Consider the following 137,359-nt stretch of genomic DNA (forward strand, 5'->3'; position numbering starts at 1 on the left):
CATATCAGATGGATGTGGCTGCACTTTATGTACATGCTCAGCAGTGAAGCTCAGCTACATATCAGATGGATGTTGCTGCACTTTATGTACATGCTCAGCAGTGAAGCTCAGCTACATATCAGATGGACGTGGCTGCACTTTATGTACATTCTCAGCAGTGAAGCTCAGCTACATATCAGATGGATGTGGCTGCACTTTATGTACATGCTCAGCAGTGAAGCTCAGCTACATATCAGATGGATGTGGCTGCACTTTATGTACATGCTCAGCAGTGAAGCTCAGCTACATATCAGATGGATGTGGCTGCACTTTATGTACATGCTCAGCAGTGAAGCTCAGCTACATATCTGATGGATGTGGCTGCACTTTATGTACATGCTCAGCAGTGAAGCTCAGCTACATATCAGATGGACGTGGCTGCACTTTATGTACATTCTCAGCAGTGAAGCTCAGCTACATATCTGATGGACGTGGCTGCACTTTATGTACATTCTCAGCAGTGAAGCTCAGCTACATATCAGATGGATGTGGCTGCACTTTATGTACATGCTCAGCAGTGAAGCTCAGCTACATATCAGATGGATGTGGCTGCACTTTATGTACATGCTCAGCAGTGAAGCTCAGCTACATATCTGATGGATGTGGCTGCACTTTATGTACATGCTCAGCAGTGAAGCTCAGCTACATATCAGATGGACGTGGCTGCACTTTATGTACATGCTCAGCAGTGAAGCTCAGCTACATATCAGATGGACGTGGCTGCACTTTATGTACATTCTCAGCAGTGAAGCTCAGCTACATATCTGATGGATGTGGCTGCACTTTATGTACATGCTCAGCAGTGAAGCTTTGCTATAGATCAGAGGAATAAGGCGCTGGGAAGGAAATCCCGCATTTCTCTCAGCTTTGATAGAGGGACCAGGAACACAGGGCTGTGGAGTTGAATTTGAGGAGCCGGGTCATAGGCCTCAGTGGTGACTGCTGGGGGTGTGTAACCACAGGATTAGTGCTGGGAGAGATTCTCTGTGAGGGACCTAGATTTATTTAACTATCTTGTTAATTTTTTTGGGGACAACCCCTTTAAATCCTATAACACAATCAGCCACCGCTGGAGGGCGCTCCCCGCACGTAGACGGATACTCTGTGTATACTCTGTGTATACTCCGCGCTCTCACCTCTCACTTTACTTTCGTTTTACCACACACAGCCCTAACGCGTCCTGTCACCAGAGTGTGACTTATCAGCCAATCACAGCGCGGCGTCTACGTCAGCCAATAGCAGAGAGGGAGGAAACCAGGCGCTGGTGTATCCTGGCCAATCAACAGGCGGCAAAGGGGGAGGTGCCGCGCTAGGACTCGGCCAATCACGTGTGGGCGCGCTGCGGGAGACGGAGGGAGTAGTGCACGGGCTGCTGTAAGTACACGCCCGGGGGTAAGTGGCGGCTCAGTACTGGGTGAGCGGCACGAACAGGAGAACTGCATGAAGGGCAATTCCTCAGCACATGGCGCGAGCAGAGAGGACTCTGGGTGCTCACCTCCCCCTTGTTGCAGTGTGTTATGGAGTTGTTGTTTATGCAGTTGTCTCTTATAACCAGTAATATCATAGATTCCTATGCAGATACAAGTGAGCTGCTGCCATTGCTGGGACTTGTGGTCCCCAATGACCCGGCCTGGGGTCTGCTGATGGGGGCAGTCACTATGGGGGTTATGTTATGGCGGGTGCAGAATTCTCCATGTGGTCCCCTGTCCCGTCATGACCTACAGTGACCTCGTCCACCTTAGGGTGACCTCAGAGCTGGCAGGGGACAATCTCTTAATGTCTGCAGCAATAGGGGTGATACCAAAGAGCATGTCCCTTTAAGAAGCCCCCAGAGCCATTCATCCCAAGTATCTAAATTATACAAAAAAAAAAAGTAAGACATTGCCTTTAAGAGGTCCTCTGACCCGTAAATCCTACACATCTGAATGCGGAGTTGGCGAATGATGGTGCTATATCAATAAAAGTTATTATTATGACCTCTGGGCAGTTAGACATTGCCTTTAAGAAGAGGTGCAGCCACTGCTCTGCTCATCCCAGAGATCTCAGTAATATTAGGGTAAGAAAGTCACATGATCTGACCCCAAACAGTAGGGCTCATACCTAAGCCTATGGCTGTGCGCTCCTTTAAGAATTAAAGGGACGGGCTGTTCTGTCCGTAGCAGCGCCTTCTGTTGACTTAAGCAGAATCTCTCTCAGTCCGGCTGTCGCGACCTTTGTTCATCCCTGTGTTCGAGTTGGCTCCTGCGCTGAGCCCCTCCGCGGGAATCCTCCTCGTTATGTCATTCAATCGTTGTATCATAGCGTTGTTGCTTTTTCTGTGCCAGGCGTCATGGCGGACCGGAGCGGCAGCGCTTCACGGAAGCACAAATGGCTGAGTCCACCCGAGATGTCTCCTAGCAAGTACCTGAGGAGCAGCGAGTCTCGGCGCGTCAGTCACAGCAGAGAGCGCGACGCTGAGAGCCCCAGCCCATCACAGGACAGGCGGGTGACCTACCACCCCCATCAGAGCACACCGAGGCGGAGGCTGGAGATCAGCACTGGGGTCCGCTCCACTGTGAGAGCCCGGAGCAGACAGGTCCATAGCACCGAGACCGAGGAGGAGGCACCACACCAAGAGGTACGGTACCCCTGAGTGACGTCAGCCTCGTGTATAGGCCTCTCCCTGCCCCTTATACACAGGGGTCACATGACCTATAGGGAGAGTCCTGTCCATTGGTTGCTGGATTCCGCCTGGGAATCCAACAAGGGTGTTTCAAGGGTTACATTTTTACATTCCAGGGCGAGAGAAGTAATGACCCCAATAGAAGATCAAGCAGAGAATTACAGAGACCTCGGACCCCCAAAGACGGCGCTTCGTCCCTTTTATTCCAGAAAGCGTTCAGCGCCATCCTGGGGACCCCCGGCAGATCCCGCAGATCGCTGGACAGTGCGGTCACACGTTCCCTGGAGGAAAAGAAAGCAGAGAAAATAATACATTCTGATCCTGAAGAGTCGCCCACGACCCACTCAACCCCGAAATCTACCCCCTCTGCGAAGGAAGCGGTGAGAGAGCGGAAGTGGAAGAGCGAGGAGATCAAGAGAGCCCCCAGCCCGAAACGCAGCATCGCCAGCGTGATCATTAAACGAGAATCCGTGTCCCAGCAGGGGGCGCCCCGACTCGTGTTCATAGATGAAGACTCCGATAAAGACGTGGATAATGCAGTAAGTCATCCCAAGGGTCGTCCCATATTATCACTTATTTTGTAAATAGGGGGTAATGTGATGAGCAATGGGGGTCTGACTGGCGGGACCCTCGCTGGTCACAAGACTGGGGGTTCATGAGAAGTCCCGCATGCACCTCTCCATGGCAGGAAACATGCGCAGCTTCGTCCTATACTATTTATACAGGGGCTTGTTATCCCCCTGTCCTGTGTGTGAGCACAAGCAGAGAGGAGATTCTTCTGATCTGGGGCTTGGGGTGACATTGTCTCAGAGACACTGGGGTGCGCCAGGTGATTTACGTTATAACTAGTCATGGTCACTCGAGGGGTTAAATGTCTACTATGGGAAGTTTCTTCAGTCTCACTTGTTGGAGCAGATGTGAGGGTCTGGACCACACTGGACCCCTCTACAGGGCAAAAACAAGCATCACCTGTGCACCCTCCATCGTATCCCCAAAATTAGAATGATGGGTGCCCCGTGGATTATCAGTGGGTGCTGCAGTTATTTTACATATTAATCCTTTACTGTTCTGTTTTCTCGTCTCTTCAGACAGATGTTACAGAGAAGGATCCTTCCATCGGCAGCGACTTCTCGGACATAGAAGACATAGAGCCTCTGGCCAGGTTTTCTCAGGACGATGTGGTTTCACCTTTTTGTTGCTCTATACCTGACGACCCCAAACCTTCCTCTTCCTACAAGAGTCCATTGAGTTGCTACACAGATCTGACCACCAGCAGCCCCATGTACAGGCCGCCAGCAGAGCACAACACGTGGCGGCAGAAGGAACAGGACAAGTCCTTTGTGTCAGAGACTTCCCTGCTGGACAGCGACTGTGAAAGCCCCATGGGTAAGGGCCAGGTACGGTCTGATTCTGTAGGCCCCCCATGGATATTTGGTAACACATCCAGATCCGTTCGGAGGACTCTCGAGATTCTTCCTTCTACAACCACAGACTCCAAGTACAAAGATGGCGGCTTCATAGACACACATTGCCACCTGGACATGCTCTTCTCTAGACTCTCGCACAGGAGTTCCTTTGCGGATCTTCGGGAGCAGTATTCCTCCACGTTCCCCCAAGAGTTTCATGGCTGCATCACAGATTACTGTGACCCTCGCACCCTGAAAAGGCTTCCGTGGCAGCAGGTGCTGAACGAGGACATGGTCTGGGGGGCTTTTGGCTGTCACCCCCACTTTGCTCAGTATTATGATAACCGCCAGCACGAGGATATGATGATGGCTCTGCGTCATCCAAAAGCCATTGCCTTTGGAGAAATGGGTCTGGATTATTCACATAAATGTTCCACCTCTGTTCCGGAGCAGATCTCGGTGAGAAAACCTAGTTCCTGGGGAGAGATTTTTTTTTATCTTGAGTGTTCTGTGAACCATACAAGGGGTTCTGTACTGTTTGTGCTGGGTATTGCAGCTCAGCCCTATTCATTTCACAGCTGAGTATCTGCAGTACCAGACCCAGTGCATGGCCAGTAGAGGAGTTCCCCGGGCCCATGCTAGTAGCGGTAATATGTCAGATTGGCTGTTTGGCCGCCAGTCCGGCATTCTATCCTGTTCGAGGTTCCGGACATCAATTCCGCTCAACTCTAATGGCGAAGAGCGGCGCTGTTCTTCAAATAAGACGGCTGAATTTTATTAATCCTGTACAGACCCAGACCATAGGTCATCACTTATCCTGGAAACCCCCTTTAATAAGGAAGAATAGAGAACATGTTGACAATATGTACAGGGAATGTGGTAGACTACGGTTGCTGTGGGTTACAGCGCATCTGCGGAGGATTTAGTTTGCAATTCTTGATGCGTCTTTTATCAGGTTTACTAGTGACATTACTCTAATTTCCACATGGGAAGGTTTTTGAGAAGCAGCTGAAGCTGGTGGTGCCTTTGGGGAAGCCTCTGGTCATTCATTGTCGGGGCGCAGACGAGGACTTGTTCAAGATAATGAAAAAATGGCTCCCCCGGGACTACAAGATACACCGGTGAGATGGGTGCCTACGTGTGGTCCTGGTGTGTACGTACATCACTGAGAGCCTTGTAATGTCTCCTCTTCTCCTGCAGACACTGCTTCACCGGCAAGTATGAGGACATAGAGCCGGCTCTGAAGGAGTTCCCAAACATGGCCGTGGGTTTTACCGCCGTCTTGACTTATCCTTCCGCTGCTGATGCGCGAGATGCAATGACCAGAATCCCCTTGGACCGACTGATTGTGGAGACAGATGCCCCATTTTTCGTTCCCAAACAGGTAACATGTAAAATCATCTGTGCATGGGAGCCGTGTACAGGGGGAGTCTCAAAAGCTTCAGAGGAAGCGCCATATGTGACAACCCGAAGGTTAGGAATCATCATAGTCCAATTAGGCAGAGTGTTTGCAGTCTGATACCATGAAATGCATAAGCTCTGTGTAGGTCAATGATCTATGTGCCATACTAACATTAGTCATGTTTTTTGTTTTCCTCAGGTGCCTAAGCGGCTTTGTAAATTTGCGCACCCCGGCCTGGCCATACACACCATTCATGAAATCGCCAGACTACGGAATGTACCTGTCAAAACCGTCATGTCAAAGCTACGGGAGAACACGTACCGGATCTATAGTGTATGAGGTGTCCCCCATCTACCCCCTTGTTTTAATTAAACCTTTTGACTTTTCTTTGGAAACCTGAGGATGAATCTCCCCGTCAGTGTCGCTGGTGTTCAGTCTCTTGTTTTATTGATATCTTGAGATATTTTTATGTTTTTAATTTAAATGTCTATATCATTTCTCCATTTACAGCACTTCCATTGAGAAGCTGGGGGCTTATAATGTAAGTTTAAGATGGAAACAAATGACGAGAAAAGGCTTTTATAATTTAGGCTTTTGGGACATATTAGTCAGAGCATTGACAAATTGATCTTTATGTCCCTATCCTTTGGTTGTGGAGTTTTGTTTAACAACAACTGCAGCTTCTTCGTTTTGGATTGGTGTGAAAGGGGAGGAGGAGGATGTAGCTTCTTGTTGTGTCCGACTCTGCATGCTTAGAGGAGGAGGAGGAGGAGGAGGATGCAACTGCAGTTTCATCTTGAGAAGTGTGATTGGGGGGATGCAGCCACAGCTTCTTTATGTTGATCCTGAGTGTTTTTGGGTTAGGAGGGGGATGCAGTTTCTTGTTGTGTCTGACTCTGCATGCTGAGAGAGGAGGAGGATGCAACTGCAGCGTTTCATCTTGAGAGAGGAGGAGAAGGATGCGGCTGCAGCTTCTTTATGTTGATCTTCAATGCTGTCAGGGGGGCGGAGGGGGATGCAGCTTCATCCTGTTTGATCTTGAGAGGGGGGAGGAGGAGGATACAACTGCAGCTTTTTTATGTTGATCTTTTATGAATGCTGAGATGGGGATGCAGCTGCAGCTTTTTTTTTGTGTTTGATCCTGCGTGTTGGGAGAATGCAGACGCAGTTTCTTTCTGAACATCCCCATGAATTTATCATGGCTTGTACAGCTGAATACCGGCATACAAGCCATTCATTCATTTATTTACTTCACCCTCTTCCTCTGTGCCAGGTTTGGTTGCAGGCTATAGTGCAGTTCTACGCGAGGTTGGACCTGCATATGATACATCCCCCATAGTGTTTAGGACATTACATTGTTGTATCTTGAATGTACTTAGCAGCAGACCTTTGATGAGGCTGTGGAGTACAATGTATATTTTATCAATCTAATCATCTATTTTATCTATTATTGGCATAAGAATAGATTACTATTCTATTGTTTTGGTAAGAACTTCTTTTCAGTTGTTGCCATCTCAGGACTGATAGCAAAAAATAACCACAAGACAGATTTGTTGCTGTAAACATCATCTAGTTTATTTCATCAAAGACGGGTCCATACAGTGACTGATAGGAGGGGAGTGCAGCTGTGTACGCTGGACGGGGAGGACTAGGCCTGCTGCTCTTCTGCTGTATCTGGAGGGAGAAGGAGGGAGGAGATGTTACATTGTCTTACAAGAATTATACTGCCTCTGCTATCAGCAAATATTGGAATAATCAGGGGCCCCGTAGCCTATAACATTCAGTTAAGGAGGAGGGGAGGAGTCCAAAACACACAGACCTACAATCAATTTGACCTATGCCCTGAGGGTCAGTGTAAGACATTGCTATATGAGCACAGGAGCGCCAAAGGGTCATTTGCATGTTTTATAAATAAAATTTTTGGACAAATCTCTAATTTCTGTGCCTAAACAAGACAACCTCCAGTATAAGCTTATCTACCGCTATGTAAAGGGATGTTTGGGTCAGAAGTAACATTTTCAAATGGTAGATTTCCTTTAAAAGCAAGTCCTCAGAAAATAATAAACCTCAGTGTGGGGTAGACTATAAGTAGTGTAGGGGTTATATTGTATATATGCGTAGTATCTTCTAACCTGTGTGACTTCCCCAATGTTGCACCCATCACCCCCTCCCTCCCACACAGAATTATCTCTACCTGGAGTGTAGCTGAAGAGTCCGAGCAGCAGGTCTTGTATGGCAGCTCTCTGCCTCTGGAACTGCTTCGCTGTCAGCCTCAGATTAATATCCAGAGGAATTGCCACCTGGAAATGAGAATATCTTAAGGGGATTCTCCAGGATTAGGAAAACATGGCTGCTTTCTCCTACAAACAGCACCACCCCAGTCCATGGTACTAAAGTGGTATAGAGCTGCAATACCACACACAGCCTGTACATGGGGTGGCGCTGTTGTTGAAGTCTTGATTTCCCAATCCTGGACAACCCCTCTCTATTTGCACCACTAGGTGATACGGATGTCATAAAGACTTGGCTGGGACCCAAGAGCATTATGTGATACCACAGGTCACTGCACAACACACAGACCTCCATCTCTTCTGGGTCTTCTGAACCTTCATCCCCAGGATCCTCCCAGGAGCTTCCGCTCTCCCTACGGTGCAGGTTGTTGTATTGTAGCTTCTTCGGTATCTTCTTGCCCTGGAAAAATTATAGAAGTTTCTATTTTAATAACTTCCCCTTACGTCAGAACTTGTGTGAGGTTCTGTGATGTCCTCAGAATGAAATGTGCAGACACTGAACCAGCAGGATGTGAGGAGCACTCACTAGATTCTAGGTCAGAAGGGTAATTCTGCATCTATATTTGGTGCTATGGTCCCCAAAATGCACAAGCTGCTGAGAACTACAACACCCAGCATGGCCTGAGACACCTAAGACCACCACGCATCCCCCTTACCGTGTTCTTCTGCATATCCGCTGGGCTCAAGAAGCTGGACCCTGCATCCACATCCTCCGGCCACAGAAGGCAGAACAGGACGACACCACAGAGAGCAAATCTACCCAACATCATCTCTGAGGACTGCAAAATGAAAAAGATGGTTAAAGGAGACCCCCGGCCACGACCCCACCTTCCCAGGAGATGAGACTCACATGGGATCTCACAGGAAAGTCCTGACACCGCCGGGTCCCCGGCACATTTATAGAAGCCAATGGAATCCGGAACATCTCCCGAGTAACCAAATGTGATGGAGACGCCTGCTGCTGCGTCCACACTACGAGGGAATGTGCAGAGAGGCCGCAGCCGATGGACTGACCCAGAGACCTCGTCCATTGTTCACCACCGTGTATTGTGCCGGTACTGGACGGTGCAGGAAGAATTTCATTCTATTTTGTTTGCTCGTGGTCCGATCTCTATATTGTACTGCTCTATTACTGTAGGGGTGATGTTTGTACAGGACACTAATGTAGAAAGCAAATATGTCACTTCCACAGTAACAACAGTCGCCATCAGGCCTGGAAATAACGACATAATCATAACGAGTGTTTACTGATCCCATATCTACAGCTATCAGCAACCTGGTAACTACAGCGTAACACATCCTGAGTTACATCCTGTATTATACCCCAGAGCTGCACTCACTATTCTGCTGCTGGGACAGTCACTGTGTACATACATGACATTACTTATCCTGTACTGATCCTGAGTTACATCCTGTATTATACCCCAGAGCTGCACTCACTATTCTGCTGCTGGTGTAGTCACTGTGTACATACATGACATTACTTATCCTGTACTGATCCTGAGTTACATCCTGTATTATACTCCAGAGCTGCACTCTTTATTCTGCTGCTGGTGCAGTCACTGTGTACATACATGACATTACTTATCCTGTACTGATCCTGAGTTACCTCCTGTATTATACTCCAGAGCTGCACTCACTATTCTGCTGCTGGTGCAGTCACTGTGTACATACATGAGATTACTTATCCTGTACTGATCCTGAGTTACATCCTGTATTATACTCCAGAGCTTCACTCACTATTCTGGTGCTGGTGCAGTCACTGTGTACATACATGAGATTACTTATCCTGTACTGATCCTGAGTTACATCCTGTATTATATTACAGGTGGAGTCACCATGTACATATAGAGCTTCATGTAATGCTGTGGTGGTCACACTGTCATGTGGTTGGTAGGTGATATAGAGCTAGAGTGTGTGTGTGTGTGTGTGTGTGTGTGTGTGTGTATCAGACACTGAGCAGACCTGGAAATTCTCATGCAGGAATTAGCACAACAACAATGTAATAATTGAATATTTTATTCCAAGAATTAAACAATTTACAAATAAAGAGCAAAATGGGTAAAATTGCAATTTTATAAAAGGAAACCTTTTGGAGGAACATGGGGAGGTCATGATTAGAGATGAGCGGACCCAATGTTCGGCTTTGGCAGCGCGCCCCATATATATTGCCGGATTGGTGTCCCCCTGACCAGCTATTGCCATGGCTAGTTGCATCAATTTGCTGGAGTAGCTGTTCGGCTGCCGATCCGGCAATATGTCCAGGTCGCGCGGTCAATCTCTAGTCATGATCAATGGGCTACACGGAGCTCACAACACACTGAGCCAATAGAAGGAATAAACTGCTCAGAAATGGTTGAAGAGCCCCTATATCTGATCTCTGGGGGTCTGCAGCTCCACGTGGCCATGAAGGAGTTCATAAGTGTGATGGGCAAAATGTCCTTGAGGAGCAGGATGTGGGAATTCATGGAGGGAATGTACGGGAGTGCGGTCACTGCTCGTTCTGGTGTCCGTCTGTCACTGAAGCCACGGCCCCCTGTCCCTTGTTTACATCGCTGATCAGTGCCCACTGGCCGTCCACAGACTCCTTCCACAGGGTCACCTAAAAACAAGAGGAGATGAGCGATGACCAGTAAACACCAGTGATGACTGCTCACATCCCAGTATAGCGAGTGCCCCTCCCACATACCTTGTTATCTCCTCCAGACACGGCCAGGATGTTGGCGGTAATGGACCAGCTCACGTGCCACACCACGTCATTAAACTTGTGCAGCAGTTTTGGGGTCCAACTGCTATTGGTCAAGTCGTCGCATGTCCAGATGTAAACTCTGCCGTCCTACAAGATGACATCAGAGGCTGAGGATACAACGCACACAACTCTGCTACATCAGCACAGTCCAGCACCTGACGTTACCTGAGAGCAGCTGGCGATGGTGCTGGTGGGGAGGCCGATAGAGGGAGCCCAGGCCACGTCCCGCACCCAGTCACTGTGCGCTTCCAGCTTCTGGTCTTCTTTCCATTGCCCGTCCTCTTCCCTGCAGATACAAGCAGAAGTTTTGTTACCTTGTACAAGTGGAAGGTTTTCCAGACACAATATTCTTCTCAGGCAGCGATCCCTATGCAGGACCTCACACGTCAAGGAAAGTCCGACTATGGAAATTAAGAAGTCACTTACCTCCAGATTTTGACAAGGTTGTCACATCCCCCAGAGACAAACCTCTTGATGTAGTTTGGCCTCTGTCCAGATGGCTGGTCCACTAGACTGCCCGGCACAACAGAGGGAGCCCAGCTGACAGCATTACACCCGATCTAAGACAACAAACGGGTCACAACATGTACTGCAGGAGTAATCCGCTATCCCCCTCCCCTAACGTCCCATCCTATATACTCACCGTATGTGCATTGCTGATCTTTTTGACATCCCAGGGACCATCCCCCGTGTAAGTGAGGAGAGAAATAGCACCATCAGAACTACCACAGGCCAACATCAGTCCAAAGTCATGAGGAGCCCAGCACACAGAGTTCACTGCAAGACACAAGAGAGTGTTACTAATACTACCCTCATACCTCACATATATTACTAGCACCCTCATACATCATCTCCACTATACTACTAGCACCCACACACCTGACATATACTACTACCACCCTCATATATACAGGCAATCACCTGAGGAGTCGTGGCCAGTGTATTCATAGGTCTTGTCCCAGGTGCCATTTTCTTCTTTCCATATAATGACCTTCCTGTCATAGGAGCAGGAGGCCAGGATGTTGCCATACATGGGGTGCGCCCAAGCCACCTGCCAGACCGGCCCCTCGTGTCTACAATACAAAGCCCGGCGTTATGGAGGGATGGGAGAAATTCTCAGATGTGCTTTTCTTTCAATGCAGACATTTTAGAAATCCCACTAGTCAGATAAACATTATTATTATTATTATTATTATTATTATTAAGGAAATATCTATTTCCATAGAACCATCGTATTCCGTAGCTTTACCAATCATAAGGGACATATACAAATAAAATATTACATTACAGAGTACAAACAGTCATATGGATCAATAGGAGCGAGGGCCCTAATTACAAGAGCTTCTCACTATTCATGGGGTTCAAACTAATAGCCTTATCATCAGCCCAAGCAATTCATAGCGGACGAGTCGGGAGCCCTAACAGTCAGTCCCCACTGGAAGCAGATAGATCCTGTCTCTATGTACTGGACAGGTCTCATAGCGGGATGAATGACACCCAGCAACTACTACACAGAGAACAGAACCAATAGCTGGTCAGTGCAGGGGAAGTGTTGGACACCCACCACTCAAAGGGGCTGTTCTATGCAGTATCTAAGGATTTATACTGTGAATGACCCCCACAGCGTACATAACAGACTTTGGGGCTGTGTGTATGATATAAAGCAGACTCACTCACCCCCGCAGATCAGCAATCAGAATCTGACCGCCGTTCTTCACATCGAAGATCTTCACAGATCTGTCAGAGGAGCAGGTGGCCAGACGTGTGCCGTAGTAATCCATCTGAGCATCATGCTGGGAAGACAAGTGCAGAACATCAGGAAGAAAATCAGATCACCTTAACCCTTGAATGGAGATGAGTGGACCAGGGTTTCGCCGCCAATAAGTATGGATTGTGCGGCCAAACCCGAACACAAATATCGGGTCCACTCATCTTTAGCCTTCATGTGCAATCCAACAATATGCTCCAGCTGCCCAACATACAGGTTGTGTGTGATATTATATCCTCATTCAGCTCAATCCAGTGGAGAGCAACCGCAGCAACAACCATCGGGTGTTACCACAATTAACAACCCCTTTCATGCCGCAGTCAGTGTTCACCACAGCATCTGAGGCTTAGAGAGGATAGTTAGGATAGCGGTGCTCCAACTCCACCGGGTGTCGAGTAGTTGCAATAGCAGTTCAGGGCCTAAGGTGGCGATTCCGATAACACAACATTGCTCGCTGTCAGGCAATCACTGCTCCCGTATTCTGTACGCAGCACTGTATGAAATCTCTACAGAAATGTAAACCATAAATAAGAAGCCAGATGGTCCACTCACAATCATGTCCTCGTGGGAGGTGTCCACTGTGTTGATTACAGAAACCTGGGAATGAGAGAAGGGTCAGAGGTCAGATCTCACATACAGGCTTCATGTACATAGATAACAAGCATCCACCATCAGGTGGCCGGACCCACATAGTATTTCCACTTCTCCTTCCCAAGGATCTGGATATGATCTATTGAAGTCTGAGACACTACCCATATTTTACACTACAGCTCCACTCAAAATAAAAAACATGTTCTTCCATGCTTTACCCTGCCAAAACGGCAAATTGACGCTCCTTGTTACGGATGGCCCTGGCCATGGATAGTAGCAAGGGCATTGATTGGCTGTTTTTCCGCCAATATATCCAGGTCACAGGGCTGAACCCGGAATTAAAGTATAGGAGCGCTCATCTCTAATGAGGAGTCTAAGGGGTCATCCTGTATAGGGGGAAATATGCTGGGTTCCAAGTACCGTGACCCCCCCACCCTGATAACGAGAAGGAACCCTGCACCCTAATAAACGGATCGTCAGGGTGAGCGTCAGCTCCGTGTTCTGGGGGTAGAACCATAAAGTGGAACAGCTGTGGATACGTTAGATGGATTCGGGCCACCGCTCACACCATTAGGGGGTCCCAGTGATCAGACATGAAAGCAATTCCTCTACAATGTGGATATGGGATATGAAGCAGCTCTGGACAATCCCTTTAAACTGACAATAGATAAGTCAGGACACACTCAACTCTGCTACGTCTGGCACAGTGCACTACACCCGTCTCCTTCATTATATGGCAGCTGTGGTCATTATAAGCCTAATCTGAGGTCCCCATAACACCCGAGGCCGCAGCGGTGACAGCGCCCGGTATCCGCGGCGGCGGGCGGGAAGTATGGCGGACACTCGGGGAAGGCTCCGGCTGATGACACGCACCATGGTGTCCACTCCCGGGGCCCGGTGTCCGCTCTGTATCCGCCGGTGTCTCCCTCAGACGTGGCAGCTCCCGGCTGCTCCTCTGGACTCCTTGCAGCAAGCACTTCCGGCGGTGCAGAGCCGCTTCCGGTCCGGGCGGGTAAAGTCTCCGGGTGACAAAGGTTCCGCCTCAGATCTGGCTGATAGCACTGACACCTGTAGAGCAGGAAGGGACTTGTCTCCTCATCCAGGATCATGTCTGATACAGAGGGACAGTCCCAAGCCCACAAGTCCCATGGTTTTGCTTTCATTGTAATGGGGATGATTTGGAGGGAAGCGCATGGCTGTCTGCAGATACTGTTACTACATTATTCAGTCCCCGGGAGACGGCGCCGCCTGCGAATCGGACCCACAGTCTGGGAATACTTTAGGCTGACCCGCCCCCCCCCCCCCCCCTTCCCCGGGCTACTGCGCACAGACGAGGCAAAAATCGCACAAAAAAAACGGACATTACCATCCGCGTCTCGGGGCATCAGTCGTTGATCTGTTTTTCAAGGATCCTCATATAATACGGTCTTTCCGTGATCCGTTAAAATTGGTTCTGACTAAAAAAAACGCTTAACATTATAATGGATTACGGTTTGCGAACACAAATCCATTATATAGTATTACACTTAGTGTTCAAAAGACATTTGGCACATAAACGATTTTCCCTGTCGCATGCGGCTGAACTGAGACTAGAGGGAAATGTGATTTATCCCAGTCTCCCAGGTCAGGGGTGGCGCAGACATTGCTGCAGAGTATGGAAAAGATGCTCAGTCCCATGAATGTGTAGGAAGTGTAACCAGTGGCGGAGAAAGTGTCCCATGGGCCCCGGGCTGTTCACACGACAAGGGCCCCCCCCAGTGTCCAAACCACCATGTGCCACGAGGCCTAATCACCTACGTCCGGCGACACCACCGCAGCCCGTACTGGCTCCCCTTTACATAAATGTCCACAGCAGAGCTTCCTATTGGACTCGGGAATGGGCGCCCACACTTACCGCCTATATGAAGATCCGCCATTGAGGGTAACTAAATCCTGTCAGATAAGATAGACACGAAATAGGGTTAGATACAGAGCTCAACAGTCAGTATCACACAGGATAGGATTAGATACACAGCTCAGCAGACAGTATCACACAGGATAGGATTAGATACACAGCTCAGCAGACTGTATCACACAGGATAGGATTAGATACACAGCTCAACAGTCAGTATCACATATGTGATTAGATACACTGCTCAACAGACAGTATCACACATTATATGATTAGATACACAGCTCAACAGACAGAAGCACACAGGAGAGGATTAGATACACAGCTGAGCAGACAGTATCACACAGGATGGGATTAGATACACAGCTCAGCAGTCAGTATCACACAGGATAGGATTAGATACACAGCTCAGCAGACAGTATCACACAGGATAGGATTAGATACACAGCTCAGCAGACAGTATCACACAGGATAGGATTAGATGCACAGCTCCACAGACAGTATCACACATGATAGAATTAGATACACAGCTCAGCAGACAGTATCACACAGGATAGGATTAGATACACAGCTCAGCAGTCAGTATCACACAGGATAGGATTAGATACTCAGCTCAGCAGTCAGTATCACACAGGATAGGATTAGATACACAGCTCAGCAGACAGTATCACACAGGATAGGATTAGATACACAGCTCAGTAGCCAGTATCACACAGGATAGGATTAGATACACAGTTCAGCAGACAGCATCACACAGGAGAGGATTAGATACACAGCTCAGCAGACTGTATCACACAGGATAGGATTAGATACACAGCTCAGCAGACAGTATCACACAGGAGAGGATTAGATACACAGCTCAGCAGACTGTATCACACAGGAGAGGATTAGATACACAGCTCAGCAGACTGTATCACACAGGAGAGGATTAGATACACAGCTCAGCAGACTGTATCACACAGGAGAGGATTAGATACACAGCTCAGCAGACTGTATCACACAGGATAGGATTAGATACACTGACCTATATGCACTTTTTTTTTTCCAGTGACCATTCCATGCTGGGGGTTGTAGTGCTCTGTATGATGCAGCAGTCGGTCCTGTATTTCCGCCTGGTGACCAGCAGGGGGTCCCCCATCACTCACCTTCTATTAATAACCAGCGCAGTGTCAGGTTTTCCAGTGACTTCCAAAGAGGGGACAGAAAACAAGATCCCCTCACCCCCCGCGCATGGCAGTCTCGCCGCCATATTCTCTAAGTCTAGGGGTCAAAAGTTACTCCTGTCCCCTTGTAACTCAGTGTAGACGGGCTGCAGTGCTGCTGTCACCATGAGCAATGTCACCTATCACATCTCCAGTCTGCTGGAGAAGATGACGTCCAGTGACAAGGACTTCAGGTGAGGAGGGGGCTCCTGGGGTGACAGGGTGACTGCACCCATACGTAGCCATAACTGTGGGATTATATGAATGCAAAGTGATCCGCAAATTATAGGGTTAAAAGTTTTCTATGACATAAACCGGCCAATAATCAAAATTATTTAAAGAAGACCTTATAATAATAACGGAATAGTAGCTACGGCTGATGTCACATATGTGGGATGTATGTACTGGTGGAGCAGGAAGCAAAGAACTTTCTGCACCGCCATCTTGGCTGCTCACAGAGAACAATAGCTTTGATTCTCTAGAGTATAAAAGCTGGAGGTCTCGGGATCTGACCCTCTCTCTTCTTCACGTTAAAGGTTCATGGCCACAAATGATTTGATGATGGAGCTGCAGAAGGACTCCATCAAGTTAGATGAGGACAGCGAGCGGAGAGTGGTGAAGATGCTCCTGAAGCTGCTGGAGGACAAGAACGGAGAGGTGCAGAACCTAGCAGTGAAGTGGTGAGAGAGGTGTGGGGGCCCACCTTACATTCTCAGTGGAGGTCATCCATCCTCAGTTTTCCACCATACAGTCTCAGTGGAGGTCATCTATCCTCAGTTCTCCACCATACAGTCTCAGTGGAGGTCATCTATCCTCAGTTTTCCACCATACAGTCTCAGTGGAGGTCATCTATCCTCAGTTTTCCACCATACATTCTCAGTGGAGGTCATCTATCATCAGTTTTCCACTATACATTCTCAGTTGAGGTCATCTATCCTCAGTTTTCCACCATACAGTCTCAGTGGAGGTCATCTATTCTCAGTTATCCACCATACATTCTCAGTGGAGGTCATCTATCCTCAGTTTTCCACCATACAGTCTCAGTGGAGGTCATCTATCCTCAGTTTTCCACCATACAGTCTCAGTGGAGTTCATCCATCCTCAGTTTTCCACCATACATTCTCAGTTGAGGTCATCTATCCTCAGTTTTCCACCATACATTCTCAGTGGAGGTCATCTATCCTCAGTTTTCCACCATACATTCTCAGGTGAGGTCATCTATCCTCAGTTTTCCACCATACAGTCTCAGTTGAGGTCATCTATCCTCAGTTTTCCACCATACAGTCTCAGTTGAGGTCATCTATCCTCAGTTTTCCACCATACAGTCTCAGTGGAGGTCATCTATCCTCAGTTTTCCACCATACATTCTCAGGTGAGGTCATCTATCCTCAGTTTTCCACCATACATTCTCAGGTGAGGTCATCTATCCTCAGTTTTCCACCATACAGTCTCAGTGGAGGTCATCCATCCTCAGTTTTCCACCATACATTCTCAGTGGAGGTCATCTATCCTCAGTTTTCCACCATACATTCTCAGTGGAGGTCATCTATCCTCAGTTTTCCACCATACATTCTCAGTTGAGGTAATCCATCCTCAGTTTTCCACCATACATTCTCAGTGGAGGTCATCTATCCTCAGTTTTCCACCATACATTCTCAGTTGAGGTCATCTATCCTCAGTTTTCCACCATACATTCTCAGTGGAGGTCATCTATCCTCAGTTTTCCACCATACAGTCTCAGTGGAGGTCATCCATCCTCAGTTTTCCACCATACATTCTCAGTGGAGGTCATCCATCCTCAGTTTTCCACCATACATTCTCAGTGGAGGTCATCTATCCTCAGTTTTGCACCATACAGTCTCAGTGGAGGTCATCTATCCTCAGTTTTCCACCATACAGTCTCAGTGGAGGTCATCTATCCTCAGTTTTGCACCATACAGTCTCAGTGGAGGTCATCTATCCTCAGTTTTCCACCATACAGTCTCAGTGGAGGTCATCTATCCTCAGTTTTCCACCATACATTCTCAGGTGAGGTCATCTATCCTCAGTTTTCCACCATACATTCTCAGGTGAGGTCATCTATCCTCAGTTTTCCACCATACAGTCTCAGTGGAGGTCATCTATCCTCAGTTTTCCACCATACAGTCTCAGTGGAGGCCACATATGTTCAGTTTTCCACCATACAGTCTCAGTGGAGGTCATCTATCCTCAGTTTTCCACTATACATTCTCAGGTGAGGTCATCTATCCTCAGTTTTCCACCATACAGTCTCAGTGGAGGTCATCTATCCTCAGTTTTCCACCATACAGTCTCAGTGGAGGTCATCTATCCTCAGTTTTCCACCATACAGTCTCAGTGGAGGTCATCTATCCTCAGTTTTCCACCATACAGTCTCAGTGGAGGCCACATATGTTCAGTTTTCCACCATACAGTCTCAGTGGAGGCCACATATGTTCAGTTTTCCATAATACATTCTCAAACTCCTTCCTCTGCTGTTAGATTGCTGAAAGTCCTCTGATAGCAGAAACAAAATCCCTCAGCCTGGACAGTGGTCCCCCATGCTGATGCAACATACAGGCTATAGGAGATGGCATAAATCCAACGCGTTTCGCCTAGGTAGAGTTACTGATGCTTATACTCAGTATGAACCACAGAATCACAGCCACGGTCCATCTATTTTCATTTCTCCTCCATAGATCCCAAGTAGAACCGACCTCTCCTCTGTTCTCCGACTCCACCGAACAATAACATCTAAAGCCCCTCTGTCCCCCATAGATTCACAGTTAGGGTACCTGAGCTCTCCGCTGTACAAGTATAGTTGAGAACCACATTAAGTGTCTACTCTATATCGTATCTATGTTCCATGACTTCAGGTTTCTTTGTCATGTTTTCTTTTTCAGTCTGGGTCCTCTGGTGGGAAAAGTGAAAGAACATCAGGTGGAGACAATTGTGGACACTCTGTGTAGTAACATGTTATCAGAGAAGGAACAACTCAGAGATATCTGCAGCATCGGACTCAAGACTGTTATATCAGAACTTCCATCTGCAAGTTCAGGTAGACCCTAGAAGATAGAGGACTGATCCCATATAATGTTAATGTGCACAGTGATTCCACTAGCAGAATAGTGAGTGCAGCTCTGGGGTATAATACAGGATGTAACTCAGGATCAGTACAGGATAAGTAATGTCATGTATGTACACAGTGACTGCACCAGCAGCAGAATAGTGAGTGCAGCTCTGGGGTATAATACAGTATGTAACTCAGGATCAGTACAGGATAAGTAATGTCATGTATGTACACAGTGACTGCACCAGCAGCAGAATAGTGAGTGCAGCTCTGGAGTATAATACAGGATGTAACTCAGGATCAGTACAGGATAAGTAATGTCATGTATGTACAGTGACTGCACCAGCAGCAGAATAGTGAGTGCAGCTCTGGAGTATAATACAGGATGTAACTCAGGATCAGTACAGGATAAGTAATGTCATGTATGTACACAGTGACTGCACCAGCAGAATAGTGAGTGCAGCTCTGGAGTATAATACAGGATGTAACTCAGGATCAGTACAGGATAAGTAATGTCATGTATATACACAGTGACTGCACCAGCAGCAGAATAGTGAGTGCAGCTCTGGAGTATAATACAGGATGTAACTCAGGATCAGTACAGGATAAGTAATGTCATGTGTGTACACAGTGACTGCACCAGCAGCAGAATAGTGAGTGCAGCTCTGGGGTATAATACAGGATGTAACTCAGGATCAGTACAGGATAAGTAATGTCATGTATGTACACAGTGACTGCACCAGCAGCAGAATAGTGAGTGCAGCTCTGGGGGTATAATACAGGATGTAACTCAGGATCAGTACAGGCTAAGTAATGTCATGTATGTACACAGTGACTGCACCAGCAGAATAGTGAGTGCAGCTCTAGGGTATAATACAGGATGTAACTCAGGATCAGTACAGGATAAGTAATGTCATGTATGTACACAGTGAGTGCAGCTCTGGAGTATAATACAGGATGTAACTCAGGATCAGTACAGGATAAGTAATGTCATGTATGTACACAGTGACTGCACCAGCAGCAGAATAGTGAGTGCAGCTCTGGAGTATAATACAGGATGTAACTCAGGATCAGTACAGGATAAGTAATGTCATGTATGTACACAGTGACTGCACCAGCAGCAGAATAGTGAGTGCAGCTCTGGAGTATAATACAGGATGTAACTCAGGATCAGTACAGGATAAGTAATGTCATGTATGTACACAGTGACTGCACCAGCAGCAGAATAGTGAGTGCAGCTCTGGAGTATAATACAGGATGTAACTCAGGATCAGTACAGGATAAGTAATGTCATGTATGTACACAGTGACTGCACCAGCAGCAGAATAGTGAGTGCAGCTCTGGGGTATAATACAGGATGTAACTCAGGATCAGTACAGGATAAGTAATGTCATGTATGTACACAGTGAGTGCAGCTCTGGAGTATAATACAGGATGTTGTGATGTAATTACTTTTCCTATAGGTTCTGCTTTGGCAGTGAATGTCTGCAGAAAGATCACTGGACAACTGACCGGAGCTATAGGAAAGCGGGATGACGCCGCGGTGCAGCTGGAAGCTCTTGATATACTGTCAGACATGTTGGGAAGGTGCGGTGATAGGGGGCAGTGGGTTGTTCTGGGTGTATGTGTAGTGTCTGACACCTCTGTGTTACCAGCAGATTAGGAGGGGCGCTCTTCTCTTTCCATCCCTCCATCCTGAGCTGCCTCCTGCCGCAGCTCACCAGCCCTCGCCTTGCGGTGAGGAAGAGAGCGGTGCTGGCTCTGGGGCACCTGGTCCAATCCTGCAATGGAAACCTCTTCACAGAACTTGTAGAACATCTGGTGACAGAAATGAAAAAGAACGAATCCACATCGACCACCAGAACGTACATTCAGTGTGTGGCGGCTGTGAGCCTGCAGGCCGGACACCGGCTCGGTGAGGGCGGCTCCAACTAAATCACACGTGGAAATACTCCAGAAGGTTGTCTCTTCTTTACCTCTCTACTCTTTCTCCAGGGCCACATCTGGAGAAAATTGTGCCCCTAGTGGTGGGGTTCTGTAAAGTGGAAGACGATGAACTACAGGAGCAGTGTTTCCAGGCACTGGACTCCTTCATCAGACGCTGCCCCAAAGAGATCGCACCTTATGTTCCCACAGTCATTGACTTGTGTCTGAAGTATATTGCATATGACCCCAACTACAACTATGATAGTGAGGAGGAGGAGGCGATGGAGACAGAAAGCGAGGAAGAACAAGGTAAATATTACCTATTACTACTTCCCCCTATGTACAAGAATATAACTACTATAATACTGCCCCCTATGTACAGGAATATAACTACTATAATACTGCCCCCTATGTACAGGAATATAACTACTATAATACTGCCCCCTATGTACAGGAATATAACTACTATAATACTGCCCCCTATGTACAGGAATATAACTGCTATAATACTGCCCCTATGTACAAGAATATAACTACTATAATACTGCCCCCTATGTACAGGAATATAACTACTATAATACTGTCCCCTATGTACAGGAATATAACTACTATAATACTGCCCCCTATGTACAGGAATATAACTACTATAATACTGCCTCCTATGTACAGGAATATAACTACTATAATACTGCCCCCTATGTACAGGAATATAACTACTATAATACTGCCCCCTATGTACAGGAATATAACTGCTATAATACTGCCCCTATGTACAAGAATATAACTACTATAATACTGCCCCCTATGTACAGGAATATAACTACTATAATACTGTCCCCTATGTACAGGAATATAACTACTATAATACTGCCCCCTATGTACAAGAATATAACTACTATAATACTGCCCCCTATGTACAAGAATATAACTACTATAATACTGCCCCCTATGTACAAGAATATAACTACTATAATACTGCCCCCTATGTACAGGAATATAACTACTATAATACTGCCCCCTATGTACAAGAATATAACTACTATAATACTGCCCCCTATGTACAGGAATATAACTACTATAATACTGCCCCCTATGTACAGGAATATAACTACTATAATACTGCCCCCTATGTACAGGAATATAACTGCTATAATACTGCCCCTATGTACAAGAATATAACTACTATAATACTGCCCCCTATGTACAGGAATATAACTACTATAATACTGTCCCCTATGTACAGGAATATAACTACTATAATACTGCCCCCTATGTACAAGAATATAACTACTATAATACTGCCCCCTATGTACAAGAATATAACTACTATAATACTGCCCCCTATGTACAAGAATATAACTACTATAATACTGCCCCCTATGTACAGGAATATAACTACTATAATACTGCCCCCTATGTACAAGAATATAACTACTATAATACTGCCCCCTATGTACAGGAATATAACTACTAGAATACTGCCCCCTATGTACAAGAATATAACTGCTATAATACTGCCCCCTATGTACAGGAATATAACTACTATAATACTGCCCCCTATGTACAGGAATATAACTACTATAATACTGCCCCCTATGTACAAGAATATAACTACTATAATACTGCCCCCTATATACAGGAATATAACTACTATAATACTGCCCCCTATGTACAAGAATATAACTACTATAATACTGCCCCCTATATACAGGAATATAACTACTATAATACTGCCTCCTATGTACAAGAATATAACTACTATAATACTGCCCCCTATGTACAGGAATATAATTACTATAATACTGCCCCCTATGTACAAGAATATAACTACTATAATACTGCCCCCTATGTACAAGAATATAACTACTATAATACTACCCCCTATGTACAAGAATATAACTACTATAATACTGCCCCCTATGTACAGGAATATAACTACTATAATACTGCCCCCTATGTACAGGAATATAACTACTATAATACTGCCCCCTATGTACAGGAATATAACTACTATAATACTGCCCCCTATGTACAGGAATATAACTACTATAATACTGCCCCCTATGTACAGGAATATAACTACTATAATACTGCCCTCTATGTACAGGAATATAACTACTATAATACTGCCCCCTATGTACAGGAATATAACTACTATAATACTGCCCCCTATGTACAAGAATATAACTACTATAATACTGCCTCCTATGTACAGGAATATAACTACTATAATACTGTCCCCTATGTACAAGAATATAACTACTATAATACTGCCCCCTATGTGCAGGAATATAACTACTATAATACTGCCTCCTATGTACAGGAATATAACTACTATAATACTGCCCCCTATGTACAGGAATATAACTACTATAATACTGCCTCCTATGTACAGGAATATAACTACTATAATACTGCCCCCTATGTACAGGAATATAACTACTATAATACTGCCCCCTATGTACAAGAATATAACTACTATAATACTGCCCCCTATGTACAAGAATATAACTACTATAATACTGCCCCCTATGTACCAGAATATAACTACTATAATACTGCCCCCTATGTACCAGAATATAACTACTATAATACCGCCCCTATGTACAAGAATATAACTACTATAATACTGCCCCCTATGTACAGGAATATAACTACTATAATACTGCCCCCTATGTACAGGAATATAACTACTATAATACTGCCCCCTATGTACAAGAATATAACTACTATAATACTGCCCCCTATGTACAGGAATATAACTACTATAATACTGCCCCCTATGTACAGGAATATAACTACTATAATACTGCCCCCTATGTACAAGAATATAACTACTATAATACTGCCCCCTATGTACAGGAATATAACTACTATAATACTGCCCCCTATGTACAAGAATATAACTACTATAATACTGCCCCCTATGTACAGGAATATAACTACTATAATACTGCCCCCTATGTGCAAGAATATAACTCCTATAATACTGACCCCTATGTGCAAGACTATAACTCCTATAATACTGTCCCCTATGTACAGGAATATAACTACTATAAAACTGTCCCCTATGTACAAGAATATAACTACTATAATACTGCCCCCTATGTACAAGAATATAACTACTATAATACTGCCTCTATGTACAAGAATATAACTACTATAATACTGCCCCCTATGTACAGGAATATAACTACTATAATACTGCCCCCTATGTACAGGAATATAACTACTATAATACTGCCCCCTATGTACAGGAATATAACTACTATAATACTGCCCCCTATATACAAGAATATAACTACTATAATACTGCCCCCTATGTACAAGAATATAACTACTATAATACTGCCTCTATGTACAAGAATATAACTACTATAATACTGCCTCTATGTACAAGAATATAACTACTATAATACTGCCCCCTATGTACAGGAATATAACTACTATAATACTGCCCCCTATGTACAAGAATATAACTACTATAATACTGCCTCTATGTACAAGAATATAACTACTATAATACTGCCCCCTATGTACAGGAATATAACTACTATAATACTGCCCCCTATGTACAGGAATATAACTACTATAATACTGCCCCCTATGTACAGGAATATAACTACTATAATACTGCCCCCTATGTACAAGAATATAACTACTATAATACTGTCCCCTATGTACAGGAATATAACTACTATAATACTGCCCCCTATGTACATGAATATAACTACTATAATACTGCCCCCTATGTACAGGAATATAACTACTATAATACTGCCCCCTATGTACAGGAATATAACTACTATAATACTGTCCCCTATGTACAGGAATATAACTACTATAATACTGCCCCCTATGTACAAGAATATAACTACTATAATACTGCCCCCTATGTACAGGAATATAACTACTATAATACTGCCCCCTATGTACAGGAATATAATTACTATAATACTGCCCCCTATGTACAAGAATATAACTACTATAATACTGCCCCCTATGTACAGGAATATAACTACTATAATACTGCCCCCTATGTACAGGAATATAACTACTATAATACTGCCCCCTATGTACAGGAATATAACTACTATAATACTGCCCTCTATGTACAGGAATATAACTACTATAATACTGCCCCCTATGTACAGGAATATAACTACTATAATACTGCCCCCTATGTACAAGAATATAACTACTATAATACTGCCCCCTATGTACAGGAATATAACTACTATAATACTGTCCCCTATGTACAAGAATATAACTACTATAATACTGCCCCCTATGTGCAGGAATATAACTACTATAATACTGCCCCCTATGTACAAGAATATAACTACTATAATACTGCCCCCTATGTACAGGAATATAACTACTATAATACTGCCTCCTATGTACAGGAATATAACTACTATAATACTGCCCCCTATGTACAGGAATATAACTACTATAATACTGCCCCCTATGTACAAGAATATAACTACTATAATACTGCCCCTATGTACAAGAATATAACTACTATAATACTGCCCCCTATGTACAGGAATATAACTACTATAATACTGCCCCCTATGTACAGGAATATAACTACTATAATACTGCCCCCTATGTACAAGAATATAACTACTATAATACTGCCCCCTATGTACAGGAATATAACTACTATAATACTGCCCCCTATGTACAGGAATATAACTACTATAATACTGCCCCCTATGTCCAAGAATATAACTACTATAATACTGCCCCCTATGTACAGGAATATAACTACTATAATACTGCCCCCTATATACAAGAATATAACTACTATAATACTGCCCCCTATGTACAAGAATATAACTACTATAATACTGCCTCTATGTACAAGAATATAACTACTATAATACTGCCTCTATGTACAAGAATATAACTACTATAATACTGCCCCCTATGTACAGGAATATAACTACTATAATACTGCCCCCTATGTACAAGAATATAACTACTATAATACTGCCTCTATGTACAAGAATATAACTACTATAATACTGCCCCCTATGTACAGGAATATAACTACTATAATACTGCCCCCTATGTACAGGAATATAACTACTATAATACTGCCCCCTATGTACAGGAATATAACTACTATAATACTGCCCCCTATATACAAGAATATAACTACTATAATACTGCCCCCTATGTACAGGAATATAACTACTATAATACTGCCCCCTATGTACATGAATATAACTACTATAATACTGCCCCCTATGTACATGAATATAACTACTATAATACTGCCCCCTATGTACAGGAATATAACTACTATAATACTGTCCCCTATGTACAGGAATATAACTACTATAATACTGCCCCCTATGTACAAGAATATAACTACTATAATACTGCCCCCTATGTACAGGAATATAACTACTATAATACTGCCCCCTATGTACAGGAATATAACTACTATAATACTGCCCCCTATGTACAAGAATATAACTACTATAATACTGCCCCCTATGTACAGGAATATAACTACTATAATACTGCCCCCTATGTACAGGAATATAACTACTATAATACTGCCCCCTATGTACAGGAATATAACTACTATAATACTGCCCCTATGTACAAGAATATAACTGCTATAATACTTCCCCCTATGTACAGGAATATAACTACTATAATACTGCCCCCTATGTACAGGAATATAACTACTATAATACTGCCCCCTATGTACCGGGATATAACTACTATAATACTGCCCCCTATGTACAAGAATATAACTACTATAATACTGCCCCCTATGTACAAGAATATAACTACTATAATACTGCCCCCTATGTACAAGAATATAACTACTATAATACTGCCCCCTATGTACAAGAATATAACTACTATAATACTGCCCCCTATGTACAGGAATATAACTACTATAATACTGTCCCCTATGTACAAGAATATAACTACTATAATACTGCCCCCTATGTGCAGGAATATAACTACTATAATACTGCCCCCTATGTACAAGAATATAACTACTATAATACTGCCCCCTATGTACAGGAATATAACTACTATAATACTGCCTCCTATGTACAGGAATATAACTACTATAATACTGCCCCCTATGTACAGGAATATAACTACTATAATACTGCCCCCTATGTACAAGAATATAACTACTATAATACTGCCCCTATGTACAAGAATATAACTACTATAATACTGCCCCCTATGTACAGGAATATAACTACTATAATACTGCCCCCTATGTACAGGAATATAACTACTATAATACTGCTCCCTATGTACAGGAATATAACTACTATAATACTGCCCCCTATGTACAGGAATATAACTACTATAATACTGCCCCCTATGTACAGGAATATAACTACTATAATACTGCCCCCTATGTACAGGGATATAACTACTATAATACTGCCCCTATGTACAGGAATATAACTACTATAATACTGCCCCCTATGTACAGGGATATAACTACTATAATACTGCCCCTATGTACAGGAATATAACTACTATAATACTGCTCCCTATGTACAGGGATATAACTACTATAATACTGCCCCCTATGTACAAGAATATAACTACTATAATACTGCCCCCTATGTACAGGAATATAACTACTATAATACTGCCCCCTATGTACAGGAATATAACTACTATAATACTGCCCCCTATGTACAAGAATATAACTACTATAATACTGCCCCCTATGTACAGGAATATAACTACTATAATACTGCCCCCTATGTGCAAGAATATAACTCCTATAATACTGCCCCCTATGTGCAAGACTATAACTCCTATAATACTGTCCCCTATGTACAGGAATATAACTACTATAAAACTGTCCCCTATGTACAAGAATATAACTACTATAATACTGCCCCCTATGTACAAGAATATAACTAATATAATACTGCCTCTATGTACAAGAATATAACTACTATAATACTGCCCCCTATGTACAGGAATATAACTACTATAATACTGCCCCCTATGTACAGGAATATAACTACTATAATACTGCCCCCTATGTACAGGAATATAACTACTATAATACTGCCCCCTATATACAAGAATATAACTACTATAATACTGCCCCCTATGTACAAGAATATAACTACTATAATACTGCCTCTATGTACAAGAATATAACTACTATAATACTGCCTCTATGTACAAGAATATAACTACTATAATACTGCCCCCTATGTACAGGAATATAACTACTATAATACTGCCCCCTATGTACAAGAATATAACTACTATAATACTGCCTCTATGTACAAGAATATAACTACTATAATACTGCCCCCTATGTACAGGAATATAACTACTATAATACTGCCCCCTATGTACAGGAATATAACTACTATAATACTGCCCCCTATGTACAGGAATATAACTACTATAATACTGCCCCCTATATACAAGAATATAACTACTATAATACTGCCCCCTATGTACAGGAATATAACTACTATAATACTGCCCCCTATGTACATGAATATAACTACTATAATACTGCCCCCTATGTACAGGAATATAACTACTATAATACTGACCCCTATGTACAAGAATATAACTACTATAATACTGCCCCCTATGTACAGGGATATAACTACTATAATAGTGCCCCCTATGTACAGGAATATAACTACTATAATACTGCTCCTATGTACAGGAATATAACTACTATAATACTGCCCCCTATGTACAGGAATATAACTACTATAATACTGCCCACTATGTACCGGGATATAACTACTATAATACTGCCCCCTATGTACAAGAATATAACTACTATAATACTGCCCCCTATGTACAAGAATATAACTACTATAATACTGCCCCCTATGTACAAGAATATAACTACTATAATACTGCCCCCTATGTACAGGAATATAACTACTATAATACTGCCCCCTATGTACAGGAATATAACTACTATAATACTGCCCCCTATGTACAGGAATATAACTACTATAATACTGCCCCTATGTACAAGAATATAACTACTATAATACTGCCCCCTATGTACAGGAATATAACTACTATAACACTGCCCCCTATGTACAGGAATATAACTACTATAACACTGCCCCCTATGTACAGGAATATAACTACTATAATACTGCCCCCTATGTACAGGAATATAACTACTATAATACTGCCCCCTATGTACAGGAATATAACTACTATAATACTGCCCCCTATGTACAGGAATATAACTACTATAATACTGCCCCCTATGTACAGGAATATAACTACTATAATACTGCCCCCTATGTACCGGGATATAACTACTATAATACTGCCCCCTATGTACAAGAATATAACTACTATAATACTGCCCCCTATGTACAAGAATATAACTACTATAATACTGCCTCCTATGTACAAGAATATAACTACTATAATACTGCCCCCTATGTACAAGAATATAACTACTATAATACTGCCCCCTATGTACAAGAGTATAACTACTATAATACTGCCCCCTATGTACAGGAATATAACTACTATAATACTGCCCCCTATGTACAGGAATATAACTACTATAATACTGCCCCCTATGTACAAGAATATAACTACTATAATACTGCCCCCTTTGTACAAGAATATAACGACTATAATACTGCCCCCTATGTACAAGAATATAACTACTATAATACTTCCCCTATGTACAGGAATATAACTACTATAATACTGCCCCCTATGTACAAGAATATAACTACTATAATACCGCCCCCTATGTACAAGAATATAACTACTATAATACTGCCCCCTATGTACAAGAATATAACTACTATAATACTGCCCCCTATGTACAGGAATATAACTACTATAATACTGCCCCCTATGTGGTTGTTTGTTCTCCTCAGACAGTGAAGAGGAGTACAGCGATGATGATGATATGAGCTGGAAGGTGAGACGCTCGGCAGCTAAGTGCCTGGAGACCCTGATCACCGCTAGGCCCGATCTTCTATTGGATTTTTATAGGACGGCGGCTCCGGCCATTATTACACGTTTTAAAGAAAGAGAGGAGAACGTGAAGGCGGACATCTTCTCTGCATATAACGCTCTCCTCAGACAGACGCGCTGTGTGCACAGCGGCAGAGGGAATGTGGAGGTCGGTGACAGAGGGGACAGTGCGCTCAGTGCTCTGCAGAAGCAGGTGAGGAACGCTGGGGGAGATGTCTCCATGGTGGTCGGCCATTACACTGCTGTCCTTTGTCCACAGGTTCCTTTGGTCATGAAGTCCCTCCAAAAACTCCTGCGAGATAAGAGCATCAAGTCCCGTCAGGGATGTTTTGCCGTTCTCACGGAGCTGACAGGTTCTCTGCCCGGCTGTCTGTCCCAGCATATCCCTGCACTAGTCCCAGGTATGAGTCCTGGTCACCATGTGGCGGTCATACACCTGGAGATCTTCTGGTGTCACCATGTTTCTGCCTCTTCCTGTTAGGTCTCGTCTTCTCCTTGACGGACAAAGGCAGCAGTTCTAACATGCGGCTGGACACGCTGGTGTTCCTTCACGTCATCCTCAGCTGTCACCCCCCTGAGTGCTTCCAGCCTCACCTTCCTGCCCTCTTACCTCCAGTGGTCGCTTGTATTTCTGACCCCTTCTATAAGATCACCTCGGAGGCCCTACTGGTGGCTCAACAGCTGGTAAGAGTGATCCGGCCCCTGGACCAGACCAAGGTCCCTCAGCCTTCGCCCTACACTAAGGAGCTGTTCAGCGCCACGTTGAAGAGACTGCAGGCCACAGACATTGACCAGGAGGTGAAGGAGAGGGCTCTGTCTTGCATGGGTCATCTCATAAGTCACCTCGGAGACCAACTCGGCAATGAACTCCCACCGACTCTCCAGCTCATCCTTGAACGTCTCCGCAATGAGATTACGAGACTGACGGCGGTGAAGGTCCTCACCCTCGTCGCAGGATCTCCTCTGAAGATTGACCTGCGGCCTCTTCTGAAGGACGCGCTGCCGATCTTGGCCTCGTTCTTACGTAAGAACCAGAGAGCTCTCAGGCTGGGAACACTCTCAGCCCTCGAGGTGTTGGTAAGGAATTACAGTGACTGTTTGAAAGCCGCCATGTTGGAGCCTGTCCTGGGGGAGCTCCCGTCTCTCCTGGCTGAATCTGACATGCATCTGGCTCAGGTGTCTGTAGATTTTCTTACTACTTTGGTGTCCGCACATCCGGCCTCCCTTCCCAAACTGAGCGCCCGCATCCTCCCCCAATTGTTTCAGCTGGTGCACTCCCCTCTGCTCCAAGGAGGAGCTCTGGCCTCCATTCTTTCCTTCTTACGAGCGCTGGTCACGAGCCACACACCTCACCTTGGATACGCCGATCTTCTCAAGCAACTTACCGGCCCTGTACACTCCACTGGACCCACACTTCACAAGCAGGCCTTCCATTCCGTGGCCAAGTGTGTGGCCACCTTAGCTAGTGCCTGCCCCAAGGAATCCAACGCTTCCATTACCCAGTTCATACAAGATGCCAAAAATCCTCGCGTTGGAGATCCGGTGAAGGTTCTAGCGTTCTTGACCCTGGCGGAAATCGGGCGTGAGAGGAACCTGGGCAGTCAGCAGAAGGAGCTGAAGAACGTCATCCTTGAGGCCTTGGCATCTCCCAGTGAGGAGGTGAAGTCTGCAGCATCTTACGCCCTTGGTAATGCCTGCGTGGGAAGTCCTGCAGATTTTTTGCCCTTTTTGCTACATGAAATTGGGGGTCAGCTCAGGAGACAGTATTTGCTCCTGCACTCTCTTAAAGAAGCCCTGACCTGCCTCCCCGGGGAGGAGCTGAGACCGTACCAGGAGGACGTGTGGAAACTGCTGCTGGAGCATTGCGAGGCGGCCGAGGAAGGCACCAGGAATGTGGTAGCGGAATGTGTGGGGAAGCTGATCCTCGTAAACCCGGCACAGCTCCTGCCACGACTGGGAAAACAACTCAGCTCAGGTAATAACGGGGGCAACACAACTATACACTAATGTCCCATCATACAGAATGTTTCCATTCCCTGCTGTTTTTAATATGTTTACTTGCCATTGTCAACCTAAAATGTTTCTGTCTGTCAGTCACAGCAGGACCGGCGCCAATACTGGGCATACCTGGGGCAGTGCCGGGGCCCAGAGCTTCGAGGGGCGCATATAAGGCTGTACATAATGAACAGGGAACAGGAGATTGTTTTAGCTTATAAAATTTTAATTCCGCCACATGAGTTCACTGCAAAGGGGCCCATTGAGGCTCTGCCGCCCAGGGGCCTACTGAATCCTGGAGCCGATCCTGTGTTATAGCAATGTCAACACTGTAACAGCATGTGCATCACACCAATACTCATGCTCAGGGAAGTAACTCAGCCTCCGGATTTTCGATGGGGCTTTCTAAAGTTCTGAAAATCCCCCACAAGACATAGTGGCAACGTTTAAATGAATGGCATGTGACTGCTGAATGGCGTTCCCCTTTAACAATGTGACCAATCACTGACAGCAATCAGAGATCTAGTAAAAAGTGAAACACTGGAACAAGCTGTCAATTACAACATTGGGGTCATTTAATAAGGGCCCGATTCGCGCTTTCCCGACGGGTTACCCGAATATTTCCGATTTGCGCCGATTGTACCTGAAATGCCCCGGGATTTTGGCGCACGCGATCGGATTGTGGCGCATCGGCACTGGCATGCACGCAACGGAAATGGAGAGGGGGGGGGCGTGGCCGAGCGAAAACCCGACGGATTCAGAAAAACCGCCGCATTTAAAACAATAAAAGTGTCGCTTGGGAAGCGCTTACCTTCACTTGGTCCAGCTCGGTGAATTTCAGGGCATTCGGATGCTTTTCAGCGCAGCAGCGCCACCTGGTGGACGGCGGAGGAACTACCTTGATGAATCCCGGCCAGAATCGAATCCACCACAGAGAACACGCTGCTGGATCACGAACGGACCGGGTAAGTAAATCTGCCCCATTATCTTAACTTTTTATGAAAGTTTTGCACCCCCCATCTTTAATACTAGTGTTGGGGCTTCCTTTCCCAGAACAATGACTCACATGTACTGCATTTGTTCTGTTCATCTTTTCATTGGTTTTCTTCTACTGTCCCTATTTGCAGGTTCTCCCCACACCCGCAGCACAGTGGTCACCGCCATTAAATTCACCATATCGGACCAGCCGGTTCCGATAGACTTGCTCCTGAAGAACTGCATTGGTAAGAGCTGGGGACAGACACAGAACAAGAGGAAAATATAACCTGCCCTCTGTGACTTCCCTCCATGTTACCTACACAGGAGACTTCTTAAAGCCCCTCCAGGACACAGACCCCAATGTCCGGCGGGTCACTCTGGTCATGTTCAATTCTGCAGCACATAACAAACCATCTCTGGTGCGGAGTCTTCTGGGCAGGGTCCTACCTCCTGTGTACGAAGAGACGAGAGTGCGGAAAGAACTGATCCGAGAGGTGAGGAGACGCGTAGCACATCATCCGTAGTCTATGGTGTACGCCCGGATTACGGGATCTGTGCTACTGCTTATATATACCAGGTGGAGATGGGCCCATTCAAGCACACGGTGGATGACGGCCTGGATGTGCGCAAGGCGGCGTTTGAGTGCATGTACACACTGCTGGAGAGCTGCCTGGACCAGCTGGACATCTACGAGTATCTCAACCATGTGGAGGACGGGCTGAAGGATCACTATGACATCAGGGCGAGTATAGGGGGGGAATCTGGGCCTGTAATACAGAACCAGTCTGGTAACATTGGACCCTGATGTTTTGCAGATGTTGACTTTCATTATCCTTACCCGTCTGGCGACTCTGTGCCCCAATGCCGTTCTCCAGCGCCTGGACCAGCTCATCGAGCCGCTGCGAGCCACCTGCACCGCTAAGGTACGGATAGTATAGACTTCACACGTGACCCCACAGACACCGGGCGATCCTCACGTCACCCACATAGACGGCACACGTGACCCCACAGACACCGGGCGATCCTCACGTCACCCACATAGACGTCACACGTGACCCCACATACACCGGGCGATCCTCATGTCACCCACATAGACGTCACACGTGACCCCACATACACCGGGCGATCCTCACGTCACCCACATAGACGTCACACGTGACCCCACATACACCGGGCGATCCTCACGTCACCCACATAGACGTCACACGTGACCCCACATACACCGGGCGATCCTCACGTCACCCACATAGACGTCACACGTGACCCCACATACACCGGGCGATCCTCACGTCACCCACATAGACGTCACACGTGACCCCACATACACCGGGCGATCCTCACGTCACCCACATAGACGTCACACGTGACCCCACATACACCGGGCGATCCTCACGTCACCCACATAGACGTCACACGTGACCCCACATACACCGGGCGATCCTCATGTCACCCACATAGACGTCACACGTGACCCCACATACACCGGGCGATCCTCATGTCACCCACATAGACGTCACACGTGACCCCACAGACACCGGGCGATCCTCACGTCACCCACATCCATTTCCTTCCAGGTCAAAGCCGGTTCCGTGAAGCAGGAGTTTGAGAAGCAGGATGAGCTGAAGCGCTCGGCCATGAGAACCATCACCGCTCTGCTCACCATCCCCGAGGTGGAGAACAGCCGCAGCATGGCCGACTTCATGATGCAGATCAGAGCCAACCCCGAGCTCTCATCCCTGATGGAGAACATCCAGAAAGACTCCATCACAGCCTGCGGTACAGACATCATGGACACCAGCTAAAGACTGATCCAACCTAGAGGACTGGACACAATCTTACCTCAACGGCCACTGCCGTGTTGTATCTGCAAAGTCCTCATATAGGGAACCATGTGAACAGGTTTCTTTATGATAAATAAAAAAAAACACCAAAATACTGATCAACAAAAAAGATTCCAAAGTCCATTTGATGGGCGCCCGGCCCTGACCGATAGTTACAGGAAGCCCATGTGGTACAAATGCCATATATAGGGGGTTATATGAGCCCACATGGGAGGAGGTGCAGCCCTGTATGAGATCCCTCCAATAACGAAAGTCTCTTCTGCATTGGATGAAAGTTCCCCTACACTTGTCAGATTTCCCCATTGATCTCAGTGGGTGAATATCCCAAGGATCAGACTACAGCTACATCAACCCCATTAAAGGGGTTGTCCAGTGAGAAGTTAGCCCCTATCCAACTAAATTGATGATTGTGTATGGGTGATACGACCCCCACAGATCATAAATGGGGGCGGGGGTGTTTCCTTCCATAGACCATAAATAAAAACCGCAACGCACACGTGCAATCGCTTGCTCTGTTCTGGGACAGACATGTTTGTGATCTTTGGGGTGTCCCATCCCTGACCCCTTTAAGTGCGAATGTGCCAAGAAAGCAAGGCCCAAGGTGGTGCCAGCTACAAGATCCTGTGGATTGAGGTCAACCCTTTAAGCTAAGGCAGCAACTCATTGCTCCGTCCCAGCTTTAAATGGTAACATGAGGACGCCAATACGTTTGAAAAAAGGAGAAATTCGGATCATTGTAGGTTCCCTGGAATAGGAGGGACCAGAGCAGCAGCTCCAATAATAATCCTGCGTAACAAGTCATACTTCCTAGTGACTATTACTTGGGGTAAACAAGGACAAAAAAAAAATCCAAGTGTGGAAAATTCCCAAAAATGCATCTCATCTGATCAGTTAGTTTGTAGGCATGCTACTGTAATTCTTTGTCAGTATGATCATAAGACCAAGTTTATAAACCCAATGCCCTTAGAAAAATTCTTAAATTATATAGCATTTTTATAGCTACCATGTTGAGGACTGGACATTTGGGAGTTCTGTTACGGGGCTCGGTGACCGGAACGAAATGGTTGACCATTTTGATAGATCAGGACGTTTATGGGAAGCAGCGATTCATAAACATTTTTTAATTTACATCAGGTCTAGGGAAAGTGATTTAAAATGTTTTTTTTTCCTTAATTCTTGTTTTTGGATGCATCATAACAAATGCTTTTTTAAATGTTACAATGCACTTTGCTACTACTGGAAGAGTCTTCATGTGTAAGCAGATGTTAAAGGGTTTACACCACTGCTTACACTTACAGCAATGAAAAAAAAAAAAAATTTAAAAGAGTTGCCAAATTTCATTGTAAAACACAAATTCATTGTAACATTTAAAAACGCATGCGTTATGACGCATCTAAAAGCCCACGTGTGAATGCACCCTCCAAGGGTTACAGCCGTGTGTCTTAGTGATGCAGCCTACACTTTGAAATACTAGATCTGTACTTCTAGTCGCCTCCTGGGGCAAAGTTAAGTGTTTTTTTTAATTCATTTTATAATAAGAAACATTTACTAAAATCGCCTCATTTGTTACCAGTGAGTTCATACTACCACAATCTATAAATATAATCCATTCAGGGAGTGACTTATGGTATATAAAATGTGATTGTTACCATGTTTCAAAAATTACAAAAAGTCAAACCCCTGACTGCTTCCAAGGAAAATTACAGCTCATGACAAAATAAACCTCAACCAGCTCAGTCAGTGGGAAGCATTTTTGGATTCAGGGCTTTTCTCTTTTCAGGAAAGGTATTGTAGTACTGTAGCAAGTGTCATGATAATTTTATAGCATCGCACTCAAAAATTCTGTTATCAGTGCAACCCCAATTGCATATTAGTGGTTTCACTATACATCTGTAACAATGTGCCGGTTGGCATAAACAGGTACTGGCATCTTCTATATACTCTGCGCTGTCATGGTTACAAATCACTGCTGGAGGCATTTAAAGGGTTAACAGCACCAATCATAGGTGTTAGGCCTCCAGCACTGGTCATGTGCTGTGTCCTTGGGGCTGGGCTGCTATATGGCCCAGTTTCCATGGACTGCACACCTTGGTTGTTAGTCCTCACATTACATCACAAGGACTCAGTCTGCTATAATGCAAGGACTTCTGTCCACTAAGGTTTGCGTATGGGTCAGTATCCATGGGTCAGACACAACAGTGTGCGGGAGGCCATGGCCACAGGCATTTGCTGCAATATCAGGCTGTATGGATAGATCTCTGCCCGTGAGCCTTCTCCATACCCCCCCTTGCACCAGATGTACTATTTGTGGCAAAGAGTCAAGGCGTACAAGTCCCCTCCTGCTATTATTCCTTTGATAATCACCTCAGAACCAGAACACAAGACACTGAAGTCCAAAACTTCTCTTTTAATTTTATTGAACACAAATGTGCAGAGGCGTTTACTCGTTCTCCTCGCTGCGCAGCCTGGCGTTGGGGTTGGTGATTTTGATGGCGAGCTGTGCCGCTCTTTCCACAATGGTCTTTCGGTTCTTTGAGGAAACGTTGTGAGCGATTTCAGCACAGAACGACCTGGAGGAAGAGGAGGAGATTGTGAGAGGCTGATCCATGAGGAGATTGCATGTACTATACACAAGAAAAGTAGCCTCATCCCTATAAAAGTAGAAGAGGAAGTCCTATCATTTGGAAATCTCCCTCAAGTTACAGGTTTTATAATTTGCCTCCAAACCTTTTTACAATCGTTACATTATACAACATAGTATTAGGCAGACTGCTACCCATTGTAACGGTCGGTTTATCCAAGTTTTCCAGTCTTGGGTATACATTCTTTTCCACAAATCATTCAACAGGTCATAAGAGAAACTTCTAGGGCAAACTAAAATTTTTCTAATTGCAAACAGCCCCCTATGGGACCAGGACCACCATGCAGAGGTGCACAGAATCCAGTAGGTTGCAAGCAGCCGCTACACTGGGATAACCCCACTAAACACTGAAACAAAAAATGCAGCAGCAACAACGTGTTGAGAGTTCAGCCCTCACAAAATAACCTCACACAACTTTATAACCGTCTCATAGACAAAGGCCTTAAACCTACGACAGGGGATTTCCTCAGAGCACTCCCATTTCTCAAAGGAGAACAATATACACCTATTACATATTGATGGGAACATGCAACTTGTGTATGGGGGCCACAGAATGGAGTCCATGTGAGGGGGAGTCAGGGATAGCTGGGGGCCACAGCATCACCTGGCAGATAGCCAGCATGGTTTTAGCAGAATCTGGACTTCCATTACTTTCCAGGCATCAGAAACTTCCGTCTGTCCCTTACACAGAATAACCTGCTGATCAGAGGCTTACGAAATGCTGCTACTCTGGATGATAGGGGGTCCTGTTACCCTGGGCAGTGGTGGGCATTGCAGTGTGGAGGAGAATGGTACTGTATGTAACTGGGAAAAGGATCCAGTTTGAGAGGTCATAAGACTCAGACACCCACTGATCAGCGGCCGCTCTGTTCTTTGGATATAGTACATTTTGCACAGACCTGGGAGTCTGTTCCTTCTAGGATAGACAAGACTGGTTTGGTTTTAATCCAGCATCATGTAATTAGGCTTCCTGAAGGTCAGGCTTAGAGGACCTGTCACCTCAATTTTCGGCACCACTTTGTTCAAGCACTAGGAGCTGCTTACTAAACGCCGCAGTGTTAGAGTGATAGCGTTACCGGAAACCTCCAGTAATGCTATCAAACACTGCGGCGAGGTACAGTGTAATCAGACAGCTCGCAAAGGTGTCCGATGTATTCATGAGGGGGCGGTCCGAGGCGCTGCCTCTTCCCCGTACCGCCCCGCTCACTCCATAGGCCGGCAGTGACTGCCACGCGCTAGGCGTCAGTCACCGCCCCTAGCCACGCCCCATGAATTACACTGTACCCCGCCACAGTGTTAGATAGCGTTACCGGAGGTTCTGGGGCGTTTGATCAAGCACTAGGAGCTGCTTTAAATTGGGTGACAGGTCCTCTTTAATGTCAAGGGAGCTGCCTTACAGGGTAGCTAAAAGAGGCTTAGTTTTCCTTCTCCCATCCTGGAAAACTTACATATTTTCCCTGAATCCCCTAGTGGAGCGTCAGTGGCTACAAGCCTAAGGAGAACTCTGTGTGCACTGTAGTCAGTCCATGAAACAGGACACTGCATTTTCATCTTCATAGAAATTTAAGCTCCCCTTAGTGTTTAGGACCTTCTTACAGAGGTGGTCCGGGGGTTCTTGTACTCAGGCACCCCAATATCCCCACCAGCGTCCACAGTCTCTCACCTGTTGCTCATCATCAGAACCTCGAGCTCCTTGACATTGTGGACCAGAAACTTGCGGAATCCAGTGGGCAGCATGTGTTTGGTCTTCTTGTTGCTACCATAACCAATGTTGGGCATCAGGATCTGACCCTTGAACCTCCTGCGGGCTCTGTTGTCAATACCTCTGGGTTTACGCCAGTTGCGCTGCAGGAAAGAAAGTCCGAAGTGTTAATTACCCTCAAACACACCGCTACACGTGTCACACAGGGGAGGAGCTACTGACCTTAATCTTGACATAACGGTCTGACTGGTGGCGGATGAACTTCTTCGTCCGCTTCTTGACGATTCTAGGTTTGATAAGAGGCCGGAGAGCCGCCATGTTACCTGAACAAAAGATACAATTAATACCTCATCAAGTCTCCATTACAGAGAAGCAACAAAATCACAGTCAGATGTCGCAGATCAACTACCGCAAACTGATACGCGACCAGCTGCGGAATGGGTGACTGCGGTGCTCTGTCTCCATGACCGTACGCTGCCAAGGCATGGGGGGCCCCGCAGACTCAGGTATGGAGTCCCTGAGGTCCTAACATCTACAGGTCACTTCTGCGCCCAATAAAAGAGTTTTGTAGGTTCAGGGATTTCAAATATAAAACAATCTGACAATACCCACCCCTCTGAAAAGCCAAATGCAACATGCACCATACGTCACCAATTGTATACAGAGGCTAAGCAGCGGCAGGGCATCCTTAGCCCTCGCATGCTACAGCAGCAGTGGTAGGCTTTAGTGGGTGCAAGCTGATTTCACTGCTGAACCTTGGTATACAATCAGACAGAGGGGCTGGAGAAAATATATATATCTCATGTTATTTAAAGACTCGCCCACACATAGCCCAAACCTCCCAATCCTGGATAACCCCTTTCAGTGATGCATCAGGTACACTGCACACTTGGAGACTGTCTTGCCGAATAAGACATGACCACATGCACAACACCCGAGACATCACTTGGTGATGGGAAACCTCCACTTCGGCTGGGAGGGGCCTAACAGTCCACATTATTCAATAGTTACTCCAGAACTCAGGAAATCCCTTTAAGGGATCATTCACATGAACGTAATGGGGACCGATATCAAGCCGGACCATTTGCGAATCGATATTGGTCCCCAATGACATCCAGTAACGGTGCAGCGAGCCCACGTCTCATTACACTGTCCTATATTATGTTGTGTCACAGCGCCGGCCCTGCACTCCTCTATGGAAAAGGGGCGAGCAGCGCTCATCCTTATCCTGCGCTCGACCCTCCACCATATGACAACTATAGGTGACAGTGATAAAAATGAACCTCGCATGGATAATATTGTGTGGTCTCTGATATCTTAAAACACAGCAGGTTTCAAAACACGATTCAAGAGCAATGTGTGAACGGGGCTTTAGATTCACGGTCTATATCATGTCCCCCACAGAATAATGTGAATGGGGCCAAGTTAGACCATTACAGTCAACAAATGAAAATACAGACTGCAGGCAGCACATGGCCGGCGGCGCAGGAGATACTACATGTTTATAGGAGGGGCTCATCCCATCAGCGAGTCCCCATGTGCCGGACCAATGCAGAACATGGAGATCAGAGTGTAAACACAGGCATATAGAGCACTGGGGAGCAGTATAGGATCTAGCCATCCGCACGCTATACTACATCTCACCGCTGCATGCACCAAATCCACATAGAAAGGGGATGAGGGAGAGATTTATAAAAGGTGCAGATCACCCACGTGCCAGGAAGGGGAGTACAGGGTGAAGCACCCAGAGTCTCCATAGTGTAATACAGAGCACCCCCTGCACAGGTGACTAGTCCTGGACTTCCCCTTTAAATATCCAGCACCTAATACCTCAGCCACAGGGGGTGCCAGGTACATTGCTACATACTTAGGGGGTCTCCTATATATTACATTGTATAACCCCCCCACATCTTAGTCTTGACTTCGTGAAGATTATGGGGAGACTTCACCTTTAAAATCCCATGTTGATTACTTAAAGGTGACGTCCACCTACAGGTCAGCAGGTCCTGTGTGCAGGGGCTCAGACACTGCCGCCCCCATGCTGGGACCTGTAGTACTACAAGCAGCTCCTCACTACATCCAGCAGCCCCTTGTCCTGTCTACTGCTGAGGTGCCGTCACAGTGGAGCAGCTCCAGGTAACTGCCCGGCGGCAGCACAGACACAGCCGCCATATTGCTCCCAGGCCCCGGCGACCTCACAGCCCCTCCACACCGCAGACCCCCCAGTCACATAATAACACAGCGGATAAGCCCGGCCACACCACCGGGTCACAGTGATGTATCCCCCGGTACCAGATGGGGCAGAACCGGCGCGGATGACGATGGATTCCACTCACCGGTTGTGAGCGTCCGCCTTCTCCGCAGACAGCTCGAGGAAGAGAGAGAGCGAGAGGCGCGGGGCGAGGTAAAGAAGAGCCGAGAACTTCCGGGGGAAACAGCGCCAGCTATATAGCGGCGCCCGGCGGTACTGCAGCCCGTCATCCTGTAATGATTCAGCTGCGCCCTATAGATGCTTCATTCGCTAATTTTCTTCATACTATATATTTTTTACTTCTCCTTCTAAATTATTCTCTACTGAAGAATATAAATTATGAAAATAGGTTTATATTTTGAAAATGTAAAACGCATGACTATAAGAGCCGGCGCCTCCTATATCTGCTACCCATACACACAGAGGGGGGTATTGGGATGTAGTTGTAGTCAGTCCTATAAGTGTAGGTAATAAGCATCATAGAGCTCCAAAAAATAAAATAAACAAATATTAGAAACACTTTAGATTTTATTACAATGTACATGTAATGAGGAATCTCAGCTTCCGGACGCGTTGGTGACGTGCGGCAGATAGACGCGGAGTTTCTCCAGCAGCCGGCCTGGCCAAAACGCGTCGTCATCACATGTGTAGAAGCAGTGAGGGAATCTGTGCCCCAGGTTTCTGAAAAGAAAAAAAAATTATAAACATGATGGATTTTTTTTTTTTTTGATCAAATAAATTTTTTATTGAAAACCAAACATTAGTTTTAGACTTTTTTGCATTCAAACAACATAAACATTACAACAACCCCCCCCCCCCCAAACCCCACCCCACTCTCTCCCTATCCCTGCTTGGTGAGTGAATTGTCCACATTCCAGTGTAAACCATGCAATCGCAGAAAGTCCATAACAGATGGTGTTCGTCCTTTGACAATATGAGGTCCACGTATGGGTCCATCCTGGATATCCTTAGTCCTAAAGGACTACATAAACAGTCCCGTAAAGCTTAGAGCAAGTGACGATATACACAGACATCCAACAATCGGAAGGTCATACATCTTTACATATATTATCCGCCCTATTAACTGTTAGCAAGACAATGATGACAATCACCTTACAATGCTACTAATTATTCTGTCTCTAGTAAGAGTTAAGGGAGCCAATCCTGGAGCATCAAGCCATGGGCCCCATATGGCATCGAATTTTTTCAAGGAATTACGCTTTTGATAAACAAACTTGTCCAGTCGTAATAAGAGATTGGCCCTAGAAATAAATTCAGAGATTTGTGGAGGCTCAGTATCCTTCCAATGGAAAGCTATGAGCTTCTTGGCTACATATAGCAGTCGCAGCACTGCTAGTCTATGGCTCTCAGACAGTTGCAGCTCCCACACATAGCCCAGAATAGATATAAGAGGACTACGTGTTATAGTTGTGGAGTACGTTTGGTCGATCAAATCAAGAACTTCTTGCCAGTAACGACGTAACCCAGGGCAGTTCCACATCAAGTGGATCAGGTCTGCACCAGATCTCTCGCACCTGGGGCAGCAATCGTCACTACTGTACCCCATCTTAAACAACCTAACAGATGTAAAATATACCCTATGTAACAAGTATAAATTAGATAACCTCTGCGCCTCGCTGACCGAGACTCTAGGTGCCGATTCCAGAATCTCTTGCCACTGATCTTCGGTAATGGTTCCCACATCCTTCTCCCACTTAGATTTTAAGTCTGTAGGGGATTTTTTAATATGGGCATCCCTTAGATATGAGTAGTTGATTGAGATTATACCTCGCGTATCTCCAGATTTATTTATCATATCTATTACTATGTTATGGGCTGATTTTTTTATGGGCTGTGAGCGTTCCTGTTGGGTTATCGCATGTCTCAGTTGAAGAAATTGATAGAAACATGAGTGTGGAAGGTTAAATTCTGAGCGCAATTGCTCAAAGGACTTTAGTGTATTATCCTCATATAATTGGGCCATAGTAGTGATTCCCTTACTTAACCACTGAGGAAACGGAGTAATTTTGCCTATTTCAGGGTATTGGACATTTGGCCACAAGGGGGTATGTACAGTATATCCTTCCATCCCCAGCAGGCTGCGCGTCTTCCACCACAGTTTGTCTATGCATTTCAGTGTCACTAACTTCCCATCTACAGTTTGGAATAAACCCCCTTGTAAAGCTCCTAGTAGATTACCCTGTTTTAAAATATGGCATATCACTTTTTGAGAGGATAGTCCCCCAGCCATGTCTCCCCATCCACGTAAGTGCTGTAATTGGGCTGCCATGAAATATAACCATGGATTAGGCATTGATAACCCCAAACATGATGGATTATTAACACAATAATCCCTGAGGGCGCTGTCCCACGTTGCGTTCGAAAACGCAGACGCAGACAAAAACGCGCCCACCGGGGCGGTCCGCGGTCCGATCGCATCGGCGTTTCTATGGAAACGCCTGCGATCAGGTACGAGCCGCTGGTGTTTTGCGTTAAATTAATGCAAAACACCGGTGGCACGTTCCCGATCACAGGCGTTTCCATAGAAACGCCGATGCGATCGGACCGCGGACCACCCCGGTGGGCGCGGTTTTGTCTGCGTCTGCGTTTTTGAACGCAACGTGGGACAGCGCCCTTAAATACTCTGCGCTGCTGAGAATCCTGCTCCTTCCATCATGCAACTCTCCACAAGATTAAAACATTCATCTCTGTGCTGTAGGAAGGGACCTTGCTCCTTCTACTATGATATCCCACTATATCATATCATACTGTCCCTTAATGATAACATCTATAACATCAAACTTACCTACAAAGTTGGACGTAAGGACATGGAATTCCTCGATGTGCTGTTTAATGTGGATGGTGATGGATTTATTTCCTCCAATGTTTTTAGGAAGGAGACTTCCAGCAATGCCCTTCTTCACGCTCAATCGTCGCACCCTAGGAAACTAATTGATAGCATCCCGATCGGACAGTTCCTTCGGATACGACGTATCTGTTCGGATGACTCACTGTTTGAGACTCAGGCTAAAGATCTACGCCACCGTTTCGAGGAACGTGGCTACCCGGAACGCTGCATAAGAAAAGGCTATATGAGAGCTAAAAAAGCGAGAAGGGAGGATCTCATCATGAAAGAGCCAGAAAAGCGCACTAACGAAGATATCGTCAGATTCATAACCACCTATAACTCGGAATGGAGGAAAATGCAGACGATCCTCTCGAAATATTGGCATCTTCTTAGGATTGACGACACTTTACAGAAGTTTACATCTACACATCCATCAGTTACGTACCGCCGGGCAAAAAACCTTCGTGACCATCTGGTAAGTAGCACCCACAGGGAACCAACCAACAGGATCTTTGGATCTAAGGGCCCCAAATGGGGTAATAGACCCTGTGGAAAATGTGTGGCATGTAGTAATGTAGAAACGACCCAGATCTTTTTTGACTCACACAGGCATAAGGAATTTAAAATCACATATTCCATTACGTGTACGACTACTGGAGTTATCTACTTTGCAACATGCCTGTGTGGTCTGATTTATATCGGATTGACTTCAAGACAATTCCGTCGCAGGATCCGGGAGCACGTTCTTGGCATAGAGGCAGCAAAGGATGAACATGATGTGAGGAGTCTAAAGACAATACCACGTCACTTTAAGGAGTATCACCAATGTGACAGCTCCCTATTCAAGGTAAGAGGGATTGATAGGGTGATGGTAGACTCCAGGGGTGGAAACTGGAAACGAGTCCTGGCCCAGAAAGAGACGAAGTGGATCTTCCTCTTAGACACGGTATCTCCAAGAGGCCTCAACGAGAATATGAGTTTTGTCCCTTACCTGTAATGGTTTATATCTCTAGATTACTGTGCTCCTCTTTTATTTTTATTTAGTGTTTAGGGTTTAGGTTTTATTACTATATTGTATTATAATTTATGTCCTTGTCTTGTCCATCTTTCTTTTTTTGTTTTGTGCTTCTATTTACACAAAACCTCTGTTCTGGGACTTCTCTCCCTTGCTGCAGTCTCCTGTCTATATATAATTTTTTTGTTAATTTTTTTTTTTGTTAGTATTATCTATTTTCTTCTTTTTATTTTTCAGAAGCCCACCCGGAGAGAACTAATATGAACGGCTCTTTTTATCCTACTGATTCTCCATACTGGACCCCTCCATGCCCCCCTTCCTCTCGCCTACTATATATTACCTACTCACTACCTTAGTTGGCACTTTGATGCACTTGCACTTTGCACGGTTTTTGCACTGTCACATGCATGTTGGTTTGCACTCTGCACATAGTTTTTCTATCATCTATGATATTATGTTTGCTTATTATCATCCTTTCTTTTTGCTATATGTATTTTGGTCCTCTTTACCGTTATTTATATATCTCAGATGTGGGAGTTTACTTTTACTGTACATATATTTGTATTAATGTACTCATTGCACTCATCACTTTCATCAATCCTATGTATTCAATTGTATACGTACTTGTGTTTTACCATTTTGATCTATGCACTTGTCACTTTATATAGTATCCTCTGAGCCTCTTCCCTTTCCCATATTTTAGATTAGATGTTTCCCCTTCCCTGTAATAATTATATCTCTGATGCTGGTTTTAATACCTTCTAGATTTTATAATACTAGGATACTATGTAATACTGTCCCCTGGATACCCTGTGGGCATTCCCAAGCGACCTAGTGGACTATTGAACCTTGTTTCCAATTTTTGGCGCAGCTGCGCCAGACTCTTGGTAGTCTGTCGCAGCACTCGCTCTTTTTGGCGCACGCGTAGGAAACATATCCTGGTCCCAGATACCGCGATATCTCGGACTCTTGGTATCCATTCCCATGTCATGTGATCTTTTGTTGTCCAGCCCCTTCCTTTCCCTGCCGTTCATCAGCTATAGGTACACAGCTGTACAGGGCCAGATTAAGGTTGGTGGGGGCCCCTGGGCGCAAAATCTGGTGGAGGCCCCCACTGAATGCAGCGTGCATACACGTCCTCCTGCTTCCTTTCCACTATCCCAGCAGTAACACAGCTACATACAGCCGCCTCGTCCCCCAGTAACACAGCTACATACAGCCGCCTCGTCCCCCAGTAACACAGCTACATACAGCCGCCTCGTCCCCCAGTAACACAGCTACATACAGCCGCCTCGTCCCCCAGTAACACAGCTACATACAGCCGCCTCATCCAGTAACACAACTACATACAGCCGCCTCATCCCCAGTACCACAGCTACATACAGCCGCCTCATCCAGTAACACAACTACATACAGCCGCCTCATCCCCAGTAACACAGCTACATACAGCCGCCTCTCCAGTAACACAGCTACATACAGCCGCCTCATCCCCAGTAACACAGCTACATACAGCTGCCTCACCCCCAGTAACACAGCTACATACAGCCGCCTCTCCAGTAACACAGCTACATACAGCCGCCTCTCCAGTAACACAACTACATACAGCCGCCTCATCCCCAGTAACACAGCTACATACAGCTGCCTCGCCCCCAGTAACACAGCTACATACAGCCGCCTCATCCCCAGTAACACAGCTACATACAGCCGCCACATCCCCAGTAACACAGCTACATACAGCCGCCTCATCCCCAGTAACACAGCTACATACAGCCGCCTCATCCCCAGTAACACAGCTACGTACAGCCGCCTCACCCCCAGTAACACAGCTACATACAGCCGCCTCATCCCCAGTAATACAGCTACATACAGCAACCTCACCCCCAGTAACACAGCTACATACAGCCTCCTCGCCCCCAGTAACAGAGCTACATACAGCCGCCTCATCCCCAGTAACACAGCTACATACAGCCACCTCCCCCCAGTAACACCGCTACATACAGCCGCCTCATCCCCAGTAACACAGCTACATACAGCCGCCTCACCCCCAGTAACACAGCTACATACAGCCGCCTCACCCCCAGTAACACAGCTACATACAGCCGCCTCACCCCCAGTAACACAGCTACATACAGCTGCCTCATCCCCAGTAACACAGCTACATACAGCCGCCTCACTCCCAGTAACACAGCTACATACAGTCGCCTCACCCCCAGTAACACAGCTACATACAGCCGCCTCGTCCCCAGTAACACAGCTACATACAGCCGCCTCGCCCCCAGTAACACAGCTACATACAACCACCTCATCCCCAGTAACACAGCTACATACAGCCGCCTCATCCCCAGTAACACAGCTACATACAGCCGCCTCACCCCCAGTAACACAGCTACATACAGCCGCCTCATCCCCAGTAACACAGCTACATACAGCTGCCTCATCCCCAGTAACACAGCTACATACAGCCGCCTCACTCCCAGTAACACAGCTACATACAGTCGCCTCACCCCCAGTAACACAGCTACATACAGCCGCCTCGTCCCCAGTAACACAGCTACATACAGCCGCCTCGCCCCCAGTAACACAGCTACATACAACCACCTCGCTCCCAGTAACAGAGCTACACACAGCCTCCTCGCCCCCAGTAACACAGCTACATACAGCCGGCTCATCCCCAGTAACACCGCTACATACAGCCGCCTCACCCCCAGTAACACAGCTACATACAGCCTCCTCATCCCCAGTAACACAGCTACATACAGCCACCTCGTCCCCAATAACACCGCTACATACAGCCGCCTCGCCCCCAGTAACACCGCTAAATACAGCCGCCTCGTCCCCAATAACACAGCTACATACAGCCCCCTCGCCTCCCAGTAACACAGCTACACACAGCCGCCTCGCCCCCAATAACACAGCTACATACAGCCGCCTCATCCCCAGTAACACAGCTACAAACAGCTGCCTCACCCCCAGTAACAAAGCTACATACAGCCACCACACCCCCTGTAACACAGCTACATACAGCCGCCTTGCCCCCAGTAACACAGCTACATACAGCCACCTCATCCCCAGTAACACATGTTTATATCGACCTTCACACATTTATGTACCCATATACATTTATACACTAATAGGCTATATTCACACTACCGTTGCCCGCCCATACCCTACCGTAGCGGGCAACGGCAGTGCACGGGGAGAGGAGGAGGAGGTGAGCGCAGCTCACCCCCGCCCCTCTCCATAGGAAGTTATGGCGCACGGCATCGTACTACGGGTAAAGATAGGACAGGTTCTATCTTTTTCCCGGGCACGGAGCGGTACGGTGCCGCACCGTACCGCTCCCGTAGGGCGCCATGCGCCCATTGCCGTCTATGGAGGACGTATATAGGCCGTATATACGTCCTACATATGGTAGTGTGAATGTAGCCATACACAGAGTATACACAAACTCATAAAGTATATACACACATACAGTATATATACATCACACATACGGCATACACATTATATACAATAAATATATATATTTACACATACAGTATACACTGACCATATATACACATACATGCAGTATAAAAATACCATATACTGTACACACATGCTGCATATACATACAGAATATACACACATACAGCAAATACACACACATTCAGTATATACAGCATTTTCACACACATACGGGAAATACACACACAAATTCAGTATACAGAGCATATACATACATACCACATACAGCGCATATAAACATAAATCATATATACATATATATATATATATATATATTTAAATGTGCACATATATAGGCTTATACAAATATATGCATGTATAAATACAGTATATACATATATAGACAATAGATGCATATATACACAGTATATAAATATATAGACAGTAGATGCATATATACACAGTATATACAGATATAGACAGTAGATGCATATATACACAGTATATACAGATATAGACAGTAGATGCATATATACACATATACACAGTATATACAGATATAGACAGTAGATGCATATATACACATATACACAGTATATACAGATATAGACAGTAGATGCATATATACACATATACACAGTATGTACACACAGTATATATACTGTATATGCATATATACATCATATATACACATATACACACAGTATATACACTGTATATGCATATATACACACATAAATACATATGTAATGTATACTTACCCTTTTAGGGTGACCAGTCGTCGTGGGTGTTTGGTGGGGTGCTTGTTCAGCGTGCGGGTCAGTTGGCTGCTGGTTCGGAGGGGGGGGGTGTACGGACGGGGGGAGGGGCGGAGGACGGCTGCTTGTTCCATGGGGGGGGGGGGGACAGGACGGCTGCTGGTTCGGGGGGGGGGGGGGGGCGCCGCAACGGAGGGCGGCTGCAGGTTTCGGCGAGGGGGGTGGGGAGTGGGATGAGCGCAGGACGGCTGTTTGTTCGCGCGCGTGGGGGGGGTGGTTGGCTGGGAGCGGAGCGGGCGGGGAGCGGAGCGGGCGGGGAGCGGAGGAGGGCTGCTTGTTCGGGCGGGCGGCTGCTCATTCCAGCTGGCGGGCGGGGGGCGTGGCCGACGTGAGCAGAGGACGGCTGTTTGTTCGGGCAGGTGCTGGGAGCGGAGGACAGCTGCTTGTCCGGGGGGTGGGGGGCTAGCGGAGGACGGCTGCTTGCTCGGGTAGGGGAGGAGGGAGCGCGAGCAGGATTGCGAGCGGGCGGGAAGGTCTGGTCATGCCGCAGGATGGGCGTGCAGGTAGACGGGAACGTGTGCCGGGCGGCAGGACGGCTCGGCCATGAAGCTGAAGGGTGGGCGGAGAGGCGGTAACTTGTGCCAGGGGGCGGACGGACAGGCCGGCCATGCAGGGGGATATGCGGGGAGACGGTCAGCTGTGCCGGCGTCTGGTGGACGGCTCAGGGAGGTGGCGGCTGAGGAGTCAGGGCCCGGAGGGGGCGCGATCTGGTGGGGGCCCCCTGGGGGGGCAAGATGGTGGGGGCCCCGGGGCTCTAGCCCCGGGAGCCCCGCCTATAATCCGGCCCTGCAGCTGTACCTGATCTACATTTTTCAGCCTTATTCTCTCATTGGTGCACTTCTGTATTTAAACCTATCAAGCCTTTCTCTAGACACTCCCCTTGAAAAAGCTAAGTGCGGGGTGTACAGCGTGTGCCTTCCTACTGGTATAGGTAACATTACTGCTCCTATGTGAGGGACGTCTTTCCTCTGTTTGCAATTCCTACTTAGGTTGTGACTATTAATAGGCTACACTTACCAGTCTCTACTTGTTCTACTGGTTTTATCAACTTTATATTATGTGGCACTCTCTGTTGTTTTTATATTGTACTGTTGCTGGTGCATTGTGATGCACTATTTTTTCCCAATAAAGATTGTTTTGTATTATACGAAATATACTGTAGATGCTGTGTTTTTCAATTTTTTGGTGAGATATGATATCCCACTGCAATATCAGAGTAATCCTCTCCTGAAATACTCTGTGCTGCTTCCTAGGGGCAGTGACCTTGCTCCTTCTTCTATGATATCCCACTGCAATATCAGATTAATCCCCTCCTGAAATACTCTGTGCTGCTTCCTAGGGAAGGGACCTTGCTCCATCTACTATGATATCCCACTGCAATATCAGATTAATCCTCTCCTGAAATACTCTGCGCTGCTTCCTAGGGGCAGGGACCTTGCTCCTTCTGATATCCCACTGCAATATCAGATTAATCCTCTCCTGAAATACTCTGTGCTGCTTCCTAGGGGCAGGGACCTTGCTCCTTCTTCTATGATATCCCACTGCAATATCAGATTAATCCCCTCCTGAAATACTCTGTGCTGCTTCCTAGGGAAGGGACCTTGCTCCATCTACTATGATATCCCACTGCAATATCAGATTAATCCCCTCCTGAAATACTCTGTGCTGCTTCCCAGGGCAGGGACCTTGCTCCTTCTACTATAATATCCCACTGTAATATCAGATTAATCCCCTCCTGAAATACTCTGTGCTGATTCCTAGGGCAGGGACCTTGCTCCATCTACTATGATATCCCACTGCAATATCAGATTAATCCCCTCCTGAAATACTCTGTGCTGCTTCCTAGGGGCAGGGACCTTGCTCCTTCTACTATGATATCCCACTGCAATATCAGATTAATCCCCTCCTGAAATACTCTGTGCTGCTTCCTAGGGCAGGGACCTTGCTCCATCTACTATGATATCCCACTGCAATATCAGATTAATCCCCTCCTGAAATACTCTGTGCTGCTTCCTAGGGCAGGGACCTTGCTCCTTCTGATATCCCACTGCAATATCAGATTAATCCTCTCCTGAAATACTCTGTGCTGCTTCCCAGGGGCAGGGACCTTGCTCCTTCTTCTATGATATCCCACTGCAATATCAGATTAATCCCCTCCTGAAATACTCTGTGCTGCTTCCTAGGGCAGGGACCTTGCTCCTTCTGATATCCCACTGCAATATCAGATTAATCCTCTCCTGAAATACTCTGTGCTGCTTCCTAGGGGCAGGGACCTTGCTCCTTCTTCTATGATATCCCACTGCAATATCAGATTAATCCCCTCCTGAAATACTCTGTGCTGCTTCCTAGGGAAGGGACCTTGCTCCATCTACTATGATATCCCACTGCAATATCAGATTAATCCCCTCCTGAAATACTCTGTGCTGCTTCCTAGGGCAGGGACCTTGCTCCTTCTGATATCCCACTGCAATATCAGATTAATCCTCTCCTGAAATACTCTGCGCTGCTTCCCAGGGCAGGGACCTTGCTCCTTCTACTATAATATCCCACTGTAATATCAGATTAATCCCCTCCTGAAATACTCTGTGCTGATTCCTAGGGCAGGGACCTTGCTCCATCTACTATGATATCCCACTGCAATATCAGATTAATCCCCTCCTGAAATACTCTGTGCTGCTTCCTAGGGGCAGGGACCTTGCTCCTTCTACTATGATATCCCACTGCAATATCAGATTAATCCCCTCCTGAAATACTCTGTGCTGCTTCCTAGGGCAGGGACCTTGCTCCATCTACTATGATATCCCACTGCAATATCAGATTAATCCCCTCCTGAAATACTCTGTGCTGCTTCCTAGGGCAGGGACCTTGCTCCTTCTGATATCCCACTGCAATATCAGATTAATCCTCTCCTGAAATACTCTGTGCTGCTTCCTAGGGGCAGGGACCTTGCTCCTTCTTCTATGATATCCCACTGCAATATCAGATTAATCCCCTCCTGAAATACTCTGTGCTGCTTCCTAGGGAAGGGACCTTGCTCCATCTACTATGATATCCCACTGCAATATCAGATTAATCCCCTCCTGAAATACTCTGTGCTGCTTCCCAGGGCAGGGACCTTGCTCCTTCTACTATAATATCCCACTGTAATATCAGATTAATCCCCTCCTGAAATACTCTGTGCTGATTCCTAGGGCAGGGACCTTGCTCCATCTACTATGATATCCCACTGCAATATCAGATTAATCCCCTCCTGAAATACTCTGTGCTGCTTCCTAGGGGCAGGGACCTTGCTCCTTCTACTATGATATCCCACTGCAATATCAGATTAATCCCCTCCTGAAATACTCTGTGCTGCTTCCTAGGGCAGGGACCTTGCTCCATCTACTATGATATCCCACTGCAATATCAGATTAATCCCCTCGTGAAATACTCTGTGCTGCTTCCTAGGGCAGGGACCTTGCTCCTTCTGATATCCCACTGCAATATCAGATTAATCCTCTCCTGAAATACTCTGTGCTGTTTCCTAGGGGCAGGGACCTTGCTCCTTCTTCTATGATATCCCACTGCAATATCAGATTAATCCCCTCCTGAAATACTCTGTGCTGCTTCCTAGGGAAGGGACCTTGCTCCTTCTGATATCCCTCTGCAATATCAGATTAATCCTCTCCTGAAATACTCTGCGCTGCTTCCTAGGGGCAGGGACCTTGCTCCTTCTGATATCCCTCTGCAATATCAGATTAATCCTCTCCTGAAATACTCTGCGCTGCTTCCTAGGGGCAGGGACCTTGCTCCTTCTTCTATGATATCCTACTGCAATATCAGATTAATCCTCTCCTGAAATACTCTGCGCTGCTTCCTAGGGGCAGGGACCTTGCTCCTTCTTCTATGATATCCCACTGCAATATCAGATTAATCCCCTCCTGAAATACTCTGTGCTGCTTCCTAGGGGCAGGGACCTTGCTCCTTCTGATATCCCTCTGCAATATCAGATTAATCCTCTCCTGAAATACTCTGCGCTGCTTCCTAGGGGCAGGGACCTTGCTCCTTCTTCTATGATATCCCACTGCAATATCAGATTAATCCCCTCCTGAAATACTCTGCGCTGCTTCCTAGGGGCAGGGACCTTGCTCCTTCTGATATCCCACTGCAATATCAGATTAATCCCCTCCTGAAATACTCTGCGCTGCTTCCTAGGGAAGGGACCTTGCTCCTTCTGATATCCCTCTGCAATATCAGATTAATCCCCTCCTGAAATACTCTGCGCTGCTTCCTAGGGGCAGGGACCTTGCTCCTACTACTATGATATCCCACTGCAATATCAGATTAATCCTCTCCTGAATACTCTGCGCTGCTTCCTAGGGAAGGGACCTTGCTCCTTCTGATATCCCACTGCAATATCAGATTAATCCTCTCCTGAAATACTCTGTGCTGCTTCCTAGGGGCAGGGACCTTGCTCCTTCTATTATGATATCCCACTGCCATATCAGAGTAATCCTTTTCTGAAATACTCTGCGCTGCTTCCTAGGGAAGGGACCTTGCTCCCTCTACTATGATATCCCACTGCAATATCAGATTAATCCCCTCCTGAAATACTCTGTGCTGCTTCCTAGGGCAGGGACCTTGCTCCTTCTGATATCCCACTGCAATATCAGATTAATCCTCTCCTGAAATACTCTGCGCTGCTTCCCAGGGCAGGGACCTTGCTCCTTCTACTATAATATCCCACTGCAATATCAGATTAATCCCCTCGTGAAATACTCTGTGCTGCTTCCTAGGGGCAGGGACCTTGCTCCTTCTACTATAATATCCCACTGCAATATCAGATTAATCCTCTCCTGAAATACTCTGTGCTGCTTCCTAGGGGCAGGGACCTTGCTCCTTCTACTATAATATCCCACTGCAATATCAGATTAATCCTCTCCTGAAATACTCTGTGCTGCTTCCTAGGGGCAGGGACCTTGCTCCTTCTATTATGATATCCCACTGCCATATCAGAGTAATCCTTTTCTGAAATACTCTGTGCTGCTTCCTAGGGGCAGGGACCTTGCTCCTTCTATTATGATATCCCACTGCCATATCAGAGTAATCCTTTTCTGAAATACTCTGCGCTGCTTCCCAGGGCAGGGACCTTGCTCCATCTACTATGATATCCCACTGCAATATCAGATTAATCCTCTCCTGAAATACTCTGTGCTGCTTCCCAGGGCTTACCGACTCATCTCCTGGAACTGCTCATACGTCGTCCAGCAGGCCAGCGTGTCCGTCCTGTTGCTTTTTTTACCTCTGACTTTCCTCTTGACCCTTCTGACGTATTTCTCCGGAGGGTACGGACCGCTGCTGCTGCTATAAAGAAGAATTATCATAAACCATAGAAATGTGGAAAATAGAATTTCTCATTCTCATCCACATTTCCATTAAACACGTCAGTCTCTTCTATAATCGGAGCTTTCATCGTTGTTCATCCTGCACCTCCTGGTTCATGAATATAAGGCCAGAATTTTAGTAAAGACTGACACAAAGGAAAGGCATTTAGATAGAACTTCAGGACTTGTGAATGTATAACAAGGGATGATAACGACCGCTTATGCCTTGTGTGAGGGGCAGCAATAAGCGGAAGACCCCTTTACATTCTGCCTACACCTCTGGGATCGTACCACATCTCTGAAGGATTCTTCAAGGTCTTGTCCATTCTTGTTTTTTCCATAGAAGACGTCTCCCCTCTACTCTCCCCCTTGACGTTCTCCTTGGATGAGAGCGCGGTCCCCGGCTGCCGGAGCTGAAGATGTTCCTCGGATTCACAAATCAGCTTATCCCCGGGATATAATAAAGCTGTGTATAGAAATATCGGATATTGTCACACACTCAGAATTATCGATCGACAGATGCAGCATTATATGACAATAGGGCTCACCTTGTTCCAGCAGCGTTTCGGTGAGGGGCACCCCAGAAGCCTTGCACAGTTTGAGGATCTTGTGGTACTGCTGCAGGCCCTGTCTTCTAAACTGCTCCACCAGCTCGGCTGCCTCCTCGCCCAGTGTAGAGGGCAGAGCGTGGCCGTCTACGGCGCCATTACCGGTGCGCACCAGGCGGCACTGCTCCAGCCACTCCAATAGACGGGTGTTGCTCTATGGGCAGGAGAAAGCTGTGAGACGCCACATAACTAATAGACGGACTTGGGAAAGCTGGGAGACAACAGATATGGCTACAATGACTTCTGTAATAAGAGTTGTCACCCAGCTTTCCCAGAGCCTTGATATGCTGTTACCCATTCCTCTATACCATATAGCAGATAAACTAGGCTTACTACCCATTCTGGGGCCTAGAAAAGATGGGTGACAACCCTATGTGAGCTGTTTTGCTGGCTATGCTAGTAGATCCTACTGCGATACCCTCACCTGTGCCCTTCGCCTCTGTTCCCTATAATTCTTTCCAATCTCTTCCATGTCCTCGTAGCTGAGGGGTCTCATCTCGTCCAGGCTAATCGGGGGCACCTGTAAGAACTGTGATTTGCTGCTGTCACTTTGTACGCTGCTGATGTGACGGGATCTCCATATGGAATCCATTCTGCTATCAGGAGATCCGGAAACTGACGGCTCAGGCTGCACCTCACCAGGAGGAGAGAAGGATTTTACAACCACTGCGGGGGCACAAAACATATGAGAGATGGGGGATCAATGGAGACGCATTGTGCAGGTTATCACTGATTGTATAGTCACTGTACCCGGGTCCACCGACACTCCTTTCCTTCGCTCGTCTCTCGTTTTCTTCCACCATAAATGTCGCCCCACTGACAGCTCCTTGTAATTAATGTGATTGGGATGTTTGCTGCCGAGTGACACAACCAGATCATCAAACTGACCATCACTGATAGGGATCCGAGTCTAGAAGAAAAAAGTATGAGGCTACATTCACACAGCGGTGCCGTGAGAGAAGCGGAGGAGTGCCGCCCCCCCCCCCCCCCTCATAGTGATATATGGCGGACGGTACCGTATTCCGGCAAAAAGATAGGACATGTCCTATCTTTCTCCCAGCTATGGAACAGTACGGTGCCAGCCGCACGTGTGCGGCACCGTACCGCTCCCATAAGGCGCCCTGCGGCCATTGCCATGTATGGGGGATGTATATACGTCCCCCATGCGATCGTGTGAATATAGCATAACACAGTAATAAACAGGAGTATAAACTGTACATATATTGGCTGCACTCCTCAATGAAGGGTCCTACCCCATGTAACATACACAAATAATGTGATTTTTTTTTTATTTTGGCATAAACGTGTAACATTTTGACCTCCCTGAGGCCTTTGTCAAACACTGATCGCTGCTGGAAAAGGCAAGAGAGCATGAAGAGCGTGAATGTACTGCACAGTTGTGCCTGGGAAGGTGCTCTTTCCTGTCGAAACGCGTTGGCCTTGAAAGCTGCCTTATGTGCGCCTATGTAGCTATTATGGATATACAATAAAGAAATGGAATTATATATATACACATACTATAATACTGCCCCCTATGTACAGGACTGCATACTTGTAGGTGTGATTTTTACCTCTTTTCTCACAGACTTCAGATCTTTACTGGATATTTCCTTCTTCTTGCTTTTGTTTGTCTGGTTATATAGGTCTACGAGGCGCAGTCGGCGTTGGTGCAGGTAATAGTCCAGTATGGCCAGGGCTTGGGGGCTGGGTTGCTGGATGTCAGGGGTGATGACACGGGGCTGTGCGCTCTTTGACACTCTACAGCCTTCATCCTAGAAATATAGAGATAATTATGGGTGTTTTCTCTCTGGAGAACCAGTTTATGGGACTTTTAATATGAACACTATAGTTGAAGTACCCACCACATCCTGACTATTCTCCCTGGTCATGTGTCTCACGATCTGTCTCTCTGCCATCTTGTCCCGGACGCGTCTCTCTAGATCAGTCAGTTCTGGTTTTCCTTGTAGCCACCTCCCCACATCCCCCATATTGTCCAGCTGGGTCCTCAGGTTCTTCCTCTCTGATATCCAGTCTGTGACGCTCCTCTTGGTGTCATGTCCCTCTCCGTTGCGTGTCATCCAATCCCCTGGTGACATGATGACGTTCCCAGAGGATGCTGGCGTCTCCTCCTTCAATTCTTCTGTCTCAAGTTTTTCCATGGGGGGAGCAATGATTCGTCGTGTCCTTGACTTCGGAGGACCAAACGTCCTGGAGGCCACCTTGAAAAAATGAGTCTGGGACAAGTCTCGCTGCTTCCACCTTATGGCCCCGTTGTCTGTCGTCAGATCTTGGAAGGAAACCTCTTTGGCCATTGTGAAGATCAAGCAGTGTAATTGTTACTGGACGAGACACCATGGATGGGGAGTGCTCCAACATGTCATGGGTGAGGTTACAGCTCCAGAGTCTAAAAAGCAGGAAAATCTGAAATAGTTATATCAGCTCTTGTTATTTCTCGGTTACTTTTTGCACCAAACTATCAGCACAGGAGGGGGGAGTAGTGCTGCGGAGGTGTTTGGCTTGTAAAGGATTCTCTAGACTGGATACAACTGTAACAAGGTAACAATGTAGCCATTCACAGGGAATTGTACCGATATGTGGGTGCAGAGGACCCCCATAACCCCCCCTGTACTGATATCATACCTCCCAACTTTTGTGGAGCCAAAAGAGGGATAATAGGTGAAGCACTGTGGAAATTTATTTCCCCTTAAGTCCTGTCTTTTGTCCAGCCAACACAGTATAATTTCCCCCTTAGTGCCCCCCACATCATATCATGCCCCCATATCTTCACCTATCATTACCTCCCCCCTCATATTGTTGCCACTCATCTCGCCCTAGCATTGTGCCCCCTCTCATATTGTGTCCTCTCTACCTACCTACCTACCCCTCTCTCCTCCTCATATTGTGGCCCCCCTCTTACTCCTCTACCAATTGAGGCCCCTCCATTACTTTCATATAGTGGCCTCCTGTCCTCCATCCCCCTCATATCCTGGCCTGCCTTCTCCATCCCCATTATACTGTGACCTCCTGTCATCCATCCTCCCTCATATTGTGGCTTCTTATCCTCCTTCCTCCCTCATATTGTGGCCTCTTGTCCTCCTTCCTCCCTCATATTGTGGCTTCTTATCCTCCTTCCTCCCTCATATTGTGGCCTCTTGTCCTCCTTCCTCCCTCATATTGTGGCTTCTTGTCCTCCTTCCTCCCTCATATTGTGGCCTCCATCCTCCTTTATATTGTGACCTCCCTCCTCCATACTCTGAATATTGTGGCCCCCTGACCTCCTTCTTCACTTATATTGGGGTCTCTCTCTCCTAGGTACCTTTCCACCGTTCCCCTGCAGTCCTGGTTCCTCCTCTTCCCAAAGCATGTAGATGACTCAGGGGGGCAGAGCTACCTCCAGCTGGCCCTGCCCGACTTCTCCGTCATCTCAGAGCACCGGGGAGAGGAGGAAAACAGTACTGCAGGGAACGATGGAAAGGTAAGTATGTTTTTTGTTGAAACAGAAAGGAGGCAGCCGGGGCAGTCAGGACATTGCAGGACTCTACGGGACATTCTCTCCGCCTATTCAAACACCGGGACAAAAGGACAACCCCTTTAATTATGTATGGTACTATATATGCTAGTGGGTGAATAGCTTAGGGCTAATGGGCCTGGGTTTAGTTGGTTTAGGGTTAGTGGGAACATTTAGGTTCCCAGTGGTTACAGTCAATAATATTTAGAAACACAATTCATGCTCAGTGCAGAGAAGTTTCTCCTGATGACATGTGCACAATGCAAAACATGGGGTTGCACCTTCCCCATCGCACACATTTCACTGTGAAGGCAGATGCAATCAAGATCCTCCTCCCCACTGCGCTGGAATTACCTTCCTAAATGTAACTAATGGGCAGAGTGTGAGCACAGCCGGAGGCCGCATTCTGGTGATGTGTTTGCAATTCAAATTGCATTGAGCAAAATGCATCAATCGAATCTGTATTATGTATCAGCAGCAACATGTTCTATGTCTTTTACATTAATACTGATGACTAACAATGTCACACCGGACGCCACTGCTCAGAAAATGTATTAACATGTGATGAAGTATTTTGCCCAATGCACTTTGAAACACATCGTGTGAACGCAGCCTGAAGCAGTTTTTGAATCTAATGCCAGCAGTGGATCAGATTTTGGATCGAATGCTTCCTGGGTCCGGCACTGATCTCCCCTAGTAACATGATTGGTGATATGGGCGGAGGCATTAGCTTCACTGCGCCAATAGGGGGCGTAAGCACTGAGAGTGCCTAGGGGAGCACCAACACTACATATGGCCCTGCTGATAAGTGGGTGCACAGGACCTTGTATAACTCTGTATGCTAATATGTGGGTGCACAGGACCCTTTCTGACCCCTGTACTGATATTTGGGTGCACAGGACCCTGTATGACCCCCTATGCTAATATGTAGGTGCTCAGGACCCTGTATGCCCCCCCTGTACTGATATGTGGGTGCACAGGACCCTGTATGACCCGCCTGTACTGATATGTGGGTGCACAGGACCCTGTATGACCCCCCTGTACTGATATGTGGGTGCACAGGACCCTGTATGACCCCCCTGTACTGATATGTGGGTGCACAGGACCCTGTATGCCCCCTCTGTACTGATATGTGGGTGCACAGGACCCTGTATGACCCCCCTGTACTGATATGTGGGTGCACAGGACCCTGTATGACCCCCCTGTACTGATATGTGGGTGCACAGGACCCTGTATGACCCCCCTGTACTGATATGTGGGTGTACAGAACCCTGTATGACCCCCCCTGTACTGATATGTGGGTGTACAGAACCCTGTATGACCCCCCTGTACTGATATGTGGGTGCACAGGACCCTGTATGACCCCCCTGTACTGATATGTGGGTGCACAGGACCCTGTATGACCCCCCTGTACTGATATGTGGGTGCACAGGACCCTGTATGACCCCCTGTACTGATATGTGGGTGCACAGGACCCTGTATGACCCCCCTGTACTGATATGTGGGTGCACATGACCCTGTATGACCCCCTGTGCTGATATGTGGGTGCACAGGACCCTGTATGACCCCCTGTACTGATATGTGGGTGCACAGGACCCTGTATGACCCCCCTGTACTGATATGTGGGTGCACAGGACCCTGTATGACCCCCCTGTACTGATATGTGGGTGTACAGAACCCTGTATGACCCCCCTGTACTGATATGTGGGTGCACAGGACCCTGTATGACCCCCCTGTACTGATATGTGGGTGCACAGGACCCTGTATGACCCCCCTGTACTGATATGTGGGTGCACAGGACCCTGTATGACCCCCTGTACTGATATGTGGGTGCACAGGACCCTGTATGACCCCCTGTGCTGATATGTGGGTGCACAGGACCCTGTATGACCCCCTGTACTGATATGTGGGTGCACAGGACCCTGTATGACCCCCCTGTACTGATATGTGGGTGCACAGGACCCTGTATGACCCCCCTGTACTGATATGTGGGTGTACAGAACCCTGTATGACCCCCCTGTACTGATATGTGGGTGCACAGGACCCTGTATGACCCCCTGTGCTGATATGTGGGTGCACAGGACCCTGTATGACCCCCCTGTACTGATATGTGGGTGTACAGAACCCTGTATGACCCCCCTGTACTGATATGTGGGTGCACAGGACCCTGTATGCCTCCCCCATACACACCTGAGCAGTCTGAGCCTTCAAACATACAGAAAATCCCTTCAGGCTTGCTGTTTACAATCACCATGACAACAGGCCCTCTCCCTCACACTGATTGGATGAGGCCCAAGCTTTTGTTTACAGTTAAAGAATAACCATAGAGCTCCAGCTGCACAGCGTCTCCTCAGGACAACTGCCTCCGCACAGAGCGGCCATGTTTATGAAGACCAAAACTGCCTGCTACCCCATAGACTGGCACACAACAATATGTCTCCTGGACAGAAGACACCGTGACATCTGAACGTTTCATCTTATACCTTACAGGACTCGCCCCTTGTTCGTTTTTGCGTTGTTTATTCCCCTTATTCCAAAAGCAATACATTTTTATTTTTATAGAGTTATGTGAGGGCTTGTTATCTGCAGGACAAATTGTACTTTTAAGTGGCGCCATTTAATATTCCATGCAATGTAATGGAAAGTAGGAAGAAAATTCCAAGTGCGGAGAAATTGACAAATAAAACATTTTCAGAGTTTTCTTGTGGGTTCTGTTTTTACAGATTTCATACTGTGCTCTAAATGACACTTCCTTTTTATTCTTTAGGTCAATACGATCGCAGGGATACCAAATTCACACAGGTTCTTTGCCATTTTGCCAAATTCTGAGGCCAATAACTTTTTCCCACTTTGGTGACGGACCTATGTAACGTGTCATTTTACAATGTTTTCAGTTACGGTGATATCACTTTGGGACCTTTATGACTGTTATTTCATTTTTAATTTAGATATTAATGGATTGAAAAAGGTGAAAAAGTGGCGATTCAGGCATTTGGGTGCTCTTTTCCGTTATAGTGTTCATTGCCTGGAATAATCTTTTTTATATTTTAATGGAACGGGCATTTTGGGACGTGGAGATACCTAACATGTTTATGATTTTTACTGTTTATTTATTTTTTATATGTGTTCTAGGGAAAGGGGAGGGGGGGGATTTAAACTTTTATTTATTTATTTTTTGATAGTTTTTTTTAACACATTTACTTAACAAATTTATTTCACACATTTTTGGGTACTTTAACCCTGCAGGGTGTGGTAATTCATACTATAACAATTTTACTGATGATCTATAATAGCTACCATTATCTGGCTATTTGTGATCACTATATATGGCAAGCCTTTGTCAGCCTCTGAAGACGTCAAGGGGTGATTGCGATCAGCCATCCAAGTGACGTAGTCAGGCCATAGCACAGGTCAACTTCCGCGCCAGCTCTGTGCCGCGGTGTATGGAGAGAGCTCAGCCCTTTAATCTCCCCCTAAATTGTGGCCACTCTCATCTCCCATCATCTTGCACCTCCTCATCTCCCCCTCATATTGTGGCCCCTTATTTCTTTCTCTTATTGTGGCCCCTCATCTCCCCCTCATATTGTGGCCACATCATGTCTGTGCATGAGCCCTAAGATCACATAGGATTGGCCACAGTGGTGGTGGTCCGCCCAGCGACTCATCATAGGACTAAGCTCAATCCTTATGAAATAATCCCCCCAAAATAAACCCCACAATAAATTCCAATAAATAACATTAAAAGATCTGTGCGGCCGTCACTTATAAATATGTAAATATTATACTACAGTACAAGAGACAAGGACAACTTAATTCCGCCTCTAGTCAGACATTAAAGGGTTAATTCTTCAGAATTTTGTGTCATAGATGCGCTGATGTCATAATTCCCACTTCTGACAGATAGACACGGAAACTGACCAATCAGATGCAAGATCATACAGCCACACCCACCTGAACTGGCCAATCAGGAGCCACATCATGAAGCCACGCCCACCTGCCTCAAGTATAAATATCTGTGTAGGTCAATAGGAGCAGGCACTGGGTGGGGAGACGTCGAGGCGTGAAGAACCATGGATTTATGTACCCCTGGACGTATGGACCCCTGGACGGGTGGAGCCTGGACCCCTGGAAGTGTGGACCCCTGGACGTGTGGATCGTGGACCCCTGGACGTGTGGAGCCTGGACCCCTGGACGTGTGGACCCCTGGATCGCTGGACACCCGGATACCTGGGTGACAGATATATATTGGCAGTGACCCTCTAAGCCCAGAGGAAGGGCGATCCTTCAGCCATGGCTTCCCTAGAGGTTTCCTCCACAGGGGGTTTTTCCTCTCCTGAGCGCTGAAGGGTGACTCTTCGTGAGTCGGGGGTCTGCCATGGGATGGGATATAAATAAATATTTGGTTATTTAGTTCCCAATTATTTGTCTCTTGTCTATTTATTGGCTCTTCTTTGGTTTAATTCCTTTTTCTTGGGGGTTTCTTGGGCCGGTGAATACAAGGTCTGTGCACATCACATGTCACAGGGAGGGCACATAGTCCAGTAACTGCCCCTATGGATGCATCTACCCCAGTGGTTGCCCCTTACATACTGCACCGGTATCACGAGTACACACATCCTTGAAGGAACGAGGCCTAACATAGGCCATAACTCTGCTGTTACCCATAGCAACCAATCACAGCACAGCTTTCATTAATAAAAGTTCTCTCTTAAAATGAAAGCTGCTCTGTGATTGGCTGCCAATTGATATATAGTAAAAGTAGTTTCCACAACAAGTAAATAATTTGAAACAAAACACTTCATTAACCTATTAATGCTCAGTGAAGGATTTATCCATCACCGGAGCTGAGCCGCTATCAGGAAGCCGGGGTGTCATCTGCAACTAACAGCGGACACCCCAATGTAACTGTGCCGCTTTCCGGGGGTGACGATCGCTGCTATGGCAACCCTGAGGTGCGATCTTATAGACAGGATATTACAGTCTCGGTGTGAGCCTATGCTGAGGGTGACAGTGATAATATCCTGCAATACATCAGGGCTGCTGCGTATTATAATGAACAAGCAAACTGACGATTACATGTTCATGTTCCATAGTGGGACTAATAAGAAAGTCTACTGATATGGGGGTGCAGAGGTCCCCAAATGACCCCCTGTACTGATATGTGGGTGTACAGGACCCCAAATAACCCCCTGTACTTATATGTGGGTGCACAGGTCCCTGTATGACCTCAATGTACTGATATGGGGGATACAGGACCCTGTAGGACCCTCTGTACTGATATATAGGTGTATGTGACACTATATTACCCCCCCGTACTTATATGTGGGGTCAGCTGACCTTCTAGCCTCCCCCATACACCTGAGCAGTCTGATCCTCCAACCATACAGTAAAGCCCTTCAGGGCACCCAAATTCTGAGCCTTATAGCATTCTAGTAAAATATGTGGAATCTTAAAAAAAACATGCCAACATAAAGCAGACATTTGGGAAATGTAAGTTATGAATTTGTATGGGAGCTATGACTATCTGCATCAAAAGTAGAGAATTTAGAACTTTGAAAATAAAGAATTTTTCCAAATTTTTGCCGGGGGTGGGGGGGTGGGTGAACTGCTCCTTTCCAGCCCCTCCCATTAGGCAACTGCCTAGTCACACAGCAGATGCTAATGAAAGGTACAATATAACATATCTATTTTTCTGTAAAAAAAACTATTTTTAATACAAAAACACTTTGGCAGTGTATGTACTATGCTCTGTGGGGACTTGGGGAGTGCTAAAAATGGCTCTCCTGGTGACAGGTTCTTTTTAAGGCCAAAAGAGGCCGAGTCCCGTTGGGGTTAATACCTGGGGATAAAGCATTATTTAGACACAGGTTATAGCCTCATAGTGAATCTTGCCAAATTTTCACACAAGCTGTTTGTAGTATTGGTCTTTGCCCTGAGATCATAGAGGCCGAGCCTCCACGAGACTCCAGGACAAGTATAAGGAGTCAGGACTGGGGATAATGGGGCGCGCTCTCACCACATGTCTTGTTCAGGAAGATGGTGGCGATGAGAAGTTTCCAGGGATAGTGAGACAGTGTTTCATGGACTTATATAAAGGGAAAGTGAGGAGGAGTCCATTTGGAGAACGATTTCCTGCAAGGCGGCTCCAGAGCTACAAGGGATGGAAAAGAAAATACATTTTTAGGTATAATCCAAAATGGTAATTTGTCTTGCGGCCTGTCCCTTTGCCATCTGGTCCTGGATTCCTTGATTCATGGTTTTCCTTGCAGCCACCTCCACATCCCCCATATTGTCCAGCTGGTTATCAGGTGCTTTATATCTGCTATCCAGTCTGTGATGCTCCTCTTGGTGTCATGTGTCACTTCTTAGTGGCCCCTCTCATCTCCCCCTAATAATGTGACCTCTAATCTCCCCCTCAGATTGTGGCCGCTCATCCCCTCCTAATATTGTGGCCCCTCATCCCCTCCTAATATTGTGGCGTCTCTCAACCCCCCCCCCCCCCCATCTCTGATCTCCCCTTCATATTGTGGCCTCTCCTTCCCCCCTCCTCTCCCTTTGCCATTGTCCTCCCTTCATCTTCCTTTCCATTTTGCCTCCTTGTATATTGTGCCCTCCCTGCTCCCTCTTGTTGTTGCTTAATAGAAGAACACATTAAAGCCGCTCTATGTCTTGGCAGTCGGCTCAGTAGAATCCATAGAAATACATTGGGATGTGTAATAACCACTGACACGTCCCCACATCATGTCTGTGCACGAGCCCTAAGATCACATAGGATTGGCCCCAGTGGTGGTGGTCCGCCCAGCGACTCATCATAGGACTAACCTCAGTCCTCATGAAAGAATCCTACAAAATAAACCCCACAATTACAATAAAAGATCTTCTCCGTGGTCCCAGATAAATCTGCGGCCTTATATAATATAATAATCTTTATTCACACATATCATATTTTTTCCCCAAAAACTTGAATTATTGTGCGCTCCAATAAATAACATTAAAAGATCTGTGAGGCCGTTACTTATAAATATGTAAATATTATACTACAGTACAAGAGACAAGGACAACTTAATTCCCCCTCTAGTCAGACATTAAAGGGTTAATTCTTCAGAATTTTGTGTCATAGATGCTCTGATGTCATAATTCCCACTTCTGACAGATAGACACTGAAACTGACCAATCAGATGCAAGATCATACAGCCACACCCGCCTGAACTGGCCAATCTGGAGCCACATCATGCAGCCACGCCCACCTGCCTCAAGTATAAATATCTGTGGCGGTCACTAGGAGCAGGCACTGGGTGGGGAGACGGCGAGGCGTGAAGAACCGTGGATTTATGTACCCCTGGACGTGTGGAGCCTGGACCCCTGGATCGCTGGACCCCTGGACGTGTGGACCCCTGAATCGCTGGACACCCGGATACCTGGGTGACAGATATATATTTGGCAGTGACCCTCTAAGCCCAGAGGAAGGGCGATCCTTCAGCCATGGCTTCCCTAGAGGTTTCCTCCACAGGGGGTTTTTCCTCTCCTGAGCGCTGAAGGGTGACTCTTCGTGAGTCCGGGGTCTGCCAGGGGATGGGATTATAAATAAATATTTGGTTATTTAGTTCCCAATTATTTGTCTTTTGTCTATTTATTGGATCTTCTTTGGTTTAGTTCCTTTTTCTTGGGGGTTTCTTGGGCCGGTGAATACAAGGTCTGTGCACATCACATGTCACAGGGAGGGCACATCGTCCAGTAACTGCCCCTATGGAAGCATCTACCCCAGTGGTTGCCCCTTACATACTGCACAGGTATCACGTGTACACACATCCCTGAAGGAACGAGGCCAAACATAGGCCATAACTGTGCTGTTACCCATAGCAACCAATCACAGCACAGCTTTCATTCCTAAAAGTTCTCTCTTAAAATGAAAGCTGCTCTGTGACTGGTTCCCAATTGATATATAGTAAAAGTAGTTTCCACAACAAACAAAGAATATGAAAACAAAACACTTCATTAACCTATTGATGCTCAGTGAAGGATTTATCACACATGGTGCCACAGTATAAGGCTACATTCACACGATGTATGCCCGCCTTACCGTAGTACGACGGGCATACATCAGCGCCGGGGAGAGGAGGAGCAGCGCTCACCCCCGCCCCTTTCCATAGTAATATATGGCGCACGGCGCCATATTCCGGGGAAGGATAGGACATGTCCTATCTTTATCCCGGCTATGGAACGGTAGCCCCATTGCCGTGTATGGGGGAGGTATATACACCGTATTTACGTCTTCCATACGCTCGTGTGAATGTAGCCTAAAAGAGACAAAATACAACAGAGTTAAAACGTTGTATAAAATATTTAATACTCAAAATAGATTTTATTACAATATTACAGTTTTTACAATGATAAAATATACAAAGTTTAAAACAAATAGACAGACAATATAACACAATTACATGATCCATTACAAGAACAAGGGATGAAGTCATCAGTCTAATCCCAGGGATTCCTTGTTCTCCCACAGCCAGGCGTGATAGGAGTTCAGCTTATGATCCTCCGGGTGCACCTGAAGACACAGTAACATCAGTCAGATACCATCTGACCTGGGGACAATGGGGCTCATTTACTGTCGGACTTTGCACGTTCTTTTATGTGCAAACTGCTTGCACACGTATTTAAGAAGTGTCCGTGCAACATATGTGTAACACATACGCGACCCTTTTGTGGTGCAGCTGAACTTAGTCATCATGCGACACAAATTAGGAGGCGTTCCGGTGCGCAGTCTGACGGTGCGCCAGATTTATCATGCAAAGTCCGACAGAAGTGTGTTGCACGCCCCATGTTAAAGGTGCCCCACAAACGAGTTGGTTTACTCTGTCGGGGCAGTGCAGGGGGCGCCAGATTCATAAAGTACGTGCGCCAGAAATCCTGAATCTGGCGCCCCCTGGTTTATACACAGGACACTGCATTTAGTGCAGTTTGCATTACTCTTGGTAAATGTGCCCCAGTATTTTAGCAGACAAAAGTTGATGCCCAGTATTAAGAAATCTTGTAAAATTCTGCCACTTACTATTACATTTTTCATTTATTTTCCAAGTTTTCTACTTGATATCAAGTGAATTTAAGCCCCAATGTTTACATTAGGAGACTGAAATCTTGAAATTTGCATTAAAATTGCTTCCCCTTAAAGGGTTTTTTTCATTTAAAGGAGATAAATGTTTCGGGTTGTTATGGTTCAGACATCTGGGACCCCCTACAATCAGCAGGAGAACGATGTCCTGAGCTGCACCGATTTCTATGGGTATAGATAATTCATATGTAGTATAGTTCAGCTCAGGTCGACTTGCAATTTTTGATTCTTCTGATTGCTGGGGGTCCCTTTAATCTGATTTACAACTGAGGGTTTGTTACACTAAAATCCAGTCTAGATAATCCTCTGAAAGCTAAATAGTCTGGACTGTATACTGACTGACTATCTGTAGTTAGCCCCCAAGACAATAGAGTATGGGGGAGATTCATCATCAGTCTCTTAGAGCAGAACTGTTCTAGTCGCCCATGTCAACCAATCAGAGCTCAGCTTTCATTTTCCACAACCGTTTATAAAATTAAAGCTGAACTCTGATTGGTTTCCATGTGCAACTACAACAGTTTAAGAAATCTCCCCCTATGTCCTCTTACTATATTTGCGGCTGAAATGGCTCCTTCACTGTTAAGCAGGTCCTACAAACTGGGTCATCTGAACAATCCCAGAAACATTTGGTGGACAATTCATTGGGGCAGATTTACTTACCCGGTCCATTCGCGATCCAGCGGCACGTTCTCTGCGTTGGATTCGGGTCCGACCAGGATTTATTAAGGTAGTTCCTCCGCCGTCCACCAGGTGCCGCTGCTGCGCTGAAGAGCATCGGAACGCGCTGGAGTTCACCGGTCTATTCCTGGTGAAGGTAAGTGCAAGCTCCGTGACACTTTTTGTTTTTTTAAATGCGGCGGTTTTTCCGAATCCGTCGGGTTTTCGTTCGGCCACCCCCCCCACGATTTCTGTCGAGTGCATGCCGGCGCCGATGCGCCAAAATCCCGGGGCAATTCAGGGAAAATTGGCGCAAATCGGAAATATTCGGGTAACACGTCGGGAAAAGGCGAATCGGGCCCTTAGTAAATGACCCCCATTGTGTTATGTTCATATACTGCACCTCTTTCCACTCGTTCACACAGAAGATGCGATAAGAGTCGTTGCCATATTTTCCAATTCCATGAAGCTCAATAGGATAACGCCACTTCTTTGTGAGGTATTCATCTACACGAAAGAAAAATTATTATATATCACATGCGGTGCAGCCAAAGTAATAAGACATTTAAGGTGTATGTTCTTTATCTCATCCCCTTAAATGTCATGTCCAATACAGACCGCAGCGACTAAGGAATTAGAGAGAAGGAAAGTGCTTTCCTTTGTCATTCATCGGTCCACATGTAGGTGCTGGGGTGGCAATGGGTTACAGGTTGTTATTAGCAAATATCCTGCAAAATACAAACCCTCATTGGGAATAGACTGGTTCTTAAAAAATGAGGGCAAAGAAAAAATGACTGTCAAAAGCGGCCGTAGCACTAAGGGGTTAATTCTTGATTTCTCAGAACGACGTTTGGCAACGATGACGAGGAATGACGGAGCTCTGGATACCTGAAAACCGGACAATGGTCTTTGCTCTGAGCTCATAGAGGCCGAGTGGCTGCAGCAGTTCTGACATCTCCTTCCAGTCTGTGGTTCTCGCCACTTCTGGGGTCGGATATTTCTCCAGGAAAGTCCACAGGACGGGTATCGCCATTTTCCCTATAATAAGTACAGGTGACATGTAATATCACTGCTCCTACTGTAAGTAATTACCCAGCTTTATAAGATCCCTGAATGACAGCTCTGCCCAAATATGAAACTTCTCCACATGCCTTTAATGTGGCCTTAATTGGCAATCTCTCCATAAGGAGAACACCTTATACAAAACTATAAGATAAAAGGAGAAATATAGAATCAACAGATCTCAGAAACTGCGCCCCATCCAATAGGGTTAAAGAAAAGTGCAACTAAGACTGAAAGGCTCCAGGCGTCCATACTATTGCCTGTAGTACACATCGATATTCATGTCCCCTAGATGGGGAATATTGCTTTATAGCATCCTGATACCTCCCCTCAGGACAAGTATAAGGAGTCAGGACTGGGGATAATGGGGCGCGTTCCCACCAGATGTCTTGTTCAGGAAGATGGTGGCGATGAGAAGTTTCCAGGGATCATGAAAGAGCGTTTCTTGGACTAAATTAAAGGGAGAGCGAGGAGGAGTCCATTTCGAGAATGTTTTCCTGCGAGGAGGCTCCATAGCTACAAGGGATGGAAAAGAAAATGTATTTTTATGCATAATCCAAAATTTACTATTTTTAGTCATTGGGAAATAGGTTGTTCAACCCGTATACACAGCAAAACTTTTGGAAATAAATGACATTACTTATCTTATCCTTATCCTGTTACATCCTGTATTATACTCCAGAGCTGTACTCACTATTCTGCTGCTGGTGCAGTCACTGTGTACATACATGACATTACTTATCCTGTACTGATCCTGAGTTACATCCTGTATTATACCCCAGAGCTGCACTCACTATTCTGCTGCTGGTGCAATCACTGTGTACATACATGACATTACTTATCCTGTACTGATCCTGAGTTACATCCTGTATTATACTCCAGAGCTGCACTCACTATTCTGCTGCTGGTGCAGTCACTGTGTACATACATGACATTACTTATCCTGTACTGATCCTGAGTTACATCCTGTATTATACTCCAGAGCTGCACTCACTATTCTGCTGCTGGTGCAGTCACTGTGTACTTACATGACATTACTTATCCTGTACTGATCCTGAGTTACATCCTGTATTATACTCCAGAGCTGCACTCACTATTCTGCTGCTGGTGCAGTCACTGTGTACATACATTACATTACTTATCCTGTACTGATCCTGAGTTACATCCTGTATTATACCCCAGAGCTGCACTCACTATTCTGCTGGTGCAGTCACTGTGTACATACATGACATTACTTATCCTGTACTGATCCTGAGTTACATCCTGTATTATACCCCAGAGCTGCACTCACTATTCTGCTGCTGGTGGTGCAGTCACTGTGTACATACATGACATTACTTATCCTGTACTGATCCTGAGTTACATCCTGTATTATACCCCAGAGCTGCACTCACTATTCTGCTGCTGGTGCAGTCACTGTGTACATACATGACATTACTTATCCTGTACTGATCCCGAGTTACATCCTGTATTATACTCCAGAGCTGCACTCACTATACTGCTGCTGGTGCAGTCACTGTACATACATGACATTACTTATCCTGTACTGATCCTGAGTTACATCCTGTATTATACTGCAGAGCTGCACTCACTATTCTGCTGCTGGTGCAGTCACTGTACATACATGGCATTACTTATCCTGTACTGATCCCGAGTTACATCCTGTATTATACTCCAGAGCTGCACTCACTATTCTGCTGCTGGTGCAGTCACTGTGTACATACATGACATTACTTATCCTGTACTGATCCTGAGTTACATCCTGTATTATACCCCAGAGCTGCACTCACTATTCTGCTGCTGGTGGTGCAGTCACTGTGTACATACATGACATTACTTATCCTGTACTGATCCTGAGTTACATCCTGTATTATACCCCAGAGCTGCACTCACTATACTGCTGCTGGTGCAGTCACTGTACATACATGACATTACTTATCCTGTACTGATCCTGAGTTACATCCTGTATTATACTGCAGAGCTGCACTCACTATTCTGCTGCTGGTGCAGTCACTGTACATACATGGCATTACTTATCCTGTACTGATCCCGAGTTACATCCTGTATTATACTCCAGAGCTGCACTCACTATTCTGCTGCTGGTGCAGTCACTGTGTACATACATGACATTACTTATCCTGTACTGATCCTGAGTTACATCCTGTATTATACCCCAGAGCTGCACTCACTATTCTGCTGCTGGTGGTGCAGTCACTGTGTACATACATGACATTACTTATCCTGTACTGATCCTGAGTTACATCCTGTATTATACCCCAGAGCTGCACTCACTATTCTTCTGCTGGTGCAGTCACTGTGTACATACATGACATTACTTATCCTGTACTGATCACGATTTACATCCTGTATTATACTCCAGAGCTGCACTCACTATACTGCTGCTGGTGCAGTCACTGTACATACATGACATTACTTATCCTGTACTGATCCTGAGTTACATCCTGTATTATACTGCAGAGCTGCACTCACTATTCTGCTGCTGGTGCAGTCACTGTGTACATACATGACATTACTTATCCTGTACTGATCCTGAGTTACATCCTGTATTATACCCCAGAGCTGCACTCACTATTCTGCTGCTGGTGCAGTCACTGTGTACATACATGACATTACTTATCCTGTACTGATCCTGAGTTACATCCTGTATAATATACTCCAGAGCTGCACTCACTATTCTGCTGCTGGTGCAGTCACTGTGTACATACATGACATTACTTATCCTGTACTGATCCTGAGATACATCCTGTATTATACTCCAGAGCTGCACTCACTATTCTGCTGCTGGTGCAGTCACTGTGTACATACATGACATTACTTATCCTGTACTGATCCTGAGTTACATCCTGTATTATACCCCAGAGCTGCACTCACTATTCTGCTGCTGGTGCAGTCACTGTGTACATACATGACATTACTTATCCTGTACTGATCCTGAGTTACATCCTGTATAATATACTCCAGAGCTGCACTCACTATTCTGCTGCTGGAGCAGTCACTGTGTACATAAGTGACATTACTTATCCTGTACTGATCCTGAATTACATCCTGTATTATACTCCAGAGCTGCACTCACTATTCTGCTGCTGGTGCAGTCACTGTGTACATACATGACATTACTTATCCTGTACTGATCCTGAGTTACATCCTGTATTATACTCCAGAGCTGCACTCACTATTCTGCTGCTGGTGCAGTCATTGTGTACATACATGACATTACTTATCCTGTACTGATCCTGAGTTACATCCTATATTATACTCTAGAGCTGCATTCACTATTCTGCTGGAGGAAAAACAAATATAAGAAATATTCGAACTACACAAACCTTCCCTTAAGGCTTTTTTGGAGAAATATGGGCTGGTCTTTCTCTTATCCACCTGGGATCTTGGAATAGAATCTTGGTCACTGCTTTCCCAGTGGGAATCACTGTCAGTAGTCTGCTGTAAATTACAGACTGACAGATCTTGTGTCTTTTCTGAACAAGTCACATTTGTCTCAGTCAGGTCTATAGACTCCTCTATCTTTCCAGAATCTGCGGATACTGATATTTGGGGGTCATTCTTCAAATCGGCTTCACTTTCCTTGTTTCTTTTCCTTGAATTAACCCTTATATTGTACTTATTTTGCTGACTTTCCTGCTGCTTAGCCACTGAATGCTTCCTTGGTCGTGTAGCTTTATCCGTGTCCTTTAACCCTCTCTCTGATGTCCTCCGGAGACTTCTCACCCTTTTCCTCCCACCTCTTTTCACGTTGCAGTTTTTTACCTTCTCGCCCACAGTAAATATATTGTCGTCCCCGTCCTGCACTCTCCTGTTATATAAAGGCTCGGCCTCAGGTTCTCGTAGAGGGGACTTGATGTCGGCTGATCCCTCTTCCTCCTCTTTTTCTGTACCCACAGGTGCAATGTCTTTGTCCGCTTCATTCCTCTTTAATTTCCGAGGTGGAGCAGAGAAATCAAAGTCTTCCAGTTTTATCTGGATGTGATTGGTGTCGAGATATTTTACGAGGGCGCATTTTGATCGCAGCTTGGATCCTTGTGGGCTGTGAATAAAGAATAAAATAAAGAATTATATAAATACAATGCAAATTGTTTAATAAAGATGCCTTTGTAAATGCATTATAAAAAGAATAGAACGCACCTTACCCAATGTTTTCCGATGTAACTTGCTTCCCCTCTGTATTGCGGTTTACCGTGATGTGATATGTCATTACTACTTATAGGTGTACATACATGACTTTACTTATCCTGTACTGTGATAACAGGTCTGTGTTGTGACGTCATTACTGGAGGGCGAACAGGAAGTGTTGGAGCAGCTTGAGAGATCAGTAAGGTGAGTATAACTTTGTTGATTATTTTATAACGCTGTTTTTCTGGTGATAACAATGTATCCACATCCAGAAGACACAGAACAAGGGGTGTCTGACTGTTTGGACCACCACTGATCAAAGGAACGTGGCCTGTTGGACACGTGCTGCTGCTCTATTCAATTCCTCTGTACTTGACTATGTTCAGCAATCCCAATAGAGATGAATGGAACAGCAGCAAACATAAGATTATTAGAGGTCCCATTGATGGGTTCTCCACCAATCAGGTGTTCCCTATCAACAGGCTCCAATCCAGTTACATTTGCACTTTAATCTGACATTGAGTATCATTGGATCATTGCCCATTGCCAGATAAGAGAAAAGTAGCCTAATAATTAGACATGAAGTGGTGGGACTACAAGCTCAGTGGATGTGGATGCCCGATTGGAGGGAGTTTGCTATATTTGTTTTTGGGCATCTCATAGTAAGGAGACACTCGAGCTATAGCTTACACGGCCTATAACATATACGGCGCTTTCTGTACTTCACTAACCTCACAAATAATACATCGTACTTCCCAGCTGTTTTTCCGGATCGCCTCTGTGTCACAACTTTTTTCCAGCCCTCAGGGACTGTTTCTGAGAGACCAGGACTCCGGACTTCACTGTGTGATTCTGTGTCAGTAATCAGAACCTCAGTTTCCTTGGGATCAGAATCTTCTACCCTGGTAGAAAAGAATAAAGGACATTATCAGCCAATCAAAGCTGCATAATTACAATAGTTAAAGATTATAGAGATGATACTTATATGAGGTAGGGATCCTAAAAAAATGGGCTCTTATCAATATAATTTAATTCTACTCCACTATTCTAATTATCTAAAACTTCCTAGAGCTCAGGGTTTTGTTACAATATTCAAGAAATTAGTCTGGTGAGAGGGAACAGAAGAGACTCAGTTGGGATTAGGCCGCGGTCACACGATCCGCTAGGCGTCCGTTCATAACGCGACGCTAGCGCACAGGGGGCGGTCCTCGGCCCAACCGCACATGCGTTAACAGGGAAACGCATGCTATTGATAAGCCGATCGCATGCGTTTCCCTGTTAACGCATGTGCGTTCGGGCCGAGGACCGCCCCCTGTGCGCTAGCGTCGTGTTATGAACGGACGCCTAGTGGATCGTGTGACCGCGGCCTTACATGCATGCCCAATGTGTATATAGCCGAGGGCAGGGGTTTGCCGGAATTCGCTATCAGATTATTGGATCATACAACCTTTTCGACCCCAAAATTGCACTCAATGGTAACAAATCCTGTGACATGAGGAATAATAAATCATTTCCCTTTAGATGCAAATAATGAATCAGAAAATTGATCAAGAAGCCTATAAAGACTAATGGTGATGCCACACATGGCGTTTTGAACCTGTTTTTGGTCCGTTTTTAAGCAGTCCGTTAAAAAAATGCATGCTTTTTTTGAAAACACATCAGTTTTTGACAGGTTTTACCAATTATCTTAATTAAAACTGGTCAAAAACGCATGCATTTTTGGACAGACTGCTTAAAAAATGGACCAAAAACGGGTTCAAAACGCATTGTGTGGCATCACCCTAAATTCACGGCCCTATCACTTGTGTCTTTCAATTGAAACGCATGCGATAGCAAACAAGCACCATGTGGTTGGCAAATAAACAATGTGATCAACAACGCATATGATTGGTCTGAGCCTTTCCCCTTGTTGTTTGCAGTGCGTTTCTAGACACTGTAAACAGAACGTGTCAATGTAGCCTCAAAGACTTTTCATCACGTACATCCTTCATGTGACCCTCTGCAGCCAATCGATGGTCTCAGCTATGACGGTGGCTTAGATACTATGTAACTGCAGTGGCCACACAGTGACAATGCTGAGGGATCGGCAGGGTCAGGGGTTATGGGTAGAGATGATTGGACCAGACCCCCCCCCCCCCCCTCTGGTCAATCATGGGTAATTGTTAGGTCCTTCAATTTGCCGGATTATTTCGGGCTCTGCTTTTCTCTATTGATGAGAACTATACAGAGAATATAATAGATAAAAATCCAATAAAGCCTCATTAATCACAGCATGATGTAAAATCCTGCGTCTTTCTAGAAGTTTATGCATTGAAGTACAGATTATGTAAAATAATTGTCTGTATCATCCTGCACATCTCCGATCTCCATAATAACCATTCCCCGCTCACAGACACCTGTCCTGCACGGGCGCCGCCATGTTTCTTTTCAGTTGATCATGTGACATTGTATCACTGCGCCTACTGCGCATGCTCGCTATGTCCGTGTCTCTCTTGGGCATGCGCAGTGTGAGCCGGGGGCGTGGCTCGGTATGGAAATCTCCTCCTGTATGTTGTGGTAACTGCGGAGTCCGGTGCCGGGCAGTAACGGCGGCAGCAGCGGCGGAGCCATGAGGGCCGTCCCCACCTGGGTGGACAAAGTCCATGACCGGGACAAGGTGGAGCAGTGGTAAGGAGCGTCGTCGGGTGTAGACGGACGCTTAGCAACCGACAGCTTGGGGTGTCACAGTCCATAGCAACCACATCCTGCGGGTCCACATCCCCATAGTAACCGGGTACCAAGGGTCCAGATCTGCCTGGAGCTGACAGACTATAGGAGCACAGTCTCTAGTCTCCGCATGGCCTCGGCTTAGATACGTGGCTCAGGGAGATGTATCACATCGGCTTAGATACGTGGCTCAGGGAGATGTATCACACATCATCGGCTTGGATACATTACAACGTCAGCGTTCTTAAAGGGACGGTCCATTCTGATGTCAATAAATCAGTCACAATTCAAGATCTCTGCTTCCTGTCAGTGGAACCCGAACATCTGAAAGGTGGCTGCAGTCACTCGGCAGATTGAACCCCATTTTTATTATCGGGGTTCACAGAGACCTGTGTATGGGGTAACAAATTCCCTGGTTACTAGCAGTGAGCCCCCCGGAGGAGTAATCTGTGTACATCACTTGTGTCTTCTCTGTGAGATCTATGTCCCGCAGAGCAGAGTGTGAGGATAGGACGAGGTGACGCCAGTTTCCTCTTCTTTTCCAGTATTTATGATCTCGCTTTCAAACCTGATGGGACGCAGCTGATCGTGGCCGCAGGGAACAAAGTGCTGGTAAGTGATCAACCACAGCGCTCTGGGGAATCTGAACAAGCACAGCAGCGGCATAGAGCCCGAGGGGGCGGATCTACGGCGTAGAGCCCGAGGGGCCGGAGCTACGGGGTGGAGCCCGAGGGGCCGGAGCTTCGGGGTGGAGCCCGAGGGGCCGGAGCTACGGGGTGGAGCCCGAGGGGCCGGAGCTACGGGGTGGAGCCCGAGGGGCCGGAGCTACGGCGTGGAGCCCGAGGGGCCGGAGCTACGGCGTGGAGCCCGAGAGGCCGGAGCTACGGCGTGGAGCCCGAGGGGCCGGAGCTACGGCGTGGAGCCCGAGGGGCCGGAGCTACGACGTAGAGCCCGAGGGGGCAGAGCACAAGGCATCAGAGCTTCTTAATTTACTTGCCTTTTCTGTTTATTTTCAGGTATATGACACGTCAGATGGGACTCTGCTGCAGCCACTGAAGGGACACAAGGACATGGTGTATTGTGTGGCGTACGCTAAGGATGGTAACTGCACATCTCCTCCTGTATATAATGTATATCCTCCTTATAAATACCACTTCCTGCTTGTTTGATGATAATATACTTCTTTATTCTAATCTTGATTCCAGGAAAAAGATTTGCCTCGGGATCTGCAGATAAAAGCGTCATCATATGGACCTCCAAATTGGAGGGGATCCTGAAGTACACGTGAGTGTGTATATATCTATGTGGTACCCCAGGAAGTAGAAGCAGAGCTATGAATGTACCCCCCCCCCCCCCCCCAGTCTGTACATTAAACAGAAGGTGACAGTAACCCTGTGCCTGGTGTTAGTGTCAGACTCTCCTATGGGTGGGACTGGGGGGGCACTGATCCGTGGTGGTCCCTGATGTGGAAACTCCATTGGATATCTGTATTCAAGCCCCCGATACACAAGTTTTATTACTTTTTAATAAAATTTAGAATATGAAACAATTTCACTAAATACAATGTTTTAGAATTGTTGTAAACATGTAAGATATATATATATATATATATATATATATATATATTCCTGTTCTGTACTTTCAGGCACAATGACTCCATCCAGTGCGTATCGTATAACCCGGTCACCCACCAGCTGGCCTCCTGCTCCTCCAGTGATTTTGGTGAGTGCCTCCTCTGTAATAGGTAATGTTTCTGTAATCTGAATGAATTGGATTAGTAACACTAGAAAATAAGTCCCTATGTACACACAGAAATGTATAAGATTTTCACTGCTTTTCCTATTAGGTCTTTGGTCTCCAGAACAGAAATCAGTTTCCAAACACAAAGTGAGCAGTAAGATCACCTGCTGCAGGTAAGAGCCCAGCGCACAGATCTGCTTACCATCCGAAAGTGAAAGGCGTATTCCGACTACAAAACTAACGCTCCACAACCCGGGTGTCATACACAAGACCTTGTGGTATCCATGGTTCCCCATGCCCCTACACTATGCTGCCTTAGAGACTAGCGTGCTGTAACTTGGCTACTCGGCAGCACTCTCGTCTTGCTATTAAGGAGCGCAGTGACTTGGCTACTGTTGAGCGCAGTGACTTGGCTACTGTTGAGCGCAGTGACTTGGCTACTGTTGAGCGCAGTGACTTGGCTACTGTTGAGCGCAGTGACTTGGCTACTGTGGAGCGCAGTGACTTGGCTACTGTGGAGCGCAGTGACTTGGCTACTGTGGAGCGCAGTGACTTGGCTACTGTGGAGCGCAGTGACTTGGCTACTGTGGAGCGCAGTGACTTGGCTACTGTGGAGCGCAGTGACTTGGCTACTGTGGAGCGCAGTGACTTGGCTACTGTGGAGCGCAGTGACTTGGCTACTGTGGAGCGCAGTGACTTGGCTGCTGGTCGGCACTGTGGCATGGAGTGCTGTGAGGTGGCTACCCTGGAATACTGTGACGTGGCTCCTGGGCAACACTGTGACTTGGCCGCTGTGGAGCGTTGTGACGTGGCCGCAGGGCGGCGGTGTGGCATGGAGTGTTGTGTGGTTGCTACCGTGGAGTACTGTGACCTGGCTCCTGGGAAGCGCTGTGGCTTGGCTCCTGGGCAGCGCTGTGAAAATGAGTTTGACAGCCCTGATGTACAGAGCCAGAACTTGACAGCCCCTTCCGTAGTTTTAGTGTAGTTTTTAGGTCCCATAGTGTAAAACTGCTGGTGCAAAGGATAAACATTGTAACACGCTGAGTGGAGTGTGAATACTCCTTTACATCCAGTATGAGCTAAGCTCAGTGTATTGTAACTACTTCTTTGTGTCTTTACTAGCTGGACAAATGATGGGCAGTATCTCGCCCTGGGGATGTTTAACGGAGTTGTAAGCATCAGGAACAAGAATGGCGAGGAGAAAGTGAAAATTGAGCGTCCCGGAGGATCTCTGTCACCAATCTGGTCCATCTGCTGGAACCCCTCAAAGTAAGTTCTAGTGCAGGAACCTTGTGTATACTAGGGTTACCGTACACTACACTATGGGTACCGTACACTGCGGATGTATGTGGGCCAAGGTTCTAGTGCAGTTGTGTTCATCTTAATGATCCAAGTGTTTCCTCATCAGGGACGAGCACAATGACATCCTGGCCGTCGCGGACTGGGGACAGAAGTTATCCTTTTATCAGCTGAGCGGCAAGCAGGTATAACTGGTCACATTGTGCTGCCCAGTTTCTCCATTAGCCTCTGGTCACTGAGCTGCAGCAATGACCTGGCACCGATGGAGGTCACTGGCTCTGATGGAGGTCACCTGAAGTGTCCCGTGACTTGCTGCACATGTGGAGAGGACTCCATTGCTGGTGCCATGTACAATAGACCAGCGGGAGACCACAAAGCATCAATGTAATGCACATGCTTGTACCCCCCTGGCATTTGCCATGTTCTTATGTGTTGTAGGTTGGGAAGGACAGATCCCTTGGCTGCGATCCCTGCTGTGTCAGCTACTTCTCCAAAGGTGAATATATTGTCCTGAGCGGCTCTGACAGGCAGGTGTCCCTGTTCACCAAGGATGGGGTACGGCTGGGAACGATCGGGGAGCAGAACTCCTGGGTGTGGACGTGCAAAGTCAAACCTGATTCTAACTATGTGGTAAGACTGCGTAGCGCAATATCTAAGCGAGGACCTGAGCAAAAAGCGTGAAGTTATAAGCTCAGTTCTGTGTATGTCATGTTTCAGGTCATTGGGTGTCAGGATGGGACTCTCGCTTTCTACCAGTTGATTTTCAGCACAGTGCATGGACTCTACAAGGACAGATATGCCTTCAGGGACTGCATGACTGATGTGATAGTCCAGCATCTCATCACAGAGCAGAAAGGTAAAGGACAGCCCTGAGTCTTCATGTATGTAGTGTAGGTGCAGTCACCCACAGAGATGCTTGGCCTCCAACCAAGCGGAGATCATATTCAGGCGGTCCCCTACTTAAGAACACCTGACTTACAGACGACCCCTAGTTACAAACGGACCTCTGGATGTTGGTAATTTACTGTACTTTAGCCTTGGGCTACAATAATCAGCTGTAACAGTTATCAAAGGTGTCTGCAATTGATCTTTATTGTGAATCCTGGTTCTTATGACAATCCAACATTTTTTTAAAATCCAATTGTCACAGAGACCAAAAAATTTTTAACTGGAATTACAATTATAAAATATGCAGTTCTGACTTACATACAAATTCAACTTAAGAACAAACCTAAAGAACCTATCCTGTACGAAATCCAGGGGCTGCCTGTAGTCCTATGTAAACCTATAGTTTGTGCTTTGTTCTAGTGCGGATTAAGTGCCGGGAACTGGTGAAGAAGATTGCCATCTATAAGAACAGACTGGCCATTCAGATGCCTGAGAAGATCTTGATCTATGAGCTGTATTCTGAAGATGCCGCTGACATGCATTATAGGGTCAAAGAGAAAATCGTCAAGAAGTTTGAATGCAATCTGCTTGTGGTTTGTTCGCAGCATGTCATCCTGTGCCAGGTGAGTAACTCTCCGGGTGATGCCTTCTTGCTAGGATATGCTGTGACTTTATGACTATGGGGGGTGCAACCTCTGGGACATCTTGACATTGTAAGGACTGCTGTGCTGAATCCAGGGGGCTGCCGCCCAGTGGTTTATATCTCATTTCCATTGAAATGGAGCAGCAGGTAACAGGTGTAGCAGTTCATTGTTACAATTGGTGAAGGGACCACCAATGCTCTTAATGCAGTGTCTTACCCTAGTAATATACCATGTTGTTTAAATGGATCTTTCTCTGGACTGACATAGGAGAAGCGCCTGCAGTGCTTGTCCTTTAAAGGTGTGAAGGAGCGAGAGTGGATGATGGAATCTTTAATCCGGTACATAAAGGTGATTGGAGGCTCTTCAGGAAGAGAAGGATTGTTGGTGGGACTAAAGAATGGACAGGTAATAATATTTATTGGTGTTTTTTAAGACTTTATATTTGCATTTCCAAAAACGATAATCGAGAGGTCTTCATAGTAGGAACAATAGCTGCACAAATAAGGAGAATGTGAACCGGACTCACCACCACCAAGATGAACATGTCGCTCCTGCCATTTCATGCTGTACCACATTATGGGGTGATGATGAATAACCTGTTAGCCTTGCAGTAACATTCCTGTTAGTGACCAATCTTAATAAGGCTATGTTCAAAATATCTCATGGCGACCTTCCAGAATCTAACCACTTGGTGGCGCTGTGTGACCACTATATTTTGCATTGCTGTGTGTCCTCAGCAGGAATACACATCCCCTCCTATCATAGAAATTCCTAACTGAATATATGTCTGTCCTAAATTCCTATCCCTTTTCATTATGGTGTCCTGTTTTGACCAATACTGATTCTCCAAAATGGCTGATGTCCGGGGAAAGAAGCGTCCCACAACATGGCCTTGAGTGTGTATATGGAGAATAGAGTTTGGAGGACTAGCTGTTGCTGGACAAGCATACGTCCAAGGTGGTTCGAATATTTCTTGGCACCATCCCTCTTCGTAGTTGAACATTTTTAGAGACTGTTAACTGTAACAGCAAACGGTATCCTAGGTCATTACAAGCAGGAACCCCGAGCTCTGAGGCTAAAACTACTGGATTGACAGAAATGTAATAATAATTCCTTTATATTTATATAGCGCACACAGATTACAAAGCGCTGCACAAAGCTTTCCAAATCTCTGTCCCCAATGGGGCTCACAATCTAATCAATCTACCAGTATGAGTGTGGGAGGAAACCGGAGGACACTGAGGAAACCCACGCAAACACGGAGAGAACATACAAACTCTTTGCAGATGTTGATATGAACCCAGGACCCCAGCGCTGCAAAGCTGTAATGATAACCACTCAGCCCCCGTGCTTGACCCTACCCCCTAGGATAGGGAAATATGAGACAATAACTCCACACGTGTCCTTGGGTTTGAAGCGGCTCTGTATCTTATAACTCGTGTATTATCACTCTGTTACAATCAGATCCTGAAGATCTTTGTGGACAACCTCTTTGCCATCACCTTACTGAAGCAAGCCACATCCGTGCGGTGCCTGGACATGAGCGCCAGCCGCAACAAGCTGGCGGTGGTGGACGAGAACAACACGTGTCTGGTGTATGACATCACTAGCAAGGAGCTGTTGTTTCAGGTCAGGAATAGAGATATTCTCAATAACAATTGATTGTAGGTAACATAAGGCATTTGGAATCCGGGCACAATGCAAGTATTTAGCTTTCTTTTACATTTATTAGTTCCATCCTTTCTGATTGATTCTCTGTCCACCCAGGAACCCAACGCCAACAGCGTGGCCTGGAACACCCAGTGCGAGGACATGCTGTGTTTTTCTGGAGGAGGATACCTGAACATCAAAGCCAGCAACTTCCCTGTGCACCAGCAGAAACTTCAGGGCTTTGTGGTGGGGTACAACGGCTCCAAGATCTTCTGCCTGCACGTCTACTCCATGTCTTCTGTTGATGTCCCACAGGTAAGACTGAGAAATTGCAGATGATTTTTTTGCGCAAGAGCAATTCCACGTGACCAAGTTCAGCATCTGGTACTCAGTCCGTGTTAAAGGCCCTAACTGGGCTCAACTGAACTAGCGTAAAGGAAATCTACCATCAAAATCAATTCTTAGAAACCTGGAGCCATAGATCCAGACACAGTTACTGTGATAATCTTCTTATTTTTATCTTCCTTCTACAATCAACTTTTAAAATGATGCTGAATTAGGCAGAAGGGCTTAGGGAGGTGTTACCAGAGCCCCTCTGTGCAGTAGCTGCACAGGATGTTACACTTCCTCCCTGACACTGTGCTGAAGCTTCCTCTGCTGCTGAGATTACATCAGGCAGAGGTAGGGGTGAAATTGTGGGGAAATGGGGGCGGGGCCTCTGAAGCTACAGCACTGAGGGGCTCTGGTAACACCCCCAGGAGCCGTTCTGACTCCTTTAGCATAATGAGTTGATTTTAGAAGGAAGAAGGCCATGGATAACACATATAAGAAGATCCCTACAGTCATGGTGCCTGGATATATGTGTAAGTGCCTCTGGTATATCATGTTTGAAAAAAGAAGGGAATCCAGCTGACACAGAAACCAAGTTTTCCACATTATTCTTGGCAGTGAGCAGCCGCACTAAGGCTACATTCACACTGCCGCAAGGGGGGCGTATATACAGCCGATATACGTCCCCCATAGACCGCAATGGGTGCACGGCGCCCTACAGGAGCGGTATGGTGCAGCACACGTGCGGACATGTCCTATCACTTCCTGTATTACGGCGCCGTGCGCCATACATCCCTATGGAGAGGAGTGGGGTGAGCAGCGCTCACTCCCTCCTCCTCTCCCCGCGCGCTGCCGTTGCCTGCCGTGCTACAGTCCGGCGGGCAACGGCAGTGTGAATCCAGCCTAAGGGCCAATTTCCATCTTGGTTTTTGCTTTCATTCTGCAGTTTCAGTTTTTAAAAATTATTTTAACAGATGTCTGGATGGATACATTTATAGTAAAGTGTCAGTTTTTTTTAGTGGAAACCTTTAACAGAAAAAACCGGATACTTTGCTTTCCGTTGGTGTTGGCTAGTTTCTGGTTTCCATTATTTTATAGCCATCCATTTTTTGTATTTCTCTGCTTTGGCCACTAGAGGTCACAATGAAACTATCCATTAGTTCAGAAGGAAAAATTGCACCGTTTGCAACTAATGGACACCATTGCAAGTCATTGAATCATTTAGACTCACCCAGGGGCCTAGTAGTAGTAATAACTTTTATGACATTGCAACAGGAGTCTAACACTTGTGACTTTCCAGCTTTTTCAATTCCTGGGACATGCTGGGAGTTGTAGTTTTGCAGCATCTAGAGAGTAACTGCTCTATGTAACCTCTATGTTATAGTAATGCGATGCACAGTGAATGACTAGGCAGCGGTCACATCAGCTCAGCTGTTTGATGCCTTCATCATGTGATATATTATTTGATCTTTTAATCCATCAGTCAAAAAAATTGAATCCGGCTTCACATAAAACGGAGCAGTTTGACACAGCAATAGTGCAGAGCCCATGGGAGCAGCTTAATGACATAGTAACCGACTATGGGGCATCCCAATAAATTCTGGGAAGAGTCTTAGATAGGACAGCACAGTGGCTCAGTGGTTAGCATTACAGCCTTGCGGCACTGGGGACCTGGGTTCAAGTCCCAGGGTCAACATCTGCAAAGAGTTTATATGTTCTCTCTGTGTTTCCGTGGGTTTCTTTCGGGTCCTCCGGTTTCCTCCCACACTCCAAAAAAAACATACTGGTTGGTTGATTAGATTGTGAGCCCCATTGGGGACAGGGACTGATCTGGCAAAGCTTTGTGCAGCGCTGTGTAATCTGTGTGCGCTATATAAACAAAGGAATTATTATTTGATACGAGTGCACTGCATCGGATCATTCTCGTTTGTCTTTTCATCATTCCTCGCAGTCTACTCCGATGTATCAGTACCTGGAGAGGAAGATGTTCCGAGAAGCCTATCAGATCGCCTGCCTGGGGGTCACCGATCTGGACTGGAAGGAGCTGGCAATGGAAGCTTTGGAAGGCCTGGATTTTGAGACGGCTAAGAAGGTGACAATGTGTTTCCTGTTTGACCAGGATGCTTTTGTTGCTTTTTGTCTGACTCTACACCATTTGGTTGTTTATTGTGTATTCCCAAGCTGCCGATCCCAGGCACGTCCTGTAATTCACAGGATCATCCTGTCCAGGGCGAGGATGTAAAAGTGCTGACAACGACACAAACTCTGCTAAAAACACTGGAGAACAAGATCATACAGACAAATGCATCATAGGAGACATTGGAAGCACCACATATACCAATGTGTGTGGGGCAGCATGGTGGATTAGTGGTTAGCATTACAGCCTTGCAGAGCTGGGATTCAAGTCCCAGGGCCAACCTCTGCAAAGAGTTTGTATATTCTCTGTGTGTTTTTGTGGGTTTCCCCAGGGTCCTCCGGTTTCCTCCCACACTCCAAAACATACTGGTAGGCTGATTAGATTGTGAGCCCCATTGGGGAGTGATTTGGCAAACTCTGTGCTGCACTGTGCAATCTGTGTGCTCTATATAAAGAAAGAATTATTATTATTACTTCTGCCATACATATAGGGGCTATACAGCAGTTTAGACCTTCCACTATGTATCCACAGACCATCACATATTTGTGGCCATACTTTTGAACATAAATCCCAGGCATAGTGTGAACTACTCCTAACTTACATAATGACATGTGATGTACTTTTGCACTCAATTTACACCCATGTAAACATATGAAATATACAGCAGATGTGTTTATAGAGATTGTTGTCACACATGAAGGATCTGTTTTATTTACGAAGGATTCCTTTAGGTATTTTTACAATTATAACACCATGAATGTCATTCAAAGGAGGTTTTCAGAAAAATAACATTAATAGGTTATTGCTGTCGCCTCCTTTATGGCCTCGATTTCCATCCATCAGGTCCGGGGGCAATAATTTGAAGGAAATCTTTATTATCTTTCTTCTTCATTTTCCAGGCTTTTATACGCATAAGAGATCTCCGGTACCTGGAGCTGATTAACAGTATTGAGGTAGGTGCACTGATAGGGCTGTGGGGTCAGATCCATATAATGCATTTAGTGCGTGGAGTCACTGGGGCACATTTACTTACCCGGCCGCGGAGTTCACCAAAAGTGCATTGTCGATCATGCACAGCTCCCACGATTCACTAAGATTGTGCGCCCGATATCCTGCATCTGTCCGACAGAGTTCACCATCTTTTTCGCGGTGCATGTAAGTGCTTCCCGCGCTCAGTCCGAATCAGTCGGATCGCCTGACGGCCGCCTCCCCCCGATTTGTGTTGCATGGAAGCAGCACAGCTGCACCAAAATCCAGTCGCTTGCACCAAAATCCTGGCACAGACACTTGCTAAATACCTGTCAAAGTCGTGCGATCCGCGACCCTTAGTAAATGAACCCCAGTATGTCTCCTGCGTTTAGATTTCATCTTTGTCCTTTTGATTTGGGAAAATTAACACAGTGGGGTCAATTCAGTCAGTAATGAAGTTAGTCCTGGGCTAATGAGCATCATCATAGTATATAAGGTTGGACAGATGCAGGTCCATGAAATCCAACCTATAAAATTATCCAATTGTTTTCTTCCCATAACCCCGTGATATTTTTGTTTGTATATGTACAAAGTATCCGCCATAAATACATCGTGCAACAGGGAGTTCCTCAGTCTTGGGGCTCATTCATACGGCTGTCTGGGCGGACGTACATGCGTCCGCAAATTTGCGGGCGCATATACATCCCCATAGACAGCAATGTGTGGCACTGATCCACGCCGTTCACCACAAAAAGATAAAGCATGCTTTATCTTTTTGCGAGTGTGCGGCCGCGCGCCACTGTTTTCTATGGAGGGAGGAGGGGTCACCCTCTGCCGCCTCCCCATCTAAACAGAGAAGACTAATGTTCTCATGATCAGTGTGGGTCCCTGCAAAAACCAGATCCTGATCCTTTGGATAGGGATTGCATGTTGTTTGTAGAAGAAAAACCCTTAAAGGAGACCATGGATATTTTATTGACCAAAGAATCCTTTTAACTATCAGCTATAACATCACTGATATCCTAGAGAAACACTAGGATCCTACTGGTAAGATTTGTTACCCTCTTTATGTGTTCTTCCCTTGGCAGCACTAGGTGTAAGGTCCACAAAGCCTCGGATTCCATTGTGACACAGCGAGGAGGCAGCCTGCATTGTGTGTGCCTATAGTTCTATATACAGAGCTAAACAATATAATGAATGGTCCCACTGAGGCTGCATTGTCTGACGGGCAGGTCTGGGAGTGTCATGGATTATTCTGCACCATTTCCCCTTTCCTTCCTTTGCTTGTTTGTTTTCAGTTCGGGCTCAATGACCTCATTCAAAGATGGAAGTTTCCTCCAATATGAATGCCTTATATTTAGCGATATCCGCGCCGATCATGTACACAACGCTCATAGTCTTGGACTGGGACCCGGCCGCAGCTGCCCGTGTAATCATCTGTTAGGATTTTTTTTATGGCTGCCTTAAAAAGGAACCTATAAAAATATGTGCCTGGAAAATAAGACAGACGTTTCCTTCCTGGCTAATAACAGGGCACAGATAAAAGTGACTGGAGGAAGGTCATTTACCCTGAGGACTAATGATATCTTATGATCAAAATGCTAAATCATTGCCAATTTTAGTAGGTGGTTTATAAACTGTTACCTACTAAAGCACAATCTGCCATCGCCCCTTAGATTTGAATGGAATAGCAGACGACCTGCCTGACTGCCATTACATTTAAAAGGGGGGACATGGAATCTCATTTTTTGGGGTCAGTTGAGGTCGCAGTAGTTGAAGGCCGGCGCCACACAGGGCGCTTTGTCTGCTCTTGGAAACGCCTGCGATCGGGAACGAGCCGCCGGTGTTTTGCGTTAATTTAACGCGAAACACCGGCGGCTCGTTCCCGAACGCAGGCGTTTCCATAGAAACGCCGATGCGATCAGGCCGAGGGCTGCCCCGGTGGGCGCTACTTTGTTTGCGTTTGCAAGCGCAGACAAAGCGCCCTGTGTGGCGCCGGCCGAAGGCTCACCGATCCTTAGATTGGGGTCCCATGATCTACCTTTTAAATGACGCAGGGGCTGGACATGATCACAGTGGCTTCATTGAACATTTTCGGGACGGAGACCTTCAGTGATCCCATAGTTGTATGCAGCCGCCACTTTCTTGACCACCATTTCATGTAAATCAAGAATCATATCCTTTGGCTAGTTTCAATCTTGCAAACCTCTTCTGAAAGGATTCCCGCGATAGGGTTTAAGGACTTAGGCTGCGGTCACACGTGGCGTTTTAAACCAGTTTTTGGCCTCTTTTGTTAAGCAGTCCGTTAAAAAAAAAACCCCATGACCGTTTTTGACCCGTTTTAATTAAGATAGTTGCTAAAATCAGTCAAAAACAGATGGGTTTTTTTTAACTGACTGCTTAAAAATGCCCCAAAAACCGGTTCAAAACCACCCGTTTTTGGCCCGTTTTTAAGCAGTCCGTTAAAAAACGCATGTGTTTTTTTGAAAACGCATCCATTTTTGACCGGTTTTAATTAAGATAATTGTGAAAACCGGTCAAAAACGGATGCGTTTTCAAAAAATTCATCAGATAATTTATGGATTTTTGGGAGTTCCGCTGGGATCCTTACATTGTTTTGTTTATGGTGTTTTTAGGAATAAAATGTGTGGATCCCAGGACCCCTAAATGTTTCTCCCAGCGACCCACCCATGTGCAACCCACTGCTGTCCAGCTGTTGTTAAGCTACAACTCCCAGGAACAATCCACTATCAGGACATGCTGGGAGTTGTTGTTTTACTGCAGCTGAAGGGCCATGGGGTAGAAAGCACTGACCTATCCACAGGTGCACTGAGCAGAGCAATTATTGCATCTCCATGGATCCTGGGATAGATGTTATGTCCTGGGGCAGGCTAGGCTGGGGTCAGGACAATACCACCTGGGGTATTGCTATTAAAGCCCCTGCTGTGCATGGTAATGTAATGTAATGCACTGCAGATCCACCATGAGTAAGGAGCTAATAACTGCTGCGGACAGGCCCAGAGTGTTTTCAGGAAGTTCCCAGATTCGTGGGCTGGATGGGCGTCTGGTTGCTGTCAGCGCGGAGCTCACACAGCAGCTGGATCACAGCGCTCCCTTCACTCCGTCCACACCTGAGACCACATGTGACAAGTACGAACTGAGGCTCAGTCTCCAAATGTTCCCTCTGAGCCGCCACCTGTTATTTCTGGACATTGAGGTCACAATTATTGCATTAGGTTTAGGATTGAACCATTAACCCCTTGTAATCCTATGAGTTAAAGGACAGAGGCAAATTCCAGGTGAGGTAGAGGAGGCCACTGGGGTGTCCTATAGTAAATATACAACTAAGTAACAACAACATTACTGATTTAAGATCTCTGCTTGCTGTCAGTGAATGTAAACATTCATGTTTGCATCCACAGATGGAAAGCTTGTAGTATTAGTTATCAGAGCTGAGGGTTTGTTACAGTCACATTTGGTCTAGTCTCCTGTCTGGATAGGTTTGTGCTCCAGTCTGTTTAGCTCCTAGTGGGTTGCCTTCCCTGGTTACAGGTTACTTATCCTGACCTTTACCCTCACTCTCTTATTATTCTTGTGTTTTCAAGGAACGGAAAAAGCGAGGAGACTCCAATGACGACTTATTCTTAGCAGACGTGTACACCTACCAGGGCAAGTTCCATGAGGCCGCCAAACTCTACAAGAGAGGGGGACAGGAGAGCCGAGCCCTCAATATGTACACAGACCTGCGCATGTTTGACTACGCCAAGGTACAGTGCACCCAGATAGACGGGTCATTCATGAGGGTGACACTAGCAGTACAGCACCACAAATCATGTGTATCACACATAGTGCAGCGGTGGCTCTCAGACCTCTAGTTCTTCTGGTCTTGATGGACTGGAAGTAATGGGGTTACATAAACTGTGAGGACGGAGGGTGAGACAATTGATGATCTCGGCAGGCATGTGCCATTCAGCAGGACATTACTACTACTAAAGCAAGGGATAGGTTCAGCACTCAAGTCTGCAGTATATCATAGTTTTTGGACTATAACACACACTTTACTATAAGATGCACCACAGATTTAGCTATGCCAAAAATGTAAAATTCCCTGTTGGTTACATACAAGCAACAGACACAGCTCCGTTACATCCATACACACACATACAGCTCTGCTACATCCATACGCTCACACTCAACTCTGCAACATCCATTCATTCACGTCCATTCATTCACATGCTGTTTGCATACATGCACTCACATTAACATACTCGGCACTACTATACACACATACAGCTCTGTTACATCCATACACACACATACAGCTCTGCTACATCCATTCATTCACATCCATTCATTCACATGCTGTTTGCATACATGCACTCACATTAACATACAGCACCACTATACACACATACACAAAAGAAAAGGCTTATCACTGCTATACACACATGAATACACTCTGCTCTTCTATATACACACAGGAACACACTCATCACTGCGATACACACACAGGAACACACACATCACTGCGATACAAACACAGGAACACACTGAGCACTGCGATATATACACAGGAACACACTGATCACTGCGATACACACACAGGAACACATTCAGCTCTTCCTTACATACACACAGAAACACACTCATCACTGCTATACACACACAGGAACACACTCATCACTGTGATACATACACAGGAACACACTCATCACTGCTATACACACACAGGAACACACTCATCACTGCTATACACACACAGGAACACACTCATCACTGCTATACACACACAGGAACACACTCATCACTGCTATACACACACAGGAACACACTCATCACTGCTATACACACACAGGAACACACTCATCACTGCTATACACACACAGGAACACACTCCTCACTGCTATACACACACAGGAACACACTCATCACTGCGATACATACACAGGAACACACTCATCACTGCGATACATACACAGGAACACACTCATCACTGCGATACATACACAGGAACACACTCATCTCTGCTATACACACACAGGAACACACTCATCTCTGCTATACACACACAGGATCACACTCATCGCTGCTATACACACACAGGAACACACTCATCGCTGCTATACACACACAGGAACACACTCATCGCTGCGATACACACACAGGAACACACTCATCGCTGCGATACACACACAGGAACACACTCATCGCTGCTATACACACACAGGAACACACTCATCGCTGCTATACACACACAGGAACACACTCATCGCTGCTATACACACACAGGAACACACTCCTCGCTGCTATACACACACAGGAACACACTCATCGCTGCTATACACACACAGGAACACACTCATCGCTGCTATACACACACAGGAACACACTCATCGCTGCTATACACACACAGGAACACACTCCTCGCTGCTATACACACACAGGAACACACTCATCGCTGCTATACACACACAGGAACACACTCATCGCTGCTATACACACACAGGAACACACTCATCGCTGCTATACACACACAGGAACACACTCATCGCTGCTATACACACACAGGAACACACTCATCGCTGCTATACACACACAGGAACACACTCATCGCTGCTATACACACACAGGAACACACTCATCGCTGCTATACACACACAGGAACACACTCATCACTGCTATACATACACAGGAAAACACTCAGCTTTTCTTTACATACACACAGGAACACACTTTGCAGTGCTATACATACACTCATTTTCTTCATACCAAGTCCCAGTCGCAAACTTCTTCTCTGGCCCCATCCCCTGGCAGCAGGAGGGGGGTTTAAGGACCTTGCAGTGATGCACGATGCTTGTGGTCATTGCTTCAGACACTCTAGGTCCTGCATTATTCATGTCAGGATGGCAGAGGGAGAGCACTGTGGAGGCTCTGCTCTCTCTGAGATTGGGTGAAATGCTTTATTAGTGCTTCACCCGATCTCTAGGGCAGCATTTGGGAGGCTCTGGCAGAGCTGAATCTTCCTGGCCTTTGGACTATAAGATGCAGGCAGATTTTAGTAAGGTTTTTTCTTGTTACAAAGCGTGTCTTATAGTCTGAAAAGTACGGGATGTGTTGTCACTTCTGGCGCAGCAGGGATGGAGAGCTGCTTTTATAGCAGAGGGCCCTCCAGAGCAATGAGAGCACCTGGAAACCCCTCTAATCACTTGCAGAAGCTTTTAACGTCTCCTCTGCCACCACTAGGGGGCTCTGTGAGGTCGGTATTGATCAGTTGATTGATCCATCGGGTTTAATGAAGTTGCAGTTACACTAACCCGTCATTTGCAGCGTGACCATTAGGCAGCGCCCCACTGATTGCTTCCCGCACGACCTGTGTCGTAGCCATAGTCCAGCACGTAGCCCGAGCCTTACTGAGCGCCTCGAGGTGACGGCTCGTGTCCTGGGCTGGCCTTTCCCCATTCATGTAGAGTAACACTCAGCACCTCCAGGCTCAGGACCTCCGCTTAGCAGGGGCAGCAGCATTATTTGGCACATTTCCCATCAGGGTCTTGGAGACGCTCAGACATTGAAGCTCGTATGAGGTGAGCTGAAACATGTACGACCTTCACTGACAAGTTACGTGTAATCCATCAGGGACACGTTTAGAAATGAATGGAGCAGCGTGAGGGAGATTTCTGTACAATTAGTTTAATATACAAAGAGAATAATTTACGTTAGGACACAGAGCAGGCCGGGTGTCCTAATGTCTCTGAGGAGAAGAAAGACCACATCTGTCTCCTCCTTAGCACCCAGTGGGTGCTGTGTAGAGAGTAAATACAGTAGCTGTGGACCCGGAGACCACCCCCTGGCATGGAATAGCTGCAAGTGACTAATGTCTCCATGTCTGTTCCCATTCACTAATCTGTCTTATATTTCAGGATTTTTTGGGATCTGGAGACCCAAAAGAGACAAAGACTCTGATCACCAAGCAGGCGGACTGGGCCCGAAATATCCGAGAACCAAAGACAGCAGCTGAGATGTATCTATCAGCAGGAGAACACATGAAAGCCATAGAGCTGAGCGGGGACCACGGCTGGGTAGAAATGTAAGTCTGTTTCCTGACCTTACTTTTAAGTCTAATTTCACTGTTGATGGAGAATATTGTAATCCATAAGCCAATTTAGTAATTCTACAATCACCGTCTTTAAAATGTCATGTATGTACACAGTGACTGCACCAGCAGCAGAATAGTGAGTGCAGCTCTGGGGTATAATACAGGATGTAACTCAGGATCAGTACAGGATAAGTAATGTCATGTATGTACACAGTGACTGCACCAGCAGCAGAATAGTGAGTGCAGCTCTGGGGTATAATACAGGATGTAACTCAGGATCAGTACAGGATAAGTAATGTCATGTATATACACAGTGACTGCACCAGCAGCAGAATAGTGAGTGCAGCTCTGGGGTATAATACAGGATGTAACTCAGGATCAGTACAGGATAAGTAATGTCATGTATGTACACAGTGACTGCACCAGCAGCAGAATAGTGAGTGCAGCTCTGGGGTATAATACAGGATGTAACTCAGGATCAGTACAGGATAAGTAATGTCATGTATGTACACAGTGACTGCACCAGCAGCAGAATGGTGAGTACAGCTCTGGGGTATAATACAGGATGTAACTCAGGATCAGTACAGGATAAGTAATGTCATGTATGTACACAGTGACTGCACCAGCAGCAGAATAGTGAGTGCAGCTCTGGGGTATAATACAGGATGTAACTCAGGATCAGTACAGGATAAGTAATGTCATGTATGTACACAATGACTGCACCAGCAGCAGAGTAGTGAGTGCAGCTCTGGGGTATAATACAGGATGTAACTCAGGATCAGTACAGGATAAGTAATGTCATGTATGTACACAGTGACTGCACCAGCAGCTGAATAGTGAGTGCACCTCTGGGGTATAATACAGGATGTAACTCAGGATCAGTACAGGATAAGTAATGTCATGTATGTACACACTGACTGTACCAGCAGCAGAATAGTGAGTGCAGCTCTGGTGTATAATACAGGATGTAACTCAGGATCAGTACAGGATAAGTAATGTCATGTATGTACACAGAGACTGCACCAGCAGCAGAATAGTGAGTGCAGCTCTGGAGTATAATGCAGGATCAGGCGGGATGGTGTTGGTGTTGTGCAGGGGGAGATGTATGTGTAATATCTGCTGTCAGTAGCAGGTTACACTCGGCCTCTTACATACTTGTAATGGTCCTTCATGTTATTAGATCCGTGCTGCAGGTTGGGTATAAGCTCATAGACCTCTGGGGACCTACACACTGAGCTGAGGTCCTATAATAATGGAGTGTGGGGGATAAGCTGGTGACAGGACACATGGGCAGGGCATTAAATTACCTAAGACTGAATGTGACTTTAATTTCCTGCCTTTCTACCTGCGTCGCTCCGGCCACATCCGATGCGTCCTCTGAGAGAATCCGTACAGAGAATAACGCCATGCGGACGGAGAAGCCGCGCTGCAGCTGCCGCTGACGTTTCTGGGTTATGTTTAGCCTTTTGTTTTGTTCGCTTATTACCTGGAAAAACAAGTTATATTAAGGCCGAGCAGGAAGAGGGATATTTGTAGCCATTCAGTGCAATAACAAAGCCGCGTCCTGTCCGGCTGCGTCTCTCTGCTCATCTCTTCCACTTCCAGGAGGAGATATTTCCCTGTGTGCAATCTCCGGACTTTAGGGGCTATTCCAAAGTGATGAGGTCTTCCTAGGATATACCATCCCTTTCTGATTGATGGTGGTCCAACTTGTGGATCCCTCGGTGCTGCTCACGTTGGACGGATTCAGTGTTATGGGTCTCCCTAGAGTTCTGGGTAATCAATAGACAATGATGCCCCGGACTCCAGAGACTGGCAATTAGAGGCTGCTCCCAATATCATTTGCATGGGGACTATGCAAAATGTGTAGCCTGCACCTATCATCTGAGCAGCTACTCTGAGTATGGAGAGCGGAGCTGCACTATAAAGCATAAGGTACGGAAGATGAATATGGTTCCCTGGATTCTGGTAGCTCTCTACCAGTGTATTTCTGTTAACCGTTCTTACACTGTTGACGCTGACAGAGAGTCCTTGCATCATATTTCTGTATGATGCAAGGACTCCCAGCCCTGTACAAGGTGTAGCTGCCCTGGCACTGAGCTGTGTACCTTACATCTATGGATTCCCCTTCTGATCCAGGCCTAGAGGGTTGCACTTTCACTCGTGTGATTTACAGATTTCCCTCTTCTCCTCTTAAAAACATCCTGGGAGATTTATAGGTGAATGCGAATGGCTGTAAAATTTAATAGCGGCTGAAGAACATGGAATTCCTGGTAGCAGTTTAGCAGCAGGGAGGGTGAAGCGCCCCGAAAACTAATGTATGTAACCAAGCAGCAGAGGCTGGATAGGGGAGTCTTACATATATACATATATATTGATACATTTTCCATATTTTCATGCATTGGATTTCATCCTAAATTCCCTGAAATTCTATTAATGGAAGAGACGGCTAAATAGAGGTGGACGATTTGCACGTGTTAGCGATATTTTAGGGTGAATTGTCCAATCTTATCTGCAGGCTGATCGATATAGCGAGAAAGCTGGACAAAGCCGAGAGGGAGCCGCTGTCCAAGTGCGCACATTATTTCAAGAAGCTGCAGCATCACGGCTACGCGGCCGAAACCTACATGAAGATCGGGGATCTGAAGGCGCTGGTCCTGCTGCACGTAGAAACACAACACTGGGAAGAGGTGAGTGCACGACCCTGATCAGAAAGGGGAAGTCAAGTAAGTGACATTCTCATAACACCAGGGCCACACAGTCACATAGGATGCATGGAGTTGTACTTGCATGGCCAGAACTATATGCAATTTTTCAGTTTTCTTCATTCGGTTACATTACAATGCAATTAGGCTGTGAATTGTGTGCATTTTAGGGTTCAGAAACCGTCTTCATTTGAATTATAAGGGCCATCTGCATTTGCTAAAATTTCCCTTAGGCTATATTCATACGGCCGATGTATATGTGGCTTATATACGTCCCCCATAGGCCGACATGGGCACCGTACCGTTCCGTGCCTGGGAGAAAGATAGGACATGTCCTATCATGCCCTGGAATACGGCACCGTGCACCATATATGGCTATGGAGAGGGGCGCGGGTGAGCAGCTATGCCGGGCGCTGATGTGTGCCCACCGTGCTACCATTCATGCCACGTTCGTGTGAATTCGCCATTAGGCTGTGTTTACACATCGGGACTCATGAGTCTCGCGCGCACTTTTGTTGGACTGTGCACCGTTTTCGGGGCTAAAACTGCTTGCACAGGTACTTAAGAAGGGTGTGTGGTGGGATTGTGGCGCACGCAACCCTTTTTGTGGTGCAGCAGCGCTGCCTCCATGCGACACAAATTAGGAGGCGGGCCATCGGACGGCCTGATGGATTTGGACTGAACAGAGGATTTAACTTTCAAATTGTGTCGCACAGTGCATTAAAGTCGGACAATGCACTTTCTGTGAACTCCGGTGATCGGTTAAGTAAATGTGCCACATAGGGGGTCATTTACTAAAGGCCCGATTCGCGTTTTCCCAACGTGTTACCCGAATATTTCCGATTTGCGCCGATTGTACCTGAATTGCCCCGGGATTTTGGCGCACGCGATCAGATTGTGGCGCATCGGCGCCGGCATACGCGCGACGGAAATCGGGGGGCGTGGCCGAACGAAAACCCGACGTATTCGGAAAAACCGCCGCATTTAATAACCGAAAATGTGTCTCTTGGCCAGCGCTTACCTTCACCTGGTCCAGCCCGGACCCGAATCCTGTTCAGAGAACGTGCCGCTGGATCGCGAATGGGCCGGGTAAGTAAATGTGCCCCATAGTGTTTGGAAAAGCATTTCAGGTGATATAAGGGGCTCGTACGTTTCCACTGAAAAACATGCAGTCGGAAGCAAGCACCACATGTTTTGCATTGTTTACGTGCAAGACTCGTGCTACTCGTTCCCAATCCTCTGTGTCTCGTGGGCCAGGCCCCTCTCCGTTCGCTCTCCATGTTTGAACGTGGCCTCGGGTTATATTTTTAACCAGAGGTTCTGCTGTCGTTTTACTATTAAACGAGCTGTGCTGCTTTTTTTCAGTAAATGTTTGGTTTTACTGTAATGTCTTGGTAAAACTATGCACAAACTGTACACGGTATAAAAGATGCTAATATGGAGCAGGTGAGTCCCATTTGTGCACAACCGGCTTTCATTTCTATGCTTGTCAAAAGTCCAGCAAGTTTGGATTTTTCTCTGTTGTCACAAGATCATCTTATAGGAGATCTACCATCAGGTTTACTGACTGTACACTCTACAATCTTACATGCTCATCCTTTACTTTCATCCTATACTTTACAAAGATGGCAATGTCTTTGTTAGCTTCAGGAACCCCTGGATTAGTGTAAAAAGATCCGCTATAAAAAATATACATATGAGCAGCAGACAGCACAACGTCAGGATCGACAGACGGGACCGGGCAGCAAAGTGCAGAGTAGGGAGCGTCTATACACAATCAGGTGGCGGAGCCAAAAGCCAGAGCTCCTGCGCCTCATATGCAGAGTTTTATAAAGAAAAGAAAGTCCAAGTCCGCACAGTCCAGACCACTGAAGTGCTGCCTGCGTTTTTCCCATTGCATATTTTTATAAAGACGGTTTTTTACATTAATCTTGAGATTCTTGAAGCTATCAAAGACATTGCCATCCCCTAGAGCAGTGATGGCGAACCTTTTAGTGACCGAGTGCCCAACCTACAACAAAGACCCGCCTATTTATCACAAAGTGCCCACACAGAAATGTAATATGTGATTTATACTCCCTTCTCTGTCACATCTTTCATTCATAACAGCATCTGAGAACACCAATAAAGCAGAAAATAGAAGAAATTTGGATGATCATTGTAGCTTTGCTCCAGGGTCCCATAAACAGGAAGAATTGTCAGGGCTGCGGCAGGAGCTACAATGATAATCGAGATCTGTCAACACTTTCCCACTCCACCAGTAGTCCCAGGTAGCACTGTTACCTTAAAATAGCTTTGTGCACAGCAAGTCCTGGGCTGCCTGGGACTGCAGGAAGATACCTGGAGTCCTCTCTGATGATGGCCTGAGTGCCCACAGAAAGGGCTCTGAGTGCCACCTCTGGCACCAGTGCCATAGGTTCGCCACCACTGCCCTAGAGTAAAGGACGAGCATGTAAGTTTGGACATCTACCTTCAGTAAACCTGGTGGTAAAGGTCCTTTTAAGCTTGCGATTTAGGAGCCAGACCCCATTTACAATCGTTACTTGTACAGTACTGTCGCAGAGGTGTTTGTGGTCTTAGTGTTACATGGTCAGTGATGACAGTTTCTACTAAATGGCTATTGGAACAATTAACTACATTCTCCCAGTGCTCGGGTAGGAGACTTGCAAAGGACAATGAATGAATGTATTCCTTACTATACAACACTTCTGTATTCTGCTGGATGACCCTGTGCTTACAGTATCAATGTCTATTTGTAGGCATTTTCTTTAGTAGAGAAATATCCAGAATACAAGGACGAGGTCTATGTCCCATATGCCCAGTGGCTGGCAGAGAATGACCGCTTTGAAGAGGCCCAGAAAGGTATTCAGTGTCCTGTGACTCTATCACACTGCGGAGGGTATAGATGTGTATGGTGCGGCGGCCGCTCCTCTCATTGGTGTCCACTTCTCACTGTGTCTGTCTTTCTTTTTTAATAGCCTTCCACAAAGCCGGCCGCCAGGATGAAGCTGTCAGGGTGCTCGAGCAGCTTACCCACAATGCCGTAGTGGAAAGCAGATTTAATGACGCATCTTATTACTACTGGATGCTGTCCATGCAGTGTCTTGATATTGCACAAGGTGAGAAGGTGTCCTTAGGCTGTGATCAGTGACAGTACAGTGGGCTGTCACATGCACATCCCATAAGCCGTAGCTCTGAGCATTGCACATGTGTGGCCTCTGGTTACATGTTATACGTGCATCAAGATTAATGATGGAGTCCTGGATGTTTAGGACTTAAACCCCCTTTACACTTCCCATTCACTCAACATAAAGTGAGATGTAAGAGATTGTTTGTTGCCCTTCAGTGATGTTCCAGCGCGGTTCATTAATAACAGATCTGGTGGACATAACAATCTGCAGGTTTTACTGGGAGCTTCATGTTGTGTTAATTCCTTCCTGTAGATAATGAGGAGAAGCAGGACTCCATGCTGCAAAAGTTTCACTACTTCCAGCATCTGGCTGAACTCTACCATGCCTACCACTCCATCCAGAGATACACGGTGAGTAAGGGGTCACAGCCGAATAACTACAACCCTCAGCATCATCACTCCCCTGAGCATCCATGGATTGCTCAGGTTCTCCAATCCCACAGTGTAGACCCTGTGGTCACTATTTACACTGGCAGCTGGGCAGGTATTGTCAGCGATCACATGACTGCTGCGTCCAATCAGTATTCACTGTAGGGATAGTGCTTAAGCGTAGCAGCCATGTGACCCCCAATACTTATGGTCTAGGAACCAGCGCAAGGTGAGTAGACATTCCTTTGCATCAGGGGTTTACCTGTGAACCTGGAACGCCCCTTTAATAGATTCTAAAAGCTATAAAAGTGTCCTGATCCTCTTTTATTGAGGAGATTTTGGATTTATTATTATCATCTGTTTTATTTCAGGACGAACCCTTCAGTTCTCACTTACCAGAAACGTTATTCAATATTTCCAGATTCCTGCTTCACAGTCTGACCAAAGAAAGTCCTTTGGGAATATCCAAAGTGTATCCTTTATTTCAGTTCTTGTTATCCGGGCGTCCCAGTTATTAATTCCCGAGTCCTATCATGAGCTGGGGTGTCCAAGATTACAAAAACATGGCTTCTTTCTTCATAAATACAGCACCACGCCTGTCTATAGGCTGTGTCAGGTATTGCAGCTTGGCACTAGACATGACCTGAGTGCAGCAGTAGTACCATACACAGCCTGTGCTCATGTGTGGCGCTATTACAGAAGGAGCAGCCAAATCATTCTAAATCTTGAAAGAGCCATGAAACATGTTCCCTCCGCTGTGATCTTCCTTGACACAAGGCATCAGGAACACATTGTACACATTGGCCAAACAGAGCAAGGCCCTGGGTGCCTATAAGCTTGCCCGGCATGTGTATGAGAGACTCCAAGGGCTCCGCATTCCCAGTAAATTTCAGGAGTCTATTGAACTTGGAATTCTGACTATTCGGTCCAAGCCGTTCCATGACAGTGAGGTAAGAGATGTACATTGTGTGATAAATGCCAGTCTACAGGAACGGGATTATCCATAGTCTATGGATCCAAGTAATAGTCAAAGTGTAAATCGTAGTACTCTCTATTCACGTGTCCTGCAACAATGGCACTTATTAAAGTGAACCTCTCATCAGATATTACAGGTTCCCATTGTCTCTGTGATACAAATTCCCAATCTGCTTTTATAATTACCATTAACATTTATAATTAACATCATTATAATTAACATCAACTAAAAGTGCTTCCACTCCCTTTTAGTTGATAAAAGTATACCTGGCTCCCTGCCAGCAAACTGCATCGAGTCACCGAGTCATCATCATTATCTGCTCACTGCTCTTACAACTCTTCTGCTTCCTCCCAAGTCATGTAGACGTGAGCTAACATAGACTTGCTTGCAGCATTGAGTCATCTCATGTCTGCGTGAGAGTGGAGGAGGCAGCAGATTTGTAAGAGCAGTGAGCAGATAATGATGATGACTCGGTGACTCGCTGCAGTTTGCTGGCAGGGAGCCAGGTATACTTTTAGCAACTAAAAGCGAGTGGAAGCAGTGATGTTAATTATAAAAGCAGATTGGGAATTTGTATTAAAGAGATATTAGGTTACAGTGTGAAATCCTGATGACAGGTTCAGTTTAAATGCCTGACAGTGTGATGTCTCTGCTGCGGTCACTACGTCATTCTCTCTGCAGGAAAATAAGATGCTACTTTCACATTAATATTACATGGATCCCTGGATTGCCCCTATGTACCACTCTGCTTCCCAGTCTACAGTCCGTAGATGTGTAATGTGGCCTGTCAATCTGCAGAGAGATAACCGTATTTTCTGGATGATACAAACTCCATTGCTTGTCACTATATTTAGGACATATTGATAATCTGATTGATAATTTGTTACTACCCAGTTGTAGGCAGAAGTAGATGGGCTCCATGATGTCATAGTCTGTAATACAGTAGGGGAGTATATGAAACACATTTATCTCTCTGTATTTCATTAGTGATCAGCCCTCGTGACTTCTGTGGCATCAGATCAATGTTCCTGGAGTATTTCCAGCACAATAAGCCGCAGTATGCTGCGCTATAAATATGGCCGCCATGTAAATTAAAAATGCATGTGAACGCCTGGTGCTATTTAGGATACATGGAGATCATTCTTCCACTGCGGGTTGGAGCTCGGCATCGGACAGATTCTGAATGTTCTCCTGGAAATGGTAACGTCCAGGCACGTGCTTCAGTTACTGACTTCAGATGCACATTACAGCAAATCAGATGTGCTCCTGCACCAAGATGCCGAAAAATACTATACACAAATCACACCTGACCACCGGGGGGCACCGCACAGCTGCCTGGCCAATAGCATCTTATCTTACCCTTCATATACAGTCAGAATATTTATCACTTACATGTCACCTCCTCTTATCACATGGCAGTAGATGCCTTGGTGGAGCTTCATGTCCTGTGCTCAGTAGTGATGGGTCTTTTGAGAACGAGCCGGCACATAGCCGGTTCATTGACGTGAACGACATGAGTGGGCTCACTAAACCACGCCCCTAAATGGCTCACCACGCCCCCTTTAATTCGATAAAATCAAGTTAAAAGTGGAGTGGTGTCCGGTGACTGATTGACTTGCGTCTCCCTATTATATATTTAATGGGGAGCCGTTCAGGATCCAGAAGAGCCGGCTCTTCTTAGTGAGCGGAGGCTAATGAGTCGGCTCACTAAGAAGAGCCGGACTTCCTATCACTAGTGCCCAGGTGGCTTCTGGGTAGATTTATGCTCCTTTGTGCCATAGCTGCGCCAGTGAGTTTGGTTCTGCTCTGTGGCATAATATATATATGTGGATCTGCAGTCGGTTGTATAACTTGGCATGGATTTGCCGGATACATAAAGTTGCTCATTTGATTTTCCGACGGATTAGGGCACATAATGGGGAATATTTGCCCTGAGGCTTATAACCTCCCCCCCTCCCCTTCCTTTATCCCTTTAATTGAGATGAGAGTATCTCTGGCGGATCGGACCACTTCCAGGGCTTATTACCTCGGAAGGGCTTGTTTAATGCTAACATAAACACTGTCATCTGCTCCGCGCTTATCCAAATAAACGGCTGGAGATGCGGAGCTCACCTAGAATAAATCATTAGGTAATTGGGCCGCGGCACAGAGGGGGTTAACGGGCGCACATCTGTTTCCATTAAGCGCTCCCGCTTGCCAGAGAATTACACACAAGATTTTTAAGGTCATAAAGAACTCGGGGAGTGTTGGCAGAGCGTCCCGCACTCGTCTCGTAGTAAAGTTACACTCAAGGTCCCGGCTGCGGTGTCATTTCCAGCTGCCAACGTCTCTGATTTATACGGAGATTTGTCCGCTTTAATAAGTGGCTCTGGAATGTCAGGATACCCTCGGGGACAGCCCAGGCCTGGGGAGAGTCGTGGTGTAGTAATGGATGAGCAGCTATCATTCGCATTGTTTCCACAAGGACTACTCATCCCATCGTCCCATGTAACCCAGATCTCCTACACCTCTTATAGCCACCTTATATATAGATCAATCTGCTGAGCTCCAGGCCCCCAGCACTGGTCTCTTATAGGGGCTACTAAGACCCTCTGCACGTCTGGCTGTAGCGCAGGACATTGCAGATTTTGCTGTCATGTTACTTTGGGTCACAGCAGCTCTGGCTGCACATGTCATTTGGTAAAGCCTAAAGGGACACCATTAGCAGATCGGCAGGACCTAGTGCAGGGCCTAAGGGGAAGAGCATCAAAGACTCCTAAAAGCAAGACTAAGCCGTACACTTGGCATTAGGTGGTTTATAGCCTTTGTACAAAGTTTTCTTTTCAAGGGAGTCTGCGACGCGATGCCAGGATATTATGGGGAGAACTCGCCAGCACAATTTGTAGAGGAGCTGAAGGATATTTCCCTACAAATTTTCTGGCTCCGGATCATGGGAGAAGTTGCGGCTGCCAGCTCTGGGGTGTTACTGTGTGTGATGATGTATAATAAGTATATGCCCAGTACACAGACATCTCACCCGTCACTTTGTGTCTCCCTGCAGGAGCTGGTCCCCATGTGTTACCGCTGCTCAACCAACAATCCCTTCCTGAACAACCTGGGGAACGTGTGCATCAACTGCAGGCAGCAATTTGTCTTCTCTGCATCCACCTATGGTGAGTTCTGATGGTGTAATGGATACATCATGTGTAACCGTGTAATGTATATCACAGCGGAGACGGAGACCGTGTAATATACATCACAGCGGAGACACAGAGAGCGTGTAATATACATCACTGCGGAGACACAGAGACCGTGTAATATACATCACTGCGGAGACAGAGAGCGTGTAATATACATCACTGCAGAGACACAGAGAGCGTGTAATATACATCACTGCGGAGACACAGAGACCGTGTAATATACATCACTGCAGAGACACAGAGACCGTGTAATATACATCACTGCAGAGACACAGAGAGCGTGTAATATACATCACTGCAGAGACACAGAGACCGTGTAATATACATCACTGCAGAGACACAGAGACCGTGTAATATACATCACTGCAGAGACACAGAGACCGTGTAATATACATCACTGCAGAGACACAGAGACCGTGTAATATACATCACTGCAGAGACACAGAGACCGTGTAATATACATCACTGCAGAGACACAGAGACCGTGTAATATACATCACTGCAGAGACACAGAGACCGTGTAATATACATCACTGCGGAGACACAGAGACCGTGTAATATACATCACTGCAGGGACACAGAGACTGTGTAATATACATCACTGCAGGGACACAGAGACCGTGTAATATACATCACTGCAGAGACCGTGTAATATACATCACTGCAGAGACACAGAGAGCGTGTAATATACATCACTGCAGAGACACAGAGACCGTGTAATATACATCACTGCGGAGACCGTGTAATATACATCACTGCGGAGACCGTGTAATATACATCACTGCAGGGACACAGAGACCGTGTAATATACATCACTGCGGAGACACAGAGACCGTGTAATATACATCACTGCGGAGACCGTGTAATATACATCACTGCAGGGACACAGAGACCGTGTAATATACATCACTGCAGAGACCGTGTAATATACATCACTGCAGAGACACAGAGACCGTGTAATATACATCACTGCAGAGACACAGAGACCGTGTAATATACATCACTGCGGGGACACAGAGACCGTGTAATAGACATCACTGCAGAGACCGTGTAATATACATCACTGCAGAGACACAGAGACCGTGTAATATACATCACTGCGGGGACACAGAGACCGTGTAATAGACATCACTGCAGAGACACAGAGACCGTGTAATATACATCACTGCGGAGACGGAGACCGTGTAATATACATCACTGCAGAGACACAGACTGTGTAATATACATCACTGCAGAGACACAGAGACCGTGTAATATACATCACTGCGGAGACACAGAGACCGTGTAATATACATCACTGCAGAGACACAGAGACCGTGTAATATACATCACTGCAGAGACACAGAGACCGTGTAATAGACATCACTGCAGAGACACAGAGACCGTGTAATATACATCACTGCAGAGACCGTGTAATATACATCACTGCGGAGACACAGAGACCGTGTAATATACATCACTGCAGAGACACAGAGACCGTGTAATATACATCACTGCAGAGACACAGAGACCGTGTAATATACATCACTGCGGAGACACAGAGAGCGTGTAATATACATCACTGCGGGGACACAGAGACCGTGTAATATACATCACTGCAGAGACACAGAGACCGTGTAATATACATCACTGCAGAGACACAGAGACCGTGTAATAGACATCACTGCAGAGACACAGAGACCGTGTAATATACATCACTGCAGAGACCGTGTAATATACATCACTGCGGAGACACAGAGACCGTGTAATATACATCACTGCAGAGACACAGAGACCGTGTAATATACATCACTGCAGAGACACAGAGACCGTGTAATATACATCACTGCGGAGACACAGAGACCGTGTAATATACATCACTGCAGAGACACAGAGACCGTGTAATATACATCACTGCAGAGACACAGAGACCGTGTAATATACATCACTGCGGGGACACAGAGACCGTGTAATATACATCACTGCAGAGACACAGAGACCGTGTAATATACATCACTGCGGAGACACAGAGACCGTGTAATATACATCACTGCAGAGACACAGAGACCGTGTAATATACATCACTGCAGAGACACAGAGACCGTGTAATATACATCACTGCGGAGACACAGAGACCGTGTAATATACATCACTGCAGAGACACAGAGACCGTGTAATATACATCACTGCAGGGACACAGAGACCGTGTAATATACATCACTGCAGGGACACAGAGACCGTGTAATAGACATCACTGCAGGGACACAGAGACCGTGTAATATACATCACTGCAGGGACACAGAGACCGTGTAATATACATCACTGCGGAGACACAGAGACCGTGTAATATACATCACTGCGGAGACACAGAGACCGTGTAATATACATCACTGCAGGGACACAGAGACCGTGTAATATACATCACTGCAGAGACACAGAGACCGTGTAATATACATCACTGCAGAGACACAGAGACCGTGTAATATACATCACTGCAGAGACACAGAGACCGTGTAATATACATCACTGCGGGGACACAGAGACCGTGTAATATACATCACTGCAGGGACACAGAGACCGTGTAATATACATCACTGCAGGGACACAGAGACCGTGTAATAGACATCACTGCAGGGACACAGAGACCGTGTAATAGACATCACTGCAGGGACACAGAGACCGTGTAATATACATCACTGCAGGGACACAGAGACCGTGTAATATACATCACTGCGGAGACACAGAGACCGTGTAATATACATCACTGCAGAGACACAGAGACCGTGTAATATACATCACTGCAGAGACACAGAGACCGTGTAATATACATCACTGCAGAGACACAGAGACCGTGTAATATACATCACTGCGGGGACACAGAGACCGTGTAATATACATCACTGCAGAGACCGTGTAGTATACATCACTGCGTATATGGTACATGTATACATCACTGCAGGGTCCCGGCGTGGCCTCTATACGTGTCCGGTGCGTTGGAGCAGCTGCTGACGGTTCTTATTTTGCTTTCTCGTTCATTAATGTTACAGCTCTATAAGGAAACCGCACGACTTATTGTTCTTCTATCCCCCAATATCCGGCTGTAGGCGCGCGCCCCTGTCTCTCTCCGCCATGACGGCCCCCACAAGACATGTATACAAATACGCGGGGTAAACCATATCCATATGGCGGGGGGATATCGGAGACATTCTTACACGCACGGTACACACCAGACATCTTGTAATCGTTACAGATCTAGAAGCCCCGCGGACGCACGCAGCTCTGGATTTATTATTCTTCTCTATCCGTCTTCCATTGTTTACATGTCTGTCGCACCGCTGGGACTTGTAGTCCTCCCCTGGACACACACTGAACATGAGTAGAACATGATGTGGATATAAGGGACCCCTGTAAGCCTGGACATGAGTGTGGGTCATGGATGGACCACTAGGGGGAGCTCTCCTATGAGCTCACTATGGGAGCTGTATAAATCTGTATACAGAGAGCTCCCCCTAGTGTTGGGTGCATGCAAATGGAATTTTGCCATGTATAAGGAGAAGCAGAGGATTTGGATGTCTGTATCGGAGAATATCCGGCACGGCTACAGGGACACAACATACACACAAGGACCCCGCTGGCGGTTTGAAAGTTGTGATAAACCTTTTGAGGGTCTCCATTATCCCCCCTTTTCCCATCTGTCATGTCCGGATACTGGGAGAAAGGAATGTGCGGTATTATATGACACACACAGCATTAATTACAGGACAGTAGGTTAATCCTCCCTAATCCGCACAACAGGGTTTAGTGATACGTCTGTCACTTACCTCTATATATAGTCAGAGGTTCTGCCAGACCCTCACTCAGCACCCAGGACCCCTAGATATAGACCCATTGTGCTGTGTCCTGACCGTCCAGAGAGACGAGGCATTAACCCATACAGTGCCACACTGGTCTCTATTGGATTCACAAAAATCTCAAACTGCACAGAGCAGTGACCCGGGTGTAATACACATACACGGCCACAGGACACTAGTGGCATCACACAGATTCACTCACTGCACCTGATGGAAGAGGGAAGTGTCCTCACAGGTCCTCAGCAGTGCAGCCTCAGGCTTCTGCAGGTAAATGGGGGGTGCAGCCTCCTCCTCTGTAGCCTCCCCCCCGCAGATATATGGGGGGTGCAGCCTCCTCCTCTGTAGCCCCCCCCTCCTGCAGGTATATGGGGGGTGCAGCCTCCTCCTCTGTAGCCCCCCCCCCCTGCAGGTATATGGGGGGTGCAGCCTCCTCCTCTGTAGCCCCCCCCCCCTGCAGGTATATGGGGGGTGCAGCCTCCTCCTCTGTAGCCCCCCCCCCCTCCTGCAGGTATATGGGGGGTGCAGCCTCCTCCTCTGTAGCCCCCCCCCCTCCCTGCAGGTATATGGGGGGTGCAGCCTCCTCCTCTGTAGCCTCCCCCCCGCAGGTATATGGGGGGTGCAGCCTCCTCCTCTGTAGCCTCCCCTCCCTGCAGGTATATGGGGGATGCAGCCTCCTCCTCTGTAGCCTCCCCTCCTGCAGGTATATGGGGGGTGCAGCCTCCTTCTCTGTAGCCTCCCCTCCTGCAGGTATAAGGGGGGTGCAGCCTCCTCCTCTGTAGCGCTCATCCCCCTCCTGCAGGTATATGGGGGGTGCAGCCTCCTCCTCTGTAGCCCCCCCCCCCTCCTGCAGGTATATGGGGGGTGCAGCCTCCTCCTCTGTAGCCTCCCCCCCCTCCTGCAGGTATATGGGGGGTGCAGCCTCCTCCTCTGTAGCCTCCCCTCCTGCAGGTATATGGGGGGTGCAGCCTCCTCCTCTGTAGCCTCCCCTCCTGCAGGTATATGGGGGATGCAGCCTCCTCCTCTGTAGCCCCCCCCTCCCTGCAGGTATATGGGGGGTGCAGCCTCCTCCTCTGTAGCCTCCCCTCCCTGCAGGTATATGGGGGATGCAGCCTCCTCCTCTGTAGCCTCCCCTCCTGCAGGTATATGGGGGGTGCAGCCTCCTCCTCTGTAGCCTCCCCTCCTGCAGGTATATGGGGGGTGCAGCCTCCTCCTCTATAGCCCCCCCCCTCCTGCAGGTATATGGGGGGTGCAGCCTCCTCCTCTGTAGCCCCCCCCCTCCTGCAGGTATATGGGGGGTGCAGCCTCCTCCTCTGTAGCCCCCCCCCCCTCCTGCAGCTATATGGGGGGTGCAGCCTCCTCCTCTGTAGCCTCCCCCCCCCCTCCTGCAGGTATATGGGGGGTGCAGCCTCCTCCTCTGTAGCCCCCCCCCTCCTGCAGGTATATGGGGGGTGCAGCCTCCTCCTCTGTAGCCCCCCCTCCTGCAGGTATATGGGGGGTGCAGCCTCCTTCTCTGTAGCCTCCCCCCCCCTCCTGCAGGTATATGGGGAGTGCAGCCTCCTCCTCTGTAGCCTCCCCCCCCCTCCCTGCAGGTATATGGGGGGTGCAGCCTCCTCCTCTGTAGCCCCCCCCCCTCCTGCAGCTATATGGGGGGTGCAGCCTCCTCCTCTGTAGCCCCCCCCCCCTCCTGCAGGTATATGGGGGGTGCAGCCTCCTCCTCTGTAGCCCCCCCTCCTGCAGGTATATGGGGGGTGCAGCCTCCTCCTCTGTAGCCTCCCCCCCCCTCCTGCAGGTATATGGGGAGTGCAGCCTCCTCCTCTGTAGCCTCCCCCCCTCCCTGCAGGTATATGGGGGGTGCAGCCTCCTCCTCTGTAGCCCCCCCTCCTGCAGGTATATGGGGGGTGCAGCCTCCTCCTCTGTAGCCTCCCCCCCCCCTCCTGCAGGTATATGGGGAGTGCAGCCTCCTCCTCTGTAGCCTCCCCCCCTCCCTGCAGGTATATGGGGGGTGCAGCCTCCTCCTCTGTAGCCTCCCCCCCCTCCTGCAGGTATATGGGGGGTGCAGCCTCCTCCTCTGTAGCCCCCCCCCTCCTGCAGGTATATGGGGGGTGCAGCCTCCTCCTCTGTAGCCCCCCCCCCTGCAGGTATATGGGGGGTGCAGCCTCCTCCTCTGTAGCCTCCCCCCCTCCCTGCAGGTATATGGGGGGTGCAGCCTCTGTAGCCTCCCCCCTGCAGGTATATGGGGGGTGCAGCCTCCTCCTCTGTAGCCTCCCTCCTCCTGCAGGTATATGGGGGGTGCAGCCTCCTCCTCTGTAGCCTCCCCCCCTCCCTGCAGGTATATGGGGGTGCAGCCTCCTCCTCTGTAGCCTCCCCCCTGCAGGTATATGGGGGGTGCAGCCTCCTCCTCTGTAGCCTCCCCCCTGCAGGTATATGGGGGGTGCAGCCTCCTCCTCTGTAGCCTCCCTCCTCCTGCAGGTATATGGGGGGTGCAGCCTCCTCCTCTGTAGCCCCCCCCCCCTCCTGCAGGTATATGGGGGGTGCAGCCTCCTCCTCTGTAGCCTCCCCCCCTCCCTGCAGGTATATGGGGGGTGCAGCCTCCTCCTCTGTAGCCCCCCCCCTCCTGCAGGTATATGGGGGGGTGCAGCCTCCTCCTCTGTAGCCTCCCCTCCTGCAGGTATACGGGGGGTGCAGCCTCCTTCTCTGTAGCCTCCCCTCCTGCAGGTATATGGGGGGTGCAGCCTCCTCCTCTGTAGCCTCCCCTCCTGCAGGTATATGGGGGGTGCAGCCTCCTCCTCTATAGCCCCCCCCCCCCTCCTGCAGGTATATGGGGGGTGCAGCCTCCTCCTCTGTAGCCTCCCCTCCTGCAGGTATATGGGGGGTGCAGCCTCCTCCTCTATAGCCCCCCCCCTCCCTGCAGGTATATGGGGGGTGCAGCCTCCTCCTCTGTAGCCACCCCCCCTCCTGCAGGTATATGGGGGGTGCAGCCTCCTCCTCTGTAGCCTCCCCTCCTGCAGGTATATGGGGGGTGCAGCCTCCTCCTCTATAGCCCCCCCCCTCCCTGCAGGTATATGGGGGTGCAGCCTCCTCCTCTGTAGCCCCCCCCCACCTGCAGGTATATGGGGGGTGCAGCCTCCTCCTCTGTAGCCTCCCCTCCTGCAGGTATATGGGGGGTGCAGCCTCCTCCTCTGTAGCCTCCTCCTCCTGCAGGTATATGGGGGGTGCAGCCTCCTCCTCTGTAGCCTCCTCCTCCTGCAGGTATATGGGGGGTGCAGCCTCCTCCTCTGTAGCCTCCCCTCCTGCAGGTATATGGGGGGTGCAGCCTCCTCCTCTGTAGCCTCCTCCTCCTGCAGGTATATGGGGGGTGCAGCCTCCTCCTCTGTAGCCCCTCCTCCTGCAGGTATATGGGGGGTGCAGCCTCCTCCTCTGTAGCCTCTTCCTCCTGCAGGTATATGGGGGGTGCAGCCTCCTCCTCTGTAGCCCCTCCTCCTGCAGGTATATGGGGGGTGCAGCCTCCTCCTCTGTAGCCTCTTCCTCCTGCAGGTATATGGGGGGTGCAGCCTCCTCCTCTGTAGCCTCCCCTCCTGCAGGTATATGGGGGGTGCAGCCTCCTCCTCTGTAGCCTCCTCCTCCTGCAGGTATATGGGGGGTGCAGCCTCCTCCTCTGTAGCCTCCCCCCTGCAGGTATACGGGGGGTGCAGCCTCCTCCTCTGTAGCGCTCATCCCTCATCCTCACACTCAGCAGCAGGTTTTGCAGGATTTACCTTTCACCTTTGAAGCTGATTTGAGTTTTAGGCTTAGTCTGAGTTGAATGGACGCGTCCAGGTTCATCGCCCGGTGTCGCCCCCTTTCCTGCCGCTGTGCCGGGTGATGAAGCTGATGGGACCCCCCGGTATCTTCTGTCTCTCTGGTTGCAGAAGTTTTGCCTCTGGTGGAATTTTACCTGGAGGAAGGGATTTCGGATGAAGAGGCCACGTCCCTCATTGACCTGGAAGCCCCGAGAAGTGACCCCAATAAAGACAAATGGCAGGAGATGTCCTCAGCCGGTATCCTTCACTCAGCTGCTGCTCTCTGGAATCAGCCAGGGCAGGTCACATGTCTGTATAGAATACCTGCCTCCAGTGTATACCACGGTATATACCACGTCCAGGCCACGTGTATATACTGACATTACATTCCCTATAACCTTAACCCCCGATGCCAGACACACAGACCCTGCGCCTGGACGAGGACGACGTGACCCTGGACGACGACCCCTTCACTGCAAAGCTGAGCTTCGAGGTGAGATATTCGGGTGTCATGAAGGGTCAGGACCCCAAAATAGGGAACAACCCCTTTAATGATTCTCCATTAATATATGTCTCATGCCTAGAGATGGACGTGGGATCTCCTGTAAGTGATCAGGAACCCCATAGATCAGACATTTGGGTTACACGCACGTCCCTTTAAGAGACCCATCTGAGGTCCTTTCCTCCCTGTTCTCTGCAGCAGGGCGGCTCCGAGTTTGTCCCTGTGGTTGTGAGTCGCGCCGTCCTGAGGTCTATGAGCCGGCGGGACGTCATGGTGAAGCGCTGGCCCAAACCCCTGAAGTGGCAATACTACCGATCCCTGCTCCCCGACGTCTCCATCACCATGTGCCCCTCCTGCTTCCAGGTATGTGGAATACAGATCATACACCACCACTAGGGGGAGCTCACTACATACACATTATACACCACCACTAGGGGGAGCTCACTACATACACATTATACACCACCACTAGGGGGAGCTCACTGCATACACATTATACACCACCACTAGAGGGAGATCACTACATACATATTATACACCACCACTTGGGGGAGATCACTACATACATATTATACACCACCACTAGGGGGAGATCACTACATACACATTATACACCACCACTAGGGGGAGATCACTACATACACATTATACACCACCACTAGGGGGAGATCACTACATACACATTATACACCACCACTAGGAGGAGATCACTACATACACATTATACACCACCACTAGGGGGAGATCGCTACATACACATTATACACCACCACTAGGGGGAGCTCACTACATACCGATTATACACCACCACTAGGGGGAGATCACTACATACAGATTATACACCACCACTAGGAGGAGCTCACTACATACAGATTATACACCACCACTAGGGGGAGCTCACTACATACTGATTATACACCACCACTAGGAGGAGATCACTACATACAGATTATACACCACCACTAGGAGGAGCTCACTACATACAGATTATACACCACCACTAGGAGGAGCTCACTACATACAGATTATACACCACCACTAGGAGGAGATCACTACATACAGATTATACACCACCACTAGGAGGAGATCACTACATACAGATTATACACCACCACTAGGAGGAGCTCACTACATACAGATTATACACCACCACTAGGAGGAGATCACTACATACAGATTATACACCACCACTAGGAGGAGATCACTACATACACATTATACATCACCACTAGGAGGAGATCACTACATACAGATTATACACCACCACTAGGGGGAGATCACTACATACAGATTATACACCACCACTAGGAGGAGATCACTACATACAGATTATACACCACCACTAGGAGGAGATCACTACATACAGATTATACACCACCACTAGGGGGAGCTCACTACATACACATTATACACCACCACTAGGAGGAGATTACTACATACAGATTATACACCACCACTAGGAGGAGATCACTACATACAGATTATACACCACCACTAGGGGGAGATCACTACATACACATTATACACCACCACTAGGAGGAGATCACTACATACAGATTATACACCACCACTAGGGGGAGCTCACTACATACAGATTATACACCACCACTAGGGGGAGATCACTACATACACATTATACACCACCACTAGGGGGAGCTCACTACATACACATTATACACCACCACTAGGAGGAGATTACTACATACAGATTATACACCACCACTAGGGGGAGATCACTACATACAGATTATACACCACCACTAGGGGGAGCTCACTACATACACATTATACACCACCACTAGGGGGAGATCACTACATACAGATTATACACCACCACTAGGAGGAGATCACTACCTACAGATTATACACCACCACTAGGGGGAGATCACTACATACAGATTATACACCACCACTAGGGGGAGATCACTACATACACATTATACACCACCACTAGGAGGAGATCACTACATACACATTATACACCACCACTAGGAGGAGATCACTACATACACATTATACACCACCACTAGGAGGAGATCACTACATACACATTATACACCACCACTAGGAGGAGATCACTACATACAGATTATACACCACCACTAGGGGGAGATCACTACATACAAATTATACACCACCACTAGGGGGAGATCACTACATACACATTATACACCACCACTAGGGGGAGATCACTACATACAAATTATACACCACCACTAGGGGGAGATCACTACATACACATTATACACCACCACTAGGAGGAGATCACTACATACACATTATACACCACCACTAGTGGGAGATCACTACATACATATTATACACCACCACTAGGGGGAGATCACTACATACACATTATACACCACCACTAGGGGGAGATCACTACATACACATTATACACCACCACTAGGGGGAGATCACTACATACAGATTATACACCACCACTAGGAGGAGATCACTACATACACATTATACACCACCACTAGGAGGAGATCACTACATACACATTATACACCACCACTAGGGGGAGATCACTACATACACATTATACACCACCACTAGGAGGAGATCACTACATACACATTATACACCACCACTAGGGGGAGATCACTACATACACATTATACACCACCACTAGGAGGAGATCACTACATACAGATTATACACCACCACTAGGAGGAGATCACTACATACAGATTATACACCACCACTAGGGGGAGATCACTACATACACATTATACATCACCACTAGGGGGAGCTCACTACATACAGATTATACACCACCACTAGGGGGAGATCACTACATACACATTATACACCACCACTAGGAGGAGATCACTACATACAGATTATACACCACCACTAGGAGGAGATCACTACATACAGATTATACACCACCACTAGGGGGAGATCACTACATACACATTATACACCACCACTAGGGGGAGATCACTACATACACATTATACACCACCACTAGGAGGAGATCACTACATACACATTATACACCACCACTAGGGGGAGCTCACTACATACAGATTATACACCACCACTAGGAGGAGCTCACTACATACACATTATACACCACCACTAGGGGGAGATCACTACATACAGATTATACACCACCACTAGGGGGAGATCACTACATACAGATTATACACCACCACTAGGAGGAGATCACTACATACAGATTATACACCACCACTAGGGGGAGATCACTACATACACATTATACACCACCACTAGGAGGAGATCACTACATACACATTATACACCACCACTAGGAGGAGATCACTACATACACATTATACACCACCACTAGGAGGAGATCACTACATACACATTATACACCACCACTAGGGGGAGATCACTACATACACATTATACACCACCACTAGGGGGAGATCACTACATACAAATTATACACCACCACTAGAAGGAGATCACTACATACACATTATACACCACCACTAGTGGGAGATCACTACATACATATTATACACCACCACTAGGGGGAGATCACTACATACAGATTATACACCACCACTAGGGGGAGATCACTACATACACATTATACACCACCACTAGGGGGAGATCACTACATACAAATTATACACCACCACTAGGAGGAGATCACTACATACACATTATACACCACCACTAGTGGGAGATCACTACATACATATTATACACCACCACTAGGGGGAGATCACTACATACACATTATACACCACCACTAGGGGGAGATCACTACATACACATTATACACCACCACTAGGGGGAGATCACTACATACACATTATACACCACCACTAGGAGGAGATCACTACATACACATTATACACCACCACTAGGAGGAGATCACTACATACACATTATACACCACCACTAGGGGGAGATCACTACATACAGATTATACACCACCACTAGGGGGAGATCACTACATACAGATTATACACCACCACTAGGGGGAGATCACTACATACAGATTATACACCACCACTAGGGGGAGATCACTACATACAGATTATACACCACCACTAGGAGGAGATCACTACATACACATTATACACCACCACTAGGGGGAGATCACTACATACACATTATACACCACCACTAGGAGGAGCTCACTACATACACATTATACACCACCACTAGGGGGAGCTCACTACATACAGATTATACACCACCACTAGTGGGAGATCACTACATACACATTATACACCACCACTAGGAGGAGATCACTACATACACATTATACACCACCACTAGGGGGAGATCACTACATACAGATTATACACCACCACTAGGAGGAGATCACTACATACACATTATACACCACCACTAGGAGGAGATCACTACATACACATTATACACCACCACTAGGAGGAGATCACTACATACATATTATACACCACCACTAGGGGGAGATCACTACATACACATTATACACCACCACTAGGGGGAGATCACTACATACACATTATACACCACCACTAGGGGGAGATCACTACATACACATTATACACCACCACTAGGGGGAGCTCACTACATACACATTATACACCACCACTAGGAGGAGATCACTACATACAGATTATACACCACCACTAGGAGGAGATCACTACATACAGATTATACACCACCACTAGGGGGAGATCACTACATACACATTATACACCACCACTAGGGGGAGATCACTACATACAGATTATACACCACCACTAGGAGGAGATCACTACATACACATTATACACCACCACTAGGAGGAGATCACTACATACACATTATACACCACCACTAGGGGGAGATCACTACATACACATTATACACCACCACTAGGGGGAGATCACTACATACATATTATACACCACCACTAGGGGGAGATCACTACATACAGATTATACACCACCACTAGGGGGAGCTCACTACATACACATTATACACCACCACTAGGAGGAGATCACTACATACACATTATACACCACCACTAGGGGGAGATCACTACATACACATTATACACCACCACTAGGGGGAGCTCACTACATACACATTATACACCACCACTAGGGGGAGATCACTACATACACATTATACACCACCACTAGGAGGAGATCACTACATACACATTATACACCACCACTAGGGGGAGATCACTACATACACATTATACACCACCACTAGGGGGAGATCACTACATACACATTATACACCACCACTAGGGGGAGATTACTACATACACATTATACACCACCACTAGGGGGGGATCACTACATACACATTATACACCACCACTAGGGGGAGCTCTTGTATACAGATCTCATTGAACAATTCTTCTCTCTCCTAGATGTTTCACACAGAAGATTATGAACTTCTTGTCCTTCAGCACAACTGCTGCCCGTACTGCCGGAAACCCATCGAGGAGGCGAACTAGAGCCAGCGCCCCCATCACCGGCACCGACCCGCAGAGCTGTATACGTTTATTATTCATATTTTATATAAATTATTAAATAATTTCTACAAGCTTGTCTCTGCATTTAAGAAGACCGCATCACACATGAGAGGATTAGATACTTAGCTCAGCAGGCAGTATCACACAGGATGGGATTGGATACACAGCTCAGCAGGCAGTATCACACGGGATGGGATTAGATACACAGCTCAGCAGTATCACACAGCATAGGATTAGATACTTAGCTCAGCAGACAGTATCACACAGGATGGGATTAGATACACCATGTATCATCCATAACATGTGATATTATTACACTGCAGACATCCCGGCCCCTCCTGACCCTGTACCATGTATCATCCATAACATGTGATATTATTACACTGCAGACATCCCGGCCCCTCCTGACCCTGTACCATGTATTCCCAATAATGTAATACTATTACACTGCAGACATCCCGGCCCCTCCTGACCCTGTACCATGTATCATCCATAACATGTGATATTATTACACTGCAGACATCCCGGCCCCTCCTGGCCCTGCACCATGTATCATCCATAACATGTGATATTATTACACTGCAGACATCCCGGCCCCTCCTGACCCTGTACCATGTATCATCCATAACATGTGATATTATTACACTGCAGACATCCCGGCCCCTCCTGACCCTGTACCATGTATCATCCATAACATGTGATATTATTACACTGCAGACATCCAGGCCCCTCCTGACCCTGTACCATTTATCATCCATAACGTGATATTATTACACTGCAGACATCCCGGCCCCTCCTGACCCTGTACCATGTATCATCCATAGCATGTGATATTATTACACTGCAGACATCCCCGCCCCTCCTGACCCTGTACCATGTATCATCCATAACATGTGATATTATTACACTGCAGACATCCCGGCCCCTCCTGACCCTGTACCATGTATCATCCATAACATGTGATATTATTACACTGCAGACATCCAGGCCCCTCCTGACCCTGTACCATTTATCATCCATAACGTGATATTATTACACTGCAGACATCCCGGCCCCTCCTGACCCTGTACCATGTATCATCCATAGCATGTGATATTATTACACTGCAGACATCCCCGCCCCTCCTGACCCTGTACCATGTATCATCCATAACATGTGATATTATTACACTGCAGACATCCCGGCTCCTCCTGACCCTGTACCATGTATCATCCATACCATGTGATATTATTACACTGCAGACATCCCGGCCCCTCCTGACCCCGTACCATGTATCATCCATAACATGTGATATTATTACACTGCAGACATCCCGGCCCCTCCTGACCCTATACCATGTATCATCCATAACATGTGACATTATTACACTGCAGACATCCCGGCCCCTCCTGACCCTGTACCATGTATCATCCCTAACATGTGATATTATTACACTGCAGACATCCCGGCCCCTCCTGACCCTATACCATGCATCATCTATAAAATGTGATATTTTACTGTACTGCAGACATCCGCGCTCCTCCTGACCCTGTACCATGTATCATCCATAGCATGTGATATTATTACACTGCAGACATCCAGGCCCCTCCTGACCCTGTACCATTTATCATCCATAACGTGATATTATTACACTGCAGACATCCCGGCCCCTCCTAACCCTGTACCATGTATCATCCATAGCATGTGATATTATTACACTGCAGACATCCCCGCCCCTCCTGACCCTGTACCATGTATCATCCATAACATGTGATATTATTACACTGCAGACATCCCGGCTCCTCCTGACCCTGTACCATGTATCATCCATACCATGTGATATTATTACACTGCAGACATCCCGGCCCCTCCTGACCCCGTACCATGTATCATCCATAACATGTGATATTATTACACTGCAGACATCCCGGCCCCTCCTGACCCTATACCATGTATCATCCATAACATGTGACATTATTACACTGCAGACATCCTGGCGCCTCCTGACCCTGTACCATGTATCAGCCATAACATGTGATATTATTACACTGCAGACATCCCGGCCCCTCCTGACCCTATACCATGCATCATCTATAAAATGTGATATTTTACTGTACTGCAGACATCCGCGCTCCTCCTGACCCTGTACCATGTATCATCCATAGCATGTGATATTATTACACTGCAGACATCACGGCCCCTCCTGACCCTGTACCATGTATCATCCATAACATGTGATATTATTACACTGCAGACATCCTGGCCCCTCCTGACCCTGTACCATGTATCAGCCATAACATGTGATATTATTACACTGCAGACATCCCGGCCCCTCCTGACCCTGTACCATGTATCATCCATAACATGTGATATTATTACACTGCAGACATCCCGGCCCCTCCTGACCCTATACCATGTATCATCCATAACATGTGATATTATTACACTGCAGACATCCCGGCCCCTCCTGACCCTGTACCATGTATCATCCATAGCATGTGATATTATTACACTGCAGACATCCCGGCCCCTCCTGACCCTGTACCATGTATCATGCATAACATGTGATATTATTACACTGAAGACATCCTGGCCCCTCCTGACCCTGTACCATGTATCAGCCATAACATGTGATATTATTACACTGCAGACATCCCAGCCCCTCCTGACCCTGTACCATGTATCCTCCATAACATGTGATATTATTACACTGCAGACATCCCGGCCCCTCCTAACCCCGTACCATGTATCATCCATAACATGTGATATTATTACACTGCAGACATCCCGGCCCCTCCTGACCCTGTACCATGTATCAGCCATAACATTTGATATTATTACACTGCAGACATCCCGGCCCCTCCTGACCCTGTACCATGTATCATCCATAACATGTGATATTATTACACTGCAGACATCTCGGCCCCTCCTGACCCTGTACCATGTATCATCCATAACATGTGATATTATTACACTGCAGACATCCTGGCCCCTCCTGACCCTGTACCATGTATCATCCATAACATGTGATATTATTACACTGCAGACATCCCGACCCCTCCTGACCCTGTACCATGTATCATCCATAACGTGATATTATTACACTGCAGACATCCCATCCCCTCCTGACCCTGTACCATGTATCATCCATAACAAGTGATATTATTACACTGCAGACATCCCGGCCCCTCCTGACCCTGTACCATGTATCATCCATAACATGTGATATTATTACACTGCAGACATCCCGACCCCTCCTGACCCTGTACCATGTATTATCCATAACATGTGATATTATTACACTGCAGACATCCCGACCCCTCCAGACCCTGTACCATGTATCATCCATAACATGTGATATTATTACACTGCAGACATCCCGGGCCCTCCTGACCCTGTACCATGTATCATCCATAACATGTGATATTATTACACTGCAGACATCCCATCCCCTCCTGACCCTGTACCATGTATCATCCATAACAAGTGATATTATTACACTGCAGACATCCCGGCCCCTCCTGACCCTGTACCATGTATCATCCATAACATGTGATATTATTACACTGCAGACATCCCGACCCCTCCTGACCCTGTACCATGTATTATCCATAACATGTGATATTATTACACTGCAGACATCCCGACCCCTCCAGACCCTGTACCATGTATCATCCATAACATGTGATATTATTACACTGCAGACATCCCGACCCCTCCAGACCCTGTACCATGTATCAGCCATAACATGTGATATTATTACACTGCAGACATCCCGGCCCCTCCTGACCCTGTACCATGTATCATCCATAACATGTGATATTATTACACTGCAGACATCCTGGCCCCTCCTGACCCTGTACCATGTATCATCCATAACATGTGATATTATTACACTGCAGACATCCCGGCCCCTCCTGACCCTGTACCATGTATCATCCATAACGTGATATTATTACACCGCAGACATCCCGGCCCCTCCTGACCCTGTACCATGTATCATCCATAACATGTGATATTATTACACTGCAGACATCCCAGCCTCTCCTGACCCTGTACCATGTATCATCCATAACATGTGATATTATTACACTGCAGACATCCCAGCCTCTCCTGACCCTGTACCATGTATCATCCATAACATGTGATATTATTACACTGCAGACATCCCGGCCCCTCCTGACCCTGTACCATGTATCATCCATAACATGTGATATTATTACACTGCAGACATCCCAGCCTCTCCTGACCCTGTACCATGTATCATCCATAACATGTGATATTATTACACTGCAGACATCCCGGCCCCTCCTGACCCTGTACCATGTATCATCCATAACATGTGATATTATTACTCCGCAGACATCCTGGCCCCTCCTGACCCTGTACCATGTATCATCCATAACATGTGATATTATTACACTGCAGACACCCTGGCCCCTCCTGACCCTGTACCATGTATCATCCATAACGTGATATTATTACACTTCAGACATCCCAACCCCTCCTGACCCTGTACCATGTATCATCCATAACATGTGATATTATTACACTGCAGACATCCCGGCCCCTCCTGACCCTGTACCATCCATAACATGTGATATTATTACACTGCAGACATCCCGGCCAGTCCTGACCCTGTACCATGTATCATCCATAACATGTGATATTATTACACTGCAGACATCCCGGCCCCTCCTGACCCTGTACCATGTATCATCCATAACGTGATATTATTACACCGCAGACATCCCGGCCCCTCCTGACCCTGTACCATGTATCATCCATAACATGTGATATTATTACTCCGCAGACATCCCGGCCCCTCCTGACCCTGTACCATGTATCATCCATAACGTGATATTATTACACTTCAGACATCCCAACCCCTCCTGACCCTGTACCATGTATCATCCATAACATGTGATATTATTACACTGCAGACATCCCAGCCCCTCCTGACCCTGTACCATGTATCATCCATAACATGTGATATTATTACACTGCAGACATCCCGGCCCCTCCTGACCCTGTACCATCCATAACATGTGATATTATTACACTGCAGACATCCCGGCCCGTCCTGACCCTGCACCATGTATCATCCATAACATGTGATATTATTACACTGCAGACATCCTGGCCCCTCCTGACCCTGTACCATGTATCATCCATAACATGATATTATTACACTGCAGACATCCCGGCCCCTCCTGACCCTGTACCATGTATCATCCATAACATGTGATATTATTACACTGCAGACATCCCGGCCCCTCCTGACCCTATACCATGCATCATCTATAAAATGTGATATTTTACTGTACTGCAGACATCCGCGCTCCTCCTGACCCTGTACCATGTATCATCCATAGCATGTGATATTATTACACTGCAGACATCACGGCCCCTCCTGACCCTGTACCATGTATCATCCATAACATGTGATATTATTACACTGCAGACATCCTGGCCCCTCCTGACCCTGTACCATGTATCAGCCATAACATGTGATATTATTACACTGCAGACATCCCGGCCCCTCCTGACCCTGTACCATGTATCATCCATAACATGTGATATTATTACACTGCAGACATCCCGGCCCCTCCTGACCCTATACCATGTATCATCCATAACATGTGATATTATTACACTGCAGACATCCCGGCCCCTCCTGACCCTGTACCATGTATCATCCATAGCATGTGATATTATTACACTGCAGACATCCCGGCCCCTCCTGACCCTGTACCATGTATCATGCATAACATGTGATATTATTACACTGAAGACATCCTGGCCCCTCCTGACCCTGTACCATGTATCAGCCATAACATGTGATATTATTACACTGCAGACATCCCAGCCCCTCCTGACCCTGTACCATGTATCCTCCATAACATGTGATATTATTACACTGCAGACATCCCGGCCCCTCCTAACCCCGTACCATGTATCATCCATAACATGTGATATTATTACACTGCAGACATCCCGGCCCCTCCTGACCCTGTACCATGTATCAGCCATAACATTTGATATTATTACACTGCAGACATCCCGGCCCCTCCTGACCCTGTACCATGTATCATCCATAACATGTGATATTATTACACTGCAGACATCTCGGCCCCTCCTGACCCTGTACCATGTATCATCCATAACATGTGATATTATTACACTGCAGACATCCTGGCCCCTCCTGACCCTGTACCATGTATCATCCATAACATGTGATATTATTACACTGCAGACATCCCGACCCCTCCTGACCCTGTACCATGTATCATCCATAACGTGATATTATTACACTGCAGACATCCCATCCCCTCCTGACCCTGTACCATGTATCATCCATAACAAGTGATATTATTACACTGCAGACATCCCGGCCCCTCCTGACCCTGTACCATGTATCATCCATAACATGTGATATTATTACACTGCAGACATCCCGACCCCTCCTGACCCTGTACCATGTATTATCCATAACATGTGATATTATTACACTGCAGACATCCCGACCCCTCCAGACCCTGTACCATGTATCATCCATAACATGTGATATTATTACACTGCAGACATCCCGGGCCCTCCTGACCCTGTACCATGTATCATCCATAACATGTGATATTATTACACTGCAGACATCCCATCCCCTCCTGACCCTGTACCATGTATCATCCATAACAAGTGATATTATTACACTGCAGACATCCCGGCCCCTCCTGACCCTGTACCATGTATCATCCATAACATGTGATATTATTACACTGCAGACATCCCGACCCCTCCTGACCCTGTACCATGTATTATCCATAACATGTGATATTATTACACTGCAGACATCCCGACCCCTCCAGACCCTGTACCATGTATCATCCATAACATGTGATATTATTACACTGCAGACATCCCGACCCCTCCAGACCCTGTACCATGTATCAGCCATAACATGTGATATTATTACACTGCAGACATCCCGGCCCCTCCTGACCCTGTACCATGTATCATCCATAACATGTGATATTATTACACTGCAGACATCCTGGCCCCTCCTGACCCTGTACCATGTATCATCCATAACATGTGATATTATTACACTGCAGACATCCCGGCCCCTCCTGACCCTGTACCATGTATCATCCATAACGTGATATTATTACACCGCAGACATCCCGGCCCCTCCTGACCCTGTACCATGTATCATCCATAACATGTGATATTATTACACTGCAGACATCCCAGCCTCTCCTGACCCTGTACCATGTATCATCCATAACATGTGATATTATTACACTGCAGACATCCCAGCCTCTCCTGACCCTGTACCATGTATCATCCATAACATGTGATATTATTACACTGCAGACATCCCGGCCCCTCCTGACCCTGTACCATGTATCATCCATAACATGTGATATTATTACACTGCAGACATCCCAGCCTCTCCTGACCCTGTACCATGTATCATCCATAACATGTGATATTATTACACTGCAGACATCCCGGCCCCTCCTGACCCTGTACCATGTATCATCCATAACATGTGATATTATTACTCCGCAGACATCCTGGCCCCTCCTGACCCTGTACCATGTATCATCCATAACATGTGATATTATTACACTGCAGACACCCTGGCCCCTCCTGACCCTGTACCATGTATCATCCATAACGTGATATTATTACACTTCAGACATCCCAACCCCTCCTGACCCTGTACCATGTATCATCCATAACATGTGATATTATTACACTGCAGACATCCCGGCCCCTCCTGACCCTGTACCATCCATAACATGTGATATTATTACACTGCAGACATCCCGGCCAGTCCTGACCCTGTACCATGTATCATCCATAACATGTGATATTATTACACTGCAGACATCCCGGCCCCTCCTGACCCTGTACCATGTATCATCCATAACGTGATATTATTACACCGCAGACATCCCGGCCCCTCCTGACCCTGTACCATGTATCATCCATAACATGTGATATTATTACTCCGCAGACATCCCGGCCCCTCCTGACCCTGTACCATGTATCATCCATAACGTGATATTATTACACTTCAGACATCCCAACCCCTCCTGACCCTGTACCATGTATCATCCATAACATGTGATATTATTACACTGCAGACATCCCAGCCCCTCCTGACCCTGTACCATGTATCATCCATAACATGTGATATTATTACACTGCAGACATCCCGGCCCCTCCTGACCCTGTACCATCCATAACATGTGATATTATTACACTGCAGACATCCCGGCCCGTCCTGACCCTGCACCATGTATCATCCATAACATGTGATATTATTACACTGCAGACATCCTGGCCCCTCCTGACCCTGTACCATGTATCATCCATAACATGATATTATTACACTGCAGACATCCCGGCCCCTCCTGACCCTGTACCATGTATCATCCATAACATGTGATATTATTACACTGCAGACATCCCAGCCCCTCCTGACCCTGTACCATGTATCATCCATAACATGTGATATTATTACACTGCAGACATCCCGACCCCTCCTGACCCTGTACCATGTATCATCCATAACATGTGATATTATTACACTGCAGACATCCCATCCCCTCCTGACCCTGTACCATGTATCATCCATAACATGTGATATTATTACACTGCAGACATCCCGGCCCCTCCTGACCCTGTACCATGTATCACCCATAACATGTGATATTATTACACTGCAGACATCCCGGCCCCTCCTGACCCTGTACCATGTATCACCCATAACATGTGATATTATTACACTGCAGACATCCCGGCCCCTTCTGACCCTGTACCATGTATCATCCATAACATGTGATATTATTACACTGCAGACACCCCAGCCCCTCCTGACCCTGCACCATGTATCATCAATAACATGTGATATTATTACACTGCAGACATCCTGGCCCCTCCTGACCCTGTACCATGTATCATCCATAACATGTGATATTATTACACTGCAGACATCCCATCCCCTCCTGACCCTGTACCATGTATTATCCATAACATGTGATATTATTACACTGCAGACATCCCGGCCCCTCCTGACCCTGTACCATTTATCATCCATAACATGTGATATTATTACACTGCAAACATCCCGGCCCCTCCTGACCCTGTAGCATGTATCATCCATAACATGTGATATTATAACACTGCAGACATCCCATCCCCTCCTGACCCTGTACCATGTATCATCCATAACAAGTGATATTATTACACTGCAGACATCCCATCCCCTCCTGACCCTGTACCATGTATCATCCATAACAAATGGTATTATTACACTGCAGACATCCCATCCCCTCCTGACCCTGTACCATGTATCATCCATAACATGTGATATTATTACACTGCAGACATCCCATCCCCTCCTGACCCTGTACCATGTATCATCCATAACATGTGATATTATTACACTGCAGACACTCCAGCCCCTCCTGACCCTGTACCATGTATCATCCATAACATGTGATATTATTACACTGCGGACATCCCGGCCCCTCCTGACCCTGTACCATGTATCATCCATAACATGTGATATTATTACACTGCAGACATCCCATCCCCTCCTGACCCTGTACCATGTATCATCCATAACATGTGATATTATTACACTGCAGACATCCCATCCTCTCCTGACCCTGTACCATGTATCACCCATAACATGTGATATTATTACACTGCAGACATCCCGGCCCCTCCTGACCCTGTACCATGTATCACCCATAACATGTGATATTATTACACTGCAGACATCCCGGCCCCTCCTGACCCTGTACCATGTATCACACATAACATGTGATATTATTACACTGCGGACATCCCGGCCCCTCCTGACCCTGTACCATGTATCATCCATAACATGTGATATTATTACACTGCAGACACCCCAGCCCCTCCTGACCCTGCACCATGTATCATCAATAACATGTGATATTATTACACTGCAGACATCCCGGCCCCTCCTGACCCTGTACCATGTATCATCCATAACATGTGATATTATTACACTGCAGACATCCCATCCCCTCCTGACCCTGTACCATGTATCATCCATAACATGTGATATTATTACACTGCAGACATCCCGGCCCCTCCTGACCCTGTACCATGTATCATCCATAACATGTGATATTATTACACTGCAGACATCCCGGCCCCTCCTGACCCTGTACCATGTATCATCCATAACATGTGATATTATTACACTGCAGACATCCCGGCCCCTCCTGACCCTGTACCATGTATCATCCATAACATGTGATATTATTACACTGCAGACATCCCGGCCCCTCCTGACCCTGTACCATGTATCATCCATAACATGTGATATTATTACACTGCAGACATCCCGGCCCCTCCTGACCCTGTACCATGTATCATCCATAACATGTGATATCATTACACTGCAGACATCCCAGCTCCTCCTGACCCTGTACCATGTATCATCCATAACATGTGATATTATTTCACCGCAGACATCCCGGCCCCTCCTGACCCTGTACCATGTATCATCCATAACATGTGATATTATTACACTGCAGACATCCCATCCCCTCCTGACCCTGTACCATGTATCATCCATAACATGTGATATTATTACACTGCAGACATCCCATCCCCTCCTGACCCTGTACCATGTATCATCCATAACATGTGATATTATTACACTGCAGACATCCCAGCCCCTCCTGACCCTGCACTGTGTAGAAAGTAACTGCAGCCTCTTCCCTGCAGGACGCACCCTTATAGTTTCTGTGGGGTTGTGTAGTCGTTCCCTCTCCCTGGGCCGGTGAAGGAGAATGTGGAGCTATTTATCCCCTTGTCTCAGGATGATGGACAGGATTAATGACCTAAGTCCTGCATGGACAGTAATTACAGGAGCTTTACTCAGGTTGCTGCAGATTCAGGAGGGATTGGAGTTAACATCTTCCATACTGCAGCAAACGGAGAATCTAATGGAAGATTGGGATCCAAATACACTGAATATTTCTATATGATGACAGCCATGTGTCTGGTCCCATGTGTCTGCAAGATTCCCACCATAACATCAGCAGAATAGTGAGTGCAGCTCTGGGTGATATAGCTGCAATATGATAGTAGATGAAAACGTATAGCAAAACCTCCATTCATGATGCCCATTAGGTGACAGTAGGGAAAGGAGTCCGACCCATCTCCATATCTGCCTGGCAGAGCAAATCCTGGGATACACTACCCATCCCAAAAATCCCATAAGTCTGGACATCCATGAGCACAGGATCAGTAATGTCATGTATGTACACAGTGACTACAGCAGCAGAATAGTGAGTGCAGCTCTGGAGTATAATACAGGATGTAACTCAGGATCAGTACAGGATAAGTAATGTCATGTATGTACACAGTGACTGCACCAGCAGCAGAATAGTGAGTGCAGCTCTGGGGTATAATACAGGATGTAACTCAGGATCAGTACAGGATAAGTAATGTCATGTATGTACACAGTGACTGCACCAGCAGCAGAATAGTGAGTGCAGCTCTGGAGTATAATACAGGATGTAACTCAGGATCAGTACAGGATAAGTAATGTCCTGTATGTACACAGTGACTGCACCAGCAGCAGAATAGTGAGTGCAGCTCTGGGGTATAATACAGGATGTAACTTATACAGTGACTCTCCTTTACATAAGGAATACTATAATATAATGTTTAATAAATTGTTATGTCTGTAGCGCCTTCATATTCCGCAGCGCTGTACATACATGGGGGACATTACAGTAATAACATTGTTGCATGAAACAATAGGAGTGATGTCGCTGGTTCCAGTCTATGGGGAGGAAGGGGCGATGGTAAATATCCGCTTTATCCTTCATGTGACCCCAATAGTCTGCGCCCCTGAGTCTGCGCCCCTCTTCCTCTCTGGGCTGGGGGTCCGGTGACCTGGATTTGTCGGGCTGTCACTTTCCTCTCGGTGTTTAACGCTGGGACAGGTGTAGCCTTAATACGTTTATGAGAAGCCAATTAACACTTTGCAACCTTAGCGTGGATTACATCTGCTTAATGGAGACCTAAATCCTTTGGTGCTGACACCAGCAATGGCGGCACCTTATAAAGAGCGGAGGTGCTGTGCTCCCTTCTGCAGAGCCGCTTCGCCAGGTACACACAGCCTTTCCTTAGGAGGAAACACATCGGTGGTTTTCTGATTAGATCGGGGGGGTTAGGACCTTAAAGAGCCGCCGCTATGAACGGAACAGAAGGACCAAATTTTTACGTACCCTACTCCAACAAGTCAGGGGTGGTGCGGAGCCCCTTTGAATACCCTCAGTATTACCTGGCAGAGCCATGGAAGTACTCCGCCCTGAGCGCTTACATGTTCCTGCTCATTCTTCTCGGGCTTCCAATCAACTTCATGACCTTGTACGTCACCATCCAGCACAAGAAGCTCCGAACACCCCTAAACTATATCCTGCTCAACCTGGCGTTCGCCAACCACTTCATGGTCCTGTGCGGGTTCACCGTCACCATGTACACCTCAATGCACGGATACTTTGTCTTCGGACAGACCGGTTGCTACATTGAAGGCTTCTTCGCGACCCTCGGTGGTGAGTACTTACCTCTGGTTGATGGGGCAGTAGACAACGTCTTCCATATCTGCAAAGTTGACCAAATTTTCCTTAATTTTCTCTTACAGGTGAAATTGCCCTCTGGTCCCTGGTGGTCTTGGCCGTTGAGCGATACATGGTGGTCTGCAAACCCATGGCCAACTTCCGATTTGGTGAGAACCACGCCATCATGGGCGTAGTGTTCACCTGGATCATGGCTCTGGCTTGTGCCGCTCCTCCTCTCTTCGGATGGTCCAGGTAAGTGACCGCAGATCTGTCCATATATTGTAAGGATGATTGGGGGTCCCACTGTTGGGGTCCTGTGTGAGCTGGGGATGGAGAGCGCTCAGCCATCTCGCAGTAGAGCATCAGCAGATCCTATAGATGGGACATGAGTTGCAATCTTGGGAAAACACTGGCAGATCTTCTGTTGTAATTCAGGGACTATGATGTTTGGAATTGCAATACCACACACAGCCAGTGCTCATGTGTGGCGCTGCTTCTTTTTGGAAGACACATTAATGTTTTCGTAAAAATTGACAATCTCTTTAAGTCTATTATATACCATACTGTCTGTTCCACTATGTATCTAAGCTATGTCTATGCACAGATAGGACACTGAGTACCATTCACTCAGCTCCTCCTGCTCTATAACATGCTGCCTGCAGATAGGACACTGAGTACCATTCAATCAGCTTCTCCTGCTCTATAACATGCTGCCTGCAGATAGGACACTATATACAATCTGCTCAGCTCATCCTGCTCTATAACATGCTGCCTGCAGATAGGACATTATGTACAATCTGCTCAGCTCATCCTGCTATATAACATGCTGCCTGCAGATAGGACACTATATACAATCTGCTCAGCTCCTCCTGCTCTATAACATGCTGCCTGCAGATAGGACATTATGTACAATCTGCTCAGCTCATCCTGCTATATAACATGCTGCCTGCAGATAGGACACTATATACAATCTGCTCAGCTCCTCCTGCTCTATAACATGCTGCCTGCAGATAGGACATTATGTACAATCTGCTCAGCTCATCCTGCTCTATAACATGCTGCCTGCAGATAGGACATTATGTACAATCTGCTCAGCTCATCCTGCTCTATAACATGCTGCCTGCAGATAGGACACTGTGTACAATCTGCTCAGCTCCTCCTGCTCTATAACATGCTGCCTGCAGATAGGACATTATGTACAATCTGCTCAGTTCCTCCTGCTCTATAACATGCTGCCTGCAGATAGGACATTATGTACAATCTGCTCAGTTCCTCCTGCTCTATAACATGCTGCCTGCAGATAGGACACTATGTACAATCTGCTCAGCTCCTCCTGCTCTATAACATGCTGCCTGCAGATAGGACACTATGTACAATCTGCTCAGCCCCTCCTGCTCTATAACATGCTGCCTGCAGATAGGACACTATGTACAATCTGCTCAGCTCCTCCTGCCCTATAACATGCTGCCTGCAGATAGGACACTATATATAATCTGCTCAGCTCCACCTGCTGTATACCATGATGCCTGCAGATAGGACACTATGTATAATGTGCTCAGCTCCTCCTGCTCTATAACATACTGCCTGCAGATGGGACACTATGTACAATCTGCTCAGCTCCTCCTGCTCTATAACATGCTTTCTGCAGATAGGACACTGTGTACAATCTGCTCAGCTCCTCCTGCTCTATAACATGCTGCCTGCAGATAGGACACTATATATAATCTGCTCAGCTCCACCTGCTGTATACCATGATGCCTGCAGATAGGACACTATGTATAATGTGCTCAGCTCCTCCTGCTCTATAACATACTGCCTGCAGATGGGACACTATGTACAATCTGCTCAGCTCCTCCTGCTCTATAACATGCTTTCTGCAGATAGGACACTGTGTACAATCTGCTCAGCTCCTCCTGCTCTATAACATGCTGCCTGCAAATAGAGCATTGGGAGCTGAGCAGATTGTACATAATGTCCTGTTTGCAGGCAGCATGTTATAGAGCATGGAGAGCTGAGCAGATTGTACATAATGTCCTATAACATGCTGCCTGCAGGTAGTACACTATGTACAATCTGCTCAGCTCCTCCTGCTCTATAACATGCTGCCTGCAGATAGGACACTATGTACAATCTGCTCAGCCCCTCCTGCTCTATAACATGCTGCCTGCAGATAGGACACTATGTGCAATCTGCTCAGCTCCTCCTGCTCTATATCATGCTGCCTGCATATAGGACACTATGTACAATCTGCTCAGCTCCTCCTGCTCTATAACATGCTGCCTGCAGATAGGACACTATGTACAATCTGCTCAGCTCCTCCTGCTCTATAACATGCTGCCAGCAGCTAGGACACTATGTACAATCTGCACAGCTCCTCCTGCTCTATAACATGCTGCCTGCAGATAAGACATTGCATACAATCTCCTCAGCTCTTCCTGCTCTATAACATGCTGCCTACAGATAGGACACTATGTACAATCTGCTCAGATCCTCCTGCTCTATAACATGCTGCCTACAGATAGGACACTATATACAATCTGCTCAGCTTCTCCTGCTCTATAACATGCTGCCTGCAGATAGGACATTATGTACAATCTGCTCAGCTCTCCATGCTCTATAACATGCTACCTGCAGATAGGACATTGTATACAATCTCCTCAGCACCTCCTGCTCTATAACATGCTACCTGCAGATAGGACATTGTATACAATCTTCTCAGCTCTCCATGCTCTATAACATGCTACCTGCAGATAGGACATTGTATACAATCTCCTCAGCTCTCCATGCTCTATAACATGCTGCCTGCAGATAGGACACTATGTACAATCTGCTCAGATCCTCCTGCTCTATAACATGCTGCCTGCAGATAGGACACTGTGTACAATGTGCCCAGCTCCTCCTGCTCTATAACATGCTGCTGATTGTCTCTTCTAGATACATCCCTGAGGGAATGCAGTGCTCATGTGGAGTTGACTATTACACCCTGAAGCCCGAGGTCAACAATGAGTCCTTTGTGATCTACATGTTCATTGTGCACTTCCTTATCCCCCTCATCATCATTTTCTTCTGCTATGGCCGCCTGGTGTGCACAGTCAAAGAGGTGAGCGGACGGTCGCCGGCCCTGATGGCTATGCCAGTGCCCCACCACTAGGAGGCGCCTCCTCATTGGCCTCTATGTCTTCTGCCCCACAGGCCGCAGCTCAGCAGCAGGAATCTGCCACCACCCAGAAGGCTGAGAAGGAAGTCACCAGAATGGTCATCATCATGGTGGTCTTCTTCCTGATCTGTTGGGTTCCTTACGCCTACGTCGCTTTCTACATCTTCACCCATCAAGGCTCCGAGTTCGGCCCAGTCTTCATGACCATCCCAGCTTTCTTTGCCAAGAGTTCTGCCATCTACAACCCTGTCATCTACATTATGCTCAACAAGCAGGTAAGTAGCTCTGCCCTCCATAACCTGACCCTTCACCTCTCCACATCCCACCCGGGGTATGGCTACTGCGGCCTCTGCCTAAGGCCGTCACAAAGAGGGGGAGAGAGTCAGTATCCATGTGCTGCCCTCCCCTAGAGAGATGTGTAATCAGACCTATGTGTATGTTGTTAGTAGCAGCAGGACTGTGATATATGCATTTACATTCCAGGATTGTAGCTCCTCTAAGGGCTTGTCCTCACATTGCTGTGCTCTGGGCTCTCTGCAGTCAGTGTTAGGTATTGTGTGATCATACCTGTAAGTAGCAGTAGAACTGTTAAATATGGATTTATATTCCAGGATTGTAGTTTCTCCAGGTGCACTGGGGGCGTGTCCTCACACTGCTGTGCTCTGTGCTCTGTACAGCCAGTTTTAGGTATTGTCCATGGATATGTAATAACACTTTTTGTATGTTGTTAGTAGCAGTAGGACTGTGAAATATGGATTTATATTCCAGGATTGTATCTTCTTCAAGTGCACTAGGGGCGTGTCCTCACACTGCTGTGCTCTGTGCATTGATGTACTACATAGCAACTCCCCCTCTGTTATGAGAAAATGCTGTTGCAGAAATTTGGATGAATACAACAACAGTCACCAGGAGCAGAAGGGACTGGTTAAGAAGAAGCTGTATACAGAGCACAGCAGTGTGAGGACACACCTAGTGCAATTGGAGAAGCTACAATCCTGAAATATAAATCTATATATCACAGTCCTGCTCCTACTAACAACATACACAAAGGTCTAATTACACATCTCTCCAGGGACAATACATAACACTGGCTGCAGAGAGCACAGAGCACAGCAGTGTAAGATCTGATTACACATCTCTCCAGGGACAATACATAACACTGGCTGCAGAGAGCACAGAGCACAGCAGTGTGAGGTATGATTACACATCTCTCCAGGGACAATACATAACACTGGCTGCAGAGAGCACAGAGCACAGCAGTGTGAGGTCTGATTACACATCTCTCCAGGGACAGTACATAACACTGGCTGCAGAGAGCACAGAGCACAGCAGTGTAAGATCTGATTACACATCTCTCCAGGGACAATACATAACACTGGCTGCAGAGAGCACAGAGCACAGCAGTGTGAGGTCTGATTACACATCTCTCCAGGGACAATACATAACACTGGCTGCAGAGAGCACAGAGCACAGCAGTGTGAGGTCTGATTACACATCTCTCCAGGGACAATACATAACACTGGCTGCAGAGAGCACAGAGCACAGCAGTGTGAGGTCTGATTACACATCTCTCCAGGGACAATACATAACACTGGCTGTAGAGAGCACAGAGCACAGCAGTGTGAGGTCTGATTACACATCTCTCCAGGGACAATACATAACACTGGCTGCAGAGAGCACAGAGCACAGCAGTGTGAGGTCTGATTACACATCTCTTCAGGGACAATACATAACACTGGCTGCAGAGAGCACAGAGCACAGCAGTGTGAGGTCTGATTACACTTCTCTCCAGGGACAGTACATAGTCTATATGGTCACGGCTGCTGATGGGTTCCCTTTAAGCATTTGCTTATAGATCTGAGCTGCAGTGTAAAGCATGGGTCACTGACATCTTCTCCTTCCTCCTCCAGTTCCGTAACTGCATGATCACCACCCTGTGCTGCGGTAAGAATCCCTTTGGAGATGATGAGGCTTCCTCTGCCGCCACTTCCAAGACAGAAGCTTCTTCTGTTTCCTCCAGCCAGGTGTCTCCTGCATAGGAGCTTCATGCAGAGGTGTCTCAGGGTGCGCTGCCTCTCACAGCTCCCACCACCCCGTCTCCTTCTCGCTAAGGCGGCGACATACGCAAAGTCCCCTTTCCAATCCATCACACGCATCTTGTCCTCCAGAAAGAAGCAGCCGACCCCCTGCGAACCCCTTCGCTGCTGAAGAACGACTCCTTGCGGCATCCAAGGGGTTTGTCACCAAGAATTCCTTCGAGACTGTAAATATCTTAAAGGAAAAGTCCAAATAGTCCCAAAAAAAGCAACCCCCAAGAAATCGAGAGACTGAATGTGACGCTGCGCTCCCGTCCTTTGCCGCCGCCTCCCGGGGGTTGATGTGTCGCCTCCCGCCAGTTCATACCTCTAATTTTTTGCAATGCAACAGAAGAGAAGAATATTTTTGTAAGGTATTTTCCGGTTTCTGCGCTTTTCCTCGGGCAGGTCTGGTAGTGACGGATAGGCCGACCCTCCGCACCCGTAATAAAGAGAACTCTGCAAGTGAAAAAAACCAAAAAAATTATGTCTTTTTGTGTAATTGTAAACGTTCCCCCCACCCGATAGACCTGACCCCCATCTACTAACCAGCCCCCCCCCCCCATTGCCATCAAATATTGGTATAGAACCGGGAGGAGACCCCCGGGCCCCACCAGTCCAGGGGCCCCAGGTCCATTCCCTTCATTGATGTGACCCATGACCCTGCCACCGAGGAGATGGGGTGGGGGCGGCACAACAGGGTGCAGGAGGGGACATGCTGCAAGCAATGGCCGAAGGAACAACCAATTCTTGCTCCAAGAGCTTACACTCCAGACCCAATCTCAGGTTCCCCATAACTTCTTTCTTCCTGGCTAAAACTCTTCATCCCAACCTTCCAAAAATTACCCAATTAGTTTCCTACTAATCTGGAAAAGTTGAATGTCTTCCAAGATGCTGGTAGAGGTCATCAGAGGCCATCAGAGGTCACCAGAGGTCATTAAAGTCTTCCCTCCTCGCAGACATCTTGCCCATTCTCCTTCCCCAGGTTGATGCTTCGGAGACGGATTTTGTAAGATTTCTTCTATCTTGTATAAGTTTCGTATTTTTTAGGTGACCAGGGCAGAAGGGGTTAAAGCAGCCCCCCCTCTCCCCGATAACAAAGCCAAGACGCGGCGCCCCCCCCCCCTCGTGGTACCGTCACAAATCTCATGTTGTAAATAGAAAAATGTTACCTGCCAGATTTGGTTTAGGCGTGCATGAATAGCTAGCCACCCCACGCACACGGGACACGCGTGTGGATACAGCCCCGGGATCATGGATGCTGGAAGATTTCCCGGGTGTAGTCTCTTATTTTCTGTACAATGTTATAGAAGATATTTCCACATAAAACGTTTCCTGCTTAAATCTCTGTCTCGTGACTCATTGATTTGGATACTGGGTGATACCTGAGGTGACCACAAGGGGGCGGTAGAGGGTAAAGGGGTAATACAAGGGTCCATGGAGCAAAGGATTCAATACTCTGCTACTCTGCACATTTACTAAGAGCAGTTCACTGTGTGTGTACTATATGCAGTGTCCTGTGTACAGTGCAGGGGGCGCCAGATTCCGGATTTCTGGTGCACGTTCTTCATGAACCTGGAGCCCCCTGCACTGTCCAGACAGAGGGCCCCACTTTTTTTTAGTGCACCTTTAACATGTGGCGTGCAACACACTTCTGTTGGACTTTGCATGATAAATGTGGTGCATGGTCTGACTGAGCAGCGGAGCGCCTCCTTATTTGTGTCGCGTGAGGAATATTGCAGCAGCGCTACAAAAGGGTCACACGCGATACATTTATGGCGCAGAAACTCCTTATACATGTACAAGCAGTTTGCACCAAAAAGAATGTGCAAAGTCCGACAGAAAACTGGTCCTTGGTAAATGAGCCCCATTGTACATGATACATGTATCGGTGTCATAACTTCTCCATAACTTTCTTACCATCTAAATAGAAACATCACATTAAGGCTACATTCACACTACAGTATGAGGGACGTATATACGGCCGACGTATATGTGGCTGATATACGTCCCCCATACACTTCTATGGGCTCACGGCCCTGTACGGGGGCGGTACGGTGCAGCACACGTGCGCCGTCCACCAGGTGGC

At 46.7% G+C, this 137,359-nt stretch overlaps 9 protein-coding genes across 15 annotated transcripts; 4 read left to right on the forward strand and 5 right to left on the reverse strand.

Annotated features, from left to right (window-relative positions):
* The first annotated feature begins 1,286 nt into the window (after positions 1-1,286).
* TATDN2 (TatD DNase domain containing 2) lies at positions 1,287-7,069 on the forward strand. Its single transcript, XM_072126952.1, has 7 exons — positions 1,287-1,413; positions 2,364-2,656; positions 2,818-3,240; positions 3,790-4,566; positions 5,101-5,228; positions 5,308-5,491; positions 5,708-7,069. The coding sequence occupies exons 2-7, from the start codon at positions 2,369-2,371 to the stop codon at positions 5,846-5,848; spliced, it is 1,941 nt and encodes a 646-aa protein (XP_071983053.1). The 5' UTR covers positions 1,287-1,413; positions 2,364-2,368; the 3' UTR covers positions 5,849-7,069.
* On the reverse strand, positions 7,059-8,740 carry GHRL (ghrelin and obestatin prepropeptide). The gene is made up of 5 exons (XM_072126953.1): positions 8,651-8,740; positions 8,457-8,579; positions 8,090-8,200; positions 7,704-7,809; positions 7,059-7,183 (listed from the first exon to the last, which is right to left on the reverse strand). Exons 1-5 carry the CDS (start codon positions 8,723-8,725, stop codon positions 7,158-7,160), a joined length of 441 nt encoding a protein of 146 aa, XP_071983054.1. The 5' UTR covers positions 8,726-8,740; the 3' UTR covers positions 7,059-7,157.
* Positions 8,741-9,803: 1,063 nt separating this feature from the next.
* Positions 9,804-14,840, reverse strand: SEC13 (SEC13 homolog, nuclear pore and COPII coat complex component). Of its 2 annotated transcripts, none has more exons than XM_072128083.1 (9): positions 14,803-14,840; positions 12,870-12,914; positions 12,227-12,342; positions 11,471-11,622; positions 11,193-11,326; positions 10,976-11,109; positions 10,715-10,835; positions 10,490-10,636; positions 9,804-10,402 (listed from the first exon to the last, which is right to left on the reverse strand). In XM_072128083.1, the coding sequence occupies exons 2-9, from the start codon at positions 12,873-12,875 to the stop codon at positions 10,292-10,294; spliced, it is 921 nt and encodes a 306-aa protein (XP_071984184.1). In that variant the 5' UTR covers positions 12,876-12,914; positions 14,803-14,840; the 3' UTR covers positions 9,804-10,291. The 2 variants fall into 2 exon arrangements, with proteins under 2 accessions (XP_071984184.1, XP_071984183.1); XM_072128082.1 differs by lacking the exon at positions 14,803-14,840 and adding an exon at positions 13,782-13,955.
* On the forward strand, positions 14,571-35,295 carry LOC140104503 (cullin-associated NEDD8-dissociated protein 1-like). The gene is made up of 15 exons (XM_072128073.1): positions 14,571-14,829; positions 15,848-16,195; positions 16,538-16,681; positions 18,902-19,056; positions 20,532-20,655; positions 20,727-20,983; positions 21,064-21,303; positions 29,901-30,193; positions 30,260-30,401; positions 30,482-31,975; positions 33,123-33,218; positions 33,298-33,467; positions 33,551-33,715; positions 33,789-33,896; positions 34,548-35,295. The coding sequence occupies exons 2-15, from the start codon at positions 16,128-16,130 to the stop codon at positions 34,773-34,775; spliced, it is 3,684 nt and encodes a 1,227-aa protein (XP_071984174.1). The 5' UTR covers positions 14,571-14,829; positions 15,848-16,127; the 3' UTR covers positions 34,776-35,295.
* A 1,919-nt stretch (positions 35,296-37,214) lies between these two features.
* On the reverse strand, positions 37,215-41,627 carry RPL32 (ribosomal protein L32). Its single transcript, XM_072128084.1, has 4 exons — positions 41,494-41,627; positions 39,380-39,480; positions 39,119-39,300; positions 37,215-37,384 (listed from the first exon to the last, which is right to left on the reverse strand). Exons 2-4 carry the CDS (start codon positions 39,473-39,475, stop codon positions 37,255-37,257), a joined length of 408 nt encoding a protein of 135 aa, XP_071984185.1. The 5' UTR covers positions 39,476-39,480; positions 41,494-41,627; the 3' UTR covers positions 37,215-37,254.
* Positions 41,628-41,923: 296 nt separating this feature from the next.
* On the reverse strand, positions 41,924-61,317 carry EFCAB12 (EF-hand calcium binding domain 12). Of its 2 annotated transcripts, none has more exons than XM_072127729.1 (9): positions 61,206-61,317; positions 57,370-57,911; positions 57,079-57,279; positions 56,258-56,417; positions 55,932-56,173; positions 55,448-55,661; positions 55,191-55,365; positions 54,748-54,876; positions 41,924-42,089 (listed from the first exon to the last, which is right to left on the reverse strand). In XM_072127729.1, exons 2-9 carry the CDS (start codon positions 57,817-57,819, stop codon positions 41,966-41,968), a joined length of 1,695 nt encoding a protein of 564 aa, XP_071983830.1. In that variant the 5' UTR covers positions 57,820-57,911; positions 61,206-61,317; the 3' UTR covers positions 41,924-41,965. The 2 variants fall into 2 exon arrangements, with proteins under 2 accessions (XP_071983830.1, XP_071983829.1); XM_072127728.1 differs by having other exon boundaries at positions 54,748-54,879.
* Positions 61,318-67,337: 6,020 nt separating this feature from the next.
* On the reverse strand, positions 67,338-76,654 carry MBD4 (methyl-CpG binding domain 4, DNA glycosylase). Of its 4 annotated transcripts, none has more exons than XM_072128756.1 (7): positions 76,392-76,654; positions 74,727-74,897; positions 73,194-73,909; positions 70,231-70,365; positions 69,676-69,825; positions 69,191-69,294; positions 67,338-67,566 (listed from the first exon to the last, which is right to left on the reverse strand). In XM_072128756.1, the coding sequence occupies exons 1-7, from the start codon at positions 76,637-76,639 to the stop codon at positions 67,489-67,491; spliced, it is 1,602 nt and encodes a 533-aa protein (XP_071984857.1). In that variant the 5' UTR covers positions 76,640-76,654; the 3' UTR covers positions 67,338-67,488. The 4 variants fall into 4 exon arrangements, with proteins under 4 accessions (XP_071984857.1, XP_071984856.1, XP_071984858.1 ...); XM_072128755.1 differs by having other exon boundaries at positions 76,386-76,654; XM_072128757.1 differs by lacking the exon at positions 76,392-76,654 and adding an exon at positions 76,265-76,378.
* Positions 76,496-117,504, forward strand: IFT122 (intraflagellar transport 122). 2 transcript variants are annotated; one of them, XM_072128753.1, is made up of 29 exons: positions 76,496-76,662; positions 77,247-77,313; positions 77,718-77,802; positions 77,907-77,985; positions 78,347-78,423; positions 78,548-78,614; positions 79,564-79,710; positions 79,850-79,925; positions 80,179-80,370; positions 80,458-80,596; positions 81,049-81,251; positions 81,540-81,677; positions 82,737-82,901; positions 83,040-83,237; positions 85,204-85,344; positions 86,289-86,342; positions 89,964-90,125; positions 93,276-93,442; positions 95,970-96,141; positions 98,916-99,018; positions 99,135-99,275; positions 99,600-99,697; positions 100,087-100,187; positions 100,500-100,665; positions 103,732-103,843; positions 111,609-111,737; positions 111,896-111,972; positions 112,180-112,344; positions 117,329-117,504. In XM_072128753.1, the coding sequence occupies exons 1-29, from the start codon at positions 76,604-76,606 to the stop codon at positions 117,413-117,415; spliced, it is 3,567 nt and encodes a 1,188-aa protein (XP_071984854.1). In that variant the 5' UTR covers positions 76,496-76,603; the 3' UTR covers positions 117,416-117,504. The 2 variants fall into 2 exon arrangements, with proteins under 2 accessions (XP_071984854.1, XP_071984855.1); XM_072128754.1 differs by having other exon boundaries at positions 112,183-112,344.
* A 12,048-nt stretch (positions 117,505-129,552) lies between these two features.
* On the forward strand, positions 129,553-136,614 carry RHO (rhodopsin). Its single transcript, XM_072129233.1, has 5 exons — positions 129,553-130,032; positions 130,122-130,290; positions 132,973-133,138; positions 133,231-133,470; positions 135,106-136,614. Exons 1-5 carry the CDS (start codon positions 129,672-129,674, stop codon positions 135,232-135,234), a joined length of 1,065 nt encoding a protein of 354 aa, XP_071985334.1. The 5' UTR covers positions 129,553-129,671; the 3' UTR covers positions 135,235-136,614.
* The last annotated feature ends 745 nt before the right edge of the window (positions 136,615-137,359 follow it).

This window comes from Engystomops pustulosus, chromosome 10, assembly GCF_040894005.1.
Source record: "Engystomops pustulosus chromosome 10, aEngPut4.maternal, whole genome shotgun sequence".
Lineage (NCBI taxonomy): Eukaryota > Metazoa > Chordata > Amphibia > Anura > Leptodactylidae > Engystomops > Engystomops pustulosus.

Excerpts from the sequence above, each read along its gene's own strand:
- RHO (XM_072129233.1), top strand. The coding sequence starts at position 129,672 with ATGAACGGAACAGAAGGACCAAATTTTTACGTACCCTACTCCAACAAG. Across the intron at positions 130,033-130,121 it reads CTTCTTCGCGACCCTCGGTG|GTGAAATTGCCCTCTGGTCC; the intron begins GTGAGTACTTAC and ends TTTCTCTTACAG. Across the intron at positions 130,291-132,972 it reads CCTCTCTTCGGATGGTCCAG|ATACATCCCTGAGGGAATGC; the intron begins GTAAGTGACCGC and ends TGTCTCTTCTAG.
- SEC13 (XM_072128082.1), bottom strand. Across the intron at positions 11,623-12,226 it reads CTGATTGCTGATCTGCGGGG|ACACGAGGGGCCGGTCTGGC; the intron begins GTGAGTGAGTCT and ends TTTGTATTGTAG. Across the intron at positions 10,836-10,975 it reads AACCTTGTCAAAATCTGGAG|GGAAGAGGACGGGCAATGGA; the intron begins GTAAGTGACTTC and ends TTGTATCTGCAG.
- GHRL (XM_072126953.1), bottom strand. The coding sequence starts at position 8,725 with ATGTTCCGGATTCCATTGGCTTCTATAAATGTGCCGGGGACCCGGCGG. Across the intron at positions 8,580-8,650 it reads ACTTTCCTGTGAGATCCCAT|TCCTCAGAGATGATGTTGGG; the intron begins GTGAGTCTCATC and ends TTCATTTTGCAG. Across the intron at positions 7,810-8,089 it reads AAGACCCAGAAGAGATGGAG|GTGGCAATTCCTCTGGATAT; the intron begins GTCTGTGTGTTG and ends TCTCATTTCCAG.
- IFT122 (XM_072128753.1), top strand. The coding sequence starts at position 76,604 with ATGAGGGCCGTCCCCACCTGGGTGGACAAAGTCCATGACCGGGACAAG. Across the intron at positions 85,345-86,288 it reads ATTTTGAGACGGCTAAGAAG|GCTTTTATACGCATAAGAGA; the intron begins GTGACAATGTGT and ends TTCATTTTCCAG. Across the intron at positions 99,698-100,086 it reads ACTCCATCCAGAGATACACG|GACGAACCCTTCAGTTCTCA; the intron begins GTGAGTAAGGGG and ends GTTTTATTTCAG.
- TATDN2 (XM_072126952.1), top strand. The coding sequence starts at position 2,369 with ATGGCGGACCGGAGCGGCAGCGCTTCACGGAAGCACAAATGGCTGAGT. Across the intron at positions 2,657-2,817 it reads AGGAGGCACCACACCAAGAG|GGCGAGAGAAGTAATGACCC; the intron begins GTACGGTACCCC and ends TTTACATTCCAG. Across the intron at positions 5,229-5,307 it reads CGGGACTACAAGATACACCG|ACACTGCTTCACCGGCAAGT; the intron begins GTGAGATGGGTG and ends CTTCTCCTGCAG.
- LOC140104503 (XM_072128073.1), top strand. The coding sequence starts at position 16,128 with ATGAGCAATGTCACCTATCACATCTCCAGTCTGCTGGAGAAGATGACG. Across the intron at positions 16,196-16,537 it reads TCCAGTGACAAGGACTTCAG|GTTCATGGCCACAAATGATT; the intron begins GTGAGGAGGGGG and ends TTCACGTTAAAG. Across the intron at positions 20,984-21,063 it reads GCAGGCCGGACACCGGCTCG|GGCCACATCTGGAGAAAATT; the intron begins GTGAGGGCGGCT and ends CTCTTTCTCCAG.
- EFCAB12 (XM_072127728.1), bottom strand. The coding sequence starts at position 57,819 with ATGGCCAAAGAGGTTTCCTTCCAAGATCTGACGACAGACAACGGGGCC. Across the intron at positions 55,662-55,931 it reads AACAGAGGCGAAGGGCACAG|AGCAACACCCGTCTATTGGA; the intron begins GTGAGGGTATCG and ends TCCTGCCCATAG. Across the intron at positions 42,090-54,747 it reads CAGTTCCAGGAGATGAGTCG|AAACCTGGGGCACAGATTCC; the intron begins GTAAGCCCTGGG and ends TTTTCTTTTCAG.
- MBD4 (XM_072128755.1), bottom strand. The coding sequence starts at position 76,639 with ATGGACTTTGTCCACCCAGGTGGGGACGGCCCTCATGGCTCCGCCGCT. Across the intron at positions 70,366-73,193 it reads CAAAAAAGCCTTAAGGGAAG|CTATGGAGCCTCCTCGCAGG; the intron begins GTTTGTGTAGTT and ends CATCCCTTGTAG. Across the intron at positions 69,295-69,675 it reads GACCATTGTCCGGTTTTCAG|ATGAATACCTCACAAAGAAG; the intron begins GTATCCAGAGCT and ends TCTTTCGTGTAG.
- RPL32 (XM_072128084.1), bottom strand. The coding sequence starts at position 39,475 with ATGGCGGCTCTCCGGCCTCTTATCAAACCTAGAATCGTCAAGAAGCGG. Across the intron at positions 39,301-39,379 it reads ACCGTTATGTCAAGATTAAG|CGCAACTGGCGTAAACCCAG; the intron begins GTCAGTAGCTCC and ends TCTTTCCTGCAG. Across the intron at positions 37,385-39,118 it reads GTTCTGATGATGAGCAACAG|GTCGTTCTGTGCTGAAATCG; the intron begins GTGAGAGACTGT and ends CTCTTCCTCCAG.